Below are 121,896 nucleotides of genomic sequence, written 5' to 3' on the forward strand. Positions count from 1 at the left end.
TAATTTGAGAAAAATCTTTCTTCCAGAAGTATTTTTTTCCATTAGAAGGATGTAATTGCATATATCAGAACTAGTACGTTCTTTAACGGTAAATATTGCAAAACCTCTAAATTTTAAAGAACCGCTTGGATTTACATGAAATTGGGCATACACATAGCTAACAAGTCAAAGAAAAAAAGTGATATCGTGCCGATGTGTGCTTTTGACCTGGGGGTGAGTTTCACCCCTTCTCGGGGGTGAAAAAATATACGTCCAAAATAAGTCCGGAATTCGATAGACTGACTAATTCTAAGCAACTTTTGTTCCATGGAGTTTTTTCACTAAGTCAATACTTTTCGAGTTATTTGCGAGTGAATATGTTCGTTTTTCAACAAAATAACCACGTTTTTAGAGGGTTTTTCGCCAATAACTCAAAAAGTAAGTATTTTGTTGAAAAAATTTTCTTAGAAAAATATAGCCTGTAAAAAAGTGAAAAAAATTGTGTATGTATTAGGTATTTAGATCTAGTAGAGGCAGACTTATAGCTAATGAAAAATAGGGTCATATTCGTCAAATTCCAAATCGAATATTTTAACTTGAAATAACCAAAAAATAAAGCACTTTTTGGGAAAACTTCATTACAACTTTTTTATGTATTTAGAAAAGCTTTACTCTTGTTCTATAAAAAAATTTCTAGCATGAAAAGTAAACAAGTTACGCTCAAAATAAAGTTGGATCCTTTTTGTTGGTAAAAAAAATCGGGAAAATCACCCGCTAATTAGCATCTCAAATGAACTTATTTGTTACCATTTCACAAGTTGCTTTGCTGGTGCAGGTATTGTTTATACCATCTGTAAGTTTCATCGGTTCAAAGTTCTTATTTTTGAAAGGGCTGTAGTTGAAAGGGCCTCAACGAGTCACTAATCACGAGTGTATGCAAATTTAGAAACACCAAATCTTAACAAATCTTTGTGTTACAGAAAAACAAAAAAATACAAGTTATTCAGAAAGACTTTTTTTATTGTTTGAGATTTTTGGTACCTCTAATAATTTTTAAGTTATTTTGAAAAAAAACATTTTTTCAAAATTAAATTTTTTTAAGATTTTATTTTAAAACCAATTTTTTTTCAGAAATAAGCACGTTAAGTCGATGAAACTTACAGATCATATAAACGCATCATAAGTAAAGCAACTTTTAAAGCGACAACGATTAATTTCATTTAAGTTGCTAATTAGAGGGTGATTTTCCCGATTTCTTTTTTGCTAAAATAAAAGGGGCCAACAGTACCTTGAGCGTAACTTGCTTACATTTCACGCTAGAATCCAAAGAAATAAAGCTTTTTAAACTCTTTAAAAAAGTTGCAATTAGTTTTCTCCAAAAAGTGCTTCATTTTTTGGTTATTTCACGTTGAAATATTCTATTTGAAATTTGGCGAATATGAACCTATTTTTCTTGAGCTATAACTCTGCTTCTGCTAGGTCTAGAGACTTCATGCATACACCATTTTTTTCATTGTTTTACATTCTATATTTTTCCTAAGAAGGTTTTTTTCGATAAAATACTTACTTTTTGAATTATTTGCAAAAAAATGTCAAAAAATGTGTTTGTTTTGTTGAAAAATGAACATTTTCCCTCGCAAATAACTCGAAAAGTGTTGACTTGGTGAAAAAACTCTATAGAACAAAAGTTGCTTAGAATTAGTCAGTTTATTGAATTCCGGACATATTTTGGACGTATATTTTTTTACCATCGTTTGGACGTATATTTCATTAAGCTATCAGACAGGAAAAGAAACGAATGGATCAGTAACAAAACAAAAGTGAAAGATGTCTCTACCCAAGTTGCAAAGCTTAAACGGAAGTTCGCCGGACACACCCTGCGGCAGTAGGATGAAAGATTGACTAAGATGATTATACATTGGAGACCATGGAACCACAAACGAAAAAGGGGAGGGCCACAGATGCCATGGTCAAATGACCTGAAGAAACACACTGGATCAAAATGGATGCAAATTGCCCAAGATAGAGAGGCATGGAAGAAGGAAGAGGAGGCCTATATCCAAGGATGGATGTTTAGGACTGATTAGATAGATAGATTTTTTCACCCCCGAGAAGGGGTGAAACTCACCCTCAGGGAAAAAGCACACATCGGCACAATATCACTTTTTTTCTTTGACATGTTAACTATGCGTGTGCCAAATTTGATGTCCATCTAAGCGGTTGTTTAAAATTTACAGTAAAAACCGTCAAAGAATGTACTAAACATAATTTTTTATTCCAAACAACATTTCATAATAACAATTTTCAATATTGGGAAATAAATAGAGATACTTTTTACTAATGAAGTGTAGTAAGGTGTTTTGAATCGTCAACAATAAGGCTTTTCATTTACAGTCATTTGTTTCGAGGTTCTGTCATATGTCGTATAATCCGTGTATATTAAAATTATACATAGATTAGACAACATATGACAGAAGCTCGAAACAAAGGACAATCGATGAAAAACCCTATAGAGGGAAATTGAACAGTCCATTTATCATTAGGTACTCCCATTAAAGGGGAGACCGTATACTCGTACAAACCTTTTTAAAGTTGTTAATAAATTATTGCTTTCAAAATATACTCAAATTGTATTTTTAAACATCTTATTTATTTTATACAGGGTGTTTCATTAATAATTGTCCATATAGTAACTGGAGAATCCTTAGCACAAAATACGAAGATTTAACCTAAAACACTTAAATAAAATGTGGTTCCTTACTGAGTTACAGGGTGTTTTATCTAAAAATTTAAAAAATATTTTTACTCAGCATTTTAAAACCATTCGACATATCCTTTTCATACTTGGCAAGGAGTATAGGTACTGTACCAAGCTACTAAATTATATTAAACAAACGTTTATGGCTATTACCAGAGTCGTACGACGGGGCAAAGTGAATGGTTGACCCTTTCCAAATTCTACGCCACTGGCGAAATTGCTATTTTAGTTAAATTTTTTGATTCTCCAATACTTTCTATGAAAATAATATACTCTTCATTCGTAGCGATAAAGTCATTAGTTTTCGAGATATTTGAAGTTAAAAATGAAACGACACGGTTATTTTGATCAGTGTATTGTGTCGCTTCATTTATAATTTCAAATATCTCGGAAACTGATCATTTTATCGTTAAGAATAAAGAGTATATTATTTACATAAAAACTATTGCAAAATCAAAAAATTACACTAAAATAGCAATTTCGTCAGTGACTTAGAATTTGGGAAGGGTCAACCAGCCACTATCCCCTGTCGTACGCCTCTGATAGTAGCTAGAAACGTTTGTTTATCAGAATTTAGTAAAGTGTCTAGTAGTCGCACTTTCTGCCAAGTATGAACAGGATGCGTCGAATAGTTTTAAAATGCTGAGCAAAAATATTTTCTAAATTTTTAGATAAAACACCCTGTAACTCAGTAAGGAACCACATTTTATTTAAGTGTTTTAGGTTAAATCTTCGTATTTTGTGATAGGGTTTCTCCAGTTACTATATGGACAATTATTAATGAAACACCCTGTATAATAATTAAATTCACTATAAAATGTTATTTATATTTTATTATTACCTAATTTTAAATTTAGTTTGACATTCACGAAGTGTCAAACTGAAATGTAATAATAACATATGCTCTGCTAAACAAATTCAGATTAAAACCAGCCTACTTACTAGCAACTATTTCAGTTGACGTTTAGTGTGTCGGTAGAAAATAAATATTTGAAGAATGATTGTGACGTCACATTTTAGATTTTGAAGTCGGTTATCTCGAAGATGGTTAGAGATATCGAAATGCCGTTTTCAGATTTGGATTCAGAAGACAAAACTACATGAGAATCCATGGGTTAATCGGCTCTAAGTATTGCAGGAACGGCGACGCTCAGAACGAACAAACTTTGCGAATTTAAAAACGAAAAGTTTTCGTTGAAAATGGAAATAAAAAACATAAAACATTTATATAGACTAATTTTTTAATATTTCTGCAATTTTACTGATTATTGTATTTATTTTAGAATCGTATATAATTATAAGCGTCAATACTTTGAAAACAGCCTTAAGGTACATATTAAAGACTATGTAGATTGTTTAAATATAAAAAATGTGACTTTTGCAATACTCCAGTGCTATAGAATGACTTATAGTGAAATAAAAATAAAATCACCTTCAGTGTTGCTCATAGGTCCAAATCAATATCTATCAATTTTTCTGGTACTCAATCATATTCGTTTCATTAAAATAGTCCATGTGGTGAGACCGCTCCCGTCTAAAAAAAATTTCTGATTCGGTTTCTTTGTGGATTCCTATTCAAAAATGTCCCCTTCAAACAAATCTGAAGGGTGCCGGGCGGAATTTTTGGGCAGAAATTGTTTAAACAATTTTTTTAAACAAATACAAAAGATCATGGTTTTTTGCTCTGGAACATATATTTTTAGATTTTTTGGGTCAATCTAAACAAGAAAGGTATCTTGTAATTTTTCTCAAAAATTGATAGTTTTGGAGTTATAGGCGATTTAAAATCTGAAAAATGCGAAAATACGCATTTATTTTAAGCGATTGAAAATCCGAAAAATGACAAAAAACGCATTCTCGGATTTTAAATCGCTTATAACTTTAAAACTATTAACTTTTGCGAAAAATGTCAAGAAACTTATTTTATTTAGAATGTCCCAAAGAAATATTTTTCGGAGGAAAATAGGAGATTTTTGAAACGGAGAGCGCCGCACCGGCAAAAAAATCGGAAAAACACGGATATTTAACAATTAAAAAACAACGGTATAAATTAAAGTTAGACGCGATCACTCTTCAGAATCTGGAAGCTGAATATTTAGTCTTCAATTTAAGTATCTGGCAACCTCAAAAATACTAATTTGAATATGAGTTTTTAAGTCTCGAAAATGCGTATTTTCGCATTTTTCAGATTTTAAATCGCCCATAACTCGAAAACTTTAAATTTTTGAGAAAATATTCAAGATACCTTTCTTGTTCAGAATCACCGACAAAACTCAAAAATATATGTTCCTGAGCAAAAAAACGTGACAAAGCGTAAAAAAATTGTTTAAACAATTTCTGCCCAAAAATTCCGCCCGGCACCCTTCAGATTTGTTTAAAGGGGACATTTTTGAATAGGAATCCACAAAGAAACCGAATCAGAAATTTTTCCAGACGGGAGCGGTCTCACCACATGGACTAAAAAGTGATGTTTTAATTCGTCTGGGCCACTAAGCATCTTAGATTGTGGTTAATTATTCTGCCCTGTTTCATTTGAACCTTTGAAAACATAGAGTGGTATAAGTCAGAAATACTGGTTTTTTAGAAAAAGACGACTTAATATAATAGGTCTGGATCCCGCGTATGAAAAAAAAGTTGATTAATAGCAAGCTGAAAGTTTGTTAATAGCTTAAGGGTGTCTAGTCGGATAAACTTTGATATATGGGAACACTGGAACAGGGACAGTTTTAATTGTGGAACAGGTTAAAAATTTGGAACGATCAGACCACGAAAATGGCACATTTATTTTGTCCGACAGAATAGACTTGAACTCTCCGAACAGAGATTAAACTCTCATGCAAAAATCAGACTGCTATTTATCACCAAATGGGCGTTTTAATGAGTGGAACATGTAGAATATGTCAAATGACAGCAATTATGACAGGTGATAAATAGCAGTCTGATTTTTGCATGAGAGTTTAATCCCTGTTCGGAGGGTTTAAGTCTATTCTGTCGGACAAAATAAATGTGCCGTTTTCGTGGTCTGACCGTTTCATATTTTTAACCTGTTCCACAATTAAAACTGCTCCTGTTCCAGTGTTCCCATATATCAAAGTTTATCCGAATAGACAAATAGCTATTAACAAATTTTCAGCTTGCTATTAATCAACTTTTTTTCATACGCGGGAGCCAGACCTATAATTATGTTGGCGTTAAATGAAAACATAAAGACTGATTGTAATCAGATGGGTTTTACTAAAAAAAATTAAACCTTTAAAGCTAGCACTGCAAATTTATATATTTTTTCTTAATATTTTGACTTGGATCACTTGACTCTGGTTTTCAATATGCTCAATATTTTGGAGTAAAGCAAAAACAATTAGAATTACTAACGATTATGTATTTCTACGTATCATACATAAATTAAATTCTTATTTAAACGGGAGGTCGTCGCGTCGTCTTAAGTTCAATCAACCAAAATTTCCTCCAGGGGACCTACTTCTACTGTATTGCATCTATGCACGGATAAATTAAAAAAACTCGTTATACATGCGCTGTAAAATGCCCAAAGATCTTAAATATCCTTTTTTACAACTGACTATGGAGCTTCATACAGTTTTGAAAATAAATATTTTGAAAATTGGCAATATTTCCTTATTAAGTAGGTAAGTATTTTTTTTTAATTAAGAATCTGTAATTAATTACCAGGTAGGGTAAAAGCACCAGTTATTGGCCTCTTAAGGAGAGCACGTCGATATATCTATGAAATGTTTTGTCACTGTGGCCTATTATAACTATTTTTAACATCATGGAATTTTATTATTATTTCTACATATTGTAAAATTTTATTATGTTAATCTTTCAGGTCTGAAAATATTTTATATATGTTCTTTTGAAAACGTGCAAATGAACCAGTTATTGGCCACTCTGATCTAGTTATTAACACCATATGTGTTAGTGATTGGCCATCATTTTTTAGAGTGATATGTCACCAAATAATTCTTAAGTTAAAATAAGTAGATAGGTAGGTGTTTGGGTAAGCAAGGATTTTGTGATGAGTGTGGACACAAAAAAAAAGATACAGTAAAACCTGTCAATAACGGTCACTAAAAATGACAGAACTATTGGCCGATATAACAAGGTGGCCGCTAATACCAGGTTTTGTAGTACACAAATTTTGGTTTGGGGAACTTTGAAACTGGCCGGCTAGTTCAGGTGGCCGGTTTTTACAGGTTGCCGTTAACACAGGTTTTACTGTATGTCAAAGTAAATTTTATTTTTTATTCTTATTTATTTTTTATCTGACAAGATTCGCAAACATATACTTGATCTGTGTCACCATAGAATCTTGTTATGCAAGTTACATGATATGTTCTAAGACACATTTGGCATCTAATGCCTTCCTTACACTCTGTAATATTTAGTACACATAGATAACACACACCTTTAGAGACTTTTTGATTTTTAAAATGTGATGGAATGTTTGATACCAAGTTTGTATTTTTAAAACGCGGAAGAACGTTTGATACCAAGTTTCGATTTTCGAAGTGTGAAGGAATATTTGATAATAAATTATCAGACAGAATTGTAATTTTTGTTGAGGACTGATTTGTATTATCATCAAATAATTTCCGTTTGGGTACAATTTTTTTCTCAGGGCTTGGAGATTTAGTGTGGGCGAGAAATATTTTCGGAGATAATCTCAAATTCGCTTCTGGTGTAGGTGAATGCTTGAAAATGTCAAGATTATCTTGGTTATTTACAGAGCTTGATGATTTTGTGTGAGAATGAAATTCTGGTGTAGGAACTTTGACAAATTCCGGTAGTGGTGGCTCAAAAACCGCAGTATTGTTACTTCTACTTTCCTGGTTTAGAGGAGAAAACACTTTCAATGCTTTTTTTGTCGTTTCTGGATATTTTTCAATAGGAAAGTGAACTTTTACACCCTTTTTTAATTTTGTTGAGGTCATTTCTATGGGTTGTCTACTTTTCTCTTCAGACTTGTTAAAAGTTTTAGCTAACTTTTTGGATTTTTTATTATTCGAGCTTTTTATTTTCTTTTGATTTTCTTTAATACTTTGTTTTCCTTTCTTTCAAGTTTCCTCTGTTCCTTTTTACGCTCCTCTTCTATTTTTTTTCCATTTTTTCTTTTTCTATTTTTCTTCTATCTGATGAAGTTAGAACAAATGGAAGCTTTTGAGTTTGCTTTTTCCTTTTCGTGCTGGAGTATCTGGCCATATTAAGTAAGTCGCAATAGATTTATTTGTAGCATTTACAGATATATTTTCAGAAATGTTAAGGGATTTCTCGGGTTTTTTGGTTTTTTGATCTTCTTTAACCGTTTTCGTCACACTTGATTCAGCTTCATTTGTATATTCTTCTATTCCTTGCATGTTGAAAATTTCATTCTCGGGTACTATCAAGGTTTTGTTCTCCATTTCAGGAATGTTTACTATTTGAGTATCGTCTATTATTACAGGTATATCATTTATATCGAAAATTACTTCACTTGTGTCTAAAAATTCTACTTCTTCTTCTAAAAATTTTTCTTGTTCGTCCTTTGTAGATATTTCTACCGAGGATTTTTCTGTAAATGCTGAAAAGATTTGTTTCAATATTTGGTAATCATCAGATTGAGTTTACAATTATTTCGACATAGCTGTTTAATTTTGTCATTGCCAACTATTTCACAAAATTGTTTACTTATAAGAAATTGTTGTATTTGGATCAATAAGTGTTGGTAAATCATTGTGCTCATCCAGATTATCTTCAGTTTCAAATTCTTTCCCAAGGCATTTTGAATAGTCAAGAGCAGAAGAATTCCAAGGAAATATACCGCATGCCCTAAACCCACTTCTGATAACATCTGGATTTAACCTATCTATAGCAGATTTTAAAACAGAGGCAAACTGTACTTTCGTTAAGACTTTTTGGGGGTTGTCTCTCCTAAACTGAAGCACAGCTTTGTTCCAAAAAGTTTTTAAAGGCTTAAATGCAGCCACATCCGCTGGTTGCATTAATCTCGTGACATTAGGATATAAAGCTACTAAAATAATTTTCAAATCTGTACAAAGTTGACTTGTCTGTACAGTTAAATGGGTTTTATGCCCATCAACAAAAAGTATCCCCTGACGTGTAATATTATTTCGATCTAAATATATATATATATATATCGGTTTTAAAACGTTCTCCTACGTCTTCCGATGCCTAGTCGCCATTCACTTCGGTCCATCCAAAGGTCTTCATCCAATTCTCTTTCTCTCATTTCTCGATTTATGCCTTCTCTCCAACTCAGGCGGGGTCTTCCTCTTTTTCGTCTACCATGAGGGGTCCACGTTAGGATTTGTTTCGGGAGTCGTTCTTCGGACATTCTTTGTACGTGTCCATACCATCTAAGCTGTTTGGTACTAATGTCATCTACTATTGTGTGCTTCAAATTCATTATTTCCCTAATTCTGTTGTTGGTTACCCTTTCTAATCTTGATTTTCCTGCTGAGCGCCTCCAGAAATCCATTTCTGTTGCTTCAAGTTTTCTCTTGTATCTTTCTTTTATTTGCCATACTTCACTGCTGTAAGTGATTATACTCTTAACAATTGTATTGTATATTCTATGTTTGTTGTTGTTTGATATTGACTGGTCCCAGAGGATGCTATTGAGAAGGGTAATTGCTTTTCTTCCCTGGTTGTTTCTTTCTTCTATCGTCCGGTCTACGCTTCCTTCTTGTGTGATGGTCATACCAAGGTATTTATATGCGTCGCAATGTTTAATAATTTCGCCATTCCCCAGTGTAAGGTCCTGCTGTGTCCCACCGATACACATATATTCGGTCTTCTTTATGTTTATTTCCAAACCACCTTTTTTGTACTCCTCTATTAATTTCCTTGTCATATATTCTATATCATCGTAGTCTTGCGCTAGTACAAGTTGGTCGTCTGCAAATGACAAAGTGTATATTGTATTGTTGCTGATCGGTAATCCCATGTTTTTGCATTTGCGTTTCCAAAGTTTTAGAGTTTGTTCGAGGTAGATCTTAAATAATGTCGGTGAAAGGCAGCACCCTTGTTTTAGGCCTTTGCTAATTTGGAATCCTCTCGATAGCCTGCTTCCAACTTTCACCCTTGATGCAGTTTTGGTATACAATTGTTTCGTCGCTGTTATTAAATTTGCGCTTATATTGGTTTTCTCTAATGCTTCCCATAATTTGTTTTGTGGGATGCTATCATACGCTTTTCTTAAGTCCACATATAACAGATGCACCTCCTGGTTGACGGCCAGTTTCTTCTCAATAATCTGTGTAATACAAAACAGATGGTCAACCGTTGATCTCCCTGCCCTGAATCCTGCCTGTTCTTCAGCTTCTATATCTTTATATGATCTAAATAAGGGTTAAATATATTTCCAATATATTCATAAAAGTTTTTGTTTTCCATCCAACCATTTTCTGTTAAACCAATACCCCACGAATTTGGCACAGCACTTAATATATCATTTGGCAATCTTTTATGGGGATAAATTATTATCATAGTAGGTAAAATATTGCCTATTGCAGAAAATGTGAACATAACTGTTAAGTTAACCTTTGGGTTATGTTCAATTTCATAGATGTTTCTGGAACCCTTCATAGCCAAAACCTTTTTATTTTTGGGACATAAATAAAAACATGTCTCGTCACTATTAAAGATTCTTGTTGGGTCTTGAAGAACGTCTGAAATTCCTTTTTTATCTAGATAAGATTTTATGTTGTCAAACCATTTGGTAATATCTCTTTGGTTAATGTTTGAACTTGCTAATGTCACTCCCTCTGAAGTCCTTAGCGAAATGTTGGGATTGCGCTTTAGAAATGCTGATAGCCATGTTCTACCTGGTCTATTTTCAACAAATGGATTAACTCTAGGGTTACTCTCTAAAAATGATTTAACGGAGTCCATAATGTCGTCAACACGAACAGGAAATCCTCTATTTTGACAATGAAAAATCCAGCGTTTCAGTTGTTCCTCTTCATCCTTCGAAAGAAATGGATCTGGTCCATGCGTTATCTTGTTATGAAATTTTTCACTGTTCCGGTAACTTATAGTGGCTCTGGGAATATTAAAAATTCTTGAGGCTTCTTGCTCACTCATACCATTTTTAATTAACTCTAAAGCTTTTTTAACATCGTCTTCGGAATACTTTTTTTATAATTGTTTTCAGTTTTAGATCGTTTTGGCATATTTTCTAAAACAATTTATAATAATTAGTTATTGGCCACACATAAAACACAAGTTATTAACATTATGTCAATTACTATATTCTTACAAAATCTGATGTTTCAGTTATTGGCCATCTAGGGCAATAACTGATACATTGATAATTTCATGCGTTAGTAGTTGGCCATCTTAAAATTTACGTTATTTGAATAAATAACGTTAAATTCTTTATGCAATTTGAAGCAGGACATACACTATATTCTCACAAAAACATAAAACATAAAGTAGAAAGTGAATTGCAGTATATAGTACTTACCGACCAACACAAGTTTCTCTAGGTAAATAACAAAAATTCGGTTGAAAACTAGCGGCACAGAACACTGTCTCGTTCAACATCGAATACTGACTAAAATGTAATGGTTACCTTGAAACTAGATGTGTCATACTCTAGGAGACATGTTGCCAAACTTAAAAAAAGTGGTTAGAATTAACAAAATACCAACATTTTCCTAATTCTAATTAAAACATATTAGTAGGCCAATAACTAGCACATGGCCAACAATTGGTGCCTTTACCCTATCTAACTAAGATGTAAAAATATTGCAAATATAAAAGTTTAGTATAATAATTTCAGGATTCTGCTACTTTCTCATTGCACATAGAATATTAATAACAGAGGGCAACTGCAATTTCGTTGTCTTAAATATGTGACTTGTTTTCAACAAACTATTGACATCTGAATCCAAAAACAACCACATATTTTGTTCATCATATCAAATTTTTAAACTATAGGATACCACCACAAGTGTAATTTTCAAAATCGGACATTGTTCTGGTGAAACATTCACCTTTAAGAAACTGCGGAATGTGTGGACTGTTATAAACATCGTCCTTCATATTTTTAAATTATTATACATATAGGCTAGGATATACCGAAATAAAGTACAAATCAGTTTCCTTTCAATTGCAAAGTTTGAACGAATTGTTTCATGAGACTCAATGTTATATGTACCTAGAGACAGAAATACAATGTTCTTTTTGGCGACAACTGGTTGGTGTACAATATTTTTTATCACTAGGTTTCAGGTCCGCTCTTGGCAGCCAATTCGACTGTACCGAATGACTCTCACGAGGTCCCATATACACATAAAGCAGGATATATCCATGTTGCTGTCCAAGGAGGTCCACGGTCGATACAAATGAAACATCACATGCTCCAAATTCATTCGTGCATTTAATATTACTATCAATATCTCTCTGTGAGTCTTCATATTTTTTGCTCAAACGAGCTGAATGACCTATCAGGACTGAAGCATATAAATTTCCATTGTGGAGCAGAACACATTTCGAACTTCTCTTTGAGCTATCGATAAACAGTCGCCATTCAGAAACATTATAGGATTCAATTCTCAACTTGTCCTTTAAACCACGTTACCATTAAACCAGTTAGAAAGTATTGTAGAAATGTACTTATATTTATTGAAAAAAGATAACCCCAGCTCCCTTTTTAAGCAAGTTTCTCTTATGCAGTCTTAATGGCTGAGACCTCTGAAACCTCTGACTTTTTGGATAGCCCTAAATATCGTACTGAATCAATTGACTGTTACTAATCAAATCCCATCTATCGCAGGTAAGATACAAACATAAATTTAATAGGGGAGCAATATTATTGCTTCTTATGATTTATGTTAGATTGTGGCGTGGAGAAAAAACTTGATACGTGATAGAGAAAAACCATGGACGTATAAACACAGATTTCTCTGTCTTTACAAACGTCTTGTAAGTTGTCAAAAGTTTGTTTACTTTTTAAGTTAGATGAGGAAGAGTTGTTTTTCGCTATTTTGGCTCTATTTTGAGTGATATTTGTAAAAAGTGAAATAAATTATCATAATAATGGTGCTAGAGTGTTGCATTTGCAACATTTCATTTGTGAGTACTGTTTATTTATATTATAGAGGATGGGGAAGTTTGTTTACATTTTAAAATATGTCTTTCATATGCGTACAACTGGGTTCCTTCATCCTAATGTATTGAACAAGATATTAGTTCATTAAATTAGTATAGACATTTTTAAATTGTATGTAGACATAGTTATACTCTGTTTTTTTAATTAAATTCTTTGAACGTGTTTTTACAAATTATTACTACTTCCAATTATTAACGTCTGAATAATTATCCCCACGAGTAAAAATTTAAGCACGCTTATGCTTATTGAGGAAGCGTCACATTCTATCGAAGCTTCAAAACAGTGTGTGTTCAAGGTATCTTATTGCTGGGTCCATCTGTGTTTATAGGTCCATGAGAAAAACTAATAATTATAGTTCAGCAACCAGCATGCGTGAATAAGTAGATACCTATAAAATAGCTCAAAAATCCAACTCAATTTTTTTTTTCAAATTGATCTCCAGTGTAATTTATTCGCGTAATTAAAATCATTTAAATGAAGTGAGTACCTATTATAGGTACACTTGAGTTTCAAACCAAAATAATTTCTAGTTGAAGAATGGTTTATTTAGCAATCTACATTGTCGACATCTAGTTTTTATTACGTGTGTAAAACTTTACTATTTTAAGAAAGTACCATTCATTAAAGTATATTCATAGAATAAATCTTTGTAAATACGTGTTTGACCAGATCTAACCTAAAACTTCTGTTATCAAACAAGTATCAATTTATATTAGGTGAGGCAATGAAGCACTAAAAACACTAGACCTACCAATTTTCAGCAGCAAGATTAACCGCTATATAGCCCAGTCGGGATAGCATTTGACCTTGCATTACGAGCAGCCCCAAATTTTATTTTTCTAATTTTTATTGGGTAAATAGTAGTCTAAATTTAAAACCTCTACTGAATTCCACCGTTGCGTTAGTCGCCATCTTGAACCGTGAAACGAGAACCGTTTTTGCTGAATATCTCCGACATTTTCAACTTTTCAACAAAAAGTGTAAAAAGTGAAATTGTTTAAAATGTGTTTTTCTATAATTTGGTTTATTATAATTTTTTTCGTGCAGTCGATATTTTCCGAGTTATGGGGGGGGGGGAATAACGACAGTTAGAGCATAATTATTGAATTATTGAATTATCTCTTTTATTATTATTTTTACAACAAACATGTACCTATACAAAAATGTAGAGAAATAAATTTTGTGCAATTTTGATTTGTTTCATTTTTTGCTAAAATCAATATTTAATGTAGTACCTACGTATGCGGTAAAGGTGCGAGCATAAGACCTGATTGATTTTATAGCAATTGTTTTTGTTCAATATCTCTGCCATTTTCAACTTTTCTACAAAAAGTGTAAGGACTGAAATGTTGCAATTACGATGTACTACAATTTTTCGAGAGAAGCAGTGGCGGGTCTACGAGGGGGGTGGATGGAGAAATTCCCCCCAACAGGGTCCAAAATTTAAAAACAAAAATGTTGAAATATTAAAATATATATGCTGACATGAAACTTAAAATATCTACAGACAAATTCTACCATAAAACCCGCTAGTTAATAAAATTAAGTGAACTTAATGCATATATAAGGTATTATTTATGTCTTGTTTGTAGGTACTTAGTTTGGTTGGTGTTTCGTTGGAAGTTTCAAAAATTGTATAAAATATAATTCTCTTATTTTTGTTTATGTAAAATTATGTCGTAAAGTTAATAATAAATAAGACAATTCAATAATTATGCTTCCGCTCCGCTTCCACTATTTCCCCTTAACTCGGAGAATATCGATCGCACAAAAAAATTGTGCAAAAGAAATTGTAGGAAATTGCATTTCGTATCAGACGCTTTCATAAAAATCTTAAGTAACAAATTAACATAAAACTTTAGGTGACCAGGTCCACCCTGGGCACCTTGGAGACTATCGCCGTCGCAATATTCGTGTTCAGCAATTCGAAAAACCTACGAGTGATTGATGGATTTATTTCGAATGAAAATAAAAAAACTCGTATTCAGCGACTCTATTCAGAAATTAATATGACACTCCAGGAGACGAGCTGCACTCTGGGCACCAGATCCACCAAAGACCATAGTCGTTACTACATTTGTGATCAGCGACCTCGAAAACTCTTTAGTAACAAAATTGACCTCATTCCTGTCGATATTTTCGAGTTGCAGACTTTTCATTCTCTTCGCACTTTGAAAATGTATTTTCCTCATGCATAAAATGCAATTTTCAATTTATTACCATAAGTTTTGTTCACAAACTCTCCTGAAACTTTTCCGAATCGAATACAAAAAGTTGCATAGCAATTCATCTTGTTGCGGAAAATTGGTAGTTAGTGTTTCATTTCCTCGCCTACACTTTGAATGTTGTTCTGAAGCTATTTTCTTGTGGCATTTTTTGCATTTTACATTTTGAATAAATATTGTGTTTAATAAACATTTCTATAGGATATTTTGTTGCTGCTATATCGAAAGTTGATTAACACTAACTTGTTGTCTATTAAAATTTCTATTATTATCCTTATGTGATACTATTTTTATCCCTATGGGAAAATTTTTAGATATTGAATGTTAATAAATTATTATCTGTATTAAATAATTTATGAATATTTAGTGTATAGGACATATAGTATTCAAAAATAAGTTAATTTTTATATAAATAATTTGAGAGATTAGGAAGGAACTCAATATTTATTAGTTCTTTTATTTCTACGTATGCATCAACTAAGTTAGCAAAAATACCGAATAATAAACTTATTAGTTCACTTTGCACATCTGGAAGAAGCAAAACCTTTGCAGAACTGTGAACAGGCTGAAACTTTGTAAAAATAATGTTTTTTCTAAAAATTAAAGTTCTTTAACACGGAGTCAAACCTCCAAGTGGTTTCCCGGGTTTGAATCCGTGTTGAATACTTTTGGTTTTTAGAAAACCATTGCTTCCTTAACGATTCGGCAAGGTTGCACTTGCCCTTCTCAAATCATTTTTCTCCTCAAATCATCAAGTTCTCCTCGAACATTTTTCTAAAAACCAAAGTTGCTAAACGCGGAGTCAAACCCGGAGAAGAACAGAAATCATACTTTTCTTCGGTGGCGAATTAGGTGAACTACAAATACAAGCTTACTGGAAGCTATTAAAGGATGTTGGAAATAACCTTTGTTGACAATACATCTACAGTTTACCCTTGATAACACCATATTTTGCACTCTTTACGTAAAGAAAGCAAGCGAAACACGTGTAGAACAATGGTGGAGACCAAACTGAAAAGAAATGCAATCATCTACTTTCAAACGCCTTTTCTCTACATAAAGAGTGTAGAGATGGTGTTTCTCAAGAATAAACTGTAGATGTATTGTTGCAATAAAGGTTATTCCTAAAGGCGACTATAGACTTTCAGTTGTAACTGCACAGTTTCAACTGAAAAGTAGAACTGATTAATATAAACCATGCTACACACATTGTCAGTTTTGCCTACATCCATAGGTTTTAACTGTTCAGTTGAAACTGTGCATTTAAAAGTGAAGGTCTGTAGCCGCCTTAACATTGCCCGATAGCTTCAAGTAAGCTTGGATTTACAGTTCATCTAATTCGTCATCGAAGATGAGTCTTCTAACTTCTTGTAGCTTCTATAGAGGTCACTAGTAGCGTGCTCATGAATGGCATTGTATTTATTTTCAGTTTAAGCTACAATAAATATTTTAATAGAACTTTTATTATCATTATGTATCACTGCAACGCTTTTTGTTTACCTATAAAAATTACAGAATTATAAACAGTAAAATGGAATTTAAACATCCGCGAGAAATATATTAGATAACTTTAAGTATCACCATCCGATAGTGCCACTATCGGCACTATCGAAGAAGGGCAATATCGGTCAGTAATTAGATTCCTGTTTTTGAAAGGAACATCACGCAGCCAAACCAAGGAGTGCTTGGATTCTGTGTACGGTGAAGTATCACCATCCGGTGGCACCACTATCGCAAGAGAAATTTACTATTATGTAGAACATTCTCGTAGATGGCTAATGTCAAAGTTTCAGCCAAATTGGAATCGTAGTTTTATTTTCAGCACGTGTGGAAGCAGGCACGTCTGCGGAAAATGGAAAAAGAGCAATATCGGTCAGTGGTTAAACATCCACACCAAAGAGCGTTTTGATAATATGTATGGTAACTTTTCTCCTTCCGTGACGATCGTCAAAAATTGGTTTAACGAGTTTTCACGTGCTCACACGTCAGTTTTGATTAGCAACTCCCAAATGCCCCAAAAATGGCTACCACGTAGGATATCGTGACATAAATCCACGATCTTGTATCGGTAGACTGTCAATTGAGGATGCGCGAGATAGCTGAGACAGCTAATATCTCAAGAGACCACGTGGCTCATATCCCTAAAAATTTGGTCACGAGAAAGCTGTCGGCACGATGTGTGCACGTTTGTTAACTCCGGACAATAAGCTTAACCTTGAGACCATTTCGGAGCAGTATATGACTCTTTTTAAATGCAATCTCGTGACCGGCTATGAACTAAAGAGCCACTGACAGACACTACAGACAAAGAAACAGTCAAAACAGTAGACTTCATCCGGTGAACGTGCATCCGTAATCGAAGACTGTCCTATCGGTCGGAAAAGTTCTGGGTACCGTTTTCTGGTATTTTGAACAAGGGCATAACCATCACAGAACTTCTTTATGTTGAATTATTAAGCTGCTTCGATGCTGGATTGTATAAAAAGGCCCCATTTGACAAAAAGGAAAGTACTCTTCCACCATGACAACACACCGGCTTACACCTCCGCCTCCACTCCTCCGTCAACACGGCCAAATTGGTCTAAGAACTGCTGCTCATCCTTCGTATTCTCCAGATTTGGCCCCATGAGACTTGGTTTTGTTTCCATACTTGAAAAAGTCACTCACCGGCTATATATTCATCGCCGACATGGAAGCCTACTTTACAGACCTCTAGAAAACGTATTTGTCAGACTGCTTACAAAACTTGGTCAACTGTATTGTGTTAAATGGAGACTTTGTTGAGAAATAAATCGTTGCTTTTCCCAAATCTTCGTTTTTTTAAGTACTTATCAACCACCTTCTCGTATATATAGAATATACACCCACCATCCCCCGACATCCCCTGTAAACTTGTTCCAATATTTTGTTAATTATTGTCATAGGTAATCCATTGTTTTCTTTTTGTATAGTTATAACGTGTACCAGCACCTTACTTTAAACTTTCAATCGCCTAAAGATATTTGCAGAGAACGTTATGTAGGGCACTGATTAAAAGTTGGATAACTAAAATAATGATTGGAAGTTTTAATTCAAAGCAGCTTGAAGTGTAATTAAATTTAAAGTTTAATTAAGCAAAGTAAATTGAACAAACTAGTATCTGTTAATGGAAAATTTCTTAGAAAATTAATTTATCCATCCGTAGCCGGAAAAATAATCCGATGTTTTTGATAAATACTAAATTAAATAAGTATTCAATTAAACTGTAGTTTTAAATTGCGGAAAAGTGTTACTTTGTCTCCAATTAATTTTTACTTTAAAAGTTTCGGTCCTCTTCTTTTAGTAACTGCCTATTAATAGAGGGTGGAACTTCTTCTTCTTCTTCTTCTTATACTTGTTGTAGATCTGTCGATCTGTTAATTCCGATGATGAAGTATTTCTTGAGAGGTAGATTTCCAGCTATATCTCCATCTTTTTGGTGGTCTTCCCGGTGGACGCTTGCCTGCTGGTTTTCCTTCTAGAGCAATTCTTGGTAGTATGTGCTCCTCCATTGGGTGGAATTTAAAATATAAAATTTATCACTTCTCATTCTCTTTGCCTTATCCCTATGCGGGGTCGGCTTCCCTAATTGCATTTCTCCACACAATTCTATCTTGGGCCATATCAATGTTAATCCCCTTTACCAACATATCCTGCCTTATCGTCTCCCCCCAGGTTTTCTTTGGTCTTCCTCTCCTACTCCTTCCAGGAAACTGCACTTCAGCTATTCTTCGTATTGGGTGGTTAACGTCTCGACGTTGAACATGACCAAACCATCTTAACCTATGCTCTCTCATTTTGGCATCAATTGGTGCCACACCTAGACTTCCCCTAATATACTCATTTCTAATTTTATCCTTCTTTGTCACTCCACTCATCCATCTAAGCATTCTCATTTCCGCCACATGCATTCGCTGTTCCTCTTTCTTTTTCACTGCCCAACATTCAGTTCCGTACATCATAGCTGGTCTTATGGCTGTTTTATAGAATTTTCCCTTCAGCTTCATTGGAATTTTTCTGTCACACAACACACCACTCGCTTCTTTCCACTTCATCCATCCAGCCCTAATTCTACTGCATGCATCTCCATCTATTTCTCCATTACTCTGTAATACCGATCCTAGGTACTTAAAACTATTGCTTTTTACAATCATTTCACCATCCAAAGATACCATTTTATTTGTAGTAGCTCCATCTTTAAATGAACATTCCAAATACTCTGTTTTTGTCCTACTAAGTTTTAAACCTTTTTCCTCCAGAGCTTGTCTCCACTGTTCCAGTTTTTGTTTTAAGTCTCTTTCACTATTTCCTACTAACACGACATCATCAGCATACATTAAGCACCATGGAATGTTACCCTGTATTTTCGCTGTTATCTGGTCCAAAACTAATGAGAATAAATACGGACTAAGCACAGAACCTTGATGCAATCCTACTTTCACATGAAATTTATCAGTCTCTCCCACACCTGTCCTAACACTAGTCGTTACTCCCTCATACATATCCCTCACAATCTTTACATATGCACCAGGGACTCCTTTCTTATTGAGTGCCCACCACAGAATCTCTTGAGGAACTCTATCATATGCTTTCTCAAGATCAATGAATGCCATATGAGCGTTTGTTTCTTTACTCCTGTATTTTTCCATCAACTGCCTTATAATGAAAATCAACTGCCTCTGTTGTTGATCTACCCTGCATAAAGCCAAATTGATTCTCGGATATTTCGGTCTCGTCACGTATCCGTCTATCAATTACTCTTTCCCATATTTTCATGGTGTGGCTAAGCAGTTTTATAGCCCTGTAGTTTGTACATTGTTGTATATCTCCCTTGTTTTTGTAAACAGGTACCAGTATACTGCTTCTCCATTCGTCTGGCATTTGTCCAACTTCCATAATTCTATTAAATAGACCTGCTAGCCACCTTGTTCCTGTCTCTCCCAATGCTCTCCATACTTCCCCAGGAATATCATCTGGTCCTACCGCTTTTCCTTTCTTTATTTTTTGAAGCGCTTGAGCCACTTCCTCGTTGGTTATTTTGGTGACCATTGCTGCTACTGTCTCCGTTGACTCTACAGGCTGTCTGTCAAATTCTTCATTTAATAAGCTGTCAAAGTACTTTCTCCATCTCTTTTTGACATCCCTTTCGTGAACTAGTATTTTATTATTTTCATCTCGGATACATCTAATCTGATTAAAATCTTTTGCTTTCTTTGCTCTCTGTTTGGCTATTTTATATATCTTCGTTTCGCCTTCCCTGGTATCAAGTTGATCGTATAGGTTTGAATACGCTTCTGCTTTAGCTTTTGCTACTGCTACTTTCGCTTCCTTTTTGGCGACCATATAGTTTTGAAGATCTATGTCCGATCTGGTTTCTTGCAACTTTGTATATAATTTTCTCTTCTCTTTTATTTTTCCTTGTACTTCATTTGACCACCACCAAGTCTCTTTATCCTCAAACTTCTTTCCTGACGTTTTCCCAAGTATTTCAATATTTCAATTCAATTATATTTTCTCTCTAATAATATTGGCCATTTTTCTCCAAATTGTGTTAGTGCTTCCTTTCATGTTCCAACATATTTTTTCTACTATTCTTTCCCTGAATAGACCTTCCTTCTCTGATAAAATTTATCACTTATATTTATGATATACAATTTTTGTTTTGCAAAGGCCTAGGAAGACGTGAAGCAGCTCCACCATATATACTCTTACACAGATGCCTGGATGTCAATCGAGGTATATAATGCGCATTTTATTGACTATATTAAAGCATTCGACAAAAAACGGCATAAATAATTAATGAATGTCCTTAAACCAAAGAAGCTAGACTACAATGAATCAGAATCATATCGAATTTATAATATATGTAGCGAGCAAAAGTAAGTTTTAACGAATCAAAGGAAATTAAAATTAGACGTGTGGTGAGGCAGGGATGGGTATTGTCCCTAATTCTTTTTAATGCCTAATGCCTACTTAGAGGAAATCCTGAAAAAATCTATTGAGGGTGAAACAGCTGGAATAAAAGTAAATGGAATTTTCATTAACAAAATTCGGAAAAATGAAAGAATACCCATGAACGAACATATAAAACATGCTGTATTTTCCTGTCACCGTGTCACAAAGAAAATTGCCCAGCGCAAGTATATGTAATAATTATTATTACATGTAGTTGCGCTGGCCAATTTTTTGTGTGACACAGTGAAAGGAAAATACAGCGTGTTTTATATGTTCGTTCATGGGTATTCTTTCATTTTTCCTACTGTATGCGGATGACACTCTAAGAATAAGTATGTAAGGTAAATATTACCAAGTGTAGTATTGCACATATCTCGCCACTAAGGAACACGAACTTTGGAATACAGAGTATTTTATTAAATATTCTTCTTCTTCTTAAAGTGTCCTCTCCTCAATGGAGGTTGGCTACTACAATTCCAAACCCTTCTCTGTCTTCAGCTGTTCTTATTAGCTGTTCAAAACTTAGCCCTGTCCATTGTCGTATGTTTCTTAGCCACGATAGTCTTTTCCTTCCTAGTCCTGTCTTTCCCTCGATATTTTCTTTTACTATTAGTTGAGCATATTGGTACTTATTATTTCTCAGTATGTGGCCTAGGTATGATGTTATTCTAACTTTCACTGTTTTGAAAAGTTTTCTTTCCTTGCCTATTCTATGCAGCACTTTTTTCGTTTGAGGTATGCAATGTCCATGAAATTTTGAGGATCCTCCTGTAGATCCACATTTCAAAGGGCTTCGGTTTATTTACGGTTGATGTTTTCAGGGTCCACGTCTCAACTGCATAAAGAAGAGTCGACCAGACCTAACATTTTGATAAACGTAGTCGAATTGAGTTTTATTCGAGAATCACAAACAATTTTTTGATTTTTTTCGAAATATTTTCTGGCCTGTTCTATTTTCGATCCTATTTGAGATAATAATTTAGGCTGCTATTGATCCAACATCCCAGGTACTGAAATCTATTGACCTGTTCTATAGTGCGCCCGTTTATTGTTCAGGGTTGAGTTACATTTTGGTTTTTTCAAATTACATCACCTTGGTTTTTTTTTAATGTTTATTAAATTGCTCACATGTCAAGTTGGTCTTGTCGATGAGTGGTTGTAGATCCAAGTCGGAATTCGCAATCAACATTATATCATCGGCGTATCTGACTCTGTTGATATTTACGCCATTCACCTAGACTCCATCCTTGAAATCCTCCAATGCCTCTTTAAATAGAGACTCGGAATAAAGATTAAACAGCAGGGGTTACAGAACACATCCTTGTCTAAGTCCCATTCTAATTAATACGTTTGCGGACGTGGAACCTTCAATCCTTTTGGCTCCAGTACAAGTTTTTTAGAAATTTGATCTTTTCCATCTTAACCGACTTGTTGCAAACGTTCTAATAGTAGGTCGTGTCTTATTCTATCAAATGTTTTACCAAAGTCTATAAAGCATATAAATATATCTTTCTGTTAATCGTAGCATTTTTGGACCAGAACTAGTAAACTGAAGAGGGCTTCTCTCGTTCCCATGCCGGCTCTGAATCCAAACTGATCGTCTCCGATGATTGTTTCGCACTTTCTATAGATTCGATTACGTACGAATTTTAATAGGACTTTTACTGCATGCATGACTCATAAGACTTATCAGACGGAACTCGTTGCATTGCTGTGGGTTTGGCTTTTTTGGTAGTGTTATGAATATTCCATACTCTGACAATTTTTACAAGACGGTGATTTATTGTCACTCGCCATTAAATTTTAATGAAAAGTGACAATGAATTACCGTCTTGTAAAAATTGTCAGATTATCGCCAGTCTGGGGGTATTTTTCCTGTATTATAAATGCGATTGAATAAAAGGATAAACATTTCGATATTTTCCTCACTGATTAATTTTAATGTTTCTTGGTATAGTCCATCTGGCCTAGGCTCTTATTTGTTTTGAGTTAATTAAAAGCATTCATACTGGTCCTACGTTGTTGTTGTCCAATCTTCTTAGTTTTTCTCGTATGCCGTTAAAAAGAATTTTGGTATAGTTTTCCCATTCTTTCAGTTTATCTTCAGTTGATTCTAGCAGTTTGTCCTCCATATTGAGCATGGTGTGTAAAGTTCTCTTGTTAGTTGATGTAAACTGTTTTACCTTTTTATGTAAATTAAAAAAATGGTGCCTTTGATGCAGTTCTTCTATTTCTACGCATTTTGTTTCCAGCAATTTCTCTTTTGCCTCGTTTATTTTCTTTATAGTTAAATATATAGTTTATTTCCTTTATAATTAAAAATAAAAAATAGTATATCAATAATATTTAAAGAGACTCATACATTACCTATTAATATATAGTTACTTCCTAATCTACCTATAATTATGTTAATATGATCATAAAATGATATTGACAAATTCTATTTTTACATAGAACTTTGTAAATAATAAATTATGTGTAATAAAAACTAGTTGTAGTCCCACTTGTCTGATCTTACCCAGTTCATTCGCCTTTTAATAACATTACCAAATCAAGGGGGAGATCCAATGTGCCGTCTAAGATTTCGTATAAAACGTTATAAGAAAACATAGTGCCTTCATTATCCTAATGGCCTCTTAAAAGTGATGATGAAGTAAAATATTCCCCTTTTATAAATGCCTATTGAAAGTTTGTAAGTTTATCAGAACCGCTTTACATCCTAATTAAATATAATCTAAACCCCTGCTGTTTTATTACCAAAATTATACATAAGTCAATGCACTATAAATGGGGATGTACCTTACAGTTGTTTAATGGAGAAAAATGTTTTGATTAGCGCCCCATATATAGCCAGTTACACAATTTCCCTTGTTTGCGTTTTTCGTCCGTATTTAACCAAGTGAAGGCGCTAAACTAGTGTCTAGATTTTTCTGGAATTGTAACTCATAATTGAGCCGATTTGTCTTATAGACCAGCGCTAGAGTCTCACCCGTGAGCCGGGGATCGCATTGCATATAATGGTAATTTAAATACATAGCTCTGATCTATGAAGAAGAAATTTAAATACCCTCTTGGTAGCGAACGGCTTAAAAAATTCAATTATGTTACTGTAGTAACTTATTTCTGTTTGACTTTTATTGTATCGAAAATAGAAATCAATTTTAAATTGGAAAGTATAAGAAACTTGTAAACGCACTTATGGTAGGGGAGCCCAAGCGGGGATTTTTGCAGTTACTTGAGTGCCTCAGATTATCACATGGAGAGAAACCTTGTACCCTGTAAATGTACCTCTACCATATATTGAGTCTTAATACAAGGGAGTTCGTTAAGGGGGGTCCGAAAAAAAATCTGTCCTTAGAAAAACTCGAAATCGTCAGATTACGATAAGGTAAGTTAAGGACATGCATGCAAAACAGTGTATATTTCAAAAATCTGACGATTTGAGCGGGGCGTAAGGAAATGGGAGAGTCACAAAGTTTCACAAAAAAAAGCGAATATTTTGCGAAATGAACGTTAGATCGAAAAACTAAATAATACTTGTCGAATATTTTTCAAAAATCTATCGAATGATACTAAACACGCCCCCTCACGGAGAGGGGTGGTGGGTAAATTTTAAATTTTAAAACGAACCCCGCGATATTTCGCGAAATGAACATCAGCTCGAAAAACTGCAAAATACACGTATTCAATCTCACCCGGGGAGATAATTGTTAGGTTATTATAAATTAATAAATGAGAATAGTTTCTGTCCTTGTGGGATCGGTACTTACCGGAGGGACCGCAGACGTTCGGATACAATTAGCGTCTCTTTGCAAAGACAATGACGTCGACTTTGCAAAGTAACAAGACACTTACTCAACACATACACTACACATTACACTAGGTGCCTAATTGGAAAAATACACTGTACCATGTCAATGGCCATTAGTTGTCGATGCATTAAACTAGCTAAATAAAAAAAAATTTAAAAATTTATCGAATGGTACTAAACACGCCCCCCACGAAGGTAGGGTGGGGAGTTACTTTAAAATCTTAAATAGGAGCCCCAAATTTTTATTGCAGCTTTGATTCTTTACGTAAAAATAAGCAACTTTTCTTCGAGACATTTTTTCGAATTATGGATAGATGGCGCTATAATCGGAAAAAACGATTGTTGGAAATGGAAAATTAAATTAAGAAATGAAAAGTCCCCCACTACAATCAAAAACTTAACTTTTTTGGTTTTAGGGCCTAATCTTCACAACCCAATAGGTTCCCATAATGTTCGAGTAACTGCAAATTTGGCATACTTTCCTCCCCTACTATTATTAGTATAAAGATTTGTTTTGGCCAAATGAACCAACTCGCTGGAAGCAACACGGCGGAAAGAAGTCAATTAAAGAACCGGATTATAATAAAAAAACATATGTTCTATGTACATAAAAAATTATAAAATGAGTTTAGAATTATACATTTTATGATCCTATTACTAAATAGCAATCTCTATTTATAAAAGCAAAATTATTGGGAACCAATATGCAACTTATCCAGAATGGTGCTAAATGTAAAAAAAATAACTTCTAAGCCTTATATAATTTATTAACTATATTCGTAAAGTAATAAGTTTATCTATAAAATAATTTGATGTAATAAATTTTTCCCTACAGACAACAAAGCTGTTTTATTATTCCATTTGGGGAATTATCCTATCCAGACCCAGCGGCTATGTTACTGGCTTAAGAAGCTGAAGGGCCCGGATTTAAATCTCGGCACTAAACAAAAGACCTTCACCAGAAGGTTATACGAACTTACTCTAAAAAATAAGTGGACTATAGATATTCCTAAGAAGTTATTTTTAGTATAAATGTCACAGAAGTCATATTAGTGTTGCCCTGCCCGTTGTACCTGGATATCTTCAAAAAACTCTCACTGTAGTTATAAAGAATAAAGAACTATCTCCTTGTTCTTCTAGTGACTATCCGTTATCGAGTATTGGCAATTATTTTTGGCAATGATAATTTTATTTTTGCATATCACATCCACGTGGGTTAGAGTCCTGTGTTGCCCTGGGTTATATCCAGGAATATTTGCAACATCCCTCTGTTTTATTAAAAATATGTAGTAGGTATCATTTAAGATCTTGAAACTTTTAAAGGGTTCTCACCCATAACTTGTTGGTGGCTCACGCATGCATGCTATTGGCTTAACACTGATGATGGATTACCTATTAATCCGAAAACGTTTTGTTTTGTAATGTAACCCTTATTGGGGTCTTTTAAATATACCTTTTACAAAGGACCTTGCATCTTTTTTATAATTTTATTTGTTGGTGGTCTAAATAGTTCCATGGTGGATCTTTCACACCAGGTTCTTAAATCCTTTAGACAGGATATTTGCTTCTGCTGACGTCTCTCACCCTAAACTTCCCTTGCATAATATTATATTATAATATTTCTCATTATGTGACCAAAATATTCAATTTTTCTACGTTTTACTATGTAGATCATTTCTCTTTCTTTTTTTTTTAGAAAAAGAGTTTTTGGGGCACTTTTATTGTTGATATTTTTATTTTGTTATTGTTTGATGTCCATCCATGAAATTTTAATGATTGGATATGGTAAAAAAATGTCTGAGATAGTTAAAGAGCTTGATGTCTCTTGAACCTTAAAACGAACCAAGAGAGCAATTACTCACTCCAAGAATTAAGAGCATTTTTTCTTTAGGTCCGAAAGAAAGAATTTTCTTTCGGACCGTTTTCTCCTAGACGAATGAAAGCGAAATGTCACTGCATATTGTAGAGTCCTTTTCGCTTTCTTTATTCGTCGTCTGTTGTCTTATAAATTGTAAAAGTCACAGATTTAAGGATGTATCAGAAAGAAGTTCCAACAAGAAAAGTTTTTAGATTTAGATAATTATTTACCATTTTAATTTTTATTATAATGATGAATTATTCTGTATCTGAGACTTTTCGCTTTTATTTGAGAGATGTCGCGTCCCAAAAGTGGATTTTAAACGATCTTTAAAATTCCACATAAAATAGATATTTTGGTTTCGTTTGGCTTCAAAGGCGTGCACGCAGCTCCACCGATGAGGTCGTAAGACAGAAATAGCTGTCTGTAGATTGTGCGTCATCTCTGAATCGAAAGGAAACATAAACGGTCTTTTTCACTTCAAGCATTTTCTGAAATTTTAATTCAGTAAATATTAACATATCAGAAAATAATGTAAATACTTGTCTGGTTGACCATGAGAGGAATTAGTTGTAAAGGCAAAGTTACTTAATGTATAGAAAATATATTACAGAATCCTAAAAGTCGTACTGAATTATGAAATCAGTAATATACATTTAAATCAACGTAGACAATAAATGACAAACATTCCCCTCAATTGTCTTATACCTTGGAAATTGAATTAGGTTGAAAAATCACCTGGTGCAAAACATACAATCAGACAAAAGAAATACCAAATTTTATTCGAAGGGATACGATTACCTTAAAAAATATAACATTACACTCTTATCCAAGAATTTTAGAGAGGCTATCTAAGTTCAAAAACACAATAACTTTAATGGCAAAGATGAGGGTCTATATTTAAAAAGAACATGGCTCTGAATACATACTAAAAATGCAAAACCTCTTCTCAGACGCATCAATAACTTCCAAATGTTAAGTACCCATAAGTATTTAAACCACCCGATCCTTGAGCATGATGTATACCAAGTGTGCTGAGGTTTTAGTTTTTCATGAAAAATCGTCTCGATGTTGATAGCGAGTGGTGCCTCGCCAAATCTCTGGGATCTGGGATCCCTGCCTAATCGTCTGGTTGTCTCTGAATAACTCTGAGAGAATTGATAAGATAAAGGCAGTTTTTGTTTATATTCTATTTAGAGTTGGACCACCATCTCCATATAGCTATTTCAGCATCCTCATGCCTCTTCAGTGAAGCTTGTGACTGCATAGCTGAAAGAAAAATAAACAATCTGCCTATTTAAGGGAAACCATCGCGATACAATGATTCCACCTTTTGAGACACAATCTAGCGACATCTCTCGTATTACGAGGAAAAACAACGAAAAGCCCTAGATACAAAGTTTACTACTTTTTAAACAATTAGAATAATTGAAATAGCCCTAGATACAAAGTTTACTACTTTTTAAACAATTAGAATAATTGAAATAAAAATATAATAAACAATATTTTAAATCTAAGACTTTTCGTTAATAAACTGCTTTCTGGCTGCATCCCGTATCTCCGGATTTTACAATATATAATCACAGAGACAAATAGAGGACACTTAGGCCACGCATTTACCTTCTCTTCGTCTAGGAAAAAGGCCGAAAACAGACTCAAAACAGTTTTTGTTTATATTCGATTCAGAGTTGGACCACAATCTCCATATAGCTATTTCAGCATCCTCATGCCTCCTCAGTGAAGCTATCCAGTCACAACTCTGAAAGGAACATAAACAATCTGCCTATTTTAGGGAAACCATCGCGATACAATGATTCCACCTTTTGAGACGCAATCTAGCGACATCTCTCGTATTACGAGGAAAACAACGAAAAGCCCTAGATACAAAGTTTAAGTTAAGAGAATTCTTGTATAATATATGCCTCTCTTGTTGGTAGTTGTCTTTAGGCTTGTCATGCTTTAGTGCTACTACTACCTTAAAGCGTTTAATTTCTTGTGTAATATTTTAATGTTCCAGCCAGCCATATTTTTTTATACTTGCCATAATTTATTAAAGGAATCAGGGTCAACATTGTCTGATCCTAGAGCCTTTGTTGGCTTGACGTCTTTTACAGTTTTCGGACAAGGAGTGTTCAACTTCTGTCGTTTTATATTTTAAGATTTTGAGTTCTTGCTTCACATCGATCGTATGTGCTTTATTTTTAGTATTATGTGTATCGTTACTAAATTTGAATTTATAACATCTGGTCTTTGATCTTTCTGTAAACGGACCGCTCCCTAGTTTTTTCAAGAATGGGCGTGTTTTTTTCTAGATGTTTGAAATTTATGGCTTTTCATCTCTTTGAGTCCAGTTCTGCCTTCTAGCAGCATCCAAGCTATGAATTAATTCCAAGCAGCTGTTTCCTGATTTCTGGATTCATCGGCTTAGGAATAACTTTTTGCTATTTTGGGACCAGCTAGGAATGTATTATTGGTGATACCATCTTAATATTTGCTTCTTGGCTATACTTATCACGGCTTTACCAAATATTTTTTTAACATCCCAATTTATTTCTATGTATTTTTTGTAATTAGCCTTCTTCGGTCCACCTTTGGACATAGGCCTCCCCAATCCTTCTCCATTCTTCTCTGTCTGTCGCTACAGTTACCCACCTAGAGCCCACGTGCTCCTTGATATCATCTGCCCATCTCATTTGGAGCCTTCCTCTGTGTGAATTTTGTTCCGTCGGTCTTCTTTTTGTTTTACAGTGTATCCGGCAAATCTCCATTTTAATTTTGCAACTTCTTGTCTAACATCCTTAACTTTGGTCTTCTCTCGTATCCAGTCGTTTCTCTTTTTATCAATTAATCATAATATGTGCAACATTTGCCTTTCCATTGCTCTTTGCGTTTTTATGATTTTGTCCATGTTTACTTTTGTAAACAGCCACGTTTGGGAACCATAAGTGAGAACAGAGAGTACCTACGCATTGATTGTATACCTTGGTCTTAAAATGTTGTGGATATGTTTTGTTTTTAAGGATGTAACTTAGTTTGCCAAATGCCGCCCATGCCAGTCTAACTCGTCTTTTGATCTCTGCTGTTTGGTTTCCCTTGTTAAGTTTTATAATTTGACCCAGATATATATTATAATCGTCAAATTGTTCTATTTCATCTTGTCCGAACCTCATTGTGATGTTCTCATCTGTCTTTGTTAAGATTTTGGTCTTACTGTAATTCATATTATAAGGCCTATCTTTCAGATTATATGTCCAGTTCCTTCATCATTTCAAACAATTGTTCTTTTTATCGGTTATCAATACGATATTATTTTTTTTTAGATTAGAATGGAAAGAAAAAGGTATAAAAATTTGTGGACAACTCGAACCACCCAATTTATTTACAATCTGTAAAATAAATTACAATAAGTAAATGTTATGACCATTAGTGTAGTGTCTTGAATTTTTAACCATTTTCTTTACATACATATATTTCACATAATTGTAAAATTGTTTGACTCTGGGAATTAGGGCACATAATTAAAATTGTGGTGGTCACGCTAATCAAAATATGGGGAGTGGTAACGTAACGCTTCCGATTTTGATTACAATGTTATAGATGTCATCATCGATGAATTTGGAAGTTAGACAAACGATACCTTGTTAAACATATGTGACTATAGCTTGGTATTTTCTCACTTCTCTATTGTAGTCACTCCATTATGTCGCAATGGGTTTTCTGTATAACACCCAACTCATGTTGTCGTTTTTTTCTTAAGTTTAATGGAGCTTTAGTATAGCTTAGGTCTTCAATGTTTATGTGACAAGTTAGAAGTTCATATAGAAGACAAAGTCCTAGTCTTCTATTCGGACGGTCCTGAGAGTGTTAGTACCAAACAGAGAATTCCAACCAATAGGTAAGAACATTAAATAAAATAACAGTTACACAATACGCTATGGAAAGATCCATAGAAATAAGAAGAAAAACGGGAGTCGCGGATGCAGTTGAAAGAATAACCATGGCTATATAAATGGGCTTGGGCGGGACATATTGCCAGATTGACATATTATAGATGGACCAGAAAGAGTCTGAAATGCCAACGAAGACAAGAGGCATATCGAAGCAGCAGAGGATGACCACCGACTAGGTGAACGGATGATAGATGCATCATACAGATGATACAGTGATAGATGCATCATACAGATGATACAGTGCATCACCACAAATTGGATGCAAGAAGCTCAAGATAGAGATAGGCCGAAAAATTTTGCGGGAGCCATACGTACAGCTGTGGTATACAAATATAGTCGAAATAATGATGAGGGACCAATAGAGATAAATAATAAAAATAATAATTTCCAATATTATAAAACTTTATTTCATGTTACGCTAAAGATCACACATAATCTTACATTTAAATGAAATAACATCATGTCATTGCAATCGCAAATAAATAATATTTTCGGTTTTTGCTACAGTATTACAAATGTCCCAACAATTAAACAAACGTATTAAATAAAAGTAAACATTATACATATAAAATATTTTATAACAAAAATTTAACACATGTGATTATTTACAAGATGTGTCAAGATAGTGTCTGTCGTTTTTGAAGTTCATTTATTATACATGAGAATATTCTTAAACTTGGTTTTATTGTAAATATAATAATATTAATACAATTAAACTAGAATTGTTTTATTAAATAATCTAGAGTAAAGTTAAATAAATTTTTCATTTATATTATAAACAATTTCTAATTATAAGATACTTCTGTAGAAAGATTAAAAATTTTAGAATTTTAAGATATATGTCGCAAGTACCAGTATCGTGATACAAATCTCATCGTGTATTTGGCTGTCTCAGTATCGCTGTATCAGTATCACAACTCTCAATCTTCGTCGTCTACAACTCTATCGTCGCATGCATCTCTGTCGTGAAACAGACACAAATCTCACGATACGTGTATCGCAACTTGTCGCGATACATGTATCGATACCTATCTCAACGTAAATGGAACCCTTAACATAGTACTATTCAGACTGAAAGTGGCTTTAATCATTAGTATATTAATTCACCACTAGCAGCAGCACTAGTTTGCTTTCTCTACAAAACATTTGTTTTGTTGATAATGAAAGTAAAGTAAGTCACTGTTTGTTGAGGTTATATCAATCATTTCTTCTTATTGCGCCGTCTCCTTTCAAAGATTGGCGATCCAAATGGCAACTGTAGCTTTGAAAACTGCTGCAAGAAAAATTTCTGCGGATGAGCGGTCAAACCGTTTTGTCAGGTCCTTCAGCCACGAGTTCGAGCGTCTTCTTACTAATCTTTTGTCCTGTACTTTACCTTCCAATATGATCAATCACTACTGGATTTAATATTAATTATTTTGAGAGTACAATAATTCCTAATTACAAGCATAGGTAATGACTCTTAATTTATGTATCAAATTTGAAAGTTTATATTCAAATTGATCTGTATTGGTTGACGATACAGACAAAGATCCTAACCAATCCAGGGCTAGGCCTAATAAGTTAGAATACTTTCTCCATCCTTCTGCATTGAACAGGCTTGTAACGTATTGTTCTAGATTAGAAGATGAAGATGGAAATTTGAACTCATTTTCTGATGATGAAGCAGCAGAAATGGAGTTTGCGAATAATTAAAAATTAGGAAGCTAGCCCGAAATTCTAGACAGCGACACTAGAAGTGAGAAAGTCTTGGTTTCAATCGTTTTAGAAAATGGGAGATTTCTAGATGTAAGTAAAAAAAAAGAAATCGAAATATCTACATGATCATATGAGCGCTCAGAGCAACAGTGACCTAACCCCAAAAACAAATTTTTGAGATAAATGCAACCTTTGCATTCGTATTTACATTATGCTTATGGGACGGCGCTACAAATTTTGTAGCGCCATTTAGCCAAATACATAGGTAGGTTGTGTAGACCCTTGTTAATCCGAAGATTTAATGTTGCTGCTTTTATTGATATATTAATCTAAAAATGCTCAATTTGTGGCTCATGTCACTGTTGCTCTGAGCGCCTCATATTACAAGAAATTATTTATAATTAAAAAATGATTTTAATAAATTATAAAGATTTATTAAATTAATCACACAAAACCAATGTGAAGTATCATGTATAATATAAAATAAACTAAAAAATATTATGTACTACGTGTCTTCAACAGATTTCTTATTCTTTCGTCGTCTTTTGCTTTTAATATTTGACAAAATTTCGTAGGCTTGTTGAATTTCCATAAATCTTTCTTGTGCAGCTCGCTGCTTTTCTGGATCCTTTACTTTATCTGGATGGAATTCTCTGCTCAGTGCTCTATATTTCAAGGTGATTTCTGACTGACTAGACGTGGGACCTACTCCTAATACTTTATAAGCGTTTTGTTCACCTTGCGGATCGGATAGGTCTATAATCTGTTTCCATATCTCATACCTAGAAACAAGTTATTTTGTTTAAAATAAAAAAAGAATAATTTCGAGAGTGTTTTGTCAAGAATGTATAACGTTGCCCGAGTGTTAGAATATTGCTGTAAGGCCAGCGGTTTACCCCTCAAAAGACGCTTAGAAACAGAATATAGGTACCGACTAATTTTTTGCATTTCGCATTTTCAAGAACAGTACGAATATGTTGACAAGGATATGTGGATTCTATCTTGGTGGAAACATTGACCCAAATATTTAGAATATGCGATTATACATTGCGCTGTAATGTGTACAGCGGATACGGCGCAATGGCGGATCCAGCAACCTTGCAAGGAGGGGGTAATGAAAAAAAATTTTCTCGTCACTCGCGTACGCAGGATTCTTTTTCGGTATGGGCTGTTACTTTATTTTTCTTCATGTACCATGTCCTTTCAAAACGTTGGTTACTACCATAGCTATCTTAATTTTATTCACTGCCACCCTAAATCAACCACGAAGTGCTTTTTCGTCTTGGACTGCGTTTGCCTTCTATTTTCACTTGCATAATATTTTGTTGCAACCTATATTTGAAACTTCTCATTACATGTCCAAAATACTCCACTTTTCTCTTCTTGATGCCTTCTATAATCTCAGTAGCCTTGCTGAGACGTTCTATTATTGTGGAGTTTCGAATCTTCTTCACCCAAAATACTTTTAAAATTCTTCTATAGAACCACATTTCGAAAGCCTCAAGGCGATTTAGGTAAGTAGATCGATTTTATTCACAGTCCAAGACTCGACACCATACAGTAAGACCGAGCAACACGTACTTTGGAGAAGGAATTCTGTTTTATGTTTCATTCCGTTATTCAGTTGTCAACAGGACAAAAAACTCTATTTATTTTCAATCGTAATTATCTCTTTCTTAAAAAAAGGCGACACCAGGCGATGTCTCAAGGAGGGGGCAATTGACCCCATTGACCCCCCCTTGGATCCGCGCCTGATACGGCGGTATAAGCGCGCGGCACATAGAAATATTTATTTAAATGGACCCCGGAACACTCCTTATGGAAAAGTGGTGCCGGTCAAATTTAACGAAAGTTTGGTCAATGATAGTTCTCAGTGAGTAGATTAAAATAGTCAATGGCAGATGGGTCTGAAAAACTATTATTCTCGAGCTACAGCCTTCTGAAATTTTTAAATTCAGGTACTCTGTTTACGTTAATTGCACTAATTTACGGTCAAGTGAATGAAAATATATATTATTGAAAGAAGAGAGACTCATTTTCTTCATGCACTATGCGTGTTGCAATTTGAGTTCGTGGTTAAAAAGTGATGCATTGTATTTTAGTCTTCAGAAAACCTCCTAAAAGTACTCAGAAAACTGAAGAAGTGTCATTGAAAATGTGTTGCTACAGCGACATAAGAATTATCATGTTTTCATGAATGGTTCATACTTATCCAATACCAGCAAAGCTGCAGTTTCACCTTATCTTTAGAAAACTACTGAACAGCTGCGGATCTAGGGGGGAATAAGGTAATTCCGCCCGTAACACGGTCCAGAATTAAAGAAAAAATTGTTGAAACAAAAAATATATTAGCTGACATGTAACTTACACAAAACACGTAACACACGTAATACTTACACGTTACACAAAATAAAATTCGAACAAAGAGGGCAATGGAATGGTCCATGTTGGTATTAACCCTAAGAGACCGAATAACCAACACAGAATTGCGCTGTAGATCAGGAGTAGATCAGACCTTAAAATGGAACTGGGCAGGGCATATGGCGCTACGAGCTAAGATCAAAGTCATAGACGGCATTGAAAGACGCTGTAACCTAAAATGGAAATGGGCTGGACAGGTTGCCAGAATGAAGGGTGGAAGATGGACTCGCAAACTAGTTGAATGGAGACGAAGAGCCGATAAACGTAGCAAAGGAAGACCACCAACACAATAGCAAGATGACTTACGAAAGACAACAAAAAACTGGGCAGAAAACACAAGATAGAACACTTTGGAGACAAACAGAGGAGGCCTATCTCCAGCAGTAGATCGAGAGATGATGATGATGAGAGCATATCGCGCGAACGAAGGACGGCAGATGAACGAAACGTATTCTCGAGTAGAGACCCAGACAGGACGCCTGTCGAAGCAGAGGACGACCACCAACAAGATGGACAGATGACTTGAAGAGGATATGTCAAAATTGGATGCAAACGACTCAGGACAGGGATTTGTGGGGTAAACTACGGAAGGCCTACGTTCAGTAGTGGACAAGTATACGGTGAATGATGATGAAACTTACTACAGACAGACAGATTCAACCCAATCAACTCGACAGTTAGGGAAAATTAAGGTAACTTATTGCACATGTTTTTATGCAGTTTGGGTTTATCTATTTTCTGTATTTAGGTGTTGGTGTTTTATTGGCAGTTGCCCCTTCTCCCAAAGCAAACGTTCCGCCACTGCTAGTAAAGCGCCTTCAAAAAATTGAGGAACAACCACAATAAGTGCTGCTAGAACAGAACAAGACATCTCACGTTTTCACGCATGCAGAATAGAGTGTCTCTAAAAATCATTAGATAAGCCGACGAAGCAGTAGTTTTTGCAAATAGCTTAGTTAGATGATTTGCAAAGAATAAGCTTCAGCCTATCGGATGTGAGTTGAGAAAATGGGCTTGATCTCAATACGAAAAGAAGAAACCAAGAACATACATGGTAGTAGGTAAACGCGAAATTATAATTACAATTTTCTATGGAAAAATCGGGTTTATACCAACTTCGACTATCTGTACGTTAAGATTTTGCTGATTTCGGTTAGATGCATCATATGTCGTGTTAACTAACGACCTATCGGGATACTTCAGGAGCAATGGCGGAACATTTGCCTTTGGGGAAGAGGCGACTTCCAATAAAACACCAAATACTCGATAAATAAAATAGATAAACCCAAACTTCTTCTTCAAGTGCCATCTTCGTTCCGAAGGTTGGCGATCATCAGGGCTATACGTATTTTCGAAACTGCTGACCGAAACAATTCGTTGTTGCTACAGCTATACCATTCCCGTAGATTCTTTAGCCAGGAGTTTCGTCTTCTTCCTATGGATCGTTTTCCTGCTATCTTCCCCTGCATAATTATTCGAAGCAGTTCATATCTTTCGCCTCTTGTAATGTATCCCAAGTATTGCAGTTGTCGTTTTTTGATTGTAAATATGACTTCCTTTTCTTTATTCATTCTTCTCAAGACCTCGATGTTTGTGACTCTCTCCGTCCATGATATTCTCAAGATTCTGCGATACATCCACAGTTCAAATGCCTCCAATTTTTGATATCAATCTTTTTCAGCGTCCATGACTCCATTCCGTAGAACAGCACAGAAAGTACGTAACATCTCATCACGCGAAGTTTCATTTCGAGGCTCAAATCTCTTCCACAGAACACTCTCTTCATTTTAGTGAATATGGATCTGGCTTTTTCTATTCTTATTTTGATTTCTGCCGAGCTATCGTTGTCTTCATTTACAAAAGTGCCTAAATATTTGTATTTGCTAACTCGATCGATAATTTCATTGTGTAAATACAAATTTTGGACATTTCGTGTTGATTTCGATATTACCATAAATTTAGTTTTCTTTATGTTCAAAGATAGTCCACATTCTTCGCTGCAGTCTGCTATCTTATTCACCAATGTCTGTAGCTCTTCAAGTGTTGCTGCGATCAGAACGGTGTCGTCGGCAAATCTCAGATTGTTTGTTCTAACACCATAAACCCAAACTACATAATAGATATAGGTAATAACATGTGCAATAGGTTCCCTTTATTTTCCTAACTGTCAAGTTAATTGGGTTGAATTTGTCTGTCTGTAGTAAGTTTTATGTAAGCTAACATATTTCAACGTGTAAAAATCATGTTTCAACATTTTTTTCTTAAATTTTGGACCATGTTACGGAGGCAATTTCCCTATTCTCCCCCTAAATCCGCCACTGTTCAATAGTTTTCTGAAGATAAGGTGGAACTGCACCTATGCTGGAATTGGATAAGTATGAAGCATTCATGAAAACATGATAATTGTTGTGTCACTCTAGCAGCACATTTTCTATCGCACTTCTTTAGTTTTCTGAGGACTTTCGGAGGTTTTGTGAAGCATCTATTTTTGACCACGAATTCATATGCCACACGCAAATATGCATGACCAAAATGAGTCTGTCTTCTTTCAGTAATAGATATTTTCATTCACTTGACCGTGAATTAGTGCACTTACGTAAACCGAGTACCTACCTGAATTTAAGAACTTCAGAAGGCTGTAGCTCGAAAATAATAGTTTTTCAGACCTAGGTGCCATGGACTTTTTTAATCTACTTACTAAAGACTATCATTGACCAAAGTTTCGTTAAATTTGACCGCGACCACTTTTCCATAAGGAGTGTTGCGGGGTCCTTTAAAACTTTCTTTTTTATCTAGATAGAAAGCACTTATCCTTGAAACCACTTATTCTTACTTGTACTTAAAGGCTTAAGGATTATCAAGCTTTTTGTAGATTTGCAATTTTATTTAGAAATTTTTTAGAAAAAGTCCAAAAAATCACTAATTAAGGCACTTTTTTAACAAAAAATTGCAAATAACTCGAAAAGGAAGTATTTTTCGAAAAATTATCACGAGAGAAAATTATTATTTCGATGAGATAGGTACACCTAAAAAATTGGTTTCGAAGCAATTCGGTAAAAATTTTTTTGTGTATAAGTTATTTTTTAATAACAATTACCGGCCCACTTGGAAAAATAAAAAAATAAACTAAAACGGGAAAGTTTCCAGGATTTTGCTGTATACCATGTAGTTAAAAAACTCTAACAACATCGAAGTAAAAATCTCTTTAGTAGCAGGTATAATTTAATAACAAATCTTAAAAATCCAAATGGATTACATAAATTTGTTCAGAACGAACGTTTTCGTACTTATCAATCCATCGTCAGTGAACTCATGTACTTGCAAAATATCCCCAAAACCAAACAGTGGTTATATGTAGAATTCAATTTAGGTACATTCTTAAATCGGAAAATTGCAAAGACTTGCAGCCAATGTTAGCGGATACCTTCCGGGAACATTACGAAACCCTACCCGAAATCTTAGACAACCATCTTAGTCAACTGCAGTCTGCGAAGTCTGTACTTGGCAGTTAAAAACTATTTTAATATTTTGGGCAGTTCTATTATTAAATTGGTATCCGATGCCCCTGGATGTCCGATGAAATATTACCGCCCCCTACGATATCAAAATATTTTTTAGCCATTGTATGGGCTTGTAAAACATTTAGTCCTTATTTATACAGCATATCTTTTGAATTTTTTTTTAACGAAAAATTGACAATCGAAAACGAAAAAAACTTGTTAAAAAACGAAAAAAAAAACGAAATCGACAATCTATCGTACTTTGGTAGAGCCTATTATGACTTATGGGGCAGAAGTTTGGCAGATGACAAAAAAAGATAGAAAAAAAATAGAAGTAGTAGAAATGGATTATCTAAGGAGAGCGTGTGGTATATCTAAAAAAGATCACATCAGGAATGAAGATATTAGAAGGAGGACACATACTGTATATTCCAGTGAAGATAGAATTGAAACTAGACAACTAGTGTGGTATGGTCACGTGAAACGAATGAATGAAGATAGATGGCCAAAGAAAGCTTTGAATTACATACTACATCAAAGAAGAAGAAGGGGAAGACCTTCAGTTGCCTGGGAAGAAAATGTACGGCACATCATGAAAGACAGAGCCATCAAAGAAGACGAATGGATGGACAGAAAACGATGGCGGTCGAAATGCGAGAAGCGGCAGAGGCTGTAGGAACCTCGCTTATAGATATAGATAGATCTTTTGAAATTATATACGAGCATAAACTTCTAATATGGTTATTTAATTTAAATGAACCCAACCCCAAATTATTACAACCGGATTAAAATTGGAAGAATTTAACTAAACTATAAAATATAAACTAAACTATAAAATAAAAAATACTTTAATAAAAATATTAATGCAATGGAAACAAAGTCAAATATAAGCAATCCCAGTGACATAGATTTTAATGTCGACCAATCTTTAGCTGAAATTAACCAAGACATAATGTAGTTGATGAAAATGTAGTAAATGAAACTAAATTCTCGATAACAATGAGATCACAAACATGAGAAAAAGAGGATGCACAAAAATAGAAAATAAAATAAAAAAAAATTAAAAAGATAATCAAAGTAGACTTCTCATACAAATATTTGGAATTATAATAATTTTTAATAAAAGAAAAACAAAACACAAACATTTTGAAACAATTTTCTTGTGATATGTTTAACTTAACTATTATTTTATATTGGATTAAATCACAATTGATTGTAATGGTGTGTATTGGAACCAGACGGCAACAGTAGGTCTTCAAAATTTCAACGAAACAGAAGATTTCTCAATTAAAAAGGAGTAAGGCAGGGTTATACAGGGTGTTTCATTAATAATTGTCCATATAGTAACTGGAGAAACCTTAGCACAAAATACGAAGATTTACCCTAAAACACTTAAATAAAATGTGGTTCCTTACTGAGTTACAGGGTGTTTTATCTAAAAATTTAAAAACTATTTTTGCTCAGCATTTTAAAACTATTCGACCTATCCTTTTCATATTTGGCAGGAAGTATAGGCACTATACAAACTACTAAATTATGTTAAACAAACGTTTCTATCTATTACGAGAGGCGTACGACGGGGGAAAGTGAATGGTTGACCCTTTCCAAATTCTACGCCACTGGCGGAATTGCTATTTTAGTTCAATTTTTCGATTCTCCAATACTTTCTATGAAAATAATATTCTCTTCATTCGTAACGATAAAGTTATTAGTTTTCGAGATATTTGAAGTTAAAAATGAAACGACACGGTTATTTTGATTAATGTATTGTGTCGCTTCATTTTTAGTTTCAAATATCTCGAAAACTAATCATTTTATCGTTACGAATGAAGAGTATATTATTTACATAAAAAGTATTGAAAAATCAAAAAATTACACTAAAATAGCAATTTCGTCAGTGACGTAGAATTTGGGAAGAGTCAACCAGCCACTATCCCCTGTCGTACGCCTCTGGTAGAGGCTAGAAACGTTTATTTATCTTAATATAGTAGGGTGTTCAGTACCTACACTTTCTGCCAAGTATGATAAGGATACTCCAAATAGTTTTAAAGTACTGGGTACAAATACTTTTTAAATGTTAATCATATGAATCATATCATAAATTAATCAAAATAACTGTACCGTTTCATATTTAACTTCAAATATTTTGAAAACTAATGACTTTATCGTTACCAATGAGGAGTATATTATTTACGTAGAAAGTATTGGAGAATCTAAAAATGGCACTAAAATAGTAATTCCACCAGTGGCGTAGAATTTGAGAAGGGTCAACCATTCACTATCCCCTGTCGTACGCCTCTGGTAGCAGCTAGAAACGTTTGTTTATCATAATTTAGTAGGGTGTATAGTAGTCGCACTTTCTGCCAAGTATGAAAAGGATACGTCAAATAATTTTAAAATGCGGAGCAAAAATAGTTTTTAAATTTTTAGATAAAACACCCTGTAACTCAGTAAGGGACCACATTTTATTTAAATGTTTTGGGTTAAATCTTCGTATTTTGTGCTAAGGTTTCTCCGGTTACTATATGGACAATTATTAATGAAACACCCTGTATACTTTCTACAATGTTGTTTAACATATACGTCGAAAAAACCTTCGCAGAAGCAGTGGCAGACTCTAATAAGGGTATTAAAGTAAACGGCCTAATTATTACCAACATCAGGAATGCCGATGACACAGCGATAATGGCAGAACATCGAAGATTTTTAATGCCTTTTATATCTAACTTTTGCAAGTGAAGCTGTGGGTTTGAAAATTAATATAAAGAAGGCAAAAACAATGATTATAGGTAGAAATAATTACCCAAACGCAAATATATATGTCGCTGGAGAAGAAATCGAACAACTCCGTCTGTCTAAATCCTTAGGTTGTTGCTGAACGAGACCGAGAACGAGACTGAAATAAAGAGCAGAGTAGAAAAAGCTTCGTAAATTTCTTCGTAAATCCTTTTTTGAGGCTTCGTAAATTTCTGACTTATCGCAAGTTGCATTTCAACTTGAGATAAAAAATACTGAAGTGTTCGGCCTGTTCTTTTAACAAATTTAAACTCCTGTGGTGCCTGCGCTGAACGATTAGAATATCATGGACTGTCAGAGTCAGAAATGAGAAAGTATTAAAAAGAGCGATAGGGAACATTTTGCTTATGTAAAAAGTAAAAATACTGCATACTTACGAGGAGAACGATACACTTTTCAGCAGATGGTGCTCGAAGGAAAGATAGAGATTAACCCTAGAATACGGGTCATTCGTCAATTTTAGGACGCTCATAATACATTGGGCATTTTTGTCCACTCTCGTTTATTTTAACGATTTCCCCAATTGAGTACCTTCCACATTAGTATTGAGCTTGATAATGTGGCAGAGAGACGGTTGTTATAATTTCCGATTCTAAGACCATTTTTCGTCGTTTGGTTAGTAAATTTTACGAAGTAAGTAAATTTAAAAATTTAGGTAAATTGTTTTTGAGATTACATAATATACTATTTAATATTTGAGCTTTTCTTATTGGAATGTCAAATACAAAGTTTTTGTCCGCAAAACAACTGAAGGAGGAAGCGGTACGTATTATGAACGGGGAAGAGAGTGATCCAGATCAGTTTGAAGATAGTGATAGTGACTGGGAAGAGGACAATTTGGAAACTGAATCCTATGGCCCCGATAGCAGTCATAGTCATGGCGATAAACAGATACAACCCCGCAAGTTTACGTCGAAATATTCGCCAAGACATAGCTGAAATCCTCAACATAACTAAAGGAGATGATGCGAATATGACCCAGAAAAATAAGAGGAAGTCTTGTTTCTACTATCCAGGCAAAAAAGGCACATGACCACCAACTATTGCAAGGAGTGCAAGAAGCCAATTTGCGGAGAATACCGAGGAGGTATTTGTAACATATGTTCCTAAAAATACCAAAATTATGTTTGTTTCATAATTTTATAATTTTATTTTTATTCTAAGAATCTTAATTGTTTTCTATACACTGAATAAACAATTCAAAGTAAAAAATATAGGCTTGTTTCTATGGAGTAGTAAAATTTACGATAGTCCCGTATTTACGTTTGGTAAAAACGGTCCCGTATTCTAGGGTTAAGAGTGGTCTAAGACGTATAAAGATGTCATGGCTACGAAATGCTTCGCAATACTGCTAAAAACAGAATAATTTAATCCTGACTGTCTAAAATCTGACCTGACATTTTATTTTCTTTTAGGTATTGACTGAAAATCGAAACGTCAATAAAACTGTAAAATGTAATTTTGATTACAATCAATTGTGGTTCAATCCCATATCAAATAATATATAAAATAAACAGAACATAAACAGATCATCAGGTACCAAAGACACAATGATGTATTTCGTCGATAGTACTTGACTTGAGAAGACACATGGCAGATAATCCTCATAATATATTGGTAAGGTTAGATTATAATATAATAACAACAATTTCCATTAACATCATTGTAGATATAATTAATTTCGACGAAAATACAAAAATAGAAATATTATCAAATACCGTGAAATTAACAAACTCATAAAAAGAAAAATTAAACAGGCCAAAGAATCCTGGCTCGAGAATTCATGTAAAGAAATAGAAGACCTCCAAAAAAAGCATGACAGTTTCAACCTCCACAAGAAACTTAAATATACCTCCGGAATTAGAAAACAGAAAAATGCTCACGTACTTAAAACCGCAGACGGAAAAATTTGTGATCACGAACAACAGTGCAAAGAATGGGAGAGACACATCAGTGACCTTTTTGACGATGCTTCTCGAGAAAATGCTCCAAATACTACCTGTGACAACCAATTAGACAGAGGTCCCAGTATACTGAAGTCAGAAGTCATAAAAGCAATACAACAAGCCAAAAACAATAAAGCACCTGGACCAGATCAAATCCCTGTTGAGCTACTTAAACTTTTGGATGAGGAAAACATTACCTACTTGACTACTTTCTTTAACAAAATTTACAACGAAGGAAAATTACCACATGATTGGTTGGAGTCATTACCAAAGAAAAGCAGGCCCACCAAATGCAGCGATTTTAGACTAATCAGTTTGATGAGTCACACACTTAAGATACTTTTACGTATTATACAAAACCGAGTATTCCTTCTGTGCGAAACTAGAATGGGTAATAAGCAATTTGGATTTAGAAATGGTCTAGGAACTAGAGAAGCACTATTTTGTATGCGCGTTCTATTACAAAAAAGTTGTGAATTCCGAAAGAACGTTTATGTTTGTTTCATCGACTTCGAGAAGGCATTCGACCGAGTACAACATGATACACTTTTCGATTGCCTGCAAGCAGCAGGACTTGACCACTACGATATAAGACTGCTGAAATACTTATATTACAATCAAGTAGCCTCTATTCAAATTGGAGACAGTCGTACTGAAAAACTGCCGATAAAACGTGGAGTACGACAAGGTTGTGTTTTATCACCCACCCTTTTTAATCTGTACTCTGAAGAAATCTTTAGGGAGGCTTTGGATGACAGACAAGAGGGAGTAAGGCTAGGCGGAGAAGTAATCAACAATATTAGATACGCTGACGATACAGCCATTCTTGCTGAAAATTTACAAGATCTTCAGACACTACTAAATCTAGTCAGTGAAACAAGCTATCGGAGAGGCCTTAAAATCAACATTTCAAAAACAAAGTGGATGGCAGTTGGAAAGATTAATATAGATCAAGGTCAGCTTTCTCTTGATGGAGAGGAGTTAGAACGGGTAAATCATTTCAAGTACCTTGGCAGCTGGTTAAATGTAAATTGTGACTCTGATGAAGAGATAATAACTAGGATCGAAATATCACGGAAGGCTTTTATGACCTGGAAACCAGTTTTATGTAATAGAAACCTGTCAATGAATATTCGAAAGAAGGTGCTGAAATGTTATGTGTGGTCTATCCTATTGTATGGTTGTGAGACATAGACGTTAAAAACCACAATGCTAAACAAAATAGAAGCATTCGAATTGTGGTGCTATCGACGAATCCTAAAGATATCATGGGTTTCGCACACTTCCAATGAAGATGTTCTTCAAATGATGAATTCGGAACGTCTGCTCATAAGCATCATAAAGAGGAGAAAAACAGAATACTTCGGCCATATAATTAGAGGACCTAAATACCATCTGCTTCGCCTTATAATACAAGGAAAAGTGGAGGGAAAGAGATGGATTGGTCGAAAGAAGCTTTCATGGCTGCGTAATATTAGACAATGGTGTGGCTGCACAGTAGAAGAATTATTTCGCGCAGCAGCCGATAGAGAGAGATTTCAGGAAATTGTAAACATGATGACGGCCAACGTCTGAATACAGACACGGCACCTAAAGAAGAAGAAGATATAATTAACTTACCACCCGTGATGCTGTGCGTATACATAAATATCGTGAAGAGATTGTTTCAGATCAGTCCACCAAGGTGACGTAAAGAAGTGATGTAGTGCTTCATGAATCGGTATCTCATCTCCGTTAGAGTCTGTTATTTTTCCATTAAAGTAAAAGTAAGAACTCCACAAAGCACAGTATATCGCAGCACAAAAAAATAAAATTGACATCCTCGTGCAAAAAGATCTCTTCTTTCTGGGAGTTCTTCTCCATTCTTTTGAAAACGTGTCAAAAGCTAGACCGGAACAAAATACCATTATGCTGAGCCAGGTGCTGTCATCGAAAAAGTACCATCGGGATGAGTAGGTGATATATGATACTGCTATTGAAATCCAAGGTTTTCCTCGTTCGCGTCCTATATTTCCTACTATCCATACACCTGCAAAATATGCAACATTATTTAAATTTAATTAAAAGTTAATTTAATTAATTTAATTTTAGTTTAACTAAAAGTATTTTCAACGAATCTTAATAGATACAGGAAAGATTGAGTTCCTTGGCTCAATCTTCTTTCGCCAAAACTCAATTCGTCCCGTAACAGGGCCCGGCCGGGACGACAATGAAACATAGTCATGATTTTTTGAAAAATATAATACAAAGAAAGGACCAGGCAACACTCCTTATGGAAAAGTGGTCCCGGTCAAATTTGATGAAAGTTTGGTCAATGATACTTCTTGATGTGTAGATTAAAAAAGTCCATGGCACCTGGGTCCGAATAACTACTATTCTCGAGTTACAGCCTTCTGAAGTTATTGGATTCGAGTGCTCGGTTTACGTTAAGTGCACTAATTTACGGTTAAGTGAACGAAAATATTTATTATTAGAAGAAGAGAAACTCATGTTCTTCATACATACTTGCGTGTTGTATATGAATTCGTGGTCAAAAATAGTTGGATCGTATTTTAGTCTTCAGAACACCTCCGAAAAGTCTTCAGAAAACTAAAGAAGTGCGGTATAAAATGTGCTGCTAGATCGATATAAGCATTATCATGTTTTCATGAATGCTTCTCAGTTATGCAATACTGCAGTTCGGCTTTATCTTTAGAAAACTACTGAACATTGGCGGATCTAGGGGGGATAGCGGTAATTCCACCGGTAACATGGTCCAGAATTAATGAAATAACTTTATTTAACGACAATGAACGAGATGCAGCCATCAAAACACATTTATAACCAAAGAGCGGATAGTGTGACGAAAAGACGTAAGCCCAGAGCACGGGCGCCTATATAAAAAATTTTAGGGGGGGGGGCAAACGTGAAGATGTTGCACATTATATTTTGTATACTTTGAATAACCATATATGCATAATATATTCAAAGCATCCGAAAAGCCATTGGGGCCACGGACCCTACTGCCCATGGGTATGGGCGCCCATGGCCCAGAGTACGATTTAAGGACCAGAGAAGATGAGTTACGGGTGTTAAGAGTACGAAATCGGAAAACCAAGGCGGAGGATAGAAAGGAATGGAAGCTGATTCTCGAACAGGCCGAGGTCCACCGAGGGTTCTACAGCCAATGATGATGAGCTTTTTAATACAAAATATTACGGATCATAATGTTGTAGGGTTACTTTTATAACAACTATAATATTCATACTTAGGTATAATCATAATAAACTTTTCTCTCTGTATTTTTTTAAGCGAACAAAAATGAAATATGATTTTTCATTTCGTCTCTTTACTTAAATGGTTAGATATAATCCTGATACTTATATTACGCATTTGCAATAGGCAAAGACTAAGTCACATCTTCAAAAGCTACTACGCAGATTTGTCACTAGATGGCACATAACTTTCAGCACTTGAGTTGTCTCAATGACAGTTTAAAGGTTTGTTGATACTATGAGTTTTCAACTATCAAACACATATTACACAAGTTTATTTCAAAATATTTCTAAACTACCTATACCATTTGTTAGCGATTTTTTTAGTTATTAGTATTTATTAATATCTATATAAAGTTCATAGTGTTAGTTTATTTCAGTTCAGTTAGTTCAGTTCAGTTAGTTCAGTAGTGTTAGTATTCATTAGTTGTTAGTATAAACTTTTTTTTTTGTAAGCATTTATTAGCAATCAGAATTACATATTCTATAAGCTAATTTGATAACAAGTACAATAACATATATCAATGTATTATTGTACACTAAAATGGCGTTATGAGGTACATCACCCAGCGGTTTCACCTCAGTTTCAGCGAAGATCTATGGGTGTATATAGATCTATAAGTATAAACTTTAATAAATATTTATAGATCATATTTGACATACGAGGGTTGGCCAAGTACCTAAGAGGTGGAGGCCATGAAACTAAAAGAAGAAGAAGAAGAAGATCATATTTGACTGGAAACAATACTATGGCTCACAGACAGCCTAGGTTGCGATGTTTTGCATGCGATAGACAATTTATTCCCCGACAATTAGCTCACAGAAACGGAGATGAAAATAATATTAAACGTGAAATAGCTGTCGTAAGACGTGAATCACTGAATCTTCCACCCTTGGAATTGAATGAAGCTTCAAAACTGTGCATTAACTGTAATAATTCCATTAGAAATGAAATATCGTTACTGAAAGAGGATCCAACTGGCCTTAAACTTAATGTGTTAACACAAACCGCTAATGCTATATGTTTATTTTGTAATGCTACTAATGATATTCAGCGAACGTCAATGTCCCGTAGGGTGAACATTTTTATCAAAAGAAATATTTTCGTACCTTACGACGTCAGAGTCTGTGTATATAGGGCATTTAAATGAAAAGGGCCTATTTCCTGATATTTTGTTACCTGGTCTAGGTTTCACTAAACGACCATATAAAATCAAAGGTCCAGAATTTGCATTGTTCTTAGGCGAACTTAGAATCTGCGCTGCTAAAGAAATAAAAGGTCTAAATATTGACAATTTAGATCAGAGGTCGGCAAAGTGGCGCCCGCGGGCGCCACTGCGCCCTTCAATAAATATTATTGCGCCCTTAAACTATTGTTAATTTAGACAAGAAATTCAAAACGTATATTTTTTATACGTTTATATTTATATATTTGTTAGGTCAAAAAATAGTTGGCGCCCGCCATGAATTTTTAATTTAGTATTTCACTCTTTACATTAAAAACGTTGCCGACCTCTGATTTAGATAATAAAGATTTTCAATGTTTGGCTCCAGTAACTAAAGGACAATTCGAGGAACTATTCACTTATTGTGATCCTGTTTTCGAAAACGGTAAAGACAGATATATTAATAAAAGAGATTTACTGATGTTACTATGTAAGTTGAGACAAGGTTTTAGTGACAGTTTTCTCAGGGTTTTGTTTGGTTATAATACTAGACAATATATTAGTATAACAGTAGAACGTGTTAGAAGATCACTAATTCAAAGGTTTGTTGTGCAAAAGATTGGGCCCCAATCAATACCAAGGAATCAATTCATTCAGCAACATGTAACGGCTTACTCTAATATTTTGTACAATCCGAATCCGAATGAACCAAAGGTGATTGCATTAGTAGATACAACATATGCCTACTTACATAAAAGCAACTGTTTTCAAGTACTTCGACAATCTTATTCAATGCACAAAAGTAGACATGTTTTAAAACCAACATTAGTTGTAGCATTGATGGCTATATTTTATCGATTTTTGGACCATACTTTTCTGATTCGTACAATAATGATGCCAACATTCTTCAACATTAATTTAACAGAGATGGAAATGATTTAAGAGATTGGTTCCAAAATGGAGACATACTCCTGGTAGACAGAGGATATCGAGATTGTATACCATTTTTACAATTACTAGGTATCGAACATAAGATGCCAGCCCTTTTGTCACGTGGACAAAAGCAACTTTCAACTGAAGATGCTAATAACTCACGCATTATTACGAAAAATCGATGGATTGTAGAAGGAAGAAATGGTCATTAACGCTCTGTCTTTAAATTCTTTGCCAATCCTATAAACATGCACCATGCAAAAAAACTAAATGATTCTTACCGTATTGCTGGTGCACTATTAAATAAGTGTCACCCACCGATGCACATGCAAGGTGCTACAGCTGAAGCAGCTGAACAGATATTACAGAGGTTACTAATTCACAATGTTGTACAAGCTAGAATTGAGACTGATAATCTGATTAGAAGAAATGGTCAATGGAGAAGGCTTCATAATCATGATTTTGCTAACTTTCCTGTTTTCGACTTAGACTACCTAAAAGACCTTACGATTGGGATATATCAAATTAAACTGACACCATCTTACATACAAGATAAAATACTAAGAGAAAATGACGAAGAGCTTCAAATTGATGAGAATAGGTTTGAACCGGGATTCGTAAGATTTCGAATATTTTCTAGGTTTCGGCAAGCTACAAAACACCAAGTATTCATTTCCTATACGGTTGATGAAGATAATGATGAAGATGAGCCTGTAGAATAACCGATTAACGGGTACTACTGTACCTGTCAATCTGGTGCAAGAACTGTAGGTACTTGTGCTCATGTCACCAGTGTGTTATGGTTTTTAGGCTTTGCAAGACATCAACCTAATGTTATGTATCCTGACAGGTCGTTAGTTATCACGACGTATGATGCATCTAACCGAAATCAGCAAAATGTTAATGTACGAATAGTCGAAGATGATTTAAACCCGATTTTTCCATAGACAATTGTAATTAATATTTAGCATTTACAAACTACCAGGTACTTTGTTTTTTTTTGTATTGAAATCAAGTCCATGTTCTCTACCTGTCTTATATCTGATATGCGGGACAAGTTTCATGTCAACTAATGTATTTTTCTATGTTTCAACAATTTTTTCTCTAATTATTCTGGAACATGTTACGAGTGAAATTACCCCCATCCCTCCTAGATCCGCCACTGTTCAGTATTTTTCTAAAGATAAGGCGGAACCGCAGTTTTGCTGGTATTCCATAACTGAGAAGCATTCATGAAAACATGATAATGCTTATATCGATCTAGCAGCACATTTTATACCGCACTTCTTTAGTTTTCTGAAGACTTTTCGGAGGTGTTCTGAAGACTAAAATACGATCCAACTATTTTTGACCACGAATTCATATACAACACGCAAGTATGTATGAAGAACATGAGTTTCTCTTCTTCTAATAATACGTTATAGAATAGATACGTTCGCTGAATATCATTAGTAGCATTACAAAATAAACATATAGCATTAGCGGTTTGTGTTAACACATTAAGTTTAAGGCCAGTTGGATCCTCTTTCAGTAACGATGTTTCATTTCTAATGGAATTATTACAGTTAATGCACAGTTTTGAAGCTTCATTCAATTCCAAGGGTGGAAGATTCAGTGATTCACGTCTTACGACAGCTATTTCACGTTTAATATTATTTTCATCTCCGTTTCTGTGAGCTAATTGTCGGGGAATAAATTGTCTATCGCATGCAAAACATCGCAACCTAGGCTGTCTGTGAGCCATAGTATTGTTTCCAGTCAAATATGATCTTCTTCTTCTTCTTCTTCTTTTAGTTTCATGGCCTCCACCTCTTAGGTACTTGGCCAGCCCTCGTATGTCAAATATGATCTATAAATATTTATTAAAGTTTATACTAACAACTAATGAATACTAACACTACTGAACTAACTGAACTGAACTAAACTAACACTATGAACTTTATATAGATATTAATAAATACTAATAACTGAAAAAATCGCTAACAAATGGTATAGTTTAGAAATATTTTGAAATAAACTTGTGTAATATGTGTTTGATAGTTGAAAACTCATAGTATCAACAAACCTTTAAACTGTCATTGAGACAACTCAAGTGCTGAAAGTTATGTGCCATCTAGTGACAAATCTGCGTAGTAGCTTTTGAAGATGTGACTTAGTCTTTGCCTATTGCAAATGCGTAATATAAGTATCAGCATTATATCTAACCATTTAAGTAAAGAGACGAAATGACAAATCATATTTCATTTTTGTTTGCTTAAAAAAATACAGAGAGAAAAGTTTATTATGATTATACCTAAGTATGAATATTATAGGTAGTTGTTATAAAAGTAACCCTACAACATTATGCTCCGTAATATTTTGTATTAAAAAGCTCATCATCATTGGCTGTAGAACCCTCGGTGGACCTCGGCCTGTTCGAGAATCAGCTTTCATTCCTTTCTATCCTCCGCCTTGGTTTTCCGATTTCGTACTCTTAACACCCGTAACTCATCTTCTCTGGTCCTTAAATCGTACTCTGGGCCATGGGCGCCCATACCCATGGGCAGTAGGGTCCGTGGCCCCAATGGCTTTTCGGATGCTTTGAATATATTATGCATATATGGTTATTCAAAGTATACAAAATATAATGTGCCCCCTTCACGTTTGCCCCCCCCCCTAAAATTTTTTATATATGCGCCCGTGCTCTGGGCTTACGTCTTTTCGTCACACTATCCGCTCTTTGGTTATAAATGTGTTTTGATGGCTGCATCTCGTTCATTGTCGTTAAATAAAGTTATTTCATTAATTATGGACCATGTTACCGGTGGAATTACCCCTATCCCCCCTAGATCCGCCAATGTTCAGTAGTTTTCTAAAGATAAAGCCGAACTGCAGTTTTGCTGGTATTGCATAACTGAGAAGCATTCATGAAAACATGATAATGCTTATATCGATCTAGCAGCACATTTTATACCGCACTTCTTTAGTTTTCTGAAGACTTTTCGGAGGTTTTCTGAAGACTAAAATACGATCCAACTATTTTTGACCACGAATTCATATACAACACGCAAGTATGTATGAAGAACATGAGTTTCTCTTCTTCTAATAATAAATATTTTCGTTCACTTGACCGTAAATTAGTGCACTTAACGTAAACCGAGCACTCGAATCCAATAACTTCAGAAGGCTGTAACTCGATAATAGTAGTTATTCAGACCCAGGTGCCATGGACTTTTTTAATCTACACATCAAGAAGTATCAATGACCAAACTTTCATCAAATTTGACCAGGACCACTTTTCCATAAGGAGTGTTGCCTGGTCCTTTACTGTGTAACTAAGAGACGAATCCGTAACTATGGTTCACTTTTTAAATAGGAGGAGTAAACTCAAAAGATAGATTCACACCAAATAATATCAATAGAAAAATATCCAGACTCATCTTCTTTTTTTGGTTGATCATGTCTGCCTTCAACGGTAATCCATAAATATTATATATACTAATACATCGTTAAAGATTTCTGAAAACATACAACTGTTATTTTTATATAAATGCGGACTAAAAATCTAAAAAGTAAAGAAATATGAGAGAAAACACAAAATATCGCAGATATAACTTAATTAACCTATGAATTTGAAAGGCAATTAGTGTCAAAATTACATAAATGTAAATGGCGTCAAAATGTCATACTTTAGTGGAGTAAATTTGCCTGCGTTTGAACCAATTACAAACAAGAGATAAGTCGCGGTAAATTTGAATTGCTTCTTCTATTTAAAAAATGAACCATAGCAAAATTTTATTTTCAGCAGATAAGAAAATTAGACCAGTAAGGATCTGCGAAAAAACGTCTATTTTTGGATGTGAGAGGTGGCATTCGGATTTTGGCAGATAAAGTTAGGTGACACCTTCAGTAATAATAATTGACTTATGCTCCTTCTCAAATATGCTCAGAACATTAATAAAAAAATTAAAATATTAAAAAATTTTGAAAAACATCGATTTTTTTCTGCTTTCTTTGGATTCGTTTTGGAACAAAGTCGTAGAGAAATAAAATAAAGATAATTGAATTTTGAATGATATACGACTGGTAAAAAATGTCTTAAGGTATTACCTTTTCTGCAACATAGCAATAAATACAAAATAAGGGGGCAAAATAAGTCTGATGTTATTCAATATTGTGGCACTTAGAACCTTAGTAATTCGCTTAAGAAATTTTTTGTAACATACTTAAATCATGTACCAAATTTCATTAAAATCGACCTAATAAATTTTGCATAATAAATTTGCAATCTAAATGTTTTTAAAAAAATTCAAATTTTTTAAAATCTTTCTGAACAAAAAGTAGACCATTTAGAAGTTGGCTAATTTTTTACATATAAAGAGGTGCTCTACCTATCTAATACACTTTACAGAATTAAAATCGGATTATTTAAGGGGCCCCAGCAATGTTTTAAATTTATAAACAATTTTTTGGCTTATAAACAAATAGCTTTGTTTAATAATAAAGAAATTAATTTTTAGCAATGCAAATAATTAAAACCGGTATAATTTGACTTAAACTTTCAAATGCTGTCAGCAGAATTGCTATTTTATTTTTTAATCAAACGTTACTCGCGTTCAAAAATTGCAATTTCTTGATTTTTTGAAAGTTCCACCGCGTTTATCTCGAAAACTATGCATCCTACGAAAAAACTTGTAAGAACATTTTTTGCTTAGAATTACCCAAGAAATACAAAAAAATGTTTTATTTTGCGAAAAATCGATTTTATGTAATTCTTTAAGTTCTTTGTTTATAACAATCTTATCGACATCCGGATCAGCTGTTACCCAAAAAATTCGTGTTCTACGGGTCAAAATACATAAAAACCTTGGGTAAGTCCATTTAAATAAAGGAGCCCGTAGCACCCCCTCCTGGCCACAGCACTAATTTGTTTATAAGCCAAAAAATTGTTTATAACTTTAAAACATTGCTGAGGCTGCTTAAATAATCCGATTTCAATTTTGTAAAGTGCATTAGATAGGTGGAGAACTTCTTTATATGTAAAAAAATTGACAAATCTTTGTATGTTCTAGTTTTTGTTGTGCAAAATTTTAAAAATTTTTAATTTTTTAAAAAAAGTTTAGATTGAAAAATTATTATGCAAAATCTAGTAAGTCAATTTTAATGAAATTTGGTGTACGGTTTTAGCACATTACAAAAATTTTCTAAGCGAATTAGGAAGGTTCCAAGTGTAACCTAAGTAATGGAAAATCATTGAATAAGGACAGGCTTGTTTTGCCCTCTTACTTTATATTTTGATACAAAGGGTGGTAAATTAAGACATTTTTAACCAATCGCATCTGATAGAAAATTTAATTATCTTTGTATTATTCCTATAGGACTTTGTTCTAAAATGAATAGTTTTTAAGTTATAAGCAAAAAAAGTAGAAAAAAACAAAATTTTTTGAAATTTTTAAATATTTTATTTTTTTTTATTAATGTTCCGGGCATATTTGAGAAGGAGCATAAATCAATTATTATTAACGAAGTTATCACCTAACTTTATCCGCAAAAATCTGAATGCCACCTCTCACATCCACCTAAAAACAGATCCTTACTGGTCTAACTGGAATATACAGGATGTCCAGAAACTCTCCCGACAAACGAAGACCGGAGATTTCTCAGATAATTTGAAGATAATTTAACTCAATTCATCTAGCCCGAAAGTGCTTCCTAAGGGAGCTAGAGCTCTTTAACGATGGCGGCTTGTAATTAATTTTTTTAAATAGTTCGAGAACGCTTCTGTTTACAAAAACGAATACTGGTACGTCTATTCCCTGGTATGGTGTCTTCCAGAGATAAATCGATTCCATCAATTGCTAATCTCTAGTACCGGTCATAGGCGTCCGTTTTGGGTAGGGCAATGGTTATTTTATTCTATAACTTTTTTGTCTTCAAAGTACTTATTTTAAGTAGTTTTGACACTGGATTATTAAACTCTGCGGTATTCTAGTACTAAAAGGTACTCTTAGTTTAAGTCGGTGTGATTCACTGTTTTCTAGAAAAATCGATTTGAAAATTTTTCGTTTTTTTAATTTGAAAAAAACTATTTAGAAAAACAAAAACTGGCACGTTTATTTATCTTCCAGATAGTGTATGAAACAGAGGTTGGACCTCGCAAACTGGACGCAAGTCTGGTTTTATATTTTTTTTCTGGTATATTAAGGGTGCTTATAATGAGACTAAATTTTTCTTAAAAAATTTCGCCTTGGAACCCCCATTTTCATCCCTTTAAAGGGGGTAATTTGTGGTTTTTGCGAAACGTAGCCCTTCCTGTACGTTTTGCAAAAAAATTCTTACATAGAAATATGAAGAGGACTGTATTTCCTACAATTTAATCTTCGACAGCTATTATGTCTATCACCTACCGTTTAGCAAGGGTGGCGCCCCAAAGTTGACAAATTTTTAAAAAAGATGTTTTTAAAAAATATATTTTGCCCCAACTATAGTGGCAACCGACAAGAAACCCAGCGGCAATTAATTAAAAATAAGTGGCTGATTTTTGGTATAGTTTTTCTTTAATAGCATTTGTCCATTTTTTAATTACAGGGTGTTACATTTAAAAAAAAAACCTTAAAAAACCATCTGAACCGCTTATGCTAGAGTAAAAACTAAAAACTAAAAAAAAACATTCACTGTTCTACTGAAGAAAAGAAAGAAGAAAAAGAAATATTTTATTAACATGCATTAACACCGCATACAATCAGTTGCCAAAAAATTACATAAAAATAATAATCGGAAACATGAATACTATGATTTGAAACTACAGGGGAACAATACGTAAGGATAGCCTCCATAATATAACTAATGAGAATGAAATCCTACTAATAGAATTCGGTACTAGAAGGGAATGAATATGAGGTCAACCGTTTTCACTAAACAAGACATCCATAAGACCACATGGCTATCACCGAATGGTCAAGCAACCAACCAGATAGATCATATTATAATATGTGAATAGGCATAAGAGCGGCTACAAACGTAATAGATCGGTACCTACACACACAGAAGAACAAATACACACAGACCGAAAAATTAAACCTGGACAGTGGACAACCTGAAAAATCCAGAAATTGAAAAGAGAATGCGAAAATAATAATTTAACAATAAAACACTGAAAACGTTTGTTTTCTATACTTCCACAAAATTTATTGTGACTACAGCGTTTCGGCAGAGTGCCTTTCTCAAGTGATATAGTTTACAATGTGTTTGCCTTTTGAAGTCTTCAACTGAAGAGGTTGAGGAGTGGGGAGCTGTTTGTCTCGAGTTGGTCATTCAGAATTATATCTGTATTTTTCAGTTTATTAATTTCCATAGATTCTAAAAAAGATAGCTTAAGGCCTTTATTTTGAATATGCAGAATTTGAAACTCTTCATTGAAAGAATGATTATGATCTAGAAGGTGAAGTGCGTATGTAGAAGTGTCTGTTTTTCTATTGTTGAATGCCCTTTTGTGTTCTGCTATCCGTTTGTCAAAAGTTCTGCCAATTTGACCGATGTACGTTTTCGGACAGTCACCACAAGTTAGTTTCTACACACCACTCTGTAGTTGCTTTCTCTTTCGGCTTTTATTGTTCTTAATATATTTGCTTAAGTTGTTGTTAGTTCTGAAAGCTGGTGTTATTCCTTTATTTTTTATGTATCTGGCTATTTTTGTTGTTATCTTGCCAGTATATGTGAGAGAGCAGAAGGTACTGGGTTCTTTCTGTGGTGGTGGATACACTAATTTCAGGGCTTTCTTATGGAGTTTTTGGTTTAAAAAGAAAGCCCTGAAATTAGTGTATCCACCACCACAGAAAGAACCCAGTACCTTCTGCTCTCTCACATATACTGGCAAGATAACAACAAAAATAGCCAGATACATAAAAAAGAAAGGAATAACACCAGCTTTCAGAACTAACAACAACTTAAGCAAATATATTAAGAACAATAAAAGCCGAAAGAGAAAGCAACTACAGAGTGGTGTGTACAAACTAACTTGTGGTGACTGTCCGAAAACGTACATCGGTCAAACAGGCAGAACTTTTGACAAACGGATAGCAGAACACAAAAGGGCATTCAACAATAGAAAAACAGACACTTCTACATACGCTCTTCACCTTCTAGATCATAATCATTCTTTCAATGAAGAGTTTCAAATTCTGCATATTCAAAATAAAGGCCTTAAGCTATCTTTTTTAGAATCTATGGAAATTAATAAACTGAAAAATACAGATATAATTCTGAATGACCAACTCGAGAAAAACAGCTCCCCACTCCTCAAGCTCTTCAGTTGAAGACTTAAAAAGGCAAACACATTGTAAACTATATCACTTAAGAAAGGCACTCTGCCGAAACAGCTGTAGTCACTTAGTTATAATAAATTTTGTGGAAGTATAGGAAAGAAACGTTTTCAGTGTTTTATTGTTAGATAAAATGAACTTCCATCAAGTAACGGTCGAATCCATCAATTATCGAAAATAATAATTGAATGGAGAACTCCTAGAACGGAGGGAGAGGAAAAAATACAAGAAGAATGGAATACGATTAATAGAATAACATGGGAAACGTCTAAAACATTGGTAGGTATTAAAATGCATCAAAGAAAAGAGCTTTTGGTGTGATCGGGAATAAAAACAAACAATAGACAAAATAAATAAACTATAAGATGTGAAACATTTCAATTGAGGTGACATTAGAGGAGTAAATAAATTCTTTGAAAAACTCACCACATTAGAGATAAACATAGAGATAAACCACATACTAACCTTGGAATTAGTGAAATACAAATTATCAGTGACGATGCAGCAATAAAAGCGGGCTAGAAAACTAGTTCAAGGAAGCAAATACAAATAAATAGCGATCATATAGTAGCAGATCTCGAGGTAACAGAAGATTAGAACCAGAGTAATGAATTAACATACCCACTCACCCACAAGATAGGAAAAAATGGATGCACCGAAGAATAGTAAAGACCCAGGTATTGACAAAATTCTCAAAATCGGAGGACACATACTTAAAGATAGATTTCATAAATTAATAACAAAAGTGTGGAACACAGAACAAATTCTAGGAAGAGACAAAAGGGAGACAAACTGAGCTACAAAAACTATAGACGCGTATTCTTATTTCTTATTCCATATGAGGAAATCAAATCGTAGGAGAATTCCAGGCCGGATTCAGACAGGGACGGTCTACTGTTGACCAGCTATTCAACGTAAGACAAATATTAGCTAAAGCCTGTGAGCACGATATAGATATCTACCAAATCTTTGCAGATTTCCGATAAGCCTATGATAACATAAAAGAGATTAAATATACTTAATTATGCAAAAATTTGGTATACCAAGGAAATTGGTAAAATTAGTTCAAGCCACCATGACTCACACAACAGCGCAGGTATGAGTTCAAAACCAATTGACAGTTCCCTTCCAGATAACTAAGGGGTAACACAGGGAGGTGGGCTGGCTAAGAATCTGGTGGGATATGGAGGCACAGCAATTTATTTAAGGAATGGTATAGAGTACGTACATATAAGTGACATAACCATATTTGGCGATGAAGAATGTTTTGAGTGTTCTGCCGTAGAACTCTCATTTTATAAAAAAAAGGTCATAATCATATGTATATACAGAACAAGCACAAAACCTGTTCATGACTTTTTAGTAAAATTTGAGTCAGTTCTAAATATACTACTGAATGAGCACTGCACATGTTTCATTGCTGGAGATTTTAATTTAGATATAATGAATGTTAAGGACAGTAATGCTAAATATTTCAGTGAATTGTTGCAGTCTTTTAATTTTGCTCCATCTATTTTAGAATATACACGGGTAAGTAGGACTTCTCAAAGTTGTATTGACAATATTAACACTAACATAAACATTTTTGATGCATAGGTGGTAGGCACTCATATGTCTGACCATATTGCCCAGAAGGTGTCCTTTACTTTGCAAATAAGTGGAAAACGCAAAAAAGTTAAAAAAATAATTTTTTCAATTACAAATAAGTCTGTGCGTTTTAGTCAAAAATGGGACTCAGTGTTTTTTACCCCTGAATCACTGGTTAATGAGCAATGGGATGCTTTTGTCGGCATTGTTAGGTCTACCTTTGATTATTGCTTTCCTATTATAGAAATATATAGGATAGTCTCAGTTCAGCAAAAATGTACGGCAAAAAAAATACTAAAACCTAATCAGCAGCTTGCTGCATGTAAGAATGAGCTAGACATCCTTCTAGTGCTTAGTATGTCTGACATGGTCTATAGTGAGGCTTACAAAACAAAGAAGCAGGAATACAATCGTCTTCTGAGCGATGCAAGAAGTGCTAATTATGAAGAACGTATAAATAACAGTGAAAGCAAATCAAAATGTGTTTGGCAGATTGTTAGGGAAATTAATAGTACAGTTACAGAATATATCGATCAAACTTCGAATGTTAGTGGTAAACCTGAGGATATTTGTAATAACTTTAACAAATTTGTACTTCATGCAGGTCCTAATTTAATAAAAACCTCAAGCCACTTTTTCATGCAGTATTCCATATAACAACAAATCTTTCTTTCTTATACCAGTAACTATTTCTGAAATTCTTAATATCATATCAAAGCTAAAAAATAAAAAAAGTGCAGGTTATGATGGGATCTCAGCGAATATGTTGAAACATTGTGCAGAAGAGATTGCAGAACCATTGTGCCACATTATTAATAACTCTTTTAAGTATGGTATTTTCCCTAACCAACTAAAGTTAGCCCTAGTGAAACCTTTACATAAAAAGGGAGATAAAACCAAATTGGAAAATTATTAACTCAATTTTCCTATACATAGACCTATCAGTTTACTACCGACATTTTCAAAAATTTGTGCAATGTGCACAAGACTTACAGCCTTTTTCAATAATGACCACCTAATTGCTGAATCACAACATGGGTATCTCAAGGGAAGGTCTGTTGAAACAGCTACATACGAATTCGTGGATAAGATTTTGAATGGATGGGAGAACGGGGAGATTTCCTTGGGAATGTTCCTGGACTTATCAAAAGCGTTTGACAGCATAGATCATCATATTTTGATCGACAAACTAGAAAGATATGGAATTCGTGGCCCTGCTCGGGACTGGATAAGAGATTACCTCACCGACAGACGACAAAAAGTTATTATAACTCGAGAAGGACAACAGTTTTCTTCAGAAGAAGGGAATTTACAACTTGGTATTGCTCAGGGCAGTGTCATGGGACCACTTCTTTTTGTTTTCTACATTAACAATCTTGGTAGCGAAATACTGAGCAGTGAGTCTCACCTTGTAAATTTTGCAGATGATGCAAACTTATTAACATTAGCATCAACGTTTGAGGATCTTCTAAGTATTTCTTTAGATCACTTAAAAACAGCTCAGAATTGATTCTTAAAAAATAAATTGGTTTTAAATACCGAGAAGAATAACTGTGTTTGTTTTCACACAAAGAAAAATAATGAGATAATTCCAGAGGAGATTGAGTTGGATAATCAAACTGTTGTATTATCAACAAATACAAAATTCTTGGGTATTTACATAGATCAACATCTGAATTGGTCAGAGCATCTGTGTGTTTTTCGCAAAAAAATCAACACGGCATGTTATTCATTACGAGTAATGTCTATTGAATTTACAACACCTTAAGACAGTTTATTTTGCAAACATCTACTCAGTGCTCAGATATGGTATTATTTTCTGGGGCGGAGGAACTGATGTTGATAGAGTATTCATTGCTCAGAAGAGAGCAATAAGAACAATGCTCAAGATAAAAGCTCGAAGGACCTGTAGGGGAAAATTTAAGGAGTTAGGATTATAACGGTGGTAGGGCTTTATATATACGAGTGTTTACTGTTCCTGTTCAAGAATAGGGATAGGTTTACACATTCTGAGCCAAAACACAGCATACCCACTAGGTATGTAGGGCTGAATTTTCCTATACTTAGGCTAGTCGCAACAGAGAGAGGACCTACATATTCGTGTATAAAATTTTTTAACAAATTACCTAATAGAATTAAATTGCAACAGAATTTTAATATATTTAGAACTGAAATAAAAAGCATTTATTTGGATTTAGAACCATATTCTGTGTATGAGTTTTTAAATCACACATTTTAACTTTTAACTCATAGTAGTTGTAATTGTTATTTTTGTATGTATATTAGTAGTCCGTTCTTTAACGGTAAAATATTGCAAAATCTCTAAATTTTAAAGAACCGCTTGGATTGACATGAAATTTGGCATACACATAGCTCACAAGTCAAAGAAAAAAAGTCATATTGTGCCGATACGTGCTTTTGCCCTGGGGGTGGTTTTCGCCCCATCTTGGGGGTGAAAAAATATTCGTACAAAGAAAGTCAGGAAATGGATAAACTGGCTAATTTTAAGTAAATTTTGTTCTATAGAGTTTGGGGGTGAAAAAATATTCGTACAAAGAAAGTCAGGAAATGGATAAACTGGCTAATTTTAAGTAAATTTTGTTCTATAGAGTTTTTTCACTAAGTCAATACTTTTCGGTTTATTTGGCAGTGAATATGTTCATTTTTTCAACAAAATAAGCACGCTTTTAGAGAGTTTTTCGCAAATAACTCAAATAGTAAGTATTTTGTCGAAAAAACATTTTTAGCAAAAATATAGCCTGTAAAAAATTTTAAAAGATGGTGTATATATCACGTCTCTACACCTAGTAGAAGCATAGTTATAGCTAATGAAAAATAGGTTCATATTCGTCAAATTCCGCATGGAATACTTTACCGTGAAATAAACAAAAAGGAAGCACATTTCGGGGAAAACTCATTACAACTTGTTTAAAGTGTTTAAAAAAAGCTTCAATTTTGTTTTATAAATAAAATTTCTAGCATCAAAATTAAACAAGTTACGCTCAAAATAAAGTTAGTCCCTTTTGGTTTTCGTAAAAAAATCGAGAAAATCACCTCCTAATTAGTATCTTAAATGAACTTAATCGTTACGACTTCACAAGTTTCTTGACTCGTGTATATATTGTTTATATGATCTGTAAGTTTCATCGGTTCAAAGTCCTTATTATTGAAAGGGCTGTAGTTAAAAGGGGTTGAACGAGTCACTGATCACGGATGTATGCAAATTTAGAAACACCAAATCTTAATCAATTTTTGTCTAACAGATAAACAAAAACATACATGATATTCAGAAAAGCAAACCTGACTTTTTTTGGTTTTCGAGATTTTTGGTATCTCAAAAAATTTTTAAGTTATTTTGAAAAAAAGAATATTTTTCAAAATTTAAATTTTTAAAAATTTTACTTTGAAACCAAATTTTTTCAAAAATAAGCACTTCGAGTCGATGAAACTTACAGATCATATAAACACAACATAAATAAAATAATTTGTGGATCGGTAACGATTAATTTCATTTAAGTTGCTAATTAGGGGGTGGTCTTCCCGATTTTTTTTTGCAAAAACAAAAGGGACCAACTTTATTTTAAGCGTAACTTGCTTAAATTTAATGCTAGAAACTTTTTGTAAAAACAGGAATAAATCTTTTTTTAAACACTTAAAAAAGTTATAATGGATTTTCCCCAAAAAGTGCTTAATTTTTTGGATATTTCACGTCGAAATATTCTATTTGAAATTTGGTGAATATGACTCTATTTTTCATTGGCTATAACTCTGGTTCTACGAGATCCAGAGACCTAACGCGTATACCATTTTTTTTACTTTTTTATAAGCTATATTTTTGCTAAGAACGTTTTTTTCGAAAAAATACTTACTTTTTGAGTTATTTGCGAAAAACCGTCTAAAAATGTGGTTATTTTGTTGAAAAATGAACATATTCACTCGTAAATAACTCGAAAACTGTTGACTTGGCGAAAAATCTCTATAGAACAAAAGTTACTTAAAATTAGTCAGTTTACCCATTTCCGGACTTATTTTGGACATATATTTTTTCACCACCGAGAGGGGGTCAAACGCACCCCCAGGGCAAAAGCACACATCGGCACAATATAACTTTTTTTCTTTGACATGTAAGCTATACGTATGCCAAATTTCATGTCAATCCAAGCGGTTCTTTAAAATTTAGAGCAAAAACCGTGAAAGAATGGACAATAGACACTTATTACTCAACTGTGACAATTTGCTATAAGTGTGTTGTTTACAATTTTTTTAATAAAAGATATTTTGAATTTGAATTTGACTCCGTTTAATACATATATGTATGGAATATGTTAAGTATAAGAAAAATGACTGTAAACCCAAAACTTTATGTGATGTACGTAGACGATAAGGCGAAAGAAGTAGGACTAGTCGTCAATGTAGATAAAACAACGACCTAATACAATCAAGACGACGCAATTATTGAAGTAGTAAGACACCTTAAATATCTGGGTGTAGGTATAACTGACGAAAAAGTTTTGGGGTAGGAGTGCTTTATTTCCAATACAAGATTAATTAAGTAAACATGACTAGATACGATTTTTAGTACAAATTCCTGAGCAGAACAGGAAGCAGGGAAAATTATAGCAGAAGAGTAAGATTGAGTTTTAACATTTAGAAAAAATACTAAATAAAACTCGGATAATACTAAAATATAGGTAATTATTTACTTAATCAAGAATAAAATACAAACCTAATGCAACTCCTAGAGGAATTAGCCAGTGAAAATAAGGGTTCCAATTAATTCCGTAGACGTCATCCTCTGGTATAGCTAACATTACCAACTGTCCCCAGAGATAACCAACCATAATAGCGGAAATAAATCTACTGGTAGAAAATGGTGGCTAAAAAAAATTAAATAGGTTGATTTTAATCAAATATTAAGCTATATAATACATTATATTATTTATATAAAGAAAAAATTAATAACAATCTTATTCTGAGAAATAATTTTAATAGTCCACAGAAATAAGAATTCTGTAAGTCATTTATAAAAACCTTCAAAATGACATTTTCTAAACGTTTGTATCATTATTTTTGCTTATAAAATTGCAAAATAAGTATAAATAGAAGGTTTATTCTGTTAATAACAAAAAAATGAAGACATTTAATCATTTGATCTTTTTAAGAAACAGTAGCGATCAACAGGTAGCAACAAACACGTTCCAAGATTGCGGCTCTAATTTTGAATATTTTGTCGAGATATTTGGCACACATATTCGTAATATAATAAAGAATGGCGGTACTGAGCCCAATTTTAGAAATATATTAGTATGTGGAAATTACTCTATAACTAAATAAAATATTAAAAAAAGGAGCCTGTATCGCCATTAAGAAAGACAAAAAAATACACTTACTTCAAATAAACTTTTTATCCCGTGCCTAGATTTTGTGTCACATTGGAACTACTAAAAATCGATTTTTTTATTACAAGAAATCGAACGTCACTGACTTGGCAACATTTCGCGCCTATGTGTATAAAAATTATTGTTTTTGATAGTATAAACGTCACTGTCAGTGTCGAATTGCTGACGCACTGTTGCCTCACTTTTGAAAGTTCGCAGAACTTTCGCAATCTTGGACTACGTTTGTTGCTACCTGTTGATCGCTACTGTTTGCTCTTAAAACTACTATGAGCCTTTTGATCTTTCTAAAACTACTATGAGGCTTTTGATCATTCTAAAACTAGTACGAGACAAAGCAAGAAAAACAATTTTAAATATTGTGAATAGTGCAGTCACTGAAAGTTTTCACCTCCGATTTCGTTGAACCTCTATCGATTTTTATGAAAATCGGTCAGTGTTTAGACGGTACTTTAAGAAACAAAGGCGACATGGTGCTATCTTGCGCTTTTTCCCTGGGGGTGGATGCCACCCCTTCTCGAGGGTGGAAATTATTTTATTAAATATATTCCCAGAAATCGATAGAGGGGTCAATTCTCAGTAAAATTTGTTATATAAAGTTATACAAATAAATCAATAGTTTTTGAGTTATTAAATATTTTGATTTTTCATGAAAAAAGTGTATGCTTTCAAGCGGTTTTCATAAATAACTCAAAAATAGTAAGTTTTTTAAACAAAGTTGTCATTACCAAAAAATGAAGATAATAAAAAGTGGAATAAAATTCTTGTTCGAAAAATCTTTTGTTATGTATTAAATAGGTAATTGAATGTATACTGTTTTTCGGCGAGTACTTCTTCTTCTTTCTCATAATCCTTAGTGCTCTTCAGGGCGTCGGAAGGCGAGTACTCAAATCTAAATATTCAAGCTTAAATAACGTGAAAACGATGCATTTTATTAAATATACATCCAGACATTTTTTAAAGTACTCAAAAATACCTATCAGAAAAGCTGTAGAAGATGTCAATATCATTAAAATTAGGTAAGTTATGATGGAAATAAGAGGACCCTCTCGAATTTTTTAGGAAAAAGTAAAAAATAAAATTTATAATAATACCTATAAAAATTTCTTTATTTTAATAGAATAGCTAATGACCTTAAAAATTTTGACTGATTTGGAATGCATAATTTTCAAAAAAAAATATGTACCTACCTAATTTAAAAAAAAAATCAGAATTTTTCAAATTTTCGTAAATTTCATTTTCTTTTGATAATAACTCCAAAAATACTCGATACACGTAAGAAATGATACAGAATGAAATTCTAGTTTTCCTTTTCGCGAAGATCTTAATGTTATTTTTATTATTGTATGATAAAAAATAACCGAGATAGAAACGTTTAAAGCCTAAATTTTACTAGGAGAACGATGTAAGCGGGTCCATTTTACCTAGTAGCTTTTACAAATAAGGGATATAGAACATTAAATTTAATACGATGTTGTAGCTCTTTGGAGTGGTTGTCAGATAAACCTGATGTCATAAATATTAACGGAGTTATTGTTAAAAAACCAATAACATTTTTTTGAAAAAACTTTGTAGTAGAGATTTTGTATGTATACAAGGTGCGGAGAAGTACAATTGCTCGTTTGTCTATAAGAGATGCGAAAAAAATTTACATAGGTAAGATTGAGGCATAGATGGAATCATAATTTTGAAACTATTTTCTAATATACAAGGCCACCCGTATTGAAAAGGCGAAACAAACTTATCTTTTTTTTAATGGACCACCTTGTATATTTTGCATTTTTGGATTCTCCTCGATATATTTTTTCTTAATATATAAGGATTTGTAATGTTATGCGAAGTAGTTTAAAAGATATTTACGTTTTTTTATTAATTTAATCGCAATATTCACACCCTGTATAATACTTGTAGTGATTTGACATCAAAAAATCTATTTATGTTCAAATGCTTTTTAATATAGTCTACTATTCTTAAAAAAATATTAATATAGCTAAATGTTTAATTTTAGCATACAGGGTTGGTCGAAACTGAATGAGTATTTTCTAGGTTTTCTCAAATGGAGCAACCTGAATTTTAGCATTGTAATGAAATGCTATTTTATGGTACTTTATTATTTCCTAAGCATTACACGTACCTAACTGTTTTTATTTGTGATTTATTGGTGATTCTTGCCCAACATTAATTGCAACAACAATTTCTTCTTCTTCTTCACGTGTCATATTAGAATTATCCGACGTTGGCGATCACAATTGAGAAGGCTTCTCGATCTTCTGCAATATGGAATAATTGTCCTGCATTTGATATCTGAGTCCATTCACGAATGTTTTTTAACCAAGAAACTTGTTTTCTTCCTACACCTCTACGGCCCTCTATTTTGCCTTTAAGGATCAGTTGTAATATTTTATATAGACTTCCCCTCGCTATATGTCCCAGATAAGACATTTTTTGATGTTTAACAGTCTTTAACAGTTCTCTATCTTTGTTGACCTTCCTTAGTACTTCTTCATTAGTTTTTATTGCTGTCCAGGGTATCTTCAGCATCCATCTATGAATCCACATTTCCAATGCAAAATTTACCATTTTTTGACCTTCATTTGTTAATAACTCTCTCTCTTCAATCCTGACCCCCCGGAGGGAGTGTAGTGGTCGACGTGATGTCGTGTATTGTCCGTCTCCAAAGATATCTGTCTCTGGTCATTTCTTTTAATTCATGCATAGGTCTTTTGCATATTCCTGTAATCTGATCGATCCATCTTGTTGGGGATCTTCCTCTTGATCTTCGGCCTTCCACGTTTCCTTGTATAATGAGTCTTTCCATGTTTTCTGTGTTGGCTCTCATAACATGTCCAAAGTATTTTAATTGTTGGAGATGGACTTTACTGGAGAGCCGTTGGCTAACTTTTAGCTCTCTTAAAATCGAATTATTTGTTCTATGGTCGGTCCAAGGAATTCGTAGCATTCGTCTCCAACAGAACATTTCAGTGGCGTCTATCTTTCTTCTTTCCGAATTTCTCAGGGTCCAAGATTCACATCCGTAAGTCAGTATTGGGGATATTAAGCAGTTGATCAACCTCATCTTTAACGCTCTTGAAATTTGACAGTCCTTCCTTATAGTGGCCATTTTTGCTGTGGCGACTTTTGCTAGATCACATCTACGTTTTATTTCCTCCTGTAGTGACCCTGTGTTTGTGATTAATGATCCCAGATATAAGTATGAGTTCACAACCTCAAACCGATCAATTGTGGTTATATGTGGATGATTGTTATGTAGTCTATCCACTATTATGATCTTTGTCTTTGATATGTTTAATTGCAGACCAAATATTTGACTTTCGTTTTCAACCAGTCGTATAAGATCAATCAGCTCTGCTTGACTATTTGCAAGAAGGGCTGTGTCATCTACGAAACGTAGGTTGTTTATTTTATGACCATTTATTGAGATGTCTTTTTCCCATCCATCAAGTGCTCTTCTCATAATATGCTCTCCATATATATTAATAATTGTGGCGATAGTATACATCCCTGTCTGACACCCCGTTCTAGATGAAATTCATTTGAAAGTGTGTCAAGCACTTTAACTGATCCAGTAGTGTGTTCGTATAGTTCAGTTATAAGCGAAATAAGGTGTTGGGGTACGCCCACTTCTTTTAGTATTTGCCATAAGTGTCTCCACTTGACCCTGTCGAACGCCTTACGATAATCTATAAAGCATATGTACAGTGGATTATTGAATTCCCTAGATTTTTCGATTATCTGTCTTATATTTAACAGAATTTCTCTTTGAAGGAATGTTTTTAGTCTCTCGTTGATTATATGTAGCATTATTTTACTGGCATGTGATATAAGAGAAATAGTTCTATAATTGTCGCATTTATGGAAGCTGCCTTTTTTATGAATTGTGGTTATTGTAGATTTTGTCCAGTCTTCAGGCCATTGTTTTGAATGCCATATTTGGTTACAGAGTAGATGAAGTAGTTTTACGCCAGTTTCTTCTGTGGCTTTGAGCATTTCTGCTGTTATCATATCTCGACCTCGTGCTTTATTATATTTGAGCTTACTGATCGCGAGTCTTACTTCATTTTCAAGTATATCAGGTCCTTCTTCCACCTCGTCAGAGATTTGGTTAACAGGTTCTTGGCGTTGAGCATCTTTACATAAGTCCCTGCAATACGATCTCCATGTCTCTACTATATCTTCTCTGTTTATTCTCAGAGTTCCAGTGTTGTCTTCAATGGCCCAAGTTCTGGCTTTAAAGTCTCTTGTTAAGTAGCGTATTTTTCTAAATAGATCTCTCGGCTGATTATTCTGATCATGTCTCTCAATTTCTTTGCATATACCCTGGTAGTACTGGTTTTTGTCTGTCTTGCATCTTCGTTTTATTTCTCTATTGAGGTTTCTTAAATTAGCTTTTTCCCTTTCACTATGCACGCCACTTTGACAAAGATTTCTTCTATTTTCAATGATTTGAAAGGTTTCATCTGTTATCCAGTGTTTCCTTTTCACAGGATTATTTATCTTTGGATGATCAATTGGTGTTGTGACACAATGTTTAAAAGTCTCCCATATTTCTTGTGATGTTCCGTTACGAATAGAGGGCATTAATTTCTGTACTTCCTGGAAAAGGTCGTCCTTCTTTCTGAGTTCTATCCTATTTGTCTCTTTTTGTTTGTTGGGCGCTTTAAGTTTAAGCTTTACTTTAGCTACGAGTAGAGTATGATCGGATCCGCATATCGCCCCTGGATATGATCTGACTGTTTGAATTGACGATCTCCAGCGAATATTGGTCAAAGGATGTAATCTATTTGATTTCTAGACCTATCTCCAGGACTTTTCCAAGTATAAAGTCGACGTACATGGTGTTTAAATCGAGTATTCATGATAGAATAATTGTTTGTGATAGCAAACTAGATTAAATGGTCACTTCTTTCGTTTCTCTGGCCTATACCGAACTTCCCCAGTACATTCTTTATGTCGTCATTCTGTGTAGTGTTGCCAACTTTTGCATTGAAGTCGCCACATATTAAAGTAAGCTCTTTATTTGGTATGTTGGCAATTGTCATTTCCAGTTTTTCGTAGAACTCCTCGATCTTTATGTCATCTGATGTGCTGGTTGGCGCATAAACTTGTAACATATTGTTAATAATTAATAACCTCCAAAAACTCGATTGCAAGAAACATGTCAAAACAACTCTCGTTTGCCTCATAGACAAATATATTATCATAGACAGAGTCTTATGTTGAGCGAAGTGACAACACCATCTTTATTTGTGGCTCAGTGCTGTTTCACTCTTACGCATAGTAAAGCTGCGACAGTAGTCCTCCTTTTCCGTGCCTATACTCGATTCAGCTATGGGAGCACGCCAAATAGAATTCTATTTTAGTGACGTCACGTTGCCTAGCAACCGTCGATTCTCCCATTATGAAATTCTATTTTGTGACGTCAGCAAAATAGAATTCTATTTGGCGTGCTCCCACACCTGTTTCATGTTAGAGTCTCGATACAATGTGCTAGAAAGAGATACTGCAAACATGTCCTAGAGATCTTGTCGTCAGGAAGCTCGGAGGGTAGGCTCAGTCTATGATAATATGGTCTATGTCTATCGTTTGCCTGACGGGGTGAGTGTCAATGTCAAGAGAAAAATCTTATTCCTCTTGACCAAAAGAGGAAACAGTAAATAAGCCCAATATTTTTGGGTTTTTTATATTTCTTGTTTATACTGCTATAAAGATCTACTTAATTTAGGAGATATTATAAAGTTGTAAATAATGATATTTTGGCTTACTACTCCGTAATATTCAACTACCTACTACACTGAAAGTAAATGTTCATTAACCTAGTTAAATTGTAAACAGTTAACGATGGAAGTTGTCGTTTTCTTTAATTATAGGTGTATACAAGTTGCCAGTACTATTAAATAATTGGATATTACCATGATGTCTTTGAAGTCAAATTAATATTTATAGGTTCTTTATTTTCACTTGTGAAGTAAGAAAGTAAAATATGTAAATGGTCGGGTCTAGGACATTTCGGCGTCGCCGTTTCGGCGTGGCCATTTCGGCGTGGCCGTTTGGGCGTAGAGCCGTTTCGGCGTAGGCCGTTTCGGCGTCGGCCATTTCGGCGTCAGAGATTTTATTTTAGTTGACTAAATACCTACATTGGAGTCTATTAGTAAGACATTATTTTGAAAAAAATCTTTTAATATAGTTATTTAAGTAGATACATTGGAGTCCATTGATCACAAAATTTTAATATTAATGGTAGATTTGTATATGTCAATTTTATACTTATGTGTGTGTGCTTGTTATTTAGCTCATAGTTAATGTAATATCTGTAATTGGCTTCTAGCTGTAGATATTATATATAAATAAATGAATAAACAAGATTTTGGAAAAATGAATATTTTATTTTAGTTATTATTTACATGTTATAATTAGATATGTGCTAGTCCAATTAAAAATTCTGAAACATTTATACTTACATACAAGACATTTATATTTAACCTACAAAACTTATTCACGAAATATTAATTAAAATAAAGTACCTACTTACATATTATAATTATGTGCTAGTCCTCTTAAAAATTCTAAAACATCCCCGTTTGCATCAAAATTTCCCACAAGCCGTGAAATGCGATCATCTGCGTCTCTGTATTTTCTTAATTTCAATGGTGGGAGATTACCTGCCACAAGTTGCTCGAAATAGACATCTCGACCTTTCTGCACCTGACGCAGGCCATCTATAAATTTTCATATGGTTGGATGATCTGCTCCCAATTCCATCTTGAGTCTTCTATGGGCGGCCTCAGCGTGATTATTTGTCCGGTCTTCTCCATCCAGAGTTCTCTGGTAGAGGTTCCACATCCTTTGGGGAAATAAACTTGGTCTTCTGCCATTTCCTCTTCTGTTCATACGTCCAATATAGTAGTCTTCAAACCAGTCTACAAGTGGTTGGTGTTCAGCAGGTAGAGCTTCCGCTAGAACGGCAAAGGCATCATCTAAATGTTCGATAGGAACAAATGCTAATGCTGTCAACATTCTGCAATTTAAAGCGAATTGTGGATCAGCATTATACTCTCTCGTATATCCCATAGCAGCCACTTGTTTCTTCATATTTTGTGCCAAATGGAAAAAACATCCATTGATGTCGACGCCTGGAAAACAATCTTCCATTGCCTTAAATGCCGCCTGTTCGAAATCGCAATGGATTGCTCTGGGTTGCAAATTTGGTACAATTTGTCTGATCAATTCAAACATACGGGTATATGTGGATCTTGTTTTATTCGGCAGCATGGCATAAAATATTGGATGGACTCCATTATATTTTGTGGCCATAACTGTGTATACTTGTAAAAATAGAGATGGTGCTATAGCAAATGTACCGTCACCATACCACACATCTGAGGTCTGTAGATGTTGCAGCCACGATTCTCTCCCGAAAATCAAAATTCTTTGCAATCCTTCTCCATCATCTGCTAATAAAAAATTTTCTTCTACACCATCTTGTAACGTGTAAACACGATAAGACTCGGGAATTACTAACTCTTCAACAGTTGTCGGATTTGATGGGGCTGCATGAACTTCGTTACGTTTTCGTCTGATGAATTTTCTCATCGCGCCAGTGTTTGGGAGCCGACCATGACAAGCTTGACTTGTATTTCTCAGGCACTCATTGATTACCACTATTGTCCCTTCGTTTGTTTCTGTAGCACGCTTTTTCATTTTTGTAACAACTTGTGCTACTTCCACGTCCATCGCCGAGGAGTCGTGAGTGTGAACATTTACTTTCTTGATGACTTCACCATCTCTTGTATGTATTCTTGCTTTGCACGTTTGTTTCCTCTCACACCTCCAAAATTTTAGGGATTCATCGCTTTTACTAACAGCGTCAAAAACATACATGAAACCATCAGTGGTAAATTTCTCTCTTCCTCTGGTCGATAAAATTTTTCGTTCCATAGCTTAAAAATTCTTCGTCTGTATATCGTATAAATACTACTATGAAATATTATAAGACACTACATAAACTCTTAAACTGATCTCTGTTCGAGGTATTTCCTAATAATAGTACATTATATACCGCGGGACTGAAGTAGTACATTTAATCCTGAAGGTAAAGTTTATGGCCCGACCGCAGGGAGGGCCATAATTTACCTGAAGTTTTACCTAAGTTTTCGAGGAAATGTTAATAACATTATTATGTGATTTATAGAATTTTGTATTTAAATTTTCGAAGAAACTGCAATAAATATAGGGATAACTATTATTATACTAACTAATGGTAAATATTTTAAAAGCAGATTCCTTTCAAGAAAATATTGTATAATTTAATTTTTTTTAAAAATATACATTCTGCAAATATTTTTGCTTAAAAAAGATATTTTAACAATATTAAAATTCTCCGTCTATATACCATATAATGTATGTCTAATTAAAGTTGAAAAATGTCAGTTATCATCTAATTAGCTCTGGGACAATTAAGAGAACAGCAATTATTATTAATATGCATTAATAAAAAATCCAATATAGGTATTTGCAGAATAAAATATAACAAAATGTTTATAAAAGAAATATATTTAGTTTATTTTTCTACTTGACCATTAATGTTAAAATTGTGTGACCAATGAACTCCAATGTATTTAAATAACTATATTAAAAGATTTTTTTCCAAAAAATTGCCTGACCAATAAACCTCAATGTAGGTATTTAGTCAACTAAAATAAAATTTCTGACGCCGAAATGGCCGACGCCGAAACGGCCTACGCCGAAACGGCCTACGCCGAAACGGCTCTACGCCCAAACGGCCACGCCGAAATGGCCACGCCGAAACGGCGACGCCGAAACGTCCCATTCCGTAAATGGTCTATTGGAACGTGCAGTCGCTTGATCTACTTTTATCAATAACGGTGATCATAATTTTATGCAAAGCGTTTGAACCATAGAAACTGAAACAACTACTATGAACATAAAAGAAATAAACTGTGAGACATAAGTTAGGGATATAGAAAATTATGCTGATTTTCATAGTTGATTTTTTCGTGAACGGATTAAATAACGGATTCCGCTATAGTTATTTTCCTAACAAAAAAGCACGCGATTGCAGTTTGCCGAACGAAGCGAAGCGGAGTTCGGCAAGCAGTCGAGTGCGGAAAAGAGACTTTCTGCAAGAGTTAGGAACAATATTTTTTCTACGAGCATTTAAAAATGACCAAATCTTAATCAATTAATTGAATTAATATAAAAATACATACACAAATTAAATCTTTGACAAGGTTGTCAAAACCAAACTTTCTATATAATTGGTTAGCATGACGACGATCTAATAACACCGAGTTAAATTCAATGCGGTGCCTAAATACCTGTTATGTACAGGTTTTAATATTTTAAAGGCATAGCAACGATGTCAAACAAAGCAATTATTGTCAAGAAGCACGTCACATACTTTAAAATTTATCTTTACTTACGAATTAAAAAATAATTCAGTGATTTAGATGGCATCAAGTGACGAAGAACAACCTCCATCTATCCTCGACGTTGTCAATTATCTTAATTTGTTACCGGAAAAATCAGCAAACAGGTACAAGAAAGAATACAATATTTTTATGAGTTGGTGTAAAGAAAAAAGTGTAAATAGCTTAAGGCTATGGGTACATAATTCGCAAATATTTTACGTGTATCCCTACTTTTTCTGTCTTTACACGGCAAATTACGTGTAGTAAAATTCACACTGGTATGGATATGTAAACATTACTAGAATGTCATTCTACTTGAAAATGTCATCATTAATTTAAAGAGATGGGTTTTGAATGTTCTTGGATAACTGTTATTTTTATAATTGCAAATTATTAATTCAGTTAATAAATGTGATAATTTTTTTCACTAACTATGTATTCAGTGGTTGTAATAATTTATTTGTACAACATAGACTAATACTCAATCGAGAAAAGAGGAAAGTGTTAAAGTGATTTTTTAATAATATATTGTTATGGAACGCTTACAATTTTGAACATCTTTAACAACAAAATACTTGGATCACAGAATATATTATCCTGATGTAGTCTCTTCTTGGATCTTCCACAAATAATACACAATAAATAACTTTTTATTAAGTTCACGTCTTAAATCAATTATTTATCAAATACACTATATATCAATAATATTTAATCAATAACTCAACATATTCCCCATGCAATGTCAAATATTTAAAATTGTCACTGATTGTCAGTGTCTGACTGACAATATATGCTGACAATATTACATATATTCGGCTGAGTGCGTTGTAAGACAAAGATAGATTTGGAAAATATTACCACCGCATTGTGTTCATTTTTTTCGAATCCTGAAAAAACCAATAAATATTCTTAAAAAATTTAAACGCAGAATGAAAGACTAAATTATTACCGAGGGCCGAAAGTCCCTTAGAATAAATAAAAAGTTTATTTTGAATGATATATTTGAAATTAAAAATCACACTAAATTTTCTCTTAGTTTTTCACCCCTGTAACTTATTAAAATAAACACTATAGAAGTTCTCAGGGACTTTCGGCCCTCGCTAATAACGTAATCTTTCATTCTGCGTTTAAATTTTTCAAAAATACTTATTAGTTTTCTCAGGATTCGAAAAAAATGAATCCCCGTTTGAATAGCATTGCAGCCGAAAATACGTACCGATCCTCTTAAAAGAAGAAGTGTTTTTTGGCTTATTTTATTAGTCTATTCAAAATCTGCAAACCAAATACTTTGTGGTCTCGCTATTCCATGCTCAAGTCAGTATTAAAAATTGAAAAAAATGTCAATATAGGTGATTATTTTAAGTTAACAGCATATTTGAAGAAAAAAGCGTAGGATTCAGTTGTACGTTCAATATAAACATTGTAAATAATAAATAGATATAATTAAAATTACATATTTTTTATTCGATAATAATAAAATTGTTAAAAAGTTGACTTAATTCTTTGACAATGTTGTCAAAACCAAACTTTCAATATAATTAGTTAGCATGACGACGATCTTGGTTTCCATGACGGTGGATACGCGTGCGGAAAAGTAAAAACCGCGTGCGGAAAAGTAAACCGCGTGCGGAAAAGTAACACGCGTGCGGAAAAGTAAGACTTTCTAAACTAAAATGCGTGCGCGAAAGTAGACATTTTTGCACGCTTGTAGAAAAAATTGTTTTTATTATTTTAGATTTTTCTTTAGGATTAACACAATTGTACAAAATTCACTCAAAATTCTTTTTTGTACTTATAGATACCGGGTGGAAGAAAAAAAATGTTTTTCTTATGTTAAGTTTAAGACACCCTGTAGGGAGAACGAGTTACAAATGTGAGTATAATATCGGAATCGTGTTGTAATCTTATGTACCTTTTGTTTTTTTAATGTCTATGATATCTTTAGAAACAAAGAAAATATTCAGATTTATATTTTAACATGTATTTTAACTGAAACAAAAGTTTCAGACACCATGTAGGGAGGAAAAGGTATAAAGGTGGGTATACGTCGATACTATGTTGTAGTCTCATATTGTGTAAACATTTTATTTTTTTAATGTCTCTGATATCTTTAATAACAAAGAAACTAGACGGTTTTACTCCTTAATAGGTATGTGTTTTAACTGACGGCATGCGATACGTGAGCCAACCACGTCTTATCATACCACTAAGATGAAATTATTTCCTATATATAGTGCGAAAGGAACAAAGTGTTCAAAGAAAAAAATATCTGTAATTTTACCTCCCGCTATTTAAAGAGCCTCCATGTAGACACCAAATCCGTAGTTACTCTCAAGAAAATTCCACCCCAAACCATCACAGAGCCTCCATTAAACAAACTCGTCTCTCTTATGTTGCGCTGTTAATACCGCATACCTGGTCGCCAAATAACTTTTTTAGGTGTCGATAAGAACTGTTTACAGTTAACAAACTATTCACGAAACATAAGACTGCAATACGATTCCGATGTGTATTCACAATTGTACCTCGTCCTCCCTACAGCGTGTCTCAAACTTAACATAAGAAAAACATTTCTGTTCTTCCACCCGGTGTAAGTACAAAAAAGAAGTTTGAGTAAACCTTAAACAAACTGTGTAAAAATTAAAGAAAATCTAAAATAATAAAAAAAATATCGTTAATCTATTCACGAAAAAATCAATTATGAAAACCAGCATAATTTTCTATATCCCTGATGCCTCGCCGTGTATAGGACTATAGTTTTATACCGTATTCAAACTTTTAACGTTTTAGCATAACTTGTAGGCCTGGATCCCGCGTGGCGCGTACCAAAAAAAGTTTATTAATAGCAAGCTGAAACTTTGTAATAGCTTAACGGTGTCTAGTCAGACAAACTTTGATATATAGAAACACTGAAACAGGGGAAGTTTTAATCGTGGAACACGTTACGTTACGTTCGAACGTCAGTCTACGAAAATGTCCCATGTATGTTGTCGGACAGAACTTCCAATTGAATTGTTATCCTTTAGGAGAAAGGCAGAAACCCCACAGAAACCTTATGGGAAATGGCTCTCTGTCAAATGCTCTGAAACTTTGGGTTCTGGTAGTCCTTGATGTATAGAACAAAAGACTCAATGGACGCGTAGCTAAAAAAACCATGGTTTTTAAATATAAGCCTCTGAAGTTATACAGTGTGTCCATGGATAGGGTGCCCAAGAGGAAAAACTTTCTTATTTTCAGTTTTAGCGAAAAATGTCATTCTTTATAAAAATTTTTGCTTGTCCTAAAACCCCATAAAACGTAATAAAATTCAAGTTTTTCAAAACCTGCTTAATTTTGTAGCCAATTTTATGCAAATCCCTATAACTTTTTACACCAAGTTCGAAATCATAACAATAATCTAGTGTTGCTAAGCTACAATGTAGCTTAGTAACTGTCAACTCCGATAAATAATTTGCGAATTGTCATTCTTTTTCGACAAGAAACTGTTAAGCAACCAATCATAAATTTTGTTTTGAACGCTTAACATTGTCGAAAAAAATGGCAATTCACAAATTATTTATCGGAGTTGACAGTTACTAAACTAGCTACATTGTAGCTTAGGCAACATTGTAGCTTAGTAACACTCGATTATTGTTACGATTTGGAAATTTACATAAAATAGGCTACAAAATTAAGCAGGTTTTGAAAATTTTGAATTTGATTTCGTTTTATGGGGTTTTAGAACAATCAAAACTTTTTATCAAGAATGACATTTTTCGCTAAAATTCAAAATAAGAAAGTTTTTCCTCTTGGGCACTCCATCCGTGGACACACTGTAGGTACAGTGGGGACGTCTGAGTTGGAATAAATTTATTTTCTCTAAAATGGGCGACTCTGGAGATAAATTACGAATTAGGTCGATTTTTATTTTTAAATTATAATTTTTTGGCATTATATCGTCGGCTGTATGCAATAGTGGCTTAACTCAAAAATTGACAAAATTGAGTTAACATCACCAGAGGGCTAGAAAAAGCCTTATTTATGACCTGCAAAACTGGCACAATATTAATAGCAAAAATGCCCGCTAGACGTCACTAGTGCCACTATGACATGTTGTCGGTTGAGATAGATTGTTTCTTGCAGTACTGGCCCTTTTTAGTTGTGCAGTGAAAGTCGAACCGTATCGATATCAAGTTTCTGTGTAATACCGGCACTTTTGAGTGTTTTGCCACTATAGCAGACAATTTTAGATATTTTTAAACTGAGAGAATTTTAAAGTTGTGTCACATTAAATAATAGGATTAATTCGAGTAGTTAAGAAAAAATAGGCCTGGAAGATGCTTATAATAACCATCATAAGGAGAAAAACTTAAACCGGGAGCTAAAAACACTTGACAAAGATAATGTAACCAACTTACAAAAACTTGCTTGTTTTGACCTACAAGCTACTCCACCGACACCAAAAGGAGACGTTTCCGCTTTCTATTATAAATCTAAGCTGTCAACATATCATTTCTCTATTATGTGAACTTCAGAAAAAGGGACTGGGAAATGTACACAGCTATGTTTGGCACGAAGGAGAAGGCATTAAAGGTGCCATAGAAATTGGTTCGTGCCTGCTGATGTATTTGGAACAGACATCTCTAAAAATTAATTCTGACGATTTGAAATTCATATTTTACTCAGACAATTATTGTGGTGGCCAAGGAAAAAACAAATACCCAATTTCAATGTATCAGTACGCTGTAACTCATTTCAAAATTTCTTCTATCTCATCGCTATTTAGTTTTCGGCCATACTCAAAATGACGGTGATAGCTGCCACTCTTTGATAGAAAGAAATATCACGAAAGCTTTAAAAGGAGGGCATATTTATCTACCGACTCACTACGCTATGCTAATCCGAACTGCTCGTTGCAAGCAACCATTCGAAGTACACGAACTAAGTCATAATGATTTTTTTGACCTGAAAAAGTTAAATGTTAAAACTGCGACAATTTTCAATGAAGATGTACAAGGAAATACTTTTCGTTTCAACGATATTTGTGAAATTCAGGTAAAAAAAGCTCTGGTACTCACTTCTATTTTAAAACTTAATTTAATTGATACCACTAAAAAAAACAAGAAACAATGAAATCGTTTAGAAAGCATGGATATTATAGCAATAGAAAAGGCTTACACTGTCAGCCTGCCAATAACTGAAAAGAAGAAAACAGACCTTATTAGCCTTTGTGAAGACAGGAGTGTTCCACCAATTCACGCTGATTTCTACCGCCAGTTAAAGCATTGTTAATCATGACTTTTCCTATTAATATGAATATATCCTTTTTTATTTCGTTCTTCTTATAGTTTTTAATAACCAGATTTTTTCATTCAAGTAACTTGAAGTATTCTTTATTGAACCTTTATTTCAATTAATATGAATAACAAAAAAAATGCCAGTTTTGTATTTTCCTCGATTCGTCTTGAAGGGCAAAATATTGATGTGCAATAGTGGCATAACTCAAAATAAGGGTTGAATTTGAGAGGTCTGTGTTACAATTCATTAAAGGCTACCTAGCCCTCTCGCAAATACACCAAAATTTATTTTTTTAAAAAATCCCAATCCATGTAGTAAAACAAACAAGACACAATTATTGACACTCAAACTTTAAACGCCTGTTTTGGCAAATTACCAGTTTTCGTGTTGTGCCACTATTGCATACAGCCGACGATATATCATACTAGTGACGTCATTCATCTGGGCGTGATGACATAATCGATGATTTTTTTTAATAAGAATAGGGGTCGTGTTCTAGCTCATTTGAAAGGTTATATAATTCTCTATTCAATAATATAAACATTAACATTATTATTTATACAGGGTGCCCAAAAATTCTATTGAATTAAATTAATTGAGACAAAAAGAAGAATGTGTACTGTTGCAGAATGGTTTTTTGGAAAAATTCAGAAAATAAATTTATATCTTGGACCACAAGATCATAGATTATCTTTACCCTGTATATGAGCAAAAGTTGTATAGAATCTAATTTAGTTAATAAACAGTGCTTTTTCGGGGAAGGTGAAATCGTTAATGTGGTTTTCGTTAATGGGTTTTTTGAAAGGATTTACAGACAATGGTTCGAAAATATTGGAAAGTGCATGTTTTTCGTTTGTGAACATCAATAGGATTTTTGTAAATAATTTGTAGAAGGTTTAACCGATAAACAAATTTTATTGAGTTTAAAATGTAAGACCTTTTGTTTAGTTTTTTGAAAAAACGATAGTAATTTGATGTCTCTTAGAATTTTAACAAAATGGAAAGTTGGATACAAATTAAGTTGGTTTCTTAGGAAAGGAAAGTACGGATGTTTTGGGTAGAGAGTTTGTTTTTAATTGGTAGAAGAAGATCGATGGAAGGGATGAGAATGTGGAGTCGGAATTTCAGAGACAAAAGATAGACACGGTGTGATGAATATGGAGAGAGAGCAGTCCAGTTTTTGAAAAGTGAGAAGTCAGTGTAAAGTGGTGAAATCGGCCTTTGCGAGCAGAATCAAGTTGAAACGAAATTGTTGACAGGTTGAGAAGTAAAATTTTCCTGTGTCCGAGGAAGATTCCTTTGTTCTGTCTAGAACGAGAAGCTGATTGGTATATATTTGCACAACATATCGAGCAAGGAGACACTGAGGAGAATTCGAGCGAGTCCTGGTATTGTGTATTTTTGAAGCAGTTTGGACGAGAGGGACCTTTTCGCAACATCCAAAGAGTACGTGTGGAAGAATCAAGGACAAGGCAATCTGGGAGAAGAAGGAGTGAAGAAACAAAAAAGTTAGTCAAATCAATTGTCGAAACGGAGAGAGCTTGTTTATATCCATACCATATATGCTCATTTTTTTGTATTGAACAGTTCTATTACCCAGTTAGTCATTCCAATTTTAAGTAATCAATTCAAAAGAAGAAAAATAAATTTTATTAAATTTAATATGAACTAACAATAATTTATTTAAATAATCTTTTTTTGTTAAAACAAGGAGACATCGGAATTAAAGCTTGATTTATTAAGAAAGAAATTGTTGCAACAAATTTAGATTTTAGTATTTTTTTTAAATCTTATTTATACGGCATATTGGATAAATAAATAATAGATTACATTTATATTATATTGAATGTGTTTAATTTCCCTGTTTTATCCTGGAAGGAGTAAGTAACTAGAGACACTAGAAGCCACAAATCAAAGGTATTGCATCAAATACAAAATTAGCCCGGAAAATAAAGTTTATGAAAAAATTTAATTTGAATTTGGTTTTGTTTTTACATAGGCAGAAATTAAAATAATTGAGTAATTAATTAAATTAAGAATTTGCTAATCAATCTAATAAAAGAGATAAAGTAGATAGTCCTGTCGCCAGGGGGGGTACAACGGCCTCTTTAATTCAGATGGACTTACCCAAGTTTTTTTTTTATATATTTTGACCCGCAGAATACGAATTTCTTGGGTAACAGTTGATCCGGATGTCGATAAGATTGTTATAGACAAAGAACTTGAGGAATTACATAACAGTGTTTTCTCGCAAAACAAAACATCTTTTTGTATTTTTTTGGGTCATTCTAGGCAAAACATGCTCTCAGAAGTTTTTTCGTAGGAGGCATAGTTTTCGAGGTAACCGCGGTTGAACTTTCAAAAAATCGAAAAATTGCAATTTTTGAACCCGAATAACTTTTGATTAAAAAATAAAGTAGCAATTCTGCTTACCGCATTTGAAAGTTTAAGTCAAATTATATCGGTTTTAATTATTTGCATTGCTAAAAATTTATTATTTTATTGTTAAACAAAGCTATAAATACCTAGTGCGTTAGTGATGTTGTCAATGATTTCTCATTTAAAATGAAACGAGTAGGTAGAGTAGCTACAAGTGCAAGCGAGGCAATTTCTACGTAGCATGCGTTAAAATGCATGTATTGGGCACGGGAAACACTACGTGTTTATAACTTTGTTTAACAATAAAAAAATTAATTTTTAGCAATGCAAATAATCAAAACCGATACAATTTGACTTAAACTTTCAAATGCGGTAAGCAGAATTGCTACTTTATTTTTTAATCAAAAGTTATTCGGGTTCAAAAATTGCAATTTTTCGATTTTTTGAAAGTTCAACCGCGGTTATCTCGAAAACTATGCATTCTACGAAAAAACTTGTAGGAACACTTTTTGCTTAAAATGACCCAAAAAATACAAAAAGATGTTTTGTTTCGCGAGAAATCGCTGTTATGTAATTCCTCAAGTTCTTTGTCTATAACAATCTTATCGACATTCGGATCAACTGTTACCCAAAAAATTCGTATTCTACGGGTCAAAATATATAAAAAAACTTGGGTAAGTTCATCTGAATTAAGGAGGCCGTTGTACCCCTTCTGGCGACAGGACTAAGAGAATAACAGTACATATAATTTAATTAATTCGAAATGCATTTTACTGCTGTCAGAAAACAGAAAAAATTTAATTGGAAAAATAAACATTGCTTTTCGCTTAAATTAAATGTTCATACAGCTAAGAGCCAGCTGGGTTGCAGCTAATATTGAATTTAAGCGGAAAACAATAGTTATTTATCAAATAAACATTTTTTCCTGTTTTCGGACAACAGTAAAATGTATTTCGAATAAATAACTTATATACATTCTTCTTTTTGGCTCAATTAATTTAATTCAAAAAAAAATAATTTTGGGCACCCTGTATAAATAATTATGTTAATGTTTATATTAGTGAATAGAGAATTGAATAACCTTTCAGATATACTATCACACGACCCCTATTCTTATTTAAAAAAATCATCGATTGCCTCATCACGACCAGATGGATAACATAACTAGTATGATAATAATATATTATGCCAAAAAATTATAATTTAAAAATAAAATCAACCTGATTCGAAATTTATCTCCAGAGTCATCCTTTCCCGAGAAAATGAATTTATTCCAACTCAAACGTCCTCACTGTACCTATAACTTCAGAGGCTTATATCTTAAAACCATGATTTTTTGGAGCTACGCGCGCATTGAGTCTTTTGTTCTACACATCAAGGACTACCAGAACCCAAAGTTTCAGAGCATTTGACAGAGAGCCATTTCCCATAAGATTTCTGCGGGATCATTTTCAGCTTGCTATTTATCAACTTTTTTTTGCTAGGCCTATTGCAAATATTTATCGTATCTAGTTTTTTTTTTAACATTATTATCATTATTCAGAGCGGCTGTCAATAAAGTCACGATTGCGAATTTGGTGAAAACAGTTCTACTGGGAATCAACGAATTGAGGTGACCAGTCAGGAGTTAATGACCAACCACTTGTAGCAAATATTAAACTAAGGTTAAAACGAATCCAGCGACAAAAACCAAAAACCAATGTAATGAACATTAACAATATACGCATAAAAGATAAGTTAAATCTTGTGTCAAAATGTCAATGTGGACGAAATCTCCACAAGCAACGAATATAGAAGTAACCTAATCAAGAAAAATAAATGGATGACAGACGACATTTTGAAATTGATGGAACAACGTCGATTTATAAAAGCGAATAAAACAGAATATAGACATCTACAAGGAAAAATTAAAAGGGAGATCAAATTAGCAAAAGAAAAATGAGAACGAAACAAGAACAAAATGGCAGCTGTGTATATGAGAGTTGTTTGAAGATGACAGAAATAATTTTATCGAATTCTACCAAAATTGTACTGACATGACGGCCCCGAAATTATGAAATCAGAAGTAAAACACGCAAAAAATGCTAAAATTAGGAAAGCTTGTGATCCAAATGGCACACCTACTGAGTTACTGAAGCTAATAGATGAAATTAACATAAAAGTAGTAGTAAAACTTTTTAATGCAATATAAGCCTTAAGTGATTCCCACAGACTGGCTAAAGTCCATCTTTGTCGCAATACCTAAAAATGCAAAGCTCTAAAATGTTCAGAATATCGATTAATTAGCTTAATGGGTCCCACTTATTATTCTTCTCTAAGTGCCATCTCCACGACGATGGTTGGCAATTATCATTGCTATTCTGACCTTCGAGACAGCTGTTCTGAACAATTGCTTCGCGCTGTAACCAAACCATTCTCTCAGGTTCTGCAACCAAGAAACATGTCTCTTTCCTACGCTTCTCCTACTCTCTATTTTTCCTTGAATTATGAGTCTCAAGATTTTGCATTTTTCGCCTCTCATCACATGTCCGAGATATTGCATTTTCCTTTCTTTTATCGTGTTTTCCATTTCGCTCTCTCTGCCTATTCTTCTTAACACTTCTATATTCGTGACTCTATCTACAAGTCATCCAAATGGATTGCAAAACGTTTTCGTTCTAATTGAGAACATCTTCAGTGCCTAGAATGAAGTATTTCCACGTTAGATTAAAGCAAAAAAGTTAAATTGTGACTGTTAGAAAGAAAAAACATGTGGGAATACTTACATTCTGCAGAGTAGTTTGAAACTAGCACACTATTTAAAGTGGTAACCCCATAATATATGGTTTACATATTTTATATTAGTAGAATATGTTGACTACAAGTCGATGTTGTTAGATATAATATAATGCATGCCTAAAGGGCAACATGCTTCCCTGCTCGAAAATGCTAGGTACTTGCCAGTTCATGGGGCACAGACCAACTAAGAAAATAGGAAATGGCATTCAATATGACAAGAGTGACATGACATGACAAGATAAGGCCAATTTTTGGTTAAAGCTTAAAAAGTGTGGTTTGATTTTGGATTTTTGGTAAAATGTAAAGGTTGTTAATAAAAATCTAAAAATGCAAATTTATATTATTTAAATATTATAATCTATTGTAAAGTCTCAATTAGCAACTCTCTATTCCAGAAAAAAACTTATGGATTTTATTATTATTTTATTATTATTATTCCAGAAAAAACTTATGGACTTATGGACAAAAATCTAAAATCAAACCACACTTTTTAAGCTTTAACCAAAAATTGGCCTTATCTTGTCATGTCATGTCACTCTTGTCATGTCATGTCACTCTTGTCATATTGAATGTCCATTTCCTATTTTCTCAGTTGGTCTGTACCCATTAAACTGGCAAGTACCTAGCATTTTCGAGCAGGGAAGCATGTTACCCTTTAGGCATGCATTATATTATATCTAACAACATCGACTTGTAGTCAACATATTCTACTAATATAAAATATGTAAACCATATATTATGGGGTTACCACTTTAAATAGTGTGCTAGTTTCAAACTACTCTGCAGAATGTAAGTATTCCCACATGTTTTTTCTTTCTAACAGTCACAATTTAACTTTTTTGCTTTAATCTAACGTGGAAATACTTCATTCTAGGCACTGAAGATGTTCTGAATTAGAACGAAAACGTTTTGCAATCCATTTGGATGACTTTTTAGATAGTTTTAATAACCAATTTTATATCCGAATACAATTTGAAGTAATTACGTATTTTTTATGGGAAATAAGCCACAATTTTACTAAAAAATGAATTTATTAACGTTTCGAAGCCCAAATCGGGTTTCGTTGTCAAAATACAAAATACTGTTAAAATAAAACAAACATGGGTTTGTTAAATTGGGCTTCGAAAACATTGGGCTTCGAAACGTTAATAAATTCATTTTTTAGTAAAATTGTGGCTTATTTCCCATAAAAAATACGTAATTATAAAAATGCCACAAGGAAATAGCTTCAGAACAACAATTTGAAGTTTTTACTTTTGTATGCTCTTCTAAATATCCTTATTTCAAACGCGTTAGGTAAGTCTTATTACAATTCGGTTTAATGTCCATGATTAACTCCATAGTAAAGCACATGTGTAATTAGCTTTATTCTGAGGGCCAATGTCAGATCTTTGTTGCATAAAATCTTTTTCATTTTCACGAAGTTGGAACGTGCTTTTTCAATTCTCACTCTTATTACGGCGGTATAATCCTTTGTGATTATCGTTCCCAAATAAGTACATATATTTTTTACTCTCTCAATCTGCTGGCCGCCTTCCGTAAAATTTCGTTATTATTTTTCCTAAATTTGGATTTTTTGATGTTATGAGAGAATATTCTCCACTACATGTTAATATTTTATTTATTATTCTTTATAAATCTTTCAAGTTGCAGGCTATTATGATTGTATCGTCGGCATACCTAATGTTATGTATTAATTAAACATCCCTTCACTTTTATGCTGACAGTTTCGTTTACTAAAGCTCCTGGTATGATTTCTTCAGAATAAGTATTAAACCATAACGGCGAACGTCAAACTACTGTCAAAGTGTAAAGACGCATTTCAAAGTTCCTCTCGAAAATTTAAATTTATTAGCAGTTTTTATTAGTTAAATCCGTTAAATTTTCTTTTTTAGTTTCGTTAATTTAGTTATAGTTTAAGTTTTATATAAATATAAGTCAGTTTTAGCGTTCGAAGCGATTAAATCTTGATGAGCGGACACGGTGACGGTGACCCTCCCGATCCCGGAGAGGACGAATTTTACAAGTTTAGAGAAGAACAGAATAATAATATGGAAATAACAGCGGTTTCAGGTATCGATAATATTAATAAAAATGTCAATAGCAGCTCAAACGTAAGTAAAAATCAACTTCATATTTCGTCAAACTCATCCCAAATAAATACAAATGACATTAGAACTACCTATAAATATTTACAAACTGACACAGGTCCTTTTGAAGTAATAATTGAAAATAAAAGTGATTTACGTCTAAATGCGATTAGGGTTGGTGATATAATACTAAAAAATTGGCCGGAACTGGATAATAAAATAAAAAGAATTGATTTGGCAGGAAAACATCGAGTAAAAGTAGTTTTTGGAGAGTCAAAATGGGCCAATTTTTTAGTAGATCAAAATAAATCAAAAAGGTTTACTGAAAATAAACTTGAGGCTTATGTACCTAAATTTATGATTTATCGTCAGGGTATTTTAAGGGATATTGATAGAGACATTTCAGATGAGGAGTTAAAAAATAAAATTAAAGCCTATGACTACCACTGTAAATTTACAGTAGTAGAAGTCAAAAGATTAAAAAGGAAAATTGTTGAGAATAATACTACGGTATATGTTCCAACTAAAAGTATTATTGTGACTTTTAGGGCACAAAGTTTACCTAAGTATGTAGTTATTAATAAGGTATTAATTCCGGTCGAACTATTTGTACAGAAAGTAATTTTGTGTTTCAATTGCCATCGTTACGGGCACGTGGGTGGACAGTGTCGTGGTAAGTCTAGATGTTTCAAATGTCACGGTGAACATTTATCCTCCAAATGCACGGAAAACCCAAACAATAAATGTCTTCAGTGCAACGGAGATCATTTAACTACAAATTTTCAGCTGTGTCCTGAATATCTGAGGCAAAAAACTATTAAAGATATTATGTCTCAAAAAAATTTAACATACAATGACGCAATTAAATTAATCCCCAATAGAACATATGCAAATGCAACTACTAGTGAAAATAAAACATTAAATCCTCAATTTCCCATAGAATTAGCGTCTCAAAAAGCTTTTCCACTCCTTCCAAGTCAAGCTGCTCTTCCATATTCTTCAGGTTTTTCGCAGTCTAGCCCCATAGATTCCCATAAATACACTATCTATAGAAATCCAACGAAAAGGGCCAGGCCTCAAACACCTGATCCTTGTATTAATGAAGCAATCAAAATAACTAAACCAATTGAAATCGCTAGGTTACAAGGGGGTATTTTGAGTCAAGAATCTTACCGAGAGAATATTATTAAAACGAATGAAATGTCAGAAACAGAAACGATAACATTAGTATTTGAATTAGTTATGGATATATTAAAGTCTTTAAATAGAGATAATATTTTAAATGTTCAACAGTTTGAAGTGGTTAATATTATTAAGGACAGACTCAATAAACAGGGATTAAGCTCGCAGACATGAACAAAACCTTTTCTATTACACAATGGAACTGCCGATCGGCAGTTTCAAATAAATGTAATTTGGAGTATTTACTTCATGAATATAAAATCAATATAGGTCTTCTTTCGGAGACTTGGTTTAAACCAAATATTTATTATAATTTCGTAGGTTATAATTGTTCACGTTTAGATAGAGAGGATGGAAAAGCTGGTGTAGCAATTTTAATTAAGGATGAAATTAGTTTTTCTGAGATAGATTTACCTCAAATGGAAAAGATTATGGCTAGGTGTGTGTGTGTTCGGATTGGTCAATTTAAGGAAGTTTATCTTGTTTCAGTTTACATAAAACCTTTGAGTAGAGTTACACTGACACAATTTCTTAATTTTTTTAATAGCATACCAAAACCATGTATAATTGGTGGGGATTTTAATTCGCATCATTCGGCTTTTGGATCAGATCTAGAAGACTTTGAAGGAAGAAACCTGTTAGAAGCAATAAACTCATTAAATCTAGTATTTTTAAATACACGGGAACCAACCCTTGTTACTAGACCAGGCCAAAGAAAAAGTGCTATTGATATTACTATATGCTCTCAAAATATCAGTCAATTATTCCAGTGGGAGGTACTTCAAGATCCCCATGGCTCTAACCATTTGCCAATACTCATGAAATGTCAACTTAGAGGAACGCCACCACCAACAAAAAGTCATAAAATATGGAAAATTAACAAGGCAGACTGGAGAAAATTTAGCACTTTGTTATATGAAAAATCATTGAATGTTATTGACGATAGTTATGACAAATTATTAGAAGATATGAACGAAGCAGCTACCGTAGCTATACCAAAAAAGAGTACAAATAAACGAAATACTTGGGAAAAATGCAAACCATGGTGGAATAATGACTGCCAAGATGCAGTAACGAAACGCAAGCAGTTATTTAGTAAATATAAAGAGAATCCAAATTTGGATAATCTTAATAAGTATCAAAATCAAGATGCGATCGTTAAAAGAATTACAAATGAAGCAAAAAGAGCTAGTTGGAAATCGTATTGTGAAAGTTTGAACAAAAATACTCCAATAAAAGATGTTTGGGCTAAATTAAACAGATTCAAAAACAGGAAACAAGCAAATAGACATCAAATAGAGTGGGGAGACTGGACAGAATATTTTCATAGTAAAATCTGTCCGAATTGGGTTAACGAAAAACCAAGAGAGTTCAAAAATAATTATACAAATGATCACATGCTAAATAAACCTTTCACAATGAACGAATTACAACAAGCTTGTAAGAAAAGAAATAATACGTCTCCCGGAATAGACAACATCCATTACCCAATGATTGCTGAGATTCCATTTATAACTAAGCAGCGCTTATTAGGCATTTATAACAGTATATATACAAACAAGTCGAACATACCAGACGATTGGAAAAAATATTTAATAGTACCTATTCTTAACCTAATAAACCTAGAGATTCTGCAGACTCCTACAGACCTATTGCATTGGGGTCTTGTATAATGAAAACGTACGAACGACTTATTAAAAACAGGTTAGAACACTGGCTGGAGAAAAATCAATTATTATCAGCAGTCCAATATGCATTCAGAAGAGGACGTTCAACTCAAGAAGTTACAACATCATTTGTTACTGATGTACAATTAGCATTTACTCGTAACAACTCAATATCCTGCCTATTTTTAGACATTAAGGGAGCATATGATGTAGTTAATCTAGACATATTGACAGATAAATTATACGCCATAGGAATTCCAGAAGGGGTTATTGCGAACTTAATGAAGTTATACCGTGATAGAAAAGTGTATTTAAATATAAATGGAGTGATAGGTACGCCCAAATCAACATCAATTGGATTGCCTCAAGGAAGTATTTTAAGTCCATTATTGTTTATTCTGTACACTGCTGATGTTACTAGTTCTATTACCGAAGAAACTAGAATACTTCAGTACGCAGACGACTTTTGCATTTATACGGAAAAGAAGTCGATCGAAGCTTCAATCAATGCATTAGAAAACGCCACAGAAAGAATTGCCGAATGGTCACAAAGAAATGGATTCAGCATCTCTCAAGATAAATCAGTCATGTGTTCATTTACGAGAAGACGTTATCAACCACCAAACCAAATTAATATAGGACCTTTCACATTCCCATATAAAACATCTGTTAAATACCTTGGCATAATTTTAAATCAAAAGCTCTCTTGGAAAGAACATATTCATCATTTGTCAAAAAAATGTGAAAACGCAATAAATATACTAAGAGCTTTTAGCCACACAAAGTGGGGAGCCGATCCAAATATATCACTAATCTTCTATAGAGCACTAATACGTTCAGTGATTGACTATGGTTGTATTTTATATGGAAATGCAAATTTAACTCAATTGGAGATATTGGAAAAAATAAAAAATAAGTGTTTACGACTTTGTCTTGGATGTATACAAAGCACACCAACACATATTTTAGAAATTGAAGCAGCAGAGCCTCCTTTGCATCTTAGACGGCAATTTTTGTGTGATGTTTTTATGTCAAAACTCCTAGCACAGAAAAGATCTGAGAAAATACAAAACCTCAATTCAAAAATAGATAGTCCCTTCTGGCGACGTAAAATTCATCCCAAAGTAATAAGCAGTTATCAACTATTAATCCAATTTAATAGCGAGGTTTACAGAAATGACATCCTTCCCTTTTATAATTGTGATTATAACCTATTAGAACTACAAATTCCTTATTATTATCTTAATATTGAACCACACGTTAATCAATTTAACATAAATACGTTTGTTGAGAAAACAACTCTGAAAAGATGGCCGGAGTCCGATTGTATTTATACAGATGGATCCAAATTCGCTGAGTCAACTGGATGCGCCTTTTACCATTCAAATGAAAATCTATCCAAAAAATTTAAACTTTCAAATCAAATGTCTAGTTATACTGCTGAGCTCATCGCAATTCTTCAAGCTTTGAGGTATATTAATATCCATCACAAGAATAAGTTTGTTATATTAACAGATAGCAAAAGTTCGGTAGACACAATAGTACAAACTAAATTATCAAGCACTTCATCAGTAGTAATTATAAAATTTTTAGAAACAATCCAGTTACTTACGAATACAGGTAAACAAATTTCTTTGGTTTGGATTAAGGCTCATTATGGAATTAACGGAAATGAAATAGTGGATAGACTTGCCAAGGATGCTACTACAACAGGGGAAACGATAGAAGAACCATTAATGCCAGTCACTGATCTACGACAATGGTTTAAGAAAAAACAAATGGAGCAATGGCAACTGGAATATGATATATCTCTTAAAGGTGTACGATTTCATGATATCCAACCAAAAATTTATAGAAAACCGTGGTTTAACGACATTACAAATCGGCACTTCATTAAAACCTTAAATAGAGCAAGGAACAAACATGGTTTATATCCAGTTCACAAAAATAAACTAGGGTTGGCCACTTCTCAAAACTGCACATGCGGGGAGTTGGGTACTTTAGAGCATGTGATTTTCGAATGCGCAAACTTCCAGATGCTGAATCAACAGTTATATAAGAATCTACAAACAGTAGGAGTTACTCTCCCCACCAATTTAAATTCCATTTTATGTACACGAAATATAAATTTGTATAAAATTGTTTATAACCACTTAAAAAATATGAAAATTGATATTTAAAAAAAAAATATATATATAAAAAAAAATTAAAAAAAAAATATAAATATAAAAAAAAAGAAAAAAAAAATAATAAAAAAAATAAATAAATATTAAAAAACAATAAAAAAAAACAAAATAAAAAAAATACAAAAAAAAAACAAAAAAAAAACAAAAAAAAAACAAAAAAAAAACAAAAAAATCACAAAGAAGGCCTAAACCTCCGCGAGGATGAATCGGGTTTAGGTCTTAGCGCGAAAGAAAAAAAAAAAAAAAAAAAAAAAAAAAAAAAAATTAATATCAATTAGTGGTTTAGTATAAGTATTTAGTAATAGTGTTTTATTAGTATGTATTTTTAATGTAATGTATGTAATATATGTTTGTGATTATTAAAATATAATGTATATCAGTTAAAATTAGGAAATTGTGTCTATGAAAATAAAAAAAAAAAAAAATTGAGCTGGCCAATTGGTTCAAACCAAGGTCATAAATCTAAACACACACACACCATAACGGCGACAGTATGCAAGCTTGCCTGACCCCTCTTCTTATCTTCATTTCTTCTGACACTTCTCTTCCAATTTTCACATTTGATTGTTGGCTTTAGTATAAATTTGATATCAATGTTACATCCCTTACATTCAGACTATTGTTTTTGAGTATTTCTATAAGTAGGTCATGGCTTATAGAACTTTAATTTTAAATACGAGTATCATACTAGCTGATAACCATCAGTGGTTGATACGGTTAATAAAAAAAGAGATGTTCAGTTGACTTAACCTTCGGATAAACAAGGGGGATCAATTTTGACCCCATTGTAAGTTTTTCTTTAATAAATTCATAAAAATATTTTCAATTTTTAACTCATTATTTTTTATCTGACTTTAATATTCTAGATACCCTCATATTTTATAATAAAAAAAATTCCTATATTTCACGAATAAAAAATATTTTCTAAATTTCGGGTCTTAGACGACTCCCCTTGGCCTTCCATGTTCCAATTTTATATTACGTAAAAATACCGTCTATTATTTGTAAGAGTACGAAAAAGGAAAATCTTTTCGAAGGCTTTCTTCAAGATTTGGCCCTTGAGCTAGTTACACCCTTTTATAATCCCGACCACGTAAAGGTTTACATAAACACATTGAAACAGCCCAGATATGGTACTAACAAAATTTTCAGAAGATTCGGAAGATGCAGAGCCAACTGAAAATCCCAGAAATCGTGGCTGATGTAAAATTTGCAGTCAGTCATCCGACAAAATACGACGAACTACGATAATGCAAACATTTTTTTCTGTAAGGAATATTCCAATATTTAAAAAAAAATTGTTTGTTATACCTGTGACGACGTAAATTAGTGTACACTTTCAAATTTATTTTATCTTATTCTATTTCTTAATCTATTTTCAAATATCTTTCGACAAAATACGACGAACTACGATAATGCAAACATTTTTTTCTGTAAGGAATATTCCAATATTTAAAAAAAAATTGTTAGTTATACCTGTGACGACGCAAATTAGTGTACACTTTCAAATTTATTTCTAAGTTCAGAATGATGTTTCCTGTTTTTGTTCATAGGCCAAGTAATGAAGCTTAAAATAGGACAAAACCTCGCAATTTTTACAGAATGGATCGATTTGCTTAAAAATTTGAGAATATGTAAGTAGTGGATAGTCCAAGGATCAAAATCTAGGTATATGATGCCAAAAGGCACTTTTACCTTGTGGGTGGTTACCACCCCATTTCGGGGGTGGAAATTTTTTATTATACTTTTACCGCCGAAGTTGGTAAAAACATTGATTGTAAGTAAAGTCCGGACTATAAGCATGCCAGAAAGGTCAAAATAAGCACTTATATACTTAAGCAAAAAATGTGGCAAAAATAAGCAAAGTTTTTATGAAATAAGCAAGGCTCAAGGAAAAAACCTGTAAGTAAACAGGGATATAATGATATACAAAATATGAATAAAGGACATTAACATTAAATTACATTTATTTTTAATTACCGTATTATTAAAAATAAATAAAAAATCGAAAAATAATTAACATATTAATATATTTTTTATTCATGGCCATTAGCATAAAAACAATTAACAATATGTTTTTCAAAATTTTCTATACATTTTAACGTTTATTTAAAAAAAACAGTCTGTATTTTGCAGAATGGTAAAAAACAGTAAATGGTTATTCTAATTTAACAATGTTTACATTAATAATTTGACTTATATTTGACAGTTGGCAGTTATATTGTACCTACTTGTTAGTTTTAGTTCTAATAAATTTTGTTGGTTAGTTACATAAATAAATTAACTAAAAATGAAAAAATTTCTTGTTATTTGAGTAAGGTGGAAAAACCATATGTATAACATGGGAGTAAAGTGCCTCTTCCTCCCTTGAATGATTACTGCCCTCCGCTACGCGTCGGGCGGTAAACTTCATTCTCGGGAGGAAAAGTAGCACTTTCCTCCCTTGTTATACAAATAGCTATTTCCACCTACCTCTACCGAAAGTATACTTTTCCGGACCTGATTGTAGGGAGCAAAGTTATACTTTTCCTCCCTAGGGAGGAAAATATTTTTCCTCCCTAGAGAGGAAAAGTAAAAGTGACGGCATGGTATTTCATTCATGAAATATAACTTATTGACGCCCTGTACAATACCTATTTTCTATTACGTAAGTATCTATACATTTTAACGTTTATTTAAAAATACTCTGTATTTTGCAGAATGGTAAAAAACAGTAAATTGTTATTCTGATTTAACAATGTTTACATTAATAATTTGACTTATATTTACAGTTGACAGTTATATTGTACCTACTTGTTAGTTTTAGTTCTAATAAATTTTGTTGGTTAGTTATATAAATAAATTAAGTAAGAATGATAAAATCACTTGTTATTTGAGGAAGGTGGAAAAACCATATGTATAACATGGGAGTAAAGTGCCTTTTCCTCCCTTGAATGATTACTGCCCTCCTCTACGCGTCGGGCAGTAAACTTCATTCTCGGGAGGAAAAGAAGCACTTTCCTCCCTTGTTATACAAATAGCTATTACATCAATATAATAAATTTGGGCTTTCGGCAGACAAATATTGGTTTATTACATGGACAGATATAACGATGGGTTTTCCCGTTTATCTCCTAAGCCTAAGGGATTATAATTCTTATGGTTTATTGAATTATTAGAGTTTTATAGCTCTGTATACTTATAGAATTTTTCTTAAGGCAGGAAGTAATACTTGAAATGTAACTATAGTTTATCATAAGAAGTAAAATAAATTAAAGATAAGCAACATATCTTTAAAATAAGCATTTTTACTAAAAATCCTAATAATAAGCAAAAAACAATAAAAAAAAGCAAAACGCTTATAATCCGGACTTTAGTTATAAGCAAAAACGTTCTATGTATACATTTTTTTGATAAAATTCACAGTTTTCGATTTATTCGCTATCGAAAGTGTTAGTTTTATTGCGAAAAAATCAATGTTTTTAATCAGTTTTCTGCTAATATTTCAAAAAGTTTTCGTTTTATCAAAACAACTTTACCAACAAAAATGTACCTTTTAAAAAAAATAAACAAAACCGTTTTTTTAATATTCTTTATGGCCAATAATAATCGAGCTATACTTTATTATATGTTAGCTCTTCTTCGTCAAATGCTATATATTTCTAGTTTCAAACTCAAAAGACGGGAAAACTATGCATTTTCGAGGATAATTTGTTGAAACTGACTTAAAGTATTTAACAATATCTATCTCCAGAAATAAAAAAAAGTCTCTAGCTCAAAAATTAAGTGACAAAATGAAAAAAATATCAGTCGAGTCAGTCCCTATTATTTTTAGCAAAAAGTGATCGGAAACTCCCCTTTAATTAACACCCTAATTAAAATTAGTCATTGACCTGATTTAGTCTGCTTTAATTATGTATCAGTAATAGGTTCTAGAAGTTTGATCGGCTTAAAATAATTAGTTTTTAAAAAAATGGAGTTAAAAGTGAATAACGAGTTTTGTAGTTTGGTAAAAAATGCCCTTTTTTCACAATAGAAAGATTAGCGTCAGAGATACGAAAAAATATTTAAATAAAAAATTATAGCTTATTTAATTCCCAAGACTATGATTTGCAAAAAATTTTTTTACGGCAAAAATTAGGTGAGCTATTGAGAATTAAAACTTGTAATAACATGCAAAAACCACCTTTACCAACCCTTTCAATGTCACCTCTTTTTGTGACTAAGGACTATAAAAGGATTTAACATTAATAACCTTATAGATCTTGTAAAAACCTACAAAATTCTTTTTTACCAACCTTTCTAAGAAAAAAATAAAAAAGTTACGGTCAAAAAATCAATAAATTTTTTGAAAAAAAAAAAGGAGAAATCCAATTGGAAGCATAATAATGAAAGTTAGCAGTGTTTTTAGCCATTGGCCTTATTTATTCTTCTTTATTTATTATCTATTAATATATTCTAGAAGTTTGACTGGCTTAGAATAATTAGTTTTTAAAAAACTGAAGTTTAAAGCCAATAACGAATTTTTGTAGTTTGGAAAAAATGCCATTTTCTTCTGAATAGAAATATTAGCATCTGAGATACGAAAAAATGTTTAGATATGAAATTGTAGGTTATTTAATTCCCAAGAACTGGGTTTGAAAAAAATTTCTTTTATAGCAAAAAATGAGTGAATCGTAAATGAGTATACCATTGAAAAATATTGATTTTTTAGATATAAAACTAACACTTTCGATAGCGAATAAATCGAAAACTATTAATTTTGTCAAAAAAATGTATAGAACGTTTTTTGCTTAGTATTAATGTTTTCATCAACTTTTGTGATCAAAATATAATAAAAAAATTTTCACCCCCGAGATGGGGGTGAAAATTGCCACATTTTTTCCTCATATAAGTGCTGATTTTGACCTTTCTGGCATGCTTATAGTCCGTATTTTACTTATAATCAATGTTTTTACCAACTTCGGCGGTCAAAATATAATACAAAATTTGCACCCCCAAATGGGGTGGCAACCACCCCATGGTAAAAGGGCCTTGCGGCATCGTATAGATTTTGATCCTTGGACTATCCACTACTTAGATATTCTCAAATTTTCAAGCAAATCGATCCATTCTGTAAAAATTGTTAGGCATCCGTGTAAGAAAAAAAGGTTGGTCATCGGAAGGTTAAAGGAAATTGAATTTTTAATTTGGATTTGGCAATTTGGCAGATATAATAAATAATAATCGATTCCCAAGTTTATATTTATTTAAAATACAACTTTTATCTAAAATGTTATTACTGTATCATATAATAAAATACTGATTAAATCGAATATGATTTAAGTGACTTTTACTTATGCTTTTGTTGGTTTATTGTATACGTGGGACTTTATTACTTACTTTGTTATTTGTGTAGTTAAATATACAGTGTAGCAAAGCTAAATTGAATTAATTCATTTTTTCGTGAATGAGCGATTTTGGAAATAAATTCCTAAACAAATCGATTTTTATTTTTTTTTAATTATAATTTTTTGGCATATTATATAGCATACTGTGACGTCATCCGTCTGGGCGTGATGTCGTAATCGATGATTTTTTAAATGAGAATAGGGGGCGTGTGCTAGCTCATTTGAAAGGTAATTCAATTCTCTAATCAGTAATATAAACATTAACATAATTCAAAAATGAATAACCATTTTCAATTTCGTTGCAACGCGAAACTACAGCCGCATCATTAACCACTTTTTTTGAAAAATTATTTTTGATTGAATATTTGCACAGCCACCTAATAAAATTTCACGTAATTTTTTTTGCAATTAATGTTTGGCTTAAAGAATCACGAATAACTCAACAATTAAAGCACTTAGGTATTGCAAATGCTTAAAAAATAAGAAAGTACCATGAAATATCATTTCATTACAATACTAAAATACAGGGTGTTCCATTTAAGAAAACTCAGAAAATACTCATTCCGAGTTTTGACCAACCCTGTATATTAATATTAAACTTTTCGCTCTATTATTAATGTTTAACAATAGTAGACTATGTTAAAAATCGTTTGACCATAAATAGAAACTTTGATGTGAAATCACTACAATTCTACAGGGTGTGAATATTGCTACGAAATTAACAATAAAACGTAATTATCTTTTAAACTACCTCGTATAATATTACAAAACCCTATATTTTGAGAAAGAAGACATCGAGGAGAATCCAAAAATGTAAAAATATACAGGGTGTTCCATATAAAAAAACATAAGTTTGTATCACCCTGTTAATATGGGTGACCCTGTATATCTGAAAATATTTTTAAATTATGGTCCTATCCGTGCTCCAACTTTTACCTAAATAACTTTTTTTTTGTATCTCTTATGACAAGCGAGTAATTGGACTTTGTCACACTAATGCCCCACCCTGTATAAAAATAGCACGAGATGAATAATTAATAATTATTAAATCTAATTGAAGTAACGAGTCAACATCATTATCAGCTGAGTGCACTTTTTGTTATATTAAGTAGGTAAATGAATAAACAAGTTATGGGCATTTAAGTCTATTCCTGATAATCAACCCCACATATGGGGTAAATTACCCCAACAACCACCATAAGGCAGAAAACTTCCAAAGGAAAGAGTGACGATTATGTGTTGGCTAATGGAGACCTGGACAAAAGGTGAGAAATCAAGTATAAAAAGCAAATAGACTGGCAGGATGTCTTAGTGACACTAAAAGGCCTAACCGACCTATTAACACTGAGATGAAGGTCAAGAATTTATAAAGCCAGTGTAAGACCCATTATGACATATGTATCAGAAACAAGACCCGACACAGCCATAACACATGAACTACTGAAAATAAGATTACTGAGAATCAAGAATGAATAACCATTTTCAATTTCGTTGCAATACGAAACTACAGCCGCATCATTATTCCCGTTCAATCAGAGAGTGCAGCAAGCACCTCTACCGGTTTCGAAATTTATTAGTCTCTCATCAGGAGGCACATATGCTGCTCTCTCTGACCCAACTAGGACAAACCCCGGCGTGCAGTCACGGATTGCAACGAACGAAATGGCAGGGATGCCCTAGCGGCAACTGCTATCAAAAAACTAAGTTATCAATCTAATAGCACATAAAACAGCATCCAAAAATGTCATTCTACATCCTACCAGATTGAAACCTTTATTTTTTATTACTGAGAATAATTACAGGAAATACGCTGAGAAATCGAAAGAGGACTGAAGAGCGTAGAAGAAAATGTAACGTACAGTGTATAAACGAATTGACACTTAATCAAAAAAATTATGATTTTAACTATTTAGAATGGGAAATAAGCCACAATATTATTAAAAAATGATTTTTATTAACGTTTCGACGCCCAAATCGGGTGCCGTTGTCAAAATACAAAATACTATTAATATAAACAAAAATGTTGTTGCTTAGTAAAAAAATTCTTCTAATAATTTATTTAATTTGACTCATTTATATCGGCAATTCAGATACATATGATACATTTTAAAGTAGAAGACTTTAAAATGATATTGCCAATATTTATGAGTTGCGTTCCTGGGACGACTTTACTGAAAGATAGTTCATTCGATTACATGAAATCAACCCCAACTCAAGAATATCCGTCACAAAAAAATCATAGCATGTGATCTGTCTTTAAAAAGACAACCACATGCAACGGTGACATTAAAATTCTCGCGTTAGAGATCTCATAGTAAATCACGAGGGAAAACCAGGAAAAACCTCGTGATACTATCCCGACATCGTAAGTATTTGGTCTTACATTTAATTTACTCTCAAAATTAATACCAAATTCTGACTTTACTATAATTTTGTTTAAATTATAAATAATATCAATAATACATGGGTATATAAGTAATACTAAAATATAAAATATGTACTAACTCGACTATTGACTTACTAATTGTGGTATTTTCTTTCTATTGACTTCCTCTTTCAGTATGGGTATCCACATCCTACTGCATTCCACCGAGGAATTTGCGACACAATTGGTTTCGTTTAGCATAATTAGAGCCGCTTCTTTGATTTTTCTCTTTTTACTATCTGTTTCTTTCAGGACTATACTTGAATCTCTCCACTGAACTCTATGGAATGAGTGTGGAAAAAATCTCGGTGGAATGCAGTAGGATGTGGATACCCATACTGAAAGAGGAAGTCAATAGAAAGAAAATACCACAATTAGTAAATCAATAGTCGAGTTAGTACATATTTTATATTTTAGTATTACTTATATACCCATGTATTATTGATATTATTTATAATTTAAACAAAATTATAGTAAAGTCAGAATTTGGTATTAATTTTGAGAGTAAATTAAATGTAAGACCAAATACTTACGATGTCGGGATAGTATCACGAGGTTTTTCCTGGTTTTCCCTCGTGATTTACTATGAGATCTCTAACGCGAGAATTTTAATGTCACCGTTGCATGTGGTTGTCTTTTTAAAGACAGATCACATGCTATGATTTTTTTGTGACGGATATTCTTGAGTTGGGGTTGATTTCATGTAATCGAATGAACTATCTTTCAGTAAAGTCGTCCCAGGAACGCAACTCATAAATATTGGCAATATCATTTTAAAGTCTTCTACTTTAAAATGTATCATATGTATCTGAATTGCCGATATAAATGAGTCAAATTAAATAAATTATTAGAAGAATTTTTTTACTAAGCAACAACATTTTTGTTTATATTAATAGTATTTTGTATTTTGACAACGGCACCCGATTTGGGCGTCGAAACGTTAATAATAGTACATTATATACCGCGGGACTGAAGTAGTACATTTAATCCTGAAGGTAAAGTTTATGGCCCGACCGCAGGGAGGGCCATAATTTACCTGAAGGATTAAATGTACTTCAGTCGCAAGGTATATACGATACTTTTCGTACTTCCGGTATGATTTTATTAATTATTTCAATAATTTCAATCAGTTTTTTCTCTCTTCAACTCATTTAATAAACTGTCTTTAAAATAAGTTACCATAGTAACATTGCGTTGTGACAGTTATAATTTAGAAACATTGTCATTACTAGTGTCATTGTAAAGAAACATTGTTATTGATAATTATTGGTATCATGAGTGAAGAAGGTGTATCTGATATTGATAAAAGAGCAGCCGAAGTAGGTGAAGAATTGTTACCACCGAAATCTAGAAAACTATACGAGCAGCAGTACGATGCTTTTAAAAAGTGGTGCCGCTTAAAAAATGTGAGACAACCTACTGAAAATGCGCTGTTAGTCTACTTCGATGATAAATCAAAAGCGGTTTGTGCCTCAACTCTCTGGGCACATTACTCAATGCTGAAATCGGTTATTAACATTAGAGAAGATATTGATATAAGTAAATTTCCAAAATTATTAGCTTTTTTGAAGAGAAGAAATGAGGGATTTAAGCCAAAGAAGTCAAGAATTCTCACGTCTGAGCAGGTAGATCAGTTCTTACGGGAGGCTCCGGATGATAAATATTTAATGCTTAAGGTAAATTTGGAAATTTGTTTATATTCAGAAATTTTAAGAAATCAATTTTTTTGTAGGTTGCACTTATTTTGGGCGTTGCGGGAGCTTGTCGTGGAAAAGAGTTGGTTGATTTAGAAATCGACGATGTGAGAGATTTGGGCGATTCCTTCCTAATTGCGATTAGAAACACCAAAAATAAAATTGACCGAAATTTTGTGATCAAAAATTCAGAAAACAGTGCCATCAGTTTTGTGGCGATATTTCGGAAATATGTGGCATTGCGAAAGACAGGGACAACTCATTCAAAATTTTTTGTTCAATACATCAACAAAGAATGTACTACGCGAGTAGTAGGAAAAAACATGTTTGGTACAATTCCACGGCAAATAGCAGCTTTCTTGAAATTAGAAAATGCGACGTCTTATACGGGACATTGTTTTAGACGCACATCTGCGTCTTTGTTAGCTGATTCGGGAGCAACAATAGACGTGCTGAAGAGACATGGAGGATGGAAATCCTCCAACGTGGCCGAGGGATATATTGAATCGTCTATTAAAAATAAACAAAAAATTTCAGATAAAATATTTGGTCAAGTCGCCGATTCGTCCACTATAGTTATGCCACAGTCCTCATTCTCGCTTCCTGTTTCCGCAGGATCTTCGAAACAAACACCAGTTCAATATGAAAAGGACCTATCTGTTACTCGTCAGTTACCTGCTGCATTAACCCAGGAAAGACTGGTCAATATGACGAACTGTCACAATATTAATTTGAATATTAACGTTAATTACCATTCTAATTAATTATATTTTTCAATAAAATATCCCTTAAATTCGTTTGTTTGTGATTTAATCGTTCCGGGAGTTTCGTCAATATTTAATCCCGGAGGGATTAAATGTGACACTTTAGTACCTGTCACAAGGGAGTGAAGTTGTCACTTTAGGCCCGGAAGTACGAAAAAATCATTTTTTAATAATATTGTGGCTTATTTCCCATTCTAAATAGTTAAAATTGTAAAAATGCCACAAGAAAATAGCTTCAGAACAACATTAAAAAAATTATGGAATAACCACATAAGCAGAATGGGAGAAACCCGTGTGGTCAAAATAGCAAGAGGTAAATCACCAATCGGCAGAAAGAGTATCAGACCTCCGCTCAAAAGATGGAGTGACAACCTTCCATAGAGGTATCAGTTCGCCAATGAGCAAGCAGAATTGTTTTAAAAGAAGAAAACGAAGAAGTCTTCGGTATATTCCAATGAGGTTGATCTGTGCCATATTGTTATTTAATTTGAAAAAGCAATTCAAAAGTTTATTTCATAAGTAGTTTCCGTATAATAGTAGTTGTCTAATTATTATGTTTAAATTAATTTATACAAAAGTAAAAAAAATCAACAATTTAAATAAGACGCAAACAAAAAAAGATATTTTTGTGGTGTTTAAAATTTGCTTTTGTAATGATAAAAATACGAGTAACTCCGTTTGACCTAGTTATCCATACCGAAAAAAAAAATAATTCTCTAAACAAAATCTCGTACGCCTCTGCCAACCTTGAACTCCAATAATGTATGTACCTACATAGTTTGTTTAGTACTTATTGCAAAAAAGTTATAAGATTTAAGACAAGAACAAATAATAGGTACGTATATTTACTTTAATGACGAATAAGGTTTTAAAATTGTGTTCAAATAATATTTTTTCTACAACTGTGTTAAAAATGCAATTTTTAGCACTCCATACGAGCGTTAAAAATGCTACTTTAAGGCAGTGATTCCCAACCGGGGGGCAATCGCCCTCCGGTGGACGATTTAAGATTTTCAGGGGGGCGACAGAGCGAAAGGGGCGATATGGGGGGCGATAGAGAAAAGGGGGCGATAAGGGGGCGTTTAGAATCCGGGAAACGAGAAATAGGTAGGTAGTTGAGAAAAAAATACCATACTTCCGATTGGATATCCATAGGATAATAAAAAATGAATATGTATACCCGTGCAGGTAATATGGTAATAATAACACAAGCATCTCGTCTAGTAACAGAGGGCTATGAATCATGACACAATTTAATTCGATAGGTATAGTCGCCTCGCAAATGGACTAGGACTAGAAAATTTAAACCGATTATAACAAAATTCAGTTTGGCGACATTGTGTAAATACTAAGTCTTCTCAGAAATCGACAGAACCATAATTGAATCCAGACAAATTAAAATATATATTTACCAAAAAACTGAGATGTTTTAACCAAATAATGTTTCAAATGGTAGGGGAGCCCAAGAGGGGATTTTTGAGTTACTCGAGCGCGTCAGAAAATCGCAGGGGGAAAACGCTGTACCCTGTAAATGTACCTCTACCATAAATATATTGGCCCTTCATACAGGGGAGTTCGTTCAGAAAAAAGGTACGAAAAAGGTCCGGGTCGAAGGGTCTGAAAAAAAATCTATCCTAAGCGCCGGACTCCACTTGCGATTTGTAGTCGCGCGATTTTTTTGTCGCGAATATTGAACACATTGTTTCAAATACAAGTCAATCCATTTGCGACTAAATAATCGTGGATTGACTTGTATTTGAAACAATGTATTCAATCTTAGCGACAAAACAATCGCGCGACTAGAAAATCACAAGTGGAGTCCGGCGCTTAGAAAAACTCGAAATCTTCAGATTAAGATAAGGTAAGTTAAGTACATGCAAAACAGTGTATATTTAAAAAATCTAACGATTTGAGCGGGGTGTAACGAAATGGACGAGTCACAAAGTTTCACAAAGAAAAAGGGAATATTTCGCGAAATAAACGTCAGATCGGAAAACTAAAAAATACGTAATAAATAAAATAAATTTCGACCAAGAGTCAGGATTCTGTTAACCGAGATACTATAGTATCAAGCGGCGCCGCTAGGAGGAGCTTCTCCAACAATGCGTCTCAGAATACTTTAAGAACACTTGGTCATTTTGTACTCTAAACCGAGTGAAGCATGAAAAAGAAAAAGAAAATAATCGTTTTCGTTTTGATTCAATTCGTGTCTCTTGCCATCCTCTGACACGGTGTTTCTGGATCTCTATCCTTTATCAAAGAGGCTATTGCAAGTAGACTGAATTGAATCAACTCGAGACGAAGAAGAACTGCATCTATTAAAATATCTGCAGTATATTGTGGTTAGACTGTCCTCTAACGGGGAATGACAAAATAAATAAAATAAATTTCGACCAAGAGTCAGGATTCTGTTAACCGAGATACTATAGTATCAAGCGGCGCCGCTAGGAGGAGCTTCTCCAACAATGCGTCTCAGAATACTTTTAGAACACTTGGTCATTTTGTACTCTAAACCGAGTAAAGCATGAAAAAGAAAAAGAAAATAATCGTTTTCGTTTTGATTCAAGTTGAAATAGTCGTTTTCTTCTTCGTCTCGAGTTGATTCAATTCAGTCTACTTGCAATAGCCTCTTTGATAAAGGATAGAGATCCAGAAACACCGTGTCAGAGGATGGCAAGAGACTCGAATTGAATCAAAACGAAAACGATTATTTTCTTTTTCTTTTTCATGCTTTACTCGGTTTAGAGTACAAAATGACCAAGTGTTCTTAAAGTATTCTGAGACGCATTGTTGGAGAAGCTCCTCCTAGCGGCGCCGCTTGATACTATAGTATCTCGGTTAACAGAATCCTGACTCTTGGTCGAAATTTATTTTATTTATTTTGTCATTCCCCGTTAGAGGACAGTTTAACCACAATATACTGCAGATATTTTAATAGATGCAGTTCTTCTTCGTCTCGAGTTGATTCAATTCAGTCTACTTGCAATAGCCTCTTTGATAAAGGATAGAGATCCAGAAACACCGTGTCAGAGGATGGCAAGAGACTCGAATTGAATCAAAACGAAAACGATTATTTTCTTTTTCTTTAAAAAATACGTGTTCAATATTTTTCAATAATCTATCGAATCATACCAAACACGACCCCCTACGGATAGGCGTGGGTCTAAATTTAAGATTTTAAATACGAACCTCGCAATATTTCGCGAAATGAACATCAGATCGAAAAGCTGAAAAATGCAGGTATTCAATATTTTTGAAAAATCTATCGAATGACACCATAATTATTCGCATAGTACAGGACTCGACTCCCCATGGAGGTGGGGTGGTAAGTTACGTTAAAATATTAAATTGGAGCCCTCATATTTTTATTGCAGATTTGGATTTCTTACGTAAAAATAAGTAACTTTTTTCGAATTATCGATAGATGGCGCTATAATCGGAAAAACGATTGTTGGAAATGAAAAATTAAATTAAAAAATGGAAAGTCCCCCACTTATGAAAAACTTAACTCAACTTTTTTTGGTTTTAGGATCTACTCTTCACAACCCAATAGTTTTCCATAACGCTCGAGTAACTGCAAATTTAGCATACTTTCCTCCCCTACTAAAATTTGATGTGAAAAATTATTTTTAATTCGATTCGCTAATTAATTTGCTTTTTTGCCCTTAAAAGTAGAAAAAACGTTCAATTTCTCTTGCGTAATAGTTATAGTGTAATCATTTTAACTGTACTATGCGAATAATTAACTGTCCTGCAACTACAAGGGAAGAACATAAATATGGCCAAAGCGAAGGGAGTAGTCGGAGTATTCAGTGACAAACTATCTATTTTTGAACAAAATATGCGGAGAAGAGATCTGACCAAATTCCCCAACAAGAAATCCTCTTGTGGTTGTGGTGATTCTGAGGATCTTCAAACATATTGCCTCCACCTTCAAATATTGAAAGAAATCTGCAGCCCCGATTCCAAGATTTGACTAATCTGAAAGTGCCAACTTGGTTTATCAATCCTTTTAGCGTGGAAGTTTCAACGGCATGTCCTTATCTTCAAGAAAGCTTGATTGATTTGAAACATGATGTTGAAATTGAAAGTCTGATTCAGGAGTGTTGCTATGAAAGATTTTGACCGCAGATAAAAGAAGTGTATCCAATCTTGTGGAACGCAATCAAGTTACGATTATCAGCATTCCCCACAATATATTTAGTGGAGAAAGGTTTTGGTTCTATATGCATATTGAAAAACAAACAAAGAAATAGGCTGGACATAATTTGAAGAGGGGATTTGAGGTTGCTATTAACCAACATTAAGCCACACATAAAGAAATTATGTTAGAGACACCAGGCCCAAGGAAGCCATTACATATAATCATTTATCATTTTACGAAATATAAAAATAAATAAATATGGATACGTACCTTTTTAGACAAGACGAAAACGGCGGGTTCGTTGGAAAAAATATTCCCATAAGATTTTTTTCCATAATCACATTCGTGAGACATCCCAGAATAACGTTCAAGAAGTCGCCCACGTGAAAAGTGGTCCAAATTTTTTTTAACAGTTTTTTTAATCAAGTTGTAAAAATCAATATTTTTGGCCCGGAGAAATTTTTTTTAGTTTTTTTGGACTATTCTGGACAAAAAAGTTCTTTATAATTTTTCTCTAAAGTTGATTGTTTTCGAGTTATAAGCAATTTAAAATTGAAAAAAAAACGAACAATGGCGATTTTTAAGGCTTAACAACTAGGTTAAAAGTTATTATTCTGAAAGTCAAAAAATGACTAAATCAAAGTTTAAAACCCTCCCTACAGGATCCTGAAGAAATTTTTGTCATTATTTTATTACTAAGTTATTATTTTTAAATAATAATAATGAGCGCCATGCACGTGTTAGGCGGCCGTCAATGCTGAGTGCGAGAGAGATGTCATTCCGGCAGTCCAATTGTGCATCTTACTCGCACTCACATTTTTACAGCCGCGTCAATACGATCTAACCGCTCATTGTTATTAATTAAAAATAACAGCATAGTAATAAATTAATGACACAGATTTCTTCAGGATCATGTAGTGGGGGCTCTAAACTTTGTTTTAGTCACTTTCTGACTTTCATAATAATAACTTTTAACCGAGTTATTAAGTCTTAAAAATTGCAATTTTCGCGTTTTTTCAAATTTTAAATTGCTAAACTCGAAAAAGATCAACTTTAAAGAAGAATTATAAGAGCCCTTTTTTGTCTAGAATGGTCCAAAAAACCTAAAAAAAATTGCCCGGGCCAAAAATATTGATTTTTGCAATTTGATTAAAAAAAATTGTTAAAAAAATTTGGACCACTTTTCACGTTGGCGACTTCTTGAACCTTATTCTGGGATGTCTCACAAATATGATTATGCAAAAAAATCTCATGGGAATATTTTTCCCAACGAACCCGCCATTTTCGGCCTGTCTATTTGTACTGATTACATATTTGTTTCAATTTAATTTGAGAGGGGGGGGGGCGATTGTAGTATTCATAACTGACGAAACATGTCTAAGGGGGCGATCATCGGAAAAAGGTTGGAAACCACTGCTTTAAGGCACTAGTGCTTCAAAATTTTTAAGGCACTGCAGTTCGTATTGACCGTATAGGCAATTTTGATGTAGGTAATGTCAAAAAAATATAAAAATGGAATGTCAGTCAAGTTCAAGTAAAAGTTTTTGTAGATACTGTCCTGTAATTACGTTTGTAGAAAAAATATTGTATGATATGCGTGTTAAAAAGTACATTTTTAAGGCACTCATGTGAATTGCAGAACTCGCTTCGCTCATTCTGCAAACTTTCACATGCGTGCCTTAAACGTGTACTTTTAACACTTATATCATAAATAACTATTAAATCTAAAAAATAGATTTACTATTATTACTTGAAATAAGCCACAATTTTTCTTTAAAATATGTAAGTTTATTTTGATATTTCGATCACTACTTCGGAAATCTTCTCAAAATACAAATTAAACAAATTTTGTTTTAATGAAGTACTCACTCTAAGACGAACCACAAAATTTTTTATTAAAAACAATAATTAAAGGTTAAAATATTGGACAAGTTTTGGCCGAACACGAGAAATCATAAGCAATTACTACAAGAACAAACATTGGACACATTGTGTTCAATATTTTAACCTTTAATTGTTTTTAATAAAAGAATCTGTGGTTCATCTCAGAGGTTAGATTACCTACCTGTAGACCACATTTGTAAAAAAATGGATACTTCCTTTCATAGTAAATTTTATTTTTGTTACATGGTAACAAAAATTATTTTAATAATTTAATTTTCTTTTACTCATTCAAGGCAAAAACAGACGAACCACTCTGTGGATCCATGATACTATGACAGGAGTATCTTGCTATGACAGGAGTACTATGACAGGAGTCTTGTCATAGTATCATGCTGTGGATCCACTCTGTGGACCCACAAAGCAGCTTCCGAGGATTGGCCGTGGGTTCTTATGTGGAGTGGACGTTCCACCCCAGACGAGCGACTGGCGCTAGCCACAGTCGTCGATCCTTACTAGACCAGGACGCATCTGTAAAAATATTAGTACATTTGGACGTTGAGAGGTGACGTCAAATTTTTTTGCAGAAACTGCTTGAAAATAACTCAAATAATATTTGAGTTATCCTCCCTCTCAAAAAGGTCCGGAACATTGTTTAAATAATCAAAATGTCCAAAAATAAAGGAAAAATTCTATTTTTTTTTTCTTCGTTTTTTGATTATAACTTTAAAAGTATTCATTTCCGAGAAAAGTTGTGCTGACATAAAAGTTGCGTAATTAAATTTCCTACAATATAGAATTGGTTAACAATTTAAAAAATAGTCACCCTTGTTGCAAAATAGCAATATGTAATTGCGAAAAAACCTTACAAAAACAAGTATTCGCATTTTACGTTTTACAACCATTTATGCTAGACTTAGGACCTTCATATTTCACCCAGAAAAACTCTATGATACAGTAAAACAATACTGTAAATTTAATTAAAATCGGTTCAATAGAATTTGCAAAATAAATTTTGCAATCCAGCTTTCGCATAAAAAATTCATTTTTTCAAAATGTTACAGGACTGAAAATAAAGCAGATAGGTAGCAAGTTAAAAAATTTTTTGCGTATAGAAGTGTACTGTAGCTTTCATTTGCAATTTGCAAAATTAAAATCGATTAACTACCACGGCGTCAGGATTTTTTTAAATAAACATTAATTTTTGGTGCTACGCGCAGGACAGCGGATAGTTTGCTCTGATTGGGCATTCCAATGACCTTTGATGATGATTGATACATTTTAATTTTTATTACATTTCGATATAAATAAATAAATTTGTTTATTGCACAATAAAAACACATACTCTATCCTTTAAAATAACACTTTTTTAGCAAAAACTTTCTTTGTTCATATATTTTTACTTAGAGAATAAAAGTTTATTATTTTTAAACATATGCAATTGTTTAAACAATATTTCACAAACAATAATAAAATTAGTTTGATTTTTGTGGAATTAAAATATTAAAATACAACAAAATATAGAGTAAGAAAATAATATATTAGGTAAAGATTGGAAGAAATTTTGGTGGAAATCAACTAGTGTGAATCGAACACCGCTGTCCTGCGCGTGGCACCAAAAATTATTGTTTATTTAAAAAATTTCCTGACGCCGTGGTAATTAATCGATTTTAATTTTGCAAATTGCAAATGAAAGGTACAGTACACTTCAATAAGCAAAAAAAAGCTAGATTGCAAAATTTATTTTGCAAAATCTGTTAAACCGACCTTAATGAAATTTACAGTGTTGTTTTACTATATCATAAAGTTTTTCTGGGTAAAATATGAAGGTCCTAAGTGTAGCATAAATGGTTGAAAAACGTAAAATGCGAATACTTGTTTTTGTATGGTTTTTTTCCCAATTATTGCAATTTTGCAGCAAAGGTGACTATTTTTTAAATTTTTAACCAATTCTATATTGTAGAAAATTTAAATTTCGCAACTTTTATGTCAGTACAACTTTTCTCAGAAATGAATAGTTTTAAAGTGATAATCAAAAAAAACAATAAAAAAATCGAATTTTTCCTTCATATTTTGACATTTTGATTATTTAAACAATGTTCCGGACCATTTTGAGTGGGAGGATAACTCAAATATTATTATTTGAGTTATTTTTAAGCAATTTCTGCCAAAAAATTTGAGTCACCTCTCAACGTCCATCTCAAAACAGATGCGCCTTGGACTATACTTAGTGTGACCAACTAGCCCGAAAAATCCGGGACATGGCCCAAATTACGAAGTCGTGTCCCGGCGTCCCGGACAAGGCTTTCGGGCCATCCGAATTTTCAACGTTTTGGTAAAATTCTATTTTGATATTTTGAATACGTTATTCTTCTAATTCACATCAAATTGAATTGGTGGGACGAAAAAAAGTCGACAATTTCTAGAGTTTAATTCTAATACATAACAAAAAGTTTTCTCATAAAAAACAAAAACAATCACGCAACGTTCAATTAAATATTTTGCTCCAGGAATATACAATCAATTGCCCATAAATTTTAAAAATATCAAAAATTTTTGTTTGTATAAAAAATTAGTTACTGCTTGGGTAAAAGAAAACAGGGAGTTATGTAACAATTTAATAAATTTAAATTATACTAGATAAAAAACATAGAAATTAGATTAGAAACTGTAAAATAAAATAATGATTTGTAAAAAAACAATAAACATAAACTTGTCAATATTAGACAGATTAAGTCAACAAGCATGTTTACGCTTTTAAGACTTTTTTACGTTTATTTTAGTGTAAGTAAACCGAAATTGTAAATTATTGTAATAAATATTGATTTGAATAAACGTATATTCTTCTTATTATTATTAATACCACATCCAAAACGCATGCATTTTATATCGGTGGACGGTGGACTTTTTTTCGTTTCTGTAATTCTGTATTTTAATTATCGTGTTCTGAAAAAAAAATGGCCCGATTTTCATTGAAAAGTCCCGGATTTCAGGTATTTTTTTCAGCCTTGTCCCGGATTCGACTGAATTGGAGTTGGTCACACTAACTATACTGCTAGTGGCGTCCACTAGTCGCAAAACCTATTCAGACGGACCGCTTTTGTAGCTGCCTCAGATAATTGACGAGAGTTTGCACGGTTAATACGTAAAATGGATTTTGATTAGAAACAGACCGGCTATATGGGATACAAGAACCGGAGGGTATAGTTATAGGGCATTGAAAGGAAAAGCGTGCGATTAGATCTTGGAATTATTTGTTCCTGATTTTAAAGAAGGTAGCCTTATCGAATAGAATAAATCTCGTAAGCAATAGTTTCTCTATTTACATTTACATTTTATCATACATTGGATGCATTCATAGTGATCGTCGTACATGACGATGTTTACTTCGATGACGCCGTAATAAAAGAAGTAGAACGATACCTTCCTTGTCTGAATCCATCATTGAACTGAACAAAACAAATACTCACAATTTTGTTTGTTTATTTATGTTAAATAGTGGGGTCCCATCCTTAGGCCAAAAAAGGTTGTATTGTTTGTTGTTGAAAACAAAACGATAAGATATCAGTTAAAAGGGGGTTGCAAGTTAACATGTTTAGATGTATTTAATATCATCATCTCCTTAAGGGCCTTCTGCACTCAGTTGTCAGGTTGGGAATCTTACTATTTGTGTGTGTTTTTTCTTTTGAAAATTGTATCAAACTATTTTACGCCTGTAGGATATCAGATATACTGGTTGATTTTTTTATGTGCTTCTTTCTGTGATATAGCTGTTTTTGTCTGGGTATTCTTAATTCCATTTATGAAGTTTATTGGTATTTTTTCAAAAGGGTTGAAATTTTATAAAATATTTAAAACTATGGACATTACAAACACTGATTTTGACGAACACACTTTTTTAAAAAAATATTAGCCGGCAAGTTTTTAATCATTTGAAAAATCTTACTTTTTTTTTTCTCGCTCATTACATGAGTCGTCTAGTTTCAAAACCCGACAAATCCACTGAGGTCAAATGTTGAGAAATTAAAAAAACTGTTTTGGTATGAAAGTTAAGCTTATGGGTATTATTGGATTTGCTGGATTTTGAAACCAACCCAATATGTCAAATTTGGAGGATTTTGAAACCAACCCAATATTTCAAATGCAAATTAAGATTAGATTTGAAGGATTTTAAAACCAACCCAATATTTCAAATGCAAATTCAAATGCAAATTAAGATTAGATTTTAGTCTAAAAGCTAGAGCCGAAAAATCATCGTCATAAGTAATATGGAGTTTGGCATGTGAAATGTGTCTATTGTATATTGATAATTATTACCCCTTTCAGGCTGATACCTCAGTGAATACAGGAAGTAGCAATAAGGGATGAAAGGGTAAAGTTAGTGTAGTCTTTAAAGGTTTTCACCTCCTATTTTGTTAAACCTCCATCGATTTGCATGAAAATTGGTGACTAGTTAGAGCATACCCCAAGAAATAAAAATGATTTGGTACCAACTTGCACTTTTCCCCTGGGGGTGGATACCACCCCTTCTCGGGGGTGAAAACTATTTTATTAAAAAAAACCAACAAATCGATAGAGGGACAAATTATAAGTAAAATTTTTTATACCATGTTATTAAAATAAATCAATACTTTTTGAGTTATTAAAGATCAAAGATTTGTCTGTTTAAGAGCATATGTGTGAAGTTACGGATGATAAAAAGAACATATTAATTAAACGTATGTTACTAAAATATTATATTTATATTATTTCGATATTATAAATTTAGCAAAAGTGTATTCGAATATGTCAAATGTACCCATTATTGGACACCCCCAGTTTCTGGACATATTCAGTTATATTGATAGAAAAAATTCAATTAAATATCGAAATAATATAAAAATAATATTTTACTAACATACAATTAATTGATATGTTCTTTTATCATCCGTAACTTCACGCATTATACTCTAATAGACAAATCTTTGATCCTTAATAACTCAAAAAGTAATTTATATTAATTTATTTTAATAACATGATATAACAAATTTTACTTAAAATTTGTCCCTCTATCGATTTGTGGGGTTATTTTTAATAAAATTGTTTTCACCCGCGGGAAGGGGTGGTATTCACCACCAGGGTAAAAGTGCAAGTTGGAACCAAATCAGTTTTATTTCTTGAGGTATGCTCTAACTAGTCACCAATTTTCATGCAAATCGATGGAGGTTTAACAAAATAAGAGGTGAAAACCTTTAATGACTGCACTTATTGCAGAAATTATGAAACAATCCAGATAATGCAATAGGAGCGGTTTAGACAAAAAATATGTAAAAGAGTAAGAAAAAGGTATAAAATAGATATAGAAAATAATTGCTGATCGACGACAATGAAAAAAGTAGATAATGTTAAAAACAGTAACCTCACAAAACACATTTCTTAAAGCAGAATATTAATATTAGTAGTAAAATTATATTTGCATCCTCTAAAATAATTATTAAACAAAATTATCAGACAAGGGGATGTAATATCGCCAAAACTACAAATTGGCCAAAATATGGAATTAAAGTTAATGGCAACAAGTTAAACCACCTCAGATTCTAGAATAGCCGGATTAAACCAGAAATATGTTAGACGAGGGCATTTAGCACAAAATAAATAAATTTTTAAATACAGCACCTAGAGACTTGCAGTTTTTTGCATTATGTTCAGGATGACGTCAGGAAAAAAGTCTACTATTCAAAAATGGGTGGAAATGCATAATTGCACTGTAAAGTGCATAAAATGCATCCAAAATTGCATAAATATAAAAATAAAGTCAAAATCAGTATACTAAGGAACAAAATTTATTATTTGGGGGGTTTTTGGGGTCACTGAATACGATTACGCAATCAGAACTGATCCCCGGATCACCTGATGCCCGAGATCAATGCAAGAGACGTCATCTTCTGGAGTTTCGATGGTTTTCAGCATTAAATCGATTTAAACGGATTACTCACCATCAGAATTGATCTCCGGAGTATCTGGTGCCCATAGTAGCTACTAAGGCACGTCATCTTCTGGAGTTGCGAGGAATTTCGGCACTAAATTGATGCAACTGGACTATTCGGGGTGTTTTTGAGGTGGTTTAACACGAATATGCCATCAGAACAGACCCCCTTTGCACCTGGTGCCTAAGGTCACTACAAGGGACGTCATCTTCTGAAGTTTAAAGAAATTCGGCATTAAATTGATGAAAATAAATTACTCGGGGGTTTTTGAGGTCGGCAAACACTAACATGCCATCAAAACAGACCATCGTAAAACCTGGTGCCCGCAGGGTCACTGCAAAGGGCGTCATCCGCTAGGCGAGGTTTTCGGTATTATATTGATGCAAACAGATTACTTATAGGTTTTTGGGGATGCTGAACACGAATACCTTATCAGAACAAACCCCGGACGACATGGTGCTGAAGACACGTCATCTTCTGGAATTTCGAAAGTTTTAGGTACTCAATCGATGCAAATAGGTTACTCACGGGTTTTTGGGGTTGCTAAACACAAATACGCCATCAAAAGAGACACCGGAGTACCTGGACCTAAGGCACGTTATCCTCTGGAGTTTTGAGGGTTTTTGGCATTAAATAGATTCAAACGGATTACTGATAGGTTTTTGGGATTGCTGAAGACAAATACGCCGACACACCTGGTGCCTAAGGTACATCATCTTATGGAGCTTAGAACAATTTTGGTACTAAATTCTAAGATTTTAATCTATTTTTTATATGAGTGTTACTATGCGTTGACGTTATTAGTGATTACCGTAATCACAAGATACTCCAGAATTCCTCATGTAAGTCACATTCCTGTGCAACAACCCCAAAACCAAAAAGTAATTCATTTTTCATCAATTTAGTACCGAAAACTCCCGAAACTCGGGGGAGCGAACTCAAGAACCTCTCAGTAATCCATTTGCATCAATTTAATGCCGAAATTTCTCGAAACTCCAGAAGATGACGTCCCTTGCAGTGACCCTGGGCACCAGGTGCTCCCTGGGTCTGTTCTAATGGCATATTCGTGTTTAGAGACCTCAAAAACCCCCCGAGTAATCCATTTGCATCCATTTTATGCCGAAAACCCTCGAAACTCCAGATGACGTGCTCTAGTAGCGATCCTGGTCACCAGATACTCCGGAGTTCAATTCTGATATCATATTCGTGTTTAGTAACTCCAAAAACACGTAAGTAATCCATTTGCATCAATTTAATACCGAAAGCCCTAGAAACTCCAGAAGGTGACGTCCCTTGCAGTGACCTTGGGTACCAGGTGATCGAGAGGTCTGTTCTGATGGCATTTTCGTGTTTAACGACTCAAGAACTCCCGAGTAATCCATTTTTATCAATTTAATGCTGAAATCTTTCAAACTCCAGAAGAGGACGCCCCTTGCAGTGAGCTTGGGCTCCAGGTGCACAGGGAGTCGGTGTTGATGGCATATTCGTGTTTAGCGACGTCAAAAATCCGTAAGTGATCCCTTTACATCAATTTGAAAGCCCTCGAGACTCCAGAAGATGACGTCCCTTACAGTGGCCTTGGGCACCAGGTGATCCTAAGGTCTGTCGTGATGGCATCTTTGTGTTTAACCACCTCAAAAACCCCCCGAGTGGTCCAGTTACATCAATTTAGTGCCGATATCCCTCGAAACTCCAGAAGATGACGTGCCTTAGTAGCGACCCTGGGCACCAGTAGGTACACTGGAGGTCAATTCTAATATCATATTCGTATTTAGCGACTCCTAAAACCCGTGAGTAATACGTTAGCATCGATTTATTGCCGAAAACCATCGAAACTTCAGAAGATGACGTCTCTTGCCGTGACCTTGGGCACCAGGTGATCCGGGGATTAGTTCTGATTGCGTAATCGTATTCAGTGACCCCAAAAACCCCCCCAAATAATAAATTTTGTTCCTTAGTATACTGATTTTGACTTTATTTTTATATTTATGCAATTTTGGATGCACTTTATGCACTGCAATTATGCATTTCCACCCATTTTTGAATAGTAGACTTTTTTCCTGACGTCATCCTGAACATAATGCAAAAAACTGCAAGTCTCTAGGTGCTGTATTTAAAAATTTATTTATTCAGGTGTTTTTAGTGCTAAATGCCCTGGTCTATGTTGCTCAGGATCAGAGATCGATTGAATGAGTTGGGAGAGGCCTATGTCCAAAAATGGACGATAAAAGGCTGAGAAGAAAATAATATTTTTTTTTCTAAATTAAAATTCCTAAATTATTCGGTGGTAGGGAAGTTATATTAATAAATATTTTATTTAATATTAGGCTCGATTTGAACAAAATAAATTATTAGTATATTATATTATTTGGAATCTGGCAAAATGGACATATTAGAAAAAAAAAACGAATGAATGTGCATGATGAGATTGATTTTAGATGAATAAATAAGTCATTTTAATATACAGGGTGTAACAAAAAAACAGGTCATAAATTAAAGTACATATTCTGGGAGCAAAATTAGTTCGAATTAACCTAACTTACCTTAGTACAAATATGCACATAAAAAAGTTACAGCCCTTTGAAGTTACAAAATGAAAACCGATTTTATCCTATATATCGAAAACTATTAGAGATTTTTATTGAAAATGGACATGTGGCTTTCTTATGGCAGGAACATCTTGAAGAAAAATTATTGTGAAATTTGTGCACCCCCTAAAAATTTTAAGGGGTTTGATTCCCTTAAACCCCATTATTGTGGTACCATTAGTTAGATTCAAAATTTTCAAAACTTTTTTGCCTCTTAGTATTTTTCGATAAGGCAGTTTTTATCGAGATGCGGCTTCTTCTTTTAATATGTTTGCATAAAACATTTATGGGAGTTTTGTGCCTTTAAACCCCCCAAATGTTTGTGTATGTTCGAATTAAAGTATTACTGCGGTACCATTAGTTAAACCATTGATTAATAACTACATAATACCTGAGGAATATTTATAATCAATGGTTAAACACAGTATTTTTAAAACTTTTTTGCCTCTTTGTATTTTTTCTATAAGGCACCTTTTATCGAGATGTGGCTTCTTTTTAACGTGGTTCAAAGTATACCTAAAAATGCAAATCATAAGTAAATTTTCATATATTATTACCAAGTCTCCATAATCGTACTTAACCATATACAAATATGTGGTGGATTTGACAAATATTCAAAATATCTCGATAAAAACTGACTTTTCGAAAAAGTACCAAGACGCAAAAAAGTTTTTAAAATATTGTGTTTAACTAATGGTACTACAATAATAATTAAATTGGAACGTACATAAAAGTTTGGGGGGTTTAAAGGAACAAAACCCTATACAATTTTTAAGGGGTGTCCAAATTTCACTATAATTTTTTCTTACGATGCTGCTGTCATAAGAATGCCACATGTCCATTTTCAATAAAAAATCTCATAATAGTTTTCGATATATTGGATATAATCGATTTTAATTTGGTAACTTCAAAGGGCTGCAACTTTTTTATGTGCATATTTTTGTACTAAGGTAAGTTAGGTTCGTTAGGCTGACGATACCGTACTTCTAGCGGGAACACTGGAAGAATTACAACACCTTGCTCAACAACTAAATATACATTGCAACGATTATGGATTAAAAATAAATTTGAAGAAAACCAAGTTCATGGTATTTACAAAAGCACAAAATAGCAGAGTTAGACTAGTACTGGATAATACAGAAATTGAGGAAATATCTTCGTACAAATACCTTGGAGCATGGATCACAGAAGATACTGATCAGACAAAAGAAATAGGATGCCGCATTGAAATTGCACGATCCATTTTTAACAGAATGAGGAAACTTTTCTGTAATCGCAATATCAATATAAAGCTCCGGATAAGAATGCTTCGTTGTTATATTTTCTCCACCCTTTTGTATGGGGTTGAGGCATGGACACTAAAACAATCCAACATTAAAAACCTGGAAGCATTCGAAATGTGGTGTTATAGAAACGCACAAGTGCTCGAACAACTAGGAAAAGAATGCGAAGTTTTAAATTCCATAAAAATCAGGAAATTGGAATACTTGGGGCACATCATGAGAGGTGAAAAATACGAACTATTAAGGAATATAATGCAGGGCAAAATCAAAGGCAGAAGAAGCGTAGGAAGACGTAAAATCTCGTGGCTACGCAATCTCCGTGAATGGTTTGGATGCAGCTCAATTGAACTATTCCGGCGCATAACCAACAAAATTATAATTGCCAGAATGATTTCCAATCTCCGATAGGAGCAGAACTTTAAGAAGAAGAAGTTAGGTTCAGTCGAACTATTTTTGGTCCCAGAATATGTGATTAAATTTATGACCTGTATTTTTGTTACACCCTGTATAGAGCTAGGGTGTCTAACCAACGCTTTCCGTCCACATAGTGTTTATCGCTCGCAATGAAGAACTTACGTTGGTACTTAAAAAATGAAAGAATCGGTGAGTAACCCACAAGAATTAATATTATCCACAACAAAGGAATGATTATCGACAGAGACAACAACAACAAGAATCTTTATTTCCTGATATATCCACATAATACCGTCAATTAAGAAGGAAATTGTAAAAATAACATTATATAGGACTTATTCAGATGGGCATAACTGCTATATCAAACCTCTCCAAAATAACATAAGAATAACACAAAAAAATACTAAGCTCAATCTTGCATGCACCCTTGTTTTCGTAATATTCATTTATGCGTCAAAATCTTGGATCATTAAATCAGTAGACTGTGTCAGTAGGTAGAAAAAAATTCTACGCATTGTCGAAGATTATTTCGAAGAATAACTTCAACAGCCAGAAGAACAAACATATCAATTAGGGCGGTTAAAAACCGGCGGATTCTCTTTATCGGTTTTATTTACGGGTTTATAAGGACGGATATACAGTGATGAGCGCGCTAATAACCCGTAAAATAACGCAAAAGATGGAAAACATAATCGTTGTGAAATAAGAAGAGACGAAACTAGTAGAGTGTAGAGGTGTAAAATTATCTATAGGAGTGTATAAATTTACATTACATTACATAGTTTCCCACCTTTCGACGTCTGTGACAGGATTTTATAAAATTCTCCTGTCACAGTGATAGTTGTCATGCTGCTCCGATACGTCTAAAGATGGGAAACTATATAATGTAGATTTATAGGTTCCTATCGATAATTTCCCACCGCTACTAGTTTCATCTATTTTTATTTCCCAACTTATTATGTCTTCCGCCTTTTACGTTATTTTGCCGGTTATTAGCGCACCCATTACTGTATAAGGATATTATTATCTAATTTGGTCATCTCCCGCAGTATAGAAGCATGATGGTCCCGAAAACCGCAAGCCAAAATGGAGGGAAGGAGTAGTAGTTGGAGATCATCAACCAGATAATTTTAGTACTATCGTTTTGTATTCATGTCTACGTTCCAATCTAGTTTCTTAAAGAGGTCATTCAGCCAAGTGTTTGGTTAAAGAACTGTGTTTTTAAATGATTACGTGTTTTATGTTTCTGTCTGTCTTCTTAGTTTATTAATAGACAAACTTTGATTTTTGAAACTACTTCAATAGGATTTTATCAAAGTTTATGAATTCTACTGATGACGTTATAGACCCGTCGGATTTGAATACGAAGTTCAACCAGGGTTTTATATATTACCTATGTCTTTTTGTGTACTGAAAATGTCATATAAAAACCAAAAACAAAGAAAATTTAGAGTTGAACCTAGGTGCGTTTTCCTGAACATCGAATTTTCCTTATTTTTCTAGGTAAAATTTTTCGTTTTCACGACCTTCCAGTATCCCGTTTTTTGCAGGTCCATTATCATGAGAATAACAAAATTTCAACTGGCATGAAGGAGAAAATCATGGACACTGACCTATTAACATCGCATTTTTAGGTCACAATTAAACCCAAGGCCCTATGCTCTTATGCCAAAAATTTTAAAAATAAAATCAATAGGTACTCTTCTATATATTCGTCAAATGACATAAGGGAGAAAATCGTCGCAGCACAGGCGATTTTTTTACAAAAGAACATTCAATTTTTCTAGGAAAATTCCCTAAGAAACCCCACATTTTTTACATATTTTACTCTTCTTAATTTCATATTTCAATAATCTCAAAGACATAAGGATCAAATCGTGGTTCGTCAAATTTACTAGAGATAAAATTAAAATATACTAGGGAAATTTATCAAATTTATTTTAATAGAGATATATTTTTTTGTAGCAGAAGAAGAAATGCAAAATGTTTTACTAAATTTATGACTTTATTAAAATGCCAGAAATTTTAACTTATCTAGAAATATGCAAAAGAGAGTTGCGACGTGTATTATGTAGGTATAGGTATTATCATAATAATTATCTACTCGTGTAACCTATTTGTTGTCAAAATATACCTACCCAAATAAAAATAATAATATTATTTAATAATATTCCGTTTGTAATATTCCAGTTTAAGAGGAAACATTTTGACGCTTGTCAAAATTTTCAATGTATTTTATGTAAAATTTTTTTTCGAATCCTGAGAAAACTAATAAGTATTTTTGAAAAATTTAAACGCAGAATGAAAGATTACTTTATTACCGAGGGCCGAAAGTCCCTTACAATTAATAAAAAGTTTCTTTTGAACGAGATATTTGAAATTAAAAATCACACCAAATTTTCTCTTAGTTTTTCACCCCTGTAACTTATTAAAATAAACATTATAGAAGTTTTCAGGGACTTTCGGCCCTCGGTATAACGTAATCTTTCATTCTGCGTTTAATTTTTTTAAAAATACTTATTATTTTTCTCAGGATTCGAAAAAAACTAATCCCATCTAAATAGCATTAAGCCGAAAGTTGGTACCCATCCCGTTAAATAAATTAAGTAAAAAAAATTTATACTCACATAATTTAAATTCGCTAATTTAAAGAAAAATTATACATACCTTCCGGTTTCTCCTCATCCTCTCTCCCAGTTCTCCCAAAAACTTGGGATCGTCATTACAATCCCGGACATATCGCGGGATTTTCGTAATATCAGCTAACCACCCCAATCCATATCCTCCAAAGGTACTCCACGTCAGAAAGGCATGTGCATCCCTCTCCAAATAGAACAAGTGCAGCCCGAAAATTCCACCGAAAAACCAACACACGTAGGCCCACACGACACTTTTCTTCGCCCTATTTACCTCATTGTTTCTCATATTTAAATACGAACTAAGCTTGTTTGCAATACCACGTAATGCTTGATAAGAAACAATGCCACACTCGTTATCGGTATATCGCATAATGAGTTAGAATTTATAATTAAAAGTTTGAACATAAAATTTATCCCTTATTGATTTTTTTTCTACTTTTTATTACTTGGACGAAAAAGGTGAACTGTCATTATTTTACTGGGTTTACTAAGTTCATTGAACGCGAGAATACACTGACTGAGTCAAGAAATTTGAGGTCTCCACGTACCACATCAAGGTACGGTTAAGCCGAAGAAGATACCTGTTGAAGAGACAATGGCGGAACTTGAAGCGGGGCTGCGGGTATCAGTGGTACCTACCTACCTATTTAATTAATGAAAGGACATACTCAATATCAGAAAAATATAAATTACTATTTTTATTTTTTATTCAAGATTAAACCAGAAGGAAACGTTCACACCAAATTTTAAATGCTATCCTTACGTAGCACATTAACTTTCATTCTTCTTCTTCTTTAGGAACCATATCAGGTCACTAACGATTTGACAAGTTCGCGGTTTTTAGCTAATCTAATTAGTTATTTGGTACGTTCGGTACTGAATGTTCCTGTAAAAACGTCCTTTCGAAGAATTCTGCATTGATTTTCTCCAATAAAATGGACTAGGTCTAATATCTTGTTTATGTCTGGTGTCTTGCTTATCTTAATAGTTGTAAAGCGTCGTTTAAACACAACGACAAGTCACAGCAACTAGTTGTGATGACAAGTTGAAACGCTGTTTAGACGCTGCGATTCAATGCGATACCACCTTCAACCCAACTCCAACTTTGATAAGTTGTGCGATGCACCGTTTACACACAATGATAAGTTGCAACAACTCGATTGACCTTGATAAGTTGTTTGATTTATCGCTGTGTTTAAACGATCCTTAACTAATTCACTAACATCATTTTCTCTATTTACCACTGCTTTATTCGATTCTATATAGCCATCTCCAGGATATTTGGAGCGTTATTCAAGGCAAACACATCTCGAAAGCTTTTGATCGTCACAGCCTTTAGAATCCAGGTGTCAGCTCCAAGACAACATACACCAAATATAAAATTTGATCATCCTTTGACGTAATTTTAAGTTTGTTGTCATTACAAAACAATTATTTCGTTCTCAGAAACTTTCCGCTAACTTTTTCAATTCTTCCCTTTCTGATTTGGGTATAGTTGGTCTGTGATATAGTACACCTATAGATATTGAACTGTAACTTAGAACTTTGCATACAATAGTATAAACAACCTAAGTTGCGCACTTGCAATCTGAAATAATCAGAGGTAGAATGTAACAATCGCCGCGCCGTATTAAAGATCCAGCGAAGGTTAATCTGTGGTCTTAGCATAGCAAGATCATAGATTATTAGCATGATCCAAGAACTAATTAAAATTTTGGTTAACGGGTAATTTTTTATGCTCGTGGAATAAGCCACAATTTTACTTTTAAATAAATCTATTCTGATTTTAGATTTCCATTTCGGAGATTTGCGGTTTGATTGTAGTAAAGGTTTCTAATTATTTTCAGATCTTGGTAGTTAATTTCTGCTTCTTTTAGCATTGGCATCATCTTGGTGTACTGAACTCGAGCAAATGCTTTCTCATGATCAACACCAGACATGCGTATACATGGCAATTGATGTCTCTACATTTATGTAATAAGACATACTGAGAACAAAGCCTCTCTCATACCAACAGCGTTAATATTAATAAACCCGA

The 121,896-nt window shown here is 33.5% G+C and overlaps 1 protein-coding gene across 1 annotated transcript; it reads right to left on the reverse strand.

Annotated features, from left to right (window-relative positions):
* Nucleotides 1-31,070: 31,070 nt before the first annotated feature.
* LOC114331005 (dnaJ homolog subfamily C member 22) lies at nucleotides 31,071-120,386 on the reverse strand. The gene is made up of 4 exons (XM_028280459.2): nucleotides 119,887-120,386; nucleotides 63,014-63,164; nucleotides 44,668-45,076; nucleotides 31,071-33,166 (listed from the first exon to the last, which is right to left on the reverse strand). Exons 1-4 carry the CDS (start codon nucleotides 120,226-120,228, stop codon nucleotides 32,890-32,892), a joined length of 1,179 nt encoding a protein of 392 aa, XP_028136260.1. The 5' UTR covers nucleotides 120,229-120,386; the 3' UTR covers nucleotides 31,071-32,889.
* Between the last annotated feature and the right edge of the window lie 1,510 nt (nucleotides 120,387-121,896).

This window comes from Diabrotica virgifera, chromosome 7 (genome assembly GCF_917563875.1).
Source record: "Diabrotica virgifera virgifera chromosome 7, PGI_DIABVI_V3a".
Classification (NCBI taxonomy): Eukaryota; Metazoa; Arthropoda; class Insecta; order Coleoptera; family Chrysomelidae; genus Diabrotica; species Diabrotica virgifera.

Excerpts from the sequence above, each read along its gene's own strand:
- LOC114331005 (XM_028280459.2), bottom strand. The coding sequence starts at position 120,228 with ATGCGATATACCGATAACGAGTGTGGCATTGTTTCTTATCAAGCATTA. Across the intron at positions 45,077-63,013 it reads TCCTCTAGGAGTTGCATTAG|GTGTATGGATAGTAGGAAAT; the intron begins GTTTGTATTTTA and ends CATATTTTGCAG. Across the intron at positions 33,167-44,667 it reads TACGCACAGCATCACGGGTG|GTATGAGATATGGAAACAGA; the intron begins GTAAGTTAATTA and ends ACTTGTTTCTAG.